Here is a 144,179-nt window from a genome sequence, read left to right as displayed (position 1 = left end):
GGGCCGTGTCCGCCCAGGACAGCCGGCCCGGCCGGCCTTTATAAGGCGAGGACCCCAGCCCGAGCCGCCCAACCCTAGCCGCCCCAGCCCGCCGCCGCCCGCCGCCGTCGCCGGAGCCGCCGCCGGACCCGCATGCCGAGGTTGCCCCGCCGCCGTTTTTCTAGAAAAACCGTTCGGTTTTTTCGTCGGTTTTTTTCAGTTTTTTTAGATCCGTTTTTTTTTCATTAGATCGTTTTTTTTGGTTTAGTTAATTAGCGAGGGTTCGCTCGTTCATTCATTTTAACGAACGCGTTCTTCGTTCAGATCCAGTTAACGAACGTTCGTTCGTTAATCTGTTTGTCGTTTTTCTTTATCTCGGATTAAATCCGTGATTTTTCTGATCGCGATTGCTGATCCGATTTTCGTTCTAGTATAAATTTTCTCTCGTTTATCGGAATCACGCGATTCAAGCGCCTGGAGTTTCGTCTCAAAACCCTCTTTCCGTTTAACCAACTCAAACAAGTTTTTGCCTCTGTAAAATTTGACCTAGATCCAGAATAGTAAACGAAGCTTGTCTCTTTTGTCGTTTTCTTTTCGTTGCTTCATTCGATTTGATTCTTTTTGCCAACCGGAGTTCTTAAGTTGAACTTTTTGGTTAGATCTCTTATTTGAGTTTTACCCGTGCATTAGTTGAGTACTTATTGTATGCTTGTTTGTTTGCGATAGAGTACTTGGAGTGCGCCGCTTGCTACTTCGAATCACTAGGTTTTGCGGATCATCAGCAAGGCAAGTAACACTTTGATCATACTTCCTTTTTACCCAGTTTTTATTGCATTAGATCAACCCTCACACATTGCATGATTAGGATCTAATTAAATTGTGGGTTTTGGGAAGTAGATGAGGTAGTACCTATTACCTGTTATTATCAAACCTTTGGGAGTTACTTCTAGGTTTGCTTATTCTGCCATGCTATGCTAGTAGACGTGGATTGGGTGAGTGAAATCCATGATAGATGTAAGTTTGTTAAATCAATGGTTTATCTAATGTGGCAACTTAAATACATATCTGGGTGGATTGGGGCACGTGGTTATTCCAGCGATTGCCTGTTTTTCTTTATGGACCGCCACCCAGGCTCAAAGGGATCATGAGATTATTCATACTAGAAACTTCCGTGTGCAGCGACAAGCTACTATGGGCTCTAGCATAGTTGACTAAGTCGTGGGAACTCTTATAGTGGTAGACTAGCAGATGTAGGGGATGTAGGTTGGTACGGTCTACCCGTTCGTAAGGTGCTAGCGCTTCTGAAAGACTATGTCTCGGTCATCCGTTTCTCAAACACCATGTAGTGCGAGAATCCCAACGGAGGAGATCGAGTCTTGTGGGGAAAAGTGCACAAACCTCTGCAGAGTGTATAAACTAATCATGGTTAGCCGTGTCCCCGGTTATGGACATCTTGAGTATCTAGTACTTGGATTATCATGTGAATCTCATCATGTTACTCTAATTAATTTTGTTGGGTTTTAATGATGATGTTTAATTGGGATTGAGAGGGTGTCTACACTCTCAATGTTTAACAACCACCATGATATTTAAATAAAATTTATTCCTTTGCAGTAGGGAAAAATTGGCGTTACGCAAAACTGTAACCATAGAGCTTTCCACCAGCCAACTATGCATATAGTATAGTCTTATTCCTTCATTGCTCTCTATGTGTTACATTGCCAGCATATTCCATGTGCTGACCCGTTTCGGGCTGCAACGTTCATGTTGCAGACTTTTCAGACGACGAGTAAGGTGCCTTTTAGGTCGTGGTTCTATACTCAGTGATGTCGTTGGAGTTGATGGACTCACTTATCTTCCAAGCCTTCCGTTGTTATCGTTATTAGATGGCCTTAAGCCATATTTATTGTAATAAGTTCTCTTTTGAGACACTTGATGTAATAAGTGTGTGATTGCTACTCTGTTATAAATCCTTCAAGTACTGTGTGGTGTCAGCATTACTGATCCAGGGATGACACCGGAGCACAGAGATTGGACCGTTTGAGGTCTGGTCGCTACACGCTTAGTGTGCTATCAAACGTCACAACGTAACTAGGTGACTATAAAGATGCTCTACAAGTGTCTCCGATGGTGTTTGTTGAGTTGGCATAGATCGAGATTAGGATTGTCACTCCGTGTATCGGAGAGGTATCTCTGGGCCCTCTCGGTAATGCACATCACTATAAGCCTTGCAAGCAATGTGACTAATGAGTTAGTTACGGGATGTTGCATTACGGAACGAGTAAAGAGACTTGCCGGTAACGAGATTGAACTAGGTATTGAGATACCGATGATCGAATCTCAGGCAAGTAACATGCCGATGACAAAGGGAACAACGTATGTTGTTATGCGGTTTAACCGATAAAGATCTTCGTAGAATATGTAGGAACCAATATGAGCATCCAGGTTCTGCTATTGGTTATTGACCGGAAGTGAGTCTCGGTCATGTCTACATAGTTCTCGAACCCGTAGGGTCCGCACGCTTAACGTTTGGTGATGATCGGTATTATGAGTTTATGTGTTTTAATGTACCGAAGGTAGTTCAGACTCCCGGATGTGATCATGGACATGATGAGGAGTCTCGAAATGGTCGAGACATAAAGATTGATATATTGGACGGCTATGTTCGGACACCGGAAATGTTTCGGAGAAGTTTCGGATAAAACCGGAGTGCCGGAGGGTTACCAGAACCCCCCCGGGGGGACTAATGGGCCTCATGGGCCTTAGTGGAGAGAGAGGGGCGGCTAGGGCAGGCCGCGCGCCCCCTCCCCCTTGGGTCCGAATTGGACTAGGGAAGGGGGGCGGCGCCCCCTTTCCTTCTCCTTCTCCCCCTCTCCTTCCTTGTTGGAAACCTACTAGGAATAGGATTCCTATTCCTAGTAGGAATCCTACTTGGGGCGCGCCCCTATAGGGCCGGCCAGCCTCCCCCTTTTTCCTTTATATACGAGGGCAAGGGGGCACCCTAGAACACACAAGTTGACAATTGTCCTAGTCATGTGCGGTGCCCCCTGTCGGTGTCAAAACCGGTGGATCTCGGGTAGGGTGTCCCGAACTATGCGTCTAAGGTTGATGGTAACAGGAGACAGGGGACACGATGTTTACCCACGTTCGGGCCCTCTCTATGGAGGTAATACCCTACTTCCTGCTTGATTGATCTTGATCAATATGAGTATTACAAGAGTTCATCTACCACGAGATCATAATGGCTAAACCCTAGAAGTCTAGCCTGTATGACTACGGTATTGAGTATATCCTTTCCGGACTACACCCTCCGGTTTATATAGACACCGGGGGGATCTAGGGTTACATAGAGTCGGTTACATAAGATGGAATCTTCATAGTTGTTCGCCAAGCTTGCCTTCCACGCCAAGGAGAGTCCCATCCAGAAACGGGTACAGTCTTCGGTCTTCATATCTTCACAGCCCATCAGTCCGGCCCATAGATAACAGGCCAGACACCCGAGGACCCCTTAATCCAGGACTCCCTCAGTAGCCCCTGAACCTGGCTTCAATGACAAGGTATCCGGCGCTTAGTGTTGTCTTCGGCATTGCAAGGCGGGTTCCTCCTTCCGAACTCCCGAATAGTCTCCAGACGAATTGATCGTGTCCGGACCTGTAACACACACCGCACACAACCGCAGAGAGAATATAATAACACACGAGTCCAATCTGCTGACAACTTCAATAACGTGACGTCACACCTGTCCGGTCATGATTTCGAACCATTTTTCACCCCACGTTTCGAGACGCGGTTGTCATTGACACGTCTTGTCAAAGAAGAGATTGTGTCCCCTTATTACGGGATTCTCATCAACACGGGCATGGGTAACCCAACCGTGCCGTTTACACAACCCTTGGGAGCAGGCGAATTTTAAGGCGAATGGGGGGGGGCGTTCGATATTCATCGCCTTTATAAGGAGATAAGATTCCCCTTTCTTCTCCCACGCTTTCTTCCTGCCTCTCCGTTCTCGAGCTCCAACGCCCAAGTGATCATTCATTCCCATTCAAACAAACACCAACCATGTCCGGATCTGGAGCCGGCGGCAAGTGGATGGCCTCCTCCGTTAAAAGGAAAGATACAGAGGAGCTCCGAAAGGCCGGATACCTGGCCAAGGAGATCGTTTACCGACTTCCGGCCAAGGGACTGATCGTCCCCACCCCCGATCCTCATGAGAGAGTGGTGTTCCTCACGCATTTTGTCCATGGGCTGGGATTCCCTCTCCACCTGTTTGTCTGCGGACTGATGTTTTATTCTGGGCTAGATTTCCATGATCTAGCCCCCAACTTTATCCTCAACATCTCGGCATTTATAGTCGTGTGCGAGGCCTTTCTCCGCATCCCACCTCATTTCGGCCTATGGCTGAAGACCTTCAATGTGAAGCCCAAGGTGGTGAGCGGTCAATAGGCAGAGTGCGGAGGAGCTATGTTGGGAAAGATGCCCAACGTCACCTGGCTCGAAGGTTCTTTTGTGGAAATGGTGAAGGGGTGGCAGTCGGGGTGGTTCTACATCACCTAGCCGCGCGACACCAACTGGACGGCGGCCCTCGAATTCTGATCCGGAGCTCCGATGCGGCTCATGTCCTGGCAAGAGAAGGGCCTAACCTAGGGTTCTCCGGGCGAGCTGATAGGGCTCCAGACGTGTGTCCAGAACATGATATCCAACAAGATCAAGCTTGTCAATGTGATCCAGGTTATGCTCATCCGCCGGATCCTCCCATGCCAACGCCGAACTTACTATTTGTGGGAATTCGATCCGGCCAAGCACCAGACGCTGCTAGAGCTCTTCAGAACAACGCACGAGGATATCTGGAAAGTGCTTTTCAAGGCCGGCGAGACGCCACCGCCTACAACCGAGGATCGTGGGCTTAGCTCAAAGCGCCAAGCCAATTCGGTAAGTTCTTTCACGCTCTCAAGGCATAATCTTTACTAGCGTGTTGTGAGAAAGAATTCTAAGATCTCCTATCAATTTTTTCCTTAGGCCTGGACCGACATAGCGAGGCGGATTAACTGTCCAGGCCCGCTACCCGAACACAAGGAGATCTCACTGCTGACAAAGATGTTGTTCCCGTCGCCTTATGACGTGCCAGAGAAGAAGACCAAAAAGGCGGCCAAGGGTACCAGGAGTGGCCTTCGGCGAAAGGATACTTCGGGCCTGTCGTCTGAAGACAAGACTGACCCTTCGGTCGCTGAAGACGGCGACTAGGAGGAGGAAGAAGACAACTCCCCCCCTGAGGGGGGGGGAGAAAAGGGTGGCCTCCACGAACCTGGAGGCGAAGGCACCCAAGAGGGGGAAGGGCTCCCTCGCGGATAACTCCGTGTGGGATGTCGATAGCAGTCCGAAGCGAATGCCCCGGACCAAGCCTCGGGCCGCTTTGTGAGTACCAAAGACCTTATGCTCGTCCCAATGTATGGCCCTTCCCCTTTGCCATATTAATATGTTTAATTTATGCTATTGCATTCCGGCCCACGACAGTTCTCCACAATCCTCGACAGAGGGATCGCTAGACTCAAAGGAGATGGCTAGCATGTCGCCGCCACCTGCTCACTCTACCTCACCCAAAGGCGATGATGAGGTGGTGTCCCAAAGGGTCTTTCCCGACCAAGGGGAGGCTCCGGATATCGTCAGGGCAGCGTCCAAGGATGACTCCACGGCCGCCGGACACATGGGGGAAGAAGCCCCCATGGGGACTGATGGTGGGGGCCGAGTTCCATTCGGCCCTCAGCCGAATATCATTCCGGAGACCTGCACGGCTCTGGAGTTCAGCAAACGGCCTTCCCCGAAAGGAGGGGGTGTGCCTGTTCCACTGGTGACCTCCGTCCAACTAGAGGCGCTGGATGATCTGCTGGAAGCACTGCGAGGCGCTTCCATTGTAGATGAACACCATGCCCTTATGGGTACGGTGGTCAAAAAGGTTCAGTCTGCCAAAAGCGGGATGACCGAAGCCTGCACTAGCCTTTTAACAGGCTTTGAGGTAATAATAATTGTAGAAAGAATATCACAGCGTAGACATTAGCCCTTGATGCTCTGTGCGGTGTTCGGAAAGAAAAGCCGAACAGAGGATCAAAACAATTTTCGTAGGAGTCTAACATATGATGTCTATGTAAATAAGCAGGCATCGCTGCTGGCTGCTGCCGCTCATACTGCGGAGGTCTCCGAACTGAAGCGAAGCCTGCAGCGGGCCGAGGAAGAGCTCAGCCTTGTGAAGAAGCAGCTGGAAGACAACCAAGGTATGCAGTAAACTGTGTGTGTATGTCAGGAAGGATGAATACACCGTGTTGACTAAAGTGTCATGAACTATGCTAGGGGCCACGACCGAGGTGGCGGCCCTCAAGAAGGCATTAGTTGAGGCCGAGGATAAAGCGGCCAAGGAACACGCTTTACACGAAAAGCACGAGGCCCGGGTCAGCGAAGTTCAGCAAGAGCTTCAGGATTCCGTCAACAAGTACGAGTCCCTGGAGCGTGATTCTAACACGCAGGCGTCCGAACTTGCGGAGGCCCGCCAGAGCGCACAAGAGGCTCGAGCCGAGGCCCCGAGCGCCCTTCAGGGACTCCAGGCGGCTAAGAAGATTGTGGCGGGTAAGGCTTTCATTATGCCAAGCAAGTCTGTGAAGGAGACGCTCCTTTTACTTACCCGAATTTGGTGCTCTACAGGGGCGTTTACGGATTTGCCGTGCAGTGTATCCGATGCTGCTGAATTCTATCGAGCCGAGGAAGGGAGTTCGAGGGAGAAACTGTTCTGGTCTCAATATCTTGGACCAGAACATCCGGTATCCTTTAGCGACCAGCTAAAACAGTTGGTCGAGCTACACAAGGCGGCCGAGCTGGCCATGAGGGACCTGATAGTCCGGCTATGGCCTGCCGCGCCGGTACCCAGCAGCTACTTCGGGCTTGTGAAGCGGCTTGTTAGTGCCTGCCCGCGGCTTGAGGCCGTAAAGCGGTCGGTATGTATTGAAGGTTCCCGGATGGCCTTTGCTCGCTGCAAGATGTGGTGGGCGAAGATGGACACCGTCGAGCTGACCAAGGGGCCGCCGAAGGGCAAGGAGCACCGTACACCCGAGCGCTATTTTGCGGATGTGAGGGGTCTTGTATTGTAGCCACGCAGCGCGGGCAGGACATTATTTTCGAGTGAACACACTCGTATTTTGTCTTGTATGATGACAACAAATCCGCTTTGTAATATAATTTATGTTTTGATTGTATCCTCCTGTGCGGCCGTGTTGTATGAAATCTGAGGGTTGGCCAGTCGTCGGCTTCTGCCCTCACGTAGGTAGTACGGAGGTGTTCGGGATGGTATCTAAACAATCTTGATCCAATTATGTAGTCCTTGAAGGAGTTGTTTAGCGCAACGAACCAGGCAACCAGACTATATGGCTTGAACGCCCTCACTTAGCCATAGGAGTTTCATAATAAAACATAGGCGCAGCCCCTGGTATGTGAACCAGAGTGCTGTCAGCGTCTGATCAGGAAGTACGATCCTTCATGAAATGCGGAAAAACCTCCAACGATTTGAGACCTCCAAACAGCTGACCGGCTCTCGCCACATCATGACAGTCAGTTTTCGGCTTTCTCTACTGAGGTGCTCATCCGGTTTAGAGTAGGGCACAATCGCAGTAGTTCTCTCTTTACTACCTAGCCGATGTAGCGGAACGTAGGGTAGCGAGCACAGGAGCCGGGCAACCCAACTATTGACCAAAGACATGATTCAGAGCCAATTGATACGTCTCCAACGTATCTATATTTTTTGATTGCTCCATGCTATATTATCTACTGTATTGGACATTATTGGGCTTTATTATCCACTTTTATATTATTTTTGGGACTAACCTATTAACCGGAGGCCCAGCCCAGAATTGTTGTTTTTTGCCTGTTTTAGGGTTTTGAAGAAAAGGAATATCAAACGGAGTCCAAACAGAATGAAACCTTCGGGAATGTGATTTTCTCAACGAACAAGACCCAGGAGACTTGGACCCTACGTCAAGACACAAAAGAGGAGGCCACGAGGTAGGGGGCGCACCTACCACCCCCCAGGCGTGCCCTCCACCCTCGTGGCCCCCCTGTTGCTCCACCAACGTACTCCTTCCTCCTATATATACCTACGTACCCCCAAACGATCAGATACGGAGCCAAAACCCTAATTCCACCGCCGCAACTTTTTGTATCCATGAGATCCTTTCTTGGGGCCTGTTCCGGAGCTCCGCCGGAGGGGGCATCGATCACGGAGGGCTTCTACATCAACACCATAGCCCCTCCGATGAAGTGTGAGTAGTTCACCTCAGACCTACGGGTCCATAGTTAGTAGCTAGATGGCTTCTTCTCTCTTTTTGGATCTCAATACAATGTTCTCCCCCTCTCTTGTGGAGATCTATTCGATGTAATCTTCTTTTTGTGGTGTGTTTATTGAGACCGATGAATTGTGGGTTTATGATCAAGTCTATCTATGAACAATATTTGAATCTTCTTTGAATTCTTTTATGTATGATTGATTACCTTTGCAAGTCTCTTTGAATTATCAGTTTGGTTTGGCCTACTGGATTGATCTTTCTTGCAATGGGAGAAGTGCTTAGCTTTGGGTTCAATCTTGTGGTGTCCTTTCCCAGTGACAGTATGGGCAGCAAGGCACGTATTGTATTGTTGCCATCGAGGATAACAAGATGGGGTTTTCATCATATTGCATGAGTTTATCCCTCTACATCATGTCATCTTGCTTAAGGCGTTACTCAGTTTTCATTAACTTAATACTCTATATGCATGCTGGATAGCGGTCGATGAGTGGAGTAATAGTAGTAGATGTAGGTAGGAGTCGGTCTACTTGTCTCGGACGTGATGCCTATATACATGATCATACCTAGATATTCTCATAACTATGCTCAATTCTGTCAATTGCTCAACAGTAATTTGTTCACCCACCGTAGAATACGTATGCTCTCGAGAGAAGCCACTAGTGAAACCTATGGCCCCCGGGTCTATCTTCATCATATTAATCCCCTAATACTTAGTTATTTCCTTTGCTTTTTCCTTTGCTTTTATTTTACTTTGCATCTTTATCACAAAAATACCAAAAATATTATCTTATCATATCTATCAGATCTCACTCTCGTAAGTGGCCGTGTAGGGATTGACAACCCCTTATCGCGTTGGTTGCGAGGATTTATTTGTTTTGTGCAGGTGCGAGGGACTCGCGTGTAGCCTCCTACTAGATTGATACCTTGGTTCTCAAAAACTGAGGGAAATACTTACGCTACTTTGCTGCATCATCCCTTCCTCTTCGGGGAAAACCAACGCAATGCTCAAGAGGTAGCAAGAAGGATTTCTGGTGTCGTTGCCGGGGAGGTCTATGCAAAAGTCAATATACCAAGTACCCATCACATACCCTTATCTCCCGCATTACATTATTTTCCATTTGCCTCTCGTTTTCCTCTCTCCCACTTCACCCTTGTCGTTTTATTCGCCCTCTCTCTCTATCCTCCCTCTCTTTCTCTATATGCCTTTTTTCCGCTTGTTTTTTGTTTGCTTGTGTGTTAGTTTGCTTGCTTGTCACGATGGCTCAAGATAATACTAAATTGTGTGACTTCACCAATACCAACAATAATGATTTTATTAGCACTCCGATTGCTCCTCTTACTGATCCTGAATCATGTGAAATTAATACTGCTTTGCTGAATCTTGTCATGACAGATCCGTTTTCCGACCTTCCTAGTGAAGATGCCGCTACCCATCTAAATAGCTTCGTTGATTTGTGTGATATGCAAAAGAAGAAAGATGTGGATAATGATATTGTTAAATTGAAGCTATTTCCTTTTTCGCTTAGAGATCCTGCTAAAGCTTGGTTTTCGTCTTTGCCTAAAAATAGTATTGCTTCATGGAACAAGTGCAAAGATGCTTTTATCTCTAAGTATTTTCCTCCCGCTAAGATCATCTCTCTTAGAAACGATATTATGAATTTTAAGCACCTTGATCATGAACATGTTGCACAAGCTTGGGAGAGAATGAAACTAATGATACGTAATTGCCCTACTCATGGTTTAAATTTGTGGATGATTATACAAAAAATTTATGCCGGATTGAATTTTGCTTCTAGAAATCTTTTAGATTCGGCCGTAGGAGGCACTTTTATGGAAACCACTTTAGGAGAAGCTACTAAACTCCTAGATAATATTGTGGTTAATTATTCTCAATGGCATACTGAATGATCTACTAATAAAAAGGTGCATGCGATAGAATAAATTAATGTTTTGAGTGGAAAGATGGATGAACTTATGAAATTATTTACTAGTAAGAGTGTTTCTTCTGATCCTAATGATATGCCCTTGTCTACTTTGATTGAGAATAATAATGAATCTATGGCTAGTAAAATAGTTTATAAACCATAGATAAGTTGGAATACAGTAGGTTTAACACCAATATAAATAAAGAATGAGTTCATTACAGTACCTTGAAGTGGTCTTTTGTTTTCTTTCGCTAAAGCTCACAAGATTTTCTACTTTGAGTTTTGTGTTGTGAAGTTTTCAAGTTTTGGGTAAAGATTTGATGGATTATGGAACAAGGAGTGGCAAGAGCCTAAGCTTGGGGATGCCCATGGCACCCCCAAGATAATCTAAGGACACCTAAAATCCCAAGCTTGGGGATGCCCCGGAAGGCATCCCCTCTTTCGTCTACTTCTATCGGTAACTTTACTTGGAGCTATATTTTTATTCACCACATGATATGTGTTTTGCTTGGAGCGTCTTGTATGATTCGAGTCTTTATTTGTTAGTTTACCACAATCATCCTTGCTGTACACACCTTTTGAGAGAGCCATACATGATTTGGAATTTGTTAGAATACTCTATGCTTCGCTTGTATCTTTTGAGTTATATAGTTTTGATCTAGTACTTCACTTATATCTTTTAGAGCACGGTGGTGGATTTGTTTTATAGAAACCATTGATCTCTCATGCTTCACTTAGATTATTTTGAGAGTCTTAAATAGCATGGTAATTTGCTTAAAATCCTAATATGCTAGGTATTCAAGATTAGTAAAAAATTCTTATGAGTGTTTTGAATACTAAGAGAAGTTTGATGCTTGATGATTGTTTTGAGATATGGAGGTAATAATATCAAAGTCGTGCTAGTTGAGTAGTTGTGAAATTGAGAAATGCTTGTGTTGAAGTTTGCAAGTCCCGTAGCATGCACGTATGGTAAACGATATGTAACAAATTTGAAACATGAGGTGTTATTTGATTGTCCTCCTTATGAGTGGTGGTCGGGGACGAGCGATGGTCTTTTCCTACCAATCTATCCCCCTAGGAGCATGCGCGTAGTGCCAAGGTTTTTCATGACTTGTAGATTTTTGCAATAAATATGTGAGTTCTTTATGACTAATGTTGAGTCCATGGATTATACGCACTCTCACCCTTCCATCCTTGCTAGCCTCTTCGGTACCGTGCATTGCCCTTTCTCACATTGAGAGTTGGCACAAACTTCACAAGTGCATCCAAACCCCCTGATATGATACGCTCTTTCACACATAAACCTCCTTATATCTTCCTCAAAACAGCCACCATACCTACCTATTATGGCATTTCCATAGCCATTCCGAGATATATTGCCATGCAACTTTCCACCATTCTGTTTATCATGAAACATTCATTATTGTCATATTGCTTAGCATGATCATGTAGTTGACATAGTATTTGTGGAAAAGCCACCGTTCATAATTCTTTCATACATGTCACTCTTGGTCCATTGCATATCCTAGTACACCGTCGGAGGCATTCATATAGAGTCATCTTTTGTTCTAGTATCGAGTTGTAATCATTGAGTTGTAAATAAATAGAAGTGTGATGATCATCATTTTCTAGAGCATTGTCCCAAGTGAGGAATTATATAAAAAAAGAGAAAGGCCAAATAAAAAAGGAGAAAGGCCAAATAAAGAAAATGAGAGAAAAAGAGAGAAGGGACAATGTTACTATCCTTTGACACACTTGTGCTTCAAAGTAGCACCGTAATCTTCATGATAGAGAGTCTCTTGTTTTGTCACTTTCATATACTAGTGGGAATTTTCATTATAGAACTTGGCTTGTATATTCCAACAATGGGCCTCCTCAAGTGCCCTAGGTCTTCGTGAGCAAGAAAGTTGGATGCACACCCACTTAGTTTCTTTTGTTGAGCTTTCATACATTTATAACTCTAGTGCATCCGTTGCATGGCAATCCCTACTCCTTGCATTAGCATCAATCGGTGGGCATCTCCATAGCCCATTGATTAGCCTCGTTGATGTGAGACTTTCTCCTTTTTGTCTTATCCACATAACCCCCCTCATTATACTCTATTCCACCCATAGTGCTATTTCCATGGCTCACGCTCATATATTGCGTGAAAGTTTATAGGTTTGAGATTACTAAAGTATGAAACAATTGATTGGCTTGTCATCGGGGTTGTGCATGATGAGAGCATTCTCGTGTGACGAAAATGGAGCATGACTAAAATATATGATTTTTAGGGATGAACTTTCTTTGGCCATGTTATTTTGAGAAGACATAATTGCTTTGTTAGTATGCTTGAAGTATTATTATTTTTATGTCAATATGAACTTTTGTCTTGAATCTTTCGGATCTGAATATTCATACCACAATTAAGAAGAATTATATTAAAATTATGCCAAGTAGCACTCCGCATCAAAAAAATTGTTTTTATCATTTACCTACTCGAGGACGAGCAGGAATTAAGCTTGGGGATGCTTGATACGTCTCCAACGTATCTATAATTTTTGATTGCTCCATGCTATATTATCTACTGTTTTGGACATTATTGGGCTTTATTATCCACTTTTATATTATTTTTGGGACTAACCTATTAACCGGAGGCCCAACCCAGAATTGATGTTTTTTTCCTGTTTTAGGGTTTCGAAGAAAAGGAATATCAAACGGAGTCCAAATGGAATGAAACCTTCGGGAACGTGATTTTCTCAACGAACAAGACCCAGGAGACTTGGACCCTATGTCAAGACACAAAAGAGGAGGCCACGAGGTAGGGGGCGCGCCTACCCCCCAGGCGCGCCCTCCACCCTCATGGGCCCCCTGTTGCTCCACCAACGTACTCCTTCCTCCTATATATACCTACGTACCCCCAAACGATCAGATATGGAGCCAAAACCCTAATTCCACCACCGCAACTTTTTGTATCCACGAGATCCCATCTTGGGGCCTGTTCCGGAGCTCCGCCGGAGGGGGCATCGATCACGGAGGGCTTCTACATCAACACCATAGCCCCTCCGATGAAGTGTGAGTAGTTCACCTCAGACCTACGGGTCCATAGTTAGTAGCTAGATGGCTTCTTCTCTCTTTTTGGATCTCAATACAATGTTCTCCCCCTCTCTTGTGGAGATCTATTCGATGTAATCTTCTTTGTGCAGTGTGTTTGTTGAGACCGATGAATTGTGGGTTTATGATCAAGTCTATCTATGAACAATATTTGAATCTTCTCTGAATCCTTTTATGTATGATTGGTTATCTTTGCAAGTCTCTTTGAATTATCAGTTTGGTTTGGCCTACTGGATTGATCTTTCTTGCAATGGGAGAAGTGCTTAGCTTTGGGTTCAATCTTGCGGTGTCCTTTCCCAGTGACAGTAGGGGCAGCAAGGCACGTATTTACCACTAATGCATATAATGCTAAATTCGGGGTGCCGAACTATACTTATAAGAAGTGTTCGGACTTTTGGTTCCGTAATGTGGGGTGTTACAAAGCCCCTGACAAACATCAAAACGTACCAAAGTGTACGGGTGCTACCTGATGGGGTTATCCACATGGAAACTGGAAAAAAGGAAAAGAGAGAAAGAAAACAGAAAAGATGTAAAGGTAAAAAACTGGGGTCCTACAGGCCCAGCTACAAACTGTTTTCATTGTAATGTAATTAGTACGTCAAGGCGCATTGATACAAGTAGTGCAATAAGCAACAGGCTATTTAGCACGCCGAAAGCAGGGGATAGCTGCATGTGGTTCCTGGAAAACAGGTAGAGTTATCGTTAACAGAATCACCTAAAAAGTCCCCGTATGTCTGCGCTCCTCGCCATCTTGGTGTATTTATCCATCAAGAGGACCGATAACCAGACCCCCCCGATGGGGCCTGTAGGATTAAAACCTGAAAGAAAACAAGCAGAGTGAAAGTATATGTGTATCTGATGTCGGTTGAGCCGTGCCGTGGATCACAAGCTAGCTATGCCTCCGTCGATGCCCATGGAATTTTGAGTGCGTAGTTATGTACGCGCGACACGTATGCCACCGCTTGATCAGGATTGAGACGGAGGCTGGATTGCTAGTCGAGCTCCTGACGAGCCAAGCTCTCCTGCTGCAGAGTAGTTCGGGCCCTCTTAAGGGTGTCCGAGGGCTCGGCAGCCGAATGAAGGTTCTGCTTGAGAAGGTCGCTTCCGCGTGGACCGGGCATCTTGAGCTTCAGATAAGCATAGTGTGGCACTGTGTTGAATCGAGCAAACACGGTTCGTCCGAGCAGTGCATGATAGCCGCTGCAGAATGGGACGATATCGAAGACTAACTCCTCGCTTCGGAAGTTGACCAGAGATCCGAAGACAACCTCTAATGTGATTGAGCCCGTACAACGGGCCTCTATGCCTGGAATGACTCCTTTAAAGGTGGTCTTTGTAGGCTCGATCCTTGATGGGTTAATGCCCATTTTTCGCACTGTATCCTGATAGAGAAGATTGAGGCTGCTACCGCCGTCCATAAGGACACGAGTCAGGTGGAACCCATCAATTATTGGGTCTAAGACTAGTGCAGCTGAGCCTCCATGACGGATACTGGTCGGGTGATCCCGGCGATCAAAAGTGATCGGGCATGACGACCATGGATTGAATTTTGGGGCGACTGGCTCTATTGCGTAGACGTCCCTGAGCGCACGCTTGCGCTCCCTCTTTGGGATGTGGGTAGCATATATCATGTTCACCATTTTGACCGGAGGGGGAAACTTCTCATGTCCCCCCGTGTTCGGTTGTCGTGGCTCTTCGTCATCGTCCTCGCTTTGCGATCCCTTTTCCCTATTCTCGGCGTTTAATTTGCCGGCCTGTTTGAAAATCCAGCACTCTCTATTTGTATGATTAGGAGGCTTGTCGGGGGTGCTGTGAATCTGGCATGGACGATCAAGTGTGCGGTCCAAGCTGGATGGGCCCGAATTGTTCTTTTGGAATGGCTTCTTCCGCTGACCGGACTTAGAGCCACTGAATCCGGCGTTGACCGCCATATCCTCGGTGTTGTCACTGTTGTTTCGGCGCTTGTATCTATTGCGTAGGGACTTGTCTTTGTTACTTTTAACTTCAGGGGTGTCGGCGTCGCTTGCATTGTTTTTGCTATGGGCCGACCAACTGTCCTCGCCCGCACAAAAGCGGGTCATGAGTGCCGTGAGGGCCGCCATGGATTTTGGCTTTTCTTGGCCGAGGTGGCGAGCGAGCCATTCGTCGCGGATGCTATGCTTGAAAGCTGCTAGAGCTTCAGCGTCCGGACAGTCGACAATTTGGTTCTTTTAAGTTAGGAACCTTGTCCAGAATTTCCTGGCGGACTTTCCGGGCTGTTGAACTATATGGCTTAAGTCATCAGTGTCCGGAGGTCGAACATATGTACCTTGGAAATTATCGAGGAAAGCCTCTTCCAAGTCCTCCCAGTTGTCAATGGAATTTTCAGGCAGACTGTTTAGCCAATGCCGACTTGGCCCTTTGAGTTTTAGAGGGAGGTATTTTATGGCGTGGAGGTCATCTCCGCGGGCCATATGGATGTGGGGAATGAAGTCCTCGATCCACACCGCGGGGTCCGTGGTTCCATCGTATGATTCTATGTTCATGGGCTTGAATCCTTCGGGGAATTCGTGATCCAGGACCTCATCAGTGAAGCAATGAGGGTGTGCGGGGCCTCTATATTGGGTTGTACAGTGACGCAGCTCTGATGGATTCTGTCTGTGGTGTTCAGCCCGCGCATGACTGGGTTTGTCACGTCCGAATAGGTGGCCGTTGTCACGTGTCGAGGCGCATCCTCGCGGTCCGTATATTGATCTGGTATGTCCTGCTTTATTGTTCAGGTTCTGCCGGAGGTCATATGTATGGCCGTGGGATAATTTACCTCTACCTGAGTGATGAGGCGGGGTGGGCTGGTGTTCGGCATGAGTTGCCGTTTTGTCCCGACCACGTGGTGGTCGGTCGGCCGTATTGTGCGATGGTGGTATGTACTCCGGCGCTTCCTCGTCGAACTGAGGTAGCAATTTGCGCTTTGTGTAGCTTTTGGTTGGGCGCTTGAGGCCGTATTCTTCGGTTGCTAGGACATCATTCCATTTATCATTGAGCAGATATTGGTCAGCTTGAAGCTGCTGCTGTTTCTTTTTCAGGCTCCTTGCCATGGCTATTAGCTGGCGCTTGAAGCGCTCCTGCTCAAGAGGTTCCTCGGGCACGATGAAATCTTCGGTGCCGAGGCTCACCTCATCTTCGGAGAGCGAAAGGTAATTATCATCCTCCGAATCTTCGTGTGTGTCCTATTTAATGGGGCTAACCTACTCATCTTCCCGTTCATCTTATTTGTTTACTTTATCGACGGGGTCTTCATTGTCTTCGGCACCTTCCGGAGTGTCAGCTTCTCCTGTGCCGGTTTTGCTGTCTTTACTGCGGCGCGACTTAGAGCGGCGCCGCTGACGCCAGCGCTTGGACTGTATTTCGGAAGGATTATCCTCAACTTGGTTTTCCTTATCGTCGCCGTTGTTCTCCTTTGGTGCATCCACCATGTTTACGTCCTACGAGGAAGTGGCCATCCAGCGTCCGGTGAACGGCAGGTTCTAGGTCTCTTCTTCTCCGGCATCGTCGTCCATACCATCGATGTCCTCGGAGTCGTAATCAAGTTCGTCGGTTAAATCCTCGATCGTGGCTATAAAGTGGGTGGCGGGTGGGAAGTAAAATTCTCCATCGTAAGCCCCTAGTTCGAGCCGGATATAGTTCGGCTGAGAGTTCTCCGCCAAGGACAAATTTTTAATGAGTTTAGCACATCTCCCAACGACGAGTGCTGGAAGAGGTCTGCGGCGCTGAATTTGAAGATCAATAAACGATCAAGCTCGGTGTCAGCAGGCTCGCGTGGTTCGGAACCTACGGCCGGAGACGAGTCCGGCATTCCGGTGGCATAGGCGTCGTGTGAGACCAGGTCCATGTGCGGCTCCAATGCCGTGGAATCTGCGGCCTTCGAGGTGGGGTTGATCCTCTCGTCTTTGGATGGCGCGACCTGCTCCGGCTCTAGGGCCAGAGCGGTTACAGGAGCGATCTCCTGGATGCGGCCCGATGACAGATTTAGGTCATGATCATCGGGGTGACCGGGAGCGGCTACCACGGTATCGAATTCGGCAAAGATTAAGTCTCCACGGATGTTCGTGATGTAGTTCAAGCTCCCGAATCTGACCTGATGGCCAGGGGCATAGCTTTCGATCTGCTCCAGATGGCCAAACGAGTTGGCCCGCAGTGCGAAGCCGCCGAACCATGAAGATCTGCCCAGGGAGGAAAGTTCCTCCGCAGACAGCGTCATTATTGACGACGGTGTCAAAACCGGCGGATCTCAGGTAGGGGGTCCCCAACTATGCGTCTAAGGTTGATGGTAACAAGAGACAGGGGACACGATGTTTACCCAGGTTCGGGCCCTCTCTATGGAGGTAATACCCTACTTCCTGATTGATTGATCTTGATGAATATGAGTATTACAAGAGTTGATCTACCACGAGATCGTAATGTCTAAACCCTAGAAGTCTAGCCTGTATGACTACGGTATTGAGTATATCCTTTCCAGACTACACCCTCCGGTTTATATAGACACCGGGGGGTCTAGGGTTACATAGAGTCAGTTACATAAGATGGAATCTTCATAGTTGTTCGTCAAGCTTGCCTTCCACGCCAAGGAGAGTCCCATCCGGACATGGGTACAGCCTTCGGTCTTCATATCTTCACAGCCCATCAGTCCGGCCCATAGATAACAGGTCAAACGCCCGAGGACCCCTTAATCCAGGACTCCCTCACCCCCTCCACAGATTTCCACCTCGGTCATATCGTTGTAGAGCTTAGGCGAAGCCTTGCATTGGTAACTTCATCATCACCGTCATCACACTATCGTGATGACGAAACTCTCCTTCGACCTCAGCTGGATCTAGAGTTCGTGGGACGTCACCGAGCTGAACGTGTGCATATCGCGGAGGTGGCGTACCTTCGGTGCTAGGATTGGTCGGATCGTTGCTACCTCTTGAGCATGCGTTGGTTTTCCCTTGAATAGGAAAGGGTGATGCAGCAACGTAGCATAAGTATTTCCCTCAGTTTTTGAGAACCAAGGTATCATTCCAGTAGGAGACTACACGCAAATCGCCTAGTACCTGCACAAACAATCAAGAACCTTGCAACCAGCGCGATAAAGGGGTTGTCAATCCCTTCACGGCCACTTGCAAAAGTGAGATCCGATAAAGATAATAAGATAAATATTTTTGGTATTTTTGTTGTATAGATTGAAAAGTAAAGATTGCAAAATAATTAGTAAACTAGAATTATAGATCGGAAACTTATATGATGTAAAGTAGACCCGAGGGCCATAGGTTTCACTAGTGGCTTCTCTCAAGATAGCATATATTACGGTGGGTGAACAAATTACTGCCGAGCAATTGATAGAAAAGCGCATAGTTATGAGAATATCTAGGCATGATCATGAACATAGGCATCACGTCCGTGTCAAGTAGACCGAAACGATTCTGCATCTACTACTATTACTCCACACATCGATCGCTATCCAGCATGCATCTAGAGTATTAAGTTCATAAGAACTGAGTAACACATTAGGCAAGATGACATGATGTAGAGGGATAAACTCAAGCAATATATATGATATAAACCCCGTCTTTTTATCCTTGATGGCAACAATACAATACATGCCTTGCTGCCCCTACTATCACTGGGAAAGGACACCGCAAGATTGAACCCAAAGCTAAGCACTTTTCCCATTGCAAGAAATATCAATCTAGTAGGCCAAACCAAACCGATAATTCGAAGAGATTTGCAAAGATATCAAATCATGCATATAAGAATTCAGAGAAGGATCACATATTGTTCATACATAATCTTGATCATAAACCCACAATTCATCGGATCTCGGCAAACACACCGCAAAAATTATTTCTTCGAATAGATCTCCAAGAACATCGAGGAGAACTTTGTATTGAGAACCAAAGAGAGAGATGAAGCCATCTAGCTAATAACTATGGACTCGAAGGTGTGTGGTAAACTACTCACACATCATCGGAGAGGCTATGGTGTTGATGTAGAGGCCCTCTGTGATCGAATCGCCCTCCGGCAGATCGCCGAGAAAGGCCCCAAGATGGGATCTCACGGGTACAGAAGGTTGCAACGGTAGAAAAGTAGTTTCGTGGCTCCCTTGGATGTTTTTAGGGTATAAGAGTATATATAGGTGAAAGAAGTAGGTCGGTGGAGCTACGAGGGGCCCACGAGGGTGGGGGGTGTGCCTAGCCCCCTGGGCGCGCCCTCCTACCTCGTGGTCGCCTCGTTGCATCTCTGACTTTCACTCCAAGTCTCCTGGATTGCGTTTGTTCCAAGAAAGATCCTCGTGAAGGTTTCGTTCCGTTTGATATTCCTTTTCCGCGAAACACGGAAATAGGCAAAAAACAACAATTTTGCACTGGGCCTTTGGTTAATAGGTTAGTCCCAAAAATAATATGAAAGAGTATATTAAAGCCCATTAAACATCCAAAACAGATAATATAATAGCATGGAACAAATTATAGATACGTTGGAGACGTATCAGCATTCCCGAGCTTAATTCCTGCTCGTCCTCGAGTAGGTAAATGGTAAAAACAGAATTTTCGATGTGGAATGCTACCTAAGATAATTTCCAATGTAATTATCTTTATTGTGGCATGAATGTTTAGATCCAAAAGATTCTAGACAAAAGTTTAATATTGAAATAAAAATAATAGTACTTCAAGCATGCTAACCAAGCAATTATGTCTTATCAAAATAACATAGCCAAAGAAAGCTTATCCCTACAAAATCATATAGTTTGTCCATGCTTCATTTTCATCACACAAAATGCTCCCCTCATGCACAACCCCGATGATAAGCCAAGCAATTGTTTCATACTTAGCCTTTTCTAAACTCTTTCAACTTTCACGCAATATATGAGCGTGAGCCATGGACATAACACTATGGGTGGAATAGAATATGATGATGGAGGTTGTGTGAGAAGACAAAAAAAAGAGAAAGTCTCACATTGACGCGGCTAATCAACGGGCTATGGAGATGCCCATCAATTGATGTCAATGCAAGGAGTAGGGATTGCCATGCAACGGATGCACTAGAGCTATAAATATATGAAAGCTCAACAAAAGAAACTAAGTGGGTGTGCATCCAACTTGCTTGCTCATGAAGACCTAGGGCATTTTGAGGAAGCCCATCATTGGAATATACAAGCCATGTTCTATAATGAAAAATTCCCACTAGTATATGAAAGTGACAAAATAAGAGACTCTCTATCATGAAGATCATGGTGCTACTTTGAAGCACAAGTGTGTAAAAAGGATAGTAACATTGCCCCTTCTCTCTTTTTCTCTCATTTTCTTATTTGGGCCTTTTTTCTCTCTTTTTATGGCCTCTTTTTTTCATTTTTTCGTCCGGAATCTCATCCCGACTTGTGGGGTACTCATAGTCTCCATCATCCTTTCCTCACATGGGACAATGCTCTAATAATGAAAATCATCACACTTTTATTTACTTACAACTCAAGAATTACAACTCGATACTTAGAACAAAATATGACTCTATGTAAATGCCTCCGGCGGTGTACCGGGATGTGCAATGAATCAAGAGTGACATGTATGAAAGAATTATGAAGGTAGCTTTGCCACAAATACAATGTCAACTTCATGATCATGCAAAGCAATATGACAATGATGGAGCGTGTCATAATAAACAGAACGGTGGAAAGTTGCATGGAAATATATCTCGGAATGGCTATGGAAATGCCATAATAGGTAGGTATGGTGGCTGTTTTGAGGAAGATATAAGGAGTCGTATGTGTGATAGAGTGTATCATATCACGGGGTTTGGATGCACCGGCGAAGTTTGCACCAACTCTCGAGGTGAGAAAGGGCAATGCACGGTACCGAAGAGGCTAGCAATGATGGAAGGGTGAGAGTGCGTATAATCCATGGACTCAACATTAGTCATAAAGAACTCACATACTTATTGCAAAAATCTATAAGTCATCAAAACCAAGCACTACATGCATGCTCCTAGGGGGATAGATTGGTAGGAAAAGACCATCGCTCGTCCCCGACCGCCACTCATAAGGAAAGCAATCAAAGAACACACCATGCTTCAAATTTGTCACACAACGTTTACCATACGTGCATGCTACGGGACTTGCAAACTTCAACACAAGTATTTCTCAATTCCACAATTACTCAACTAGCATGGCTCTAATATTACCATCTTTATATCTCAAAACAAATATAAAGTATCAAACTTCTCATAGTATTTAATGCACTCTATATGAAAGTTTTTATTATACCCATCCTGGATGCCTATCATATTAGGACTAATTTTATAGCCAAAGAAAATTACCATGCTGTTATAAAAGACTCTCAAAATAATATAAGTGAAGCATGAGAGATCAATAATTTCTACAAAATAAAACCACCACCGTGCTCTAAAAAGGCATAAGTGAAGCACTAGAGCAAAATTATCTAGCTCAAAAGATATAAGTGAAGCACATAGAGTATTCTAATAAATTCCAATTCATGTGTGTCTCTCCAAAAGGTGTGTACAGCAAGGATGATTGTGATAAACTAAAAAGCAAAGACTCAAATCATACAAGACGCTCCAAGCAAAACACATATCATGTGGTGAATAAAAATATAGCCTTAAGTAAAGTTACCGATAGACGAAGACAAAAGAGGGGATGTCTTCCAGGGCATCCCCAAGCTTAGGCTTTTGTTTGTCCTTGAATTTTACCTTGGGGTGCCTTGGGAATACCCAAGCTTAGGCTCTTGCCACTCCTTGTTCCAAAATCCATCAAATCTTTACCCAAAAACTTGAAAACTTCACAACACAAAACTCAACAGAAAATCTCATGAGCTCCGTTAGTATAAGAAAACAAACCACCACTTTAAGGTACTGTAATGAACTCATTCTTTATTTATATTGGTGTTAAACCTACTGCATTCCAACTTCTCTATTGTTCATACCCCCGATACTAGCCATAGATTCATCAAAATAAGCAAACAACACACGAAAAACAGAATCTGTCAAAAACATAACAGTCTGTAGCAAACTGGAAGTTTCGAATACTTCTGTAACTCCAAAAATTCTGAAAAATTAGTGCGTTCTAAAAAATTTGTATATTGATCTACTGCAGTTGGAATTGGTATTTTATCACTCTCTGGTAAAAATGAAAATTATTTTCGTGAGCGCATACTTTTTGTTTTTTACAGCAAGATCAAATAACAATCACCCAAGAAGATCCTAAAGGATTTACTTGGAACAAACACTAATTAAAACATAAACACAATCATAACAGAGGATAGATGATTTATTTATTACTAAACAGGAACAAAAATAAAATTGGGTTGCCTCCCAACAAGCGCTATCGTTTAACGCCCTTAGCTAGGCATAAAAACAAGAATAGATCTAGGTATTGCCATCTTTTCCCTTTTGGTGATAAAGAGAGACTTTCTTATCTAAAGCACTTGTCTTCCTATTTTGTGAAAGCACGTGGCCATTAATGGTAGAAGAAAGATTAAGCACACTACGAAAATTGGCATCTAAGCTAGCCTTCATCTCTTTGATAATTTCATTTTGATAAAAACACAAAAGAGAAGTGGATTCAACTTTTTCACTCATGGGGTGCCCAAATATAGCTTTCATCTTTTCGTAAGTATTGATGGCATCCCCCTCAATAAAACCTTCTTCAAAAATAGAATCTAAAACTTGCTTGAAAGAAGAGGGTAAGCCAACATAAAAGCTTGTTAAGTATATCTCAATTTGATATTGGGGTACATAGCTGGATAGGATCCTTAACAGCCTATCCCAAGCATCTTTCAAAGATTCATCAAGCAAATATGAAAAATTCCGGGGTCATCTTCATCAAAATTATTTAAACTCTCATTGATAACCCCGGTAGATCTTTCCATAGCATCATTATTTATGAGCTTAGAAATGATATAGGGATTATCCAAGGTATTAAAACCCGGGAAACCCTTAGCCCCTTTTGGTTCGGCCATAGCAATAGAAAGGCAAACTTAAGCAAACAAGAGGACAATGAGAGAAGGCAAAGGTGAAGTGGGGGAGAGGAAAACGAGAGGTAAATGGCAAATAATGTAATGCGAGGGATAAGAGTTTGTGATGGGTACTTGGTATGTCTTGACTTGAGCATAGATCTCCCTGGCAACGGCACCAAAAATCCTTCTTGCTACCTCTTGAGCATGTGTTGGTTTTCCTTTGAAGAGGAAAGGGTGATGCAGCAAAGTAGCGTAAGTATTTCCCTCAGTTTTTTAGAACCAATGTATCAATCCAGTAGGAGACTACACGCAAATCACCTAGTACCTCCACAAACAATCAAGAACCTTGCAACCAACGCGATAAAGGGGTTGTCAATCCCTTCACGACCACTTGCAAAAGTGAGATCTGATAAAGATAATAAGATAAATATTTTTGGTATTTTTGTTGTATAGATTGAAAAGTAAATATTGCAAAATAAATAGTAAACTAGAATTATAGATCGGAAACTTATATGATGTAAAGTAGACCCGGGGGCCATAGGTTTCACTAGTGGCTTCTCTCAAGATAGCATATATTACGGTGGGTGAACAAATTACTGCCAAGCAATTGATAGAAAAGCGCATAGTTATGAGAATATCTAGGCATGATCATGAATATAGGCATCACGTTCGTGTCAAGTAGACCGAAACAGTTCTGCATCTACTACTATTACTGCACACATCGACCACTATCCAGCATGCACCTAGAGTATTAAGTTCATAAGAACAGAGTAACGCATTAGGCAAGATGACATGATGTAGAGGGATAAACTCAAGCAATATGATATAAACCCATCTTTTTATCCTCGATGGCAACAATACAATACGCGCCTTGCTGCCCCTACTGTCACTGGGAAAGGACACCGCAAGATTGAACCCAAAGATAAGCACTTCTCCCATTGCAAGAAAGATCAATCTAGTAGGCCAAGCTAAATTGATAATTCGAAGAGACTTGCAAAGATATCAAATCATGCATATAATAATTTAGAGAAGAATCAAATATTGTTCATAGATAATCTTGATCATAAACCCACAATTCACCGGATCTCGGCAAACACACCGCAAAAAGTATTACATCGAATAGATCTCCAAGAAGATCGAGGAGAACTTTGTATTGAGAACCAAAGAGAGAGAAGAAGCATTCTAGCTAATAACTATGGACCCGAAGGTCTGTGGTAAACCACTCACACATCATCGGAGAGGCTATGGTGTTGATGTAGAAGCCCTTCGTGATCGAATCCCCCTCCGGCAAATCGCTGGAAAAGGCCCCAAGATGGGATCTCACGGGTACAGAAGGTTGCGGCGGTGGAAAAGTGCTTTCATGGCTTCCTTGGATGTTTTTAGGGTATAAGAGTACATATAGGCGAAAGCAGTAGGTCGGTGGAGCTATGAGGGGCCCACGAGGGTGGGGGGCGCGCCCTCCTACCTCGTGGCCGCCTCGTTGCGTCTCTGACTTCCACTCCAAGTCTCCTGGATTGTGTTTGTTCCAAGAAAGATCCTCGCAAAGGTTCCGTTCTGTTTGGATTCCGTTTGATATTCCTTTTCTGCGAAACATTGAAATAGGCAAAAAAACAACAATTTTGCACTGGGCCTTCGGTTAATAGGTTAGTCCCAAATATAATATAATAGAGTATATTAAAGCCCATTAAACATCCAAAATAGATAATATAATAGCATGGAACAATCAAAAATTATAGATACGTTGGAGATGTATCAATTGTGAAGACGTACGACTACATCAACCGCGTTGTCATAATGCTTCCTCTTACGGTCTACGAGGGTACGTGGACAACACTCTCCTCTCTCATTGCTATGCATCACCTAGATGGATCTTGCGTGTGCGTAGGATTTTTTTTGAAATTACTACGTTCCCCAACAGAACGGAGGGAGTTTGTAGTAACAATAGCAGTGGTAACGATAAAAGCAGTAACATTTTTGTAGTAGTTGAAATAGTAGCAATAGCAATACTAACTTGGCAAGAAAAATATGTGAAAAGGTCGTAGGCATTGGATCGGTGATTTCGTTGGATGATATTCATCATATAACAGTCATAACCTAGGGCGACACAGAACTAGCTCCAGTTCATAAATATATTGTAGGCATGTATTCCATATATAGTCATACGTGCTTATGGAAAAGAACTTGCATGACATCTTTTGTCCTACCCTCCCGTGACAGCGGGGTCCATAAGGAAACTAAGGGATATTAAGGCCTTCTTTTAATATAGAACCGGAACAAAGCACTAACACATGGTGAATACATGAACTCCTCAAACTACGGTCATCACTGGAAAGTATCCCAACTATTGTCACCTTGGGGTTTACAAATCATAACACATAATAGGTGCATATAACTTGCAAGATCAGATCAAGAACATAGATATAATGGTGATAACATAAATGGTTCAGATCTAAAATCATGGCACTCGGGCCTAGTGTCAAGCATTAAGCATGGCAAAGTCATAGCAACATCAATCTCAGAATATAGTGGATACTAGGGGTCAAACCCGAACAAAACTAACTCGATTACATGATGAATCTCATCCAACTCCTCACCGACCAGCAAGCCTACGAAGGAATTACTCACTCCCGGTGGTGAGAATAATGAAATTGGTGATGGAGCATGGTTGGTGATGACGAAGACCGAAGACCCCCCCCCCCTCTGGAGTCTCGAACAGGCTCTAGATCTGGCCTCCCGATGAAGAACAGGAGGTGGCGGCGGCTTCGTATCGTAAAATGCAACGAAACTACCTCTCCTATTTTTTTTCTAGAAAAATAGGTTTTTATAGCGTCGGAATTAGGGTCAGTGGAGCCACGTGAGCCCCACTACCCATTGCTTGTTCTCAAGCAATTCAGTTGACAAGCTGAAAGTGATAAAGAAAAACTTTTACAAACTCTTTTGTTCTTGTGTCCATATATATGTTTAAATAGCACACAAGTTTTCAGCAAAGATCATAACTAGCCATGCAGACGATAACTCTTAAAAATTATATTCACTTATATCAATGTCATAATCAACTAGCCAGCAATAATAAGATATCTCAAATGCCAACACTTTGTCAAAATAATCATAATATAATATGACAATAATGGTATCTCGCTAGCCCTTTCTGAGACCGCAATACATAAATGCAGAGTACCTTCAAAGTTAAAGCAGCGACTAAACATTGTAATTCATGGTAGAAGAGATCCCGTCATGATGCATTCAACATTAACTATACACAATGCATGAGGATGACAATAGTGCTCTCAGGGCTGGCGCTTGTTTGATAAGGTGATGACTCAACATAAAATTAAAATAACATAAAAGTAAATGAATAGTCCCTTCGCAGAGGGAAGCAGGAATTTGTAGAGGTGCCAGAGCTCGAAGCTTAAATCAGAGATAAATATAATTTTGGGAGGCATACCCTTCTTGTCAATGTTACGACCAAGAGTTTTCAATATCTTCCATGCTAAACACATTAGCAGCGGTTCCCAAGCGATAAAAGTAAAGTTTACTCCCTCTCCACCAATAAACACAAGCAATGGCTAGCTAAGTCCTCGGGTGCCTTCCACACCAACAACAATCTGTGGAAGTTTTATTTAATTATTTGTAATTTTTGATTTTGGGACTGGGCATCCCTATTACCAGCCCCTCTCGTGCAAGGACGAGTGAATAAATACTCATCATGAGAATAACCCACATAGAATGGAAGATATTGACCACCCCCTCTCGCTCCATGAGCGGTCCAGGCATATACAAAGCATATGCTCATTTGAAATTTTAGAGGTGACACATGCAAATTTACTTGGAACGGCAGGGTAATACCACATATAGGTAGATATAGTGGACTCATCTAGAATGAATTTGGTCTGAGGATTTTAATGCATAAGTAGTATTCCCGCTTAGTACAGGCGAAGGCTAGCAATTAGGTTGTGAAGCGGCCAGCTAGAGAGCGAAAATGGTCATGATCATACACTATGAAAATTAACATTGAGTACTAGCATGAGTAGGATATAAACACCATGAACATAAATATTATAGAGGCTATGTTGGTTTTAATTCAACTACATGCGTGAACATGTGCCTAGTTGAGCCACTTGAAACATTCAGAGGAGGATACCATATCATCATACTACATCACAATCATTTTAATGCATGTTGACATCTAAGATAAATCATTATCCACTCCTATCTACTTAAGCATGGCATGAGCAACTATAATCTCTAATTGACATTGCTAACATGTTTAATCATAATATACTGAATCATGTATACTGAGTTAAAAATATTCATAAAAACAAAAACAAGTTGAGTTCATACCCGCTTTCCCTTGCCACAATCACTTCATCAAATATCATCATTATTGCCTTTCACTTACACGACCGAATGATGTGAAAATAATAATAGTGCAAGAGTGTTGTGGACTAAGCTGGAATCTGCAACATTTTATTCAGAGAAAGAAGACAAAATAATATGGGCTCTTTGTTAGATCGACAATAATGCATATGAGAGCCCCTCAACATTTTCATCGTGGTCTTCTCCTTAGTGTGACTCAACAAAAAGTAAAATAATTTCAGAGAGACACACTAAAATATTTTTGGAGTTTTTAGAAGCTAATTAAAGAAAGAAAAACAAAAATGAGAAAAAACTGTTTACACGGGAAAGCTCCCAACAAGTAAAATAAGAAATGAGAAATCTTTTTGGATTCTCTTTTAATACTACAACTAACTAGAAAGAAAAACTGAAAATAAGCAAGACAGATTTTTGGATTTAATCAAAGTATTTCAAACACACAAGAAGAAAGCGAGAAAATAAAACTAATGGATTATACAATGAAAAAGGATGAACACCGACAACTGGAATGAAATGTGTGAACATGAATGTAATGTCGGTGGAAATACGCACTCCCCCAAGCTTAGGCTTTTGGCCTAGCTTGGTAATCACCATTCGTAGTAGCCTTCCGGTCCCATGTGGAAGTGTTGTGGCGGCAGCACCTGAGCGTCTCGCTCCTAGGGCTCCTCCTCCGCCGCTGCCTGGTTGTTCCGGTAGCCAATAATGTTCGCTGGTAGGAGGGTGTATTCGTTCCTGGCATGAGAATCAAACAAAGTAGGTGCAGGCAGCGAAATAATATCACCGGTATCCACACTGGATACCAAGTTATAGCGAAGGGGTTCTGGTAGTTCAGTGTTATCAAGAAAATGGTGGTCTGCCATCGACTGGCAGACTAGATAAACTCTAGGCAAAAGGTAATCACGCTGGCATATCCGAACATTAAAGTGACTCGCTAAGCGAGTGGCATAAATACCACCATGGATTTTGCACTTAGTTCTGTTAAGGTGCAGACGACGTGCAATAATAGCTCCTAGGTTAAAGGTGTGATCATTGTGAAGTACACAGCGTAAAATGGCGAGGTCAGGAGCACTAAGTATACTACCCCTCTCCCTAGCCGTCAAACACTTTCTGAGAAATAAAGCAAAGTAATGCACAAAAGGAAACTACAGACTAGTGGCGGTGGCTTTCGACGCGCCCCTTTCCTCACCCACAGTTAGGGTGTGGAAGAAACCCTCAAACTTCGCTGGTCTAGGTTCTCTTAACTCCCCATCAGAGGGAATTATACATATCTCACAAAATTCAGTAAGCGGTATTTGGCGAGTTTCAGAGTATAAATTAAAACACACCTCAAGAGGCTCGTTCCTACTTAAGAAATGGAAATTTTGCACAAAGGAATTTGTAAGGACGTGGTGTTGGTCACACTCATTTGGGAGGAAATTCGTAAGTCCAGCATTTGCAATGAATTGCGCAAACTCTTGGTGGAATCTGGCTTCGTCCATGAAGGCAAGGTGCGGCCATTCACATGGCCGGACCTCTGTCCATCGCGGAGTGTTGATGTCACCATATGAAAATTCACCGGTGACTCCTTTGGCATTCTTCTTAGATGAACTCATTCAAAAGAAGTCCATTTTCCTATGAACAAATTTCTGAAAGTTTTAACCCACAAAATTTTGTCAACAAAACTTTGCAAAATTGATAACAACTACTCATATGGATGTCTAGAGGCTATATCAAGCATTCGAACTACTTGGAACTCAAAGAATTCAACATGCAAACTCATTTACAACAGCACCAATAGTAGCTAATTACTCAAAACATAAACCACTAGAACAAAAAGTAATTGGAGCAATGGAGAAGTCACATACCAAGTAGCAAAACCCCAAAACAGTTTCAAAAACGGAGCTTCAGGCAAAGAGATCGAAATCCACGTGTTTGAGAGTAAGAACACGAGAGGGAGAGAGAGATAGAGATAGAGAGAGAGAGAGAGCTGGGGTGATTTTTTCTGGAGGTAGGTGATGATATGGGCTAAAGGGATAAGTGAAGGGGGCTACGTGGGGCACATGCTCGCCGGTGGGGAGGATGGACGATGGAACAATGGCCGAAGTGTGGATGCTTGAAAGAGAGAGAGGAAGAAATTGATCGATGAAGAGGAGGAGTAGTGAGCGGTGACTTTTCTGAGGATAAGGATGAGGAAGACACAGATATTTCTGGATGTTGGTGGGCTCCTGCGGCCAGAACACGCGACGCGCATTAGGCAAACAATCAAATCCAACCTAACGGCCACACGCTCGAACGGTGCAATGATGTAATCCACCGGTCAAGGGGGATCTTTTCCAAAAAAAAGGGAACAGAAACTAAGAAACAGATAAGCAGGGAAACACGGAGTCCTCCTTGTCAGCGCCTTGTGAGCCAATAGGATCAACCTGCGCTCACATGCTGCCTCGCGTGAGTCGGCTGATCACTTCAGTTTACTCTTTTTTCTGAGTTGTGAATTGACTTGACCAAGCTGCCATTAACTAGATTTGTTGACCTTTAACCCAACCCATTGACCTGAGTTGACCGTCGACTTTTTCAAAAGAGTTCATGATTTTCAAAAGAGATTGTGATTCAGAAAAATCGATGTTTGAAAAAAAGTTATCAAATTTGAAAATAAAAAGTTTACTAAATTTTAAAAGTTTGTCGATTTAAAAAAAAGGTCCTCAATTTTAAAAAATGTTTACAAATTTATGAAAAGTTCCTTGAATTTGAAAAAGTTCATCAATTTTGCAAAAAAAATCATCAATCTTGAGAAAAATGTCACTGATTTTATAAAAAGTTCATGGAATTTGGAAAAATATCTTTGATTTTGAAAAAATATTGAAAAACAATTCGTCGATTTTGAAGAATGTTCATCACATTTGGAAAAAACTCCATCAATTTTGATAAAAAAAAGTTCTCAAATTTGGATGAACTTCATTGATTTTGAAAAAAAGTTCTTCTATTTTGACAAAAGTTTATCAATATTTAAAAAGTTTCGTGCAATTTGAAAAAATAGAAAAAAAAATTAAGGAATAAATAAAAGAGTAAAGAAAAGCAAAAGGAAAAGAAAAAAAGAAACAAAAAAGGAAAGAAACAACCAAACAAAAACCAGACCAGAAAAATCCCATATTAAATAAAAGAAAAAAGACAACTTGGAAGCTTCCAAAAACCATCGATCGAGTCCCTCGTATAGCTTTTAAATGGTCAGGCCCATGTAACATAGATCGAGGTTGGGCTGGGTGGGTGAGGGGCTCCTATTTGCCGCGTTCTGCGGCAAATACACGCCCCGTCGCACAGGGGGGGCGCGACTGGGCCGGCCCATTCAGTGCACCGCGAGTGTGAAAAACGCAAAAAGGGTGTAGGTAGCGCACGAAAGCTAGGAATTGAACCCGGGACTGCTTGCTTGCGCGACGTCAGTGCTAGCCACTACGATAGAACATACATGACTACCGAAATACAGCGGAACTCTAAAAGAAACTAAGTACAGTTCCGGATTTAACACAGTTTACACAATCCTCATTTGTTTTCCAACATTTGAGTAATTTTTTGAACGTACGATTTTTTTTTCAGAAATGCAAACAAATTTTAGTTTTCCCAAACATTTTTCGAAAAGATGAACATTTTTGTAATTTATAAAATATTGTTTAAAGCATGAACAATTTTTTAATCTTGGAAGCATGTACAATTTTTCAAAGCACGAACATCTTTTGAATGTTGAGAACAGATTTTGAAATGGAGAAAAAATTTGAAAAATCCCGAAAAAATTTGGAAGCACAAACTTTTTTTGATTATGCGAACAAAAAATTGAAATCCGGTACTTTTTCTGAACTGTGAAATTTTTGAACTTTTTATGTAACGAAAACAAATTTTGAATTTTGAGAACATTTTTTTCAAAAACTGAAAATTTTAAACATGACCAAAATTTAAAATTTTCAATTTCTTGGAAACAAAACAAACACGAAGAAATAAAAACCGAAGAAAGAAAACAAACACAAAAACAATAAAAAAGAGATAGAAATAACTAAAAATGAAAGTAAGAAGAAAAAACAAAAAGAAAACCAGAAAACCCGGTTCAAGAAAATCTCACCCTAGTCACTTCACCGTGTTCTTTGTTCGTCAATTTTGAAAACCATTCATCAAATTTGAAAAAAATTCGAAAATTTCATTGAATTTGAAAATAGTTCATCGATTTTCAAGAAAAAAATCATTGAATTTGAAGAAAAACTCATTGAATTTGCAAAAGTTCTAGGATTTGGAAAAAAAGAAAAAAGAAAACATATTAAAGAAAATAAACAGAAAAAGCAAGAAAAACAAAAGAAAAAACGGTGCAAAAATACAGGGGCTTTCTGTGCACCAGAAACAGTCATGTGTCTAGAGAAAACCGGATTGGGAAGCTTCTGGAAGCTTCCTAAAGTCAGGGGCGTTCCGTGAGCTTAAAAAGAATAAAATGAAAAAAAGAGATGAGAGGGCACACGAGCTAAGTTATCCTAGTGGTTGCCTCAGGTCATGATGGAGAGGAAACAAGTTCGATTCATGCTGAGCACACCTTTTTTGCAGTTTAGCTGAAACAAGAATAAAAAGACAAATGGGCTGGCGTTTGCAAAATGCGCAGTAATGGACGCTAAATGCGCCAAATAGGAAATGCTGGCGGTGGGGGGTCGCCAGTTTGCGCCGTAGGGAGCTCCTAGTCGGCACTGCAGGCGCTGATTAGGAGATGCGGCGCTCTCTACAGCGCGGGATTGGCCGGCCCACGAAGGGGCACCGCACAAAAAAAAGCGCAGCACTATCCAAAAAATAGCCCACTGCAGGGAATCGAACTCATGACCCAGAAAAAGCAAGAAAAACATATTAAAGAAAATAAACAGAAAAAGCAAGAAAAACAAAAAGAAAAAACGGTGCAAAAAAACAGGGGCTTTCTGTGCACCAGAAACAGTCCTGTGTCTAGAGAAAACCGGATTGGGAAGCTTCTAGAAGCTTCCTAAAGTCAGGGGCGTTCAGTGAGCTTAAAAAGAATAAAATGAAAAAAAGAGGTAAGAGGGCACACGAGCTAAGTTATCCTAGTGGTTGCCTCAGGTCATGATCGAGAGGAAACACGTTCGATTCATGCTGAGCACACCTTTTTTGCAGTTTGGCTGAAACAAGAAAAAAAAAGACAAATGGGCTGGCGTTTGCAAAATGCGTAGTAATGGACGCTAAATGCGCCAAATAGGAAATGCTGGGGGTGGGGGGTCGCCAGTTTGCGCCGTAGGGAGCTCCTAGTCGGGGTTGCAGGCGCCGATTAGGAGATGCACCGCTCGCTACAACGCGGGGTTGGCCGGCCCACGAAGGGGCACCGCACAAAAAAAGCACAACACTATCCAAAAAATAGCCCACTGCAGGGAATCAAACTCATGACCCACACAGCGTACTGTGTTCGGCTAACCACTCAGACGTACGGTTAGAACTGATTTAGTGCAGCACGAAACCTTTACAAGCAATTAAAGCCGCTGTTACATTATTTCCTTTCAAAAAAACTGAAACTTCACAGATTTCGGAAAAAGCTTCTGAATATGCAAAAATACTTTGCCCTATTCAATAAAAGTTCAATGATTCTGAAAAAGTTCATCAATAATGAAAAATAGTTCACAAAAAATTCGAAAAAGTTCATTGAATTTGAAAAGGTTCATTGAATTTAAACGTAAACTTTTGGTTCTTTGAAAAAAGTTCATCAATTTTCAAAAAAGCTCATTGAATTTGAAAACTAGTTCATCTAATTCGAAAAAAGACAATGATTTTCAAAAAAAAGTTCATCGGATTTTAAAAAAGTTCATCGGTTTTCAAAAAAGTTCACCAAATTTGAAAAAAAAAACCCATAGATTTAGGAAAAAGTTCATAGAATTTCAAAATAAAAAGTTCACGTGTTTTTAAACAATTCAATGAACCAGGATGAAAAAGAAAAACACAAAACGGAAAAGGAAAAAAAGGAAAACGAAAAATGAAAAGAAAAAGAAAAAGGGAGGAAACTGGGTAAACGGGAGAATATATAACACATAAAATAGAAAGTTCTCATTGAACAGATCATGCTGGGGTGGTGCAGTGGTTACTACAACAAAACTTGGTCAGAGGTGCGCGGGTTCAAATCTCCACAAGATCGTCTCTTTCTTTTTGCGGAATTAAAACACAGAGAAGAAACCCTACATGGGCCGGCCCATCGCGGGAGTGCTGCAGGCGCCGGTTTGCGGAAACAACTAAAACCGGCGCCTGTGGCGCTAAATAGGAAATGCTTGCGCGGTAGCCTTTAACCGGTGCAATTTTGCGAAAACACGCTGCAGTAATGCATCAGACAAACACAACAGAAAACCCCAACGGCCCGATTCGCCCTGGGCGCCTTGCTGCCTATTTGATGCTTCTGGGTGGCAACTAAGATTGGCCTCAATTATTGAGCAAACGTCCATCCAGCCGCGCTACGGGGCCAACCCAGATTAATTCTTCTTGTATTAGGAATTTTATGCCGAGTTTTTTCTTGTTTTTCTCTCTCGATTTTATAGTTTTATCTTCTCATCTTTTAATTTTTCTTACTTTGGTTTTTCCTTTGTATTTGTCATTTTTCCTATTTTTAATTTTTGAGCATTTTAGAAATTTCCAAGTAATTTTAATATTCACATAATAAATAAAAATTTGAAGATTTTAATTTCCTGGTCCTTTTCTTAAATTTGTGAAAAGAAAATCAATATCTCAAACATTTTCCAACGTTCAATATTTTTTAGAATTTGCAAACATTTTAAATACATGAGCATTTTTAAAATTTAGGAACAACTTATGATTCTTGAACATTATTAAACTTCATGAATGTTTTTTAGATTAGTGAGCATATCTTTAGTTTGCAAGAAAAATACAAATCCATGAACTAAATTTCACAGACATTTATCATTACAGAAAAGTAGAGAAGACACGCGATGTCATGTTAACCAGGTTCACCATCGTGCCTAATCCCTAGGGCATGATTACAAGCCCACCTCCCCATGTACCAATCACATGATACAAGTCGACGATAAGCCCTCCAAGCCACCAGACAACACTCCGACCACCGCGTCACAGCCACTCCAGCCACCACTACCACAGGCGTCTGGACCGTCCCTCTCGTGATATCTGACTTAGACTAACTTATGTCTAGTATATTTTGGCTACCCACGGTGACTTTATATAATAGTCTCGGGTTACGCGTGTCTGACTCAAACACCTAACCCTCCGCCTACTCCAAGTCTAACAGTAACCCAATACACATATACAACACAATTTTAACAATAACTAATTTTAAATCATCTTGCAAAAAGATTGGTTTTGTTTCTGGTGTTTAGAGGCTAAATTTCCATTTTTCCAATTTAGGTGCACAACCTTGAATGCCTCCAGTGTAGAGTGAACCAAATGAAATTGTTTTTCGTATGAACTTATATTGGGTTATAACTTATTAAGTGATCATGGGTGGAGCATGATATCAGTTCACCAATCATAGACAATGAAGGATGGAAGGGGGAGATTTGACGATGAAAGAATGACGAAACAAGTAATGCCACCTAATTAGGGCGAGAGAAGGATATTTTCTCCGATCCATATTAATTGTCGATTCCCATCGGCCGACCGGCTTAAATTTTCGCAAGTCTCATGCCGCTCGTCTGTGCTTCCATGTGATCCCATGCATCACCACCATACACCTTCCCATCATTATCTCGCCAGTTGTTCTTATCTTCTCAAGAAGCCATCCACAGAAATCTCCATCGCCTTGTCTCTTTCTCTCATTTCTCTCCTCGGCTCACCTGCTACTACCGAAAGGCTCATCGCCACCACGCCCACATCTATCCTATTCAAACCACCGCACAGCCGACTACCTTCAACTACACCAAACAACCGACCTCTTTCTGCTACCACCCCTTGTACCGCAACTAGGAGACGGGGGGGGGGGGGCTATGGGTGTGATGACCCACAAGTATAGGGGATCTATCGTAGTCCTTTCGATAAGTAAGAGTGTCGAACCCAACGAGGAGCAGAAGGAAATGATAAGCGGTTTTCAGCAAGGTATTCTCTGCAAGTACTGAAATAAGTGGTAACAAATAGTTTTGTGATAGGATAAATTGTAACAAGCAACAAGTAATAAAAGTAAATAAAGTGCATCAAGGTGGCCCAATCCTTTTGTAGCAAAGGACAAGCCAGAACAAACTCTTATAATAGGAAAAGCGCTCCCGAGGACACATGGGAATATCGTCAAGCTAGTTTTCATCACGTTCATATGATTCGCGTTCGATACTTTGATAATTTGATATGTGGGTGGACCGGTGCTTGGGTGCTGTTCTTACTTGAACAAGCATCCCACTTATGATTAACCTCTATTGCAAGCATCCGCAACTACAACAAAGGTATTAAGGTAAACCTAACCATAGCATGAAACATGTGGATCCAAATCAGCCCCTTACGAAGGAACGCATAAACTAGGGTTTAAGCTTCTGTCACTCTAGCAACCCATCATCTACTTATTACTTCACAATGCCTTCCTCTAGGCTCAAATAATGGTGAAGTGTTATGTAGTCGACGTTCACATAACACCACTAGAGGCTAGACAACATAAATCTTATCAAAATATCAAACGAATACCAAATTCACATGACTACTAATAGCAAGACTTCTCCCTTGTCCTCAGGAACAAACGTAATTACTCACAAAGCATATTCATGTTCATAATCAGAGGGGTAATAATATGCATATAGGATCTGAACATATGATCTTCCACCAAATAAACCAACTAGCATCAACTACAAGGAGTAATCAACACTACTAGCAACCTACTAGCACCAATCCCGGACTTTGAGACAAGAATTGGATACAAGAGATGAACTAGGGTTTGGAGATGAGATGGTGCTGGTGAAGATGTTGATGGAGATTGCCCTCTCCCGATGAGAGGAGCGTTGGTGATGACGATGGTGATGATTTCCCCCTCCCAGAGGGAAGTTTCCCCGACAGAACAGCTCTACCGGAGCTCTAGATTGGATCCGCCAAGGTTTCGCCTCGTGGCGGCGGAGTCTTGTCCCGAAAAGTTCCTCCCTATTTTTTTCTCATCGAAAGACTTCATATAGGAGAAGATGGACATCGGAGAGCCACCAGGGGGCCCACGAGGTAGGGGGCGCGCCCTAGAGGGGAGGCGCGCCCCCACCCTCGTGAGCAGGGTGTGGGCCCCCTGGCCCTCATCTTTGGCGAGGATTTTTCTTTATTTGTTTTAAGATGTTCCGTGGAGTTTCAGGACTTTTGGAGTTGCGCAGAATAGGTCTCTAATATTTGCTCCTTTTCCAGCCCAGAATTCCAGCTGCCGGCATTCTCCCTCCTTATGTAAATCTTGTAAAATAAGAGAGAATAGCCATAAGTATTGTGACATAAAGTGAAATAACAGCCCATAATGCAATAAATATCGATATAAAAGCATGATGCAAAATGGACGTATCAAGTCCCCCAAGCTTAGACCTCACTTGTCCTCAAGCGAAAAGCCGATAACAATAAATATGTCCTCATGTTTAGAGGTAGAGGCGTCGATAAAAATAAAATACGGACATGAAGGCATCATGATTATTCTCATAACAGCAATATATATAGATTTTGTCATATGATTACTTATGTTCAAGTGATGATCTATTCACAATGCAAAAGTATAAATCATAAACCTTATTGGGCTCCAACAAACTATAATCTCAGTCATTGAAACAATTGCAATTTATCATAACATCGGAAAGAGTCTATGTCAGAGCTAAAAAGCAAGTCCACATACTCAACTATCATTTAGTCCTCCATAATTGCTAACACTCACGCGATACTTGTGGTTACGGAGTTTTAATCGGACACAGAGAAAGATAGGGGCTTATAGTTTTGCCCCACAACCTTTTACCTCAAGGGTAATGTCAACAATAATGGTTCATGCTCCCTTACATCCAATTAGATATATATATATATATATATATATATATATATATATATATATATATCATGTTCTTTCCAACATGCTGAGCTTGCCAAAGGATAAAATGAAAAAGAAAAGGTGAATATCACCATGACTCTTGCATAAGGTAGAAGATAATAATAAAGGATAAGCCCTTCGCAGAGGGAAGCAGAGGTTGCCATGCGCTTTTATGGTTGGATGTATAAAATCTCAATGCGAAAGAACGTCACTTTATATAGCCCCTTGTGATATGAACCTTTATTATGCAGTCCGTCGCTTTTATTACTTCCACATCACAAGATCGTATAAAGCTTATTTCTCCCACACCAATCAATCATACATATTTAGAGCATTTTTTATTGCTTTGCACCGATGGAAACTTACTTGAAGGATCTTACTCAATCCATAGGTAGATATGGTGGACTCTCATGGAAAAACTGGTTTATGGGTATTTGGAAGCACAAGTAGTATTTCTACTTGGTGCTGAGAATTTGGCTAGCATGAGGGGGAAAGGAAAGCTCAACAAGTTAGAGGATCCATGACAACATACTTTATCTCAGATATAAGAAAGACATAACTCATTACGTTGTCTTCCTTGTCCAACATCAACTCTTTAGCATGTCATATTTTAATGAGTGCTCCCAATCATAAAAGATGTCAATGATAATATATGTATATGTGAAAACCTCTCTTTCCTTATTACTTCCTATTAATTGCAACAATGACCAAAGCTATGTCTGCCAACTCCCAACAACTTTTAATCATCATACTTTTTCTATGTGAAGTCATTACTCTCAATAAGATCAATATGAGCTTTTTGTTTCTTTTTATTCTTTTTCTCTTTTCTTTTATTCACCCAAGATCATGGCAAAATAATCAAGCCCTTGACTCAACACTAATCTTTATTATATATAGCTCACGGACTCGATTACATAGAGATCTCATAAAGCAAACTCAAAACTAGATCATGCCATAAACTTTATTCTACTAGATCAAGATACTACTAATAGGATCGAACTAAGAAAAACGGTAAAGATAGGAGTTGCGATTGTGATACGATACCGGGGCACCTCCCCCAAGCTTGGCAGTTGCCAAGGGGAGTGCCCATACCCATGTGATTATGTCTCCTTTGTCGGTGAAGAAGGTGGAGGTGTTGTTGATGATGCAGGCTTGTCATCCATCTTCCAAGGCATAGGTTCACCATCATAGAAGGATGATCGAGTCTCCGGAATTCTTGAATCTGCAGCCAAACTCATTCTTTTGAATCTATATTCATACTCACAGTTTTGGTTTTGCAGGTCATAGATTTGGGCTTGGAGGTGCTTGATCTTCTCATATAGCTTGAAGATGGCCTCCTCGGTGTTCTTGGCATCCGGCTTGTAGTTGTTAGTGAACTCCGCGAGCATCGTGTGGCTAGCGTTGATTCCATGCTCCACCATCCCCTGGCACTTGAAAACTTGTTGCTCTATTGCTTTGAGCCTCGTCTCCACGCTTTCGGTTCCCTTTGGTCCCTCAACATCGCGGATGTGCAACAACCCATCACGCATCTCAATGGTTTGAGGGTGTCGCAGCACCTCCACGAGGTAAGGGTTGATGACCTTCTCGAAGAACTTGTCCTTGGAAGCACTTGGGGACGTCATGATAATCTAGATCTGTCAAAAAACAGCTCAAAACAAGAACAGAGAATAATTGCGTGATACGGGAGTCAAAACCTTCGGGAGAATATATAGTGAATTTTTACCGACCAAAATACGTATCGTGCAAGAAAACGGAGTCTGGAAGGCGCACGAGGTGCTCACGAGGTAGGGGGGCGCGCCCACCACCCTCGTGGGACCCTCGTGTCCTTCCCGGACTGCTACTTATTTTTCTATTTTTCCAAATATTCCAAAACGGAGAAATATTGCCTTAAAAATTGTTTTGGAGTCGGTTTACTTACCGTACCACATACCTATTCCTTTTCGGAGTCTGAGACATTCCGAAAAGTGTCCCTTATGTATTCCTCCGGGGTTACGGTTTCAATAATATTGGTTTCAACATTTATAGGATTACCTGAGATATAATGTTTAATTCTTTGACCGTTTACCACATTTGGATTTGTGCCCTTGAAGTTATTGATTTTTATGGCACCAGAACGATAGACCTCTTCGATAACGTAGGGGCCTTCCCATTTAGAGAGAAGTTTTCCTGCAAAAATCTTAAACAGAGTTGTATAGCAATACATAATCACCTACATTAAACTCACGCTTTTGTATCCTTTTGTCATGCCATCTTTTAACTTTTTCTTTAAACAACTTGGCATTTTCATAAGCTTGGGTTCTCCATTCATCAAGTGAGCTAATATCAAATAACCTCTTCTCACCGACAAGTTTAAAATCATAGTTGAGCTCTTTAATAGCCCAATATGCCTTATGTTCTAATCGAGAGGTAAGTGGCATGCTTTTCCATAAACCATTTTATACGGAGACATACCCATAGGATTTTTGTATGCAGTTCTAAAAGCCCACAATGCATCATCAAGTTCTTTGGACCAATTCTTTCTAGACCTATTAACAGTCTTTTGCAAAATTAATCTGAGCTCTCTATTGCTCAACTCTACTTGACCACTAGACTGTGGGTGATAAGGAGATGCAATTCTATGATTAACATCATATTTAGCAAGCATTTTACGGAAATCACCATGAATAAAGTGTGAACCACCATCAGTCATTAAATATCTAGGGACTCCAAACCTCGGGAAAATAACTTCTTTAAGCATTTTAATAGAAGTGTTATGATCAGCACTACTAGTTGGAATAGCTTCTACCCACTTAGTAACGTAATCAACAGCAACTAAAATATGTGTGTATCCATTAGAGGCAGGAAAAGGTCCCATATAATCAAAGCCCCAAACATCAAACGGTTCAATAACAAGAGAATAATTCATAGGCATTTCTTGACGTCTACTAATATTACCAATTCTTTGACATTCATCACAAGACAAGACAAACTTACGGGCATCCTTGAAGAGAGTAGGCCAATAAAAACCAGATTGCAATACCTTATGTGCAGTTCTATCTCCAGCGCGGTGTCCTCCATAAGACTCGGAGTGACACTTGCGTAGGATCTGTTCCTGTTCATGCTCAGGTACACAACGTCTAATAACACCATCTACTCCTTCTTTATAAAGATGCGTGTCATCCCAAAAGTAATGTCTTAAATCATAGAAAAAACTTTTTCTTTTGCTGGTATGTGAAGGTAGGTGGTATAAACTTAGCAACAATATAATTAGCATAATCAGCATACCATGGAGTATTACGAGAATTACTTATAACATTTAATTGTTCATCAGGAAAGCTATCATTAATAGGTAGTGGGTCATCAAGAATATTTTCTAACCTAGACAAGTTGTCTGCAACGGGGTTCTCAGCTCCCTTTCTATCAACAATATGCAAATCAAATTCTTGTAGCAAGAGAAACCATCTAATAAGTCTAGGTTTAGCATCTTTCTTTTCCATAAGATATTTAATAGCAGCAAGATCAGTTTGAATAATTACTTTAGAATCAACAATATAAGATCTGAACTTATCACAAGCAAATATAACTGCTAAAAGCTCTTTTTCAGTAGTAGCATAATTTCTTTGAGCATTGTCTAGAGTCTTACTAGCATAATGAATAACATTTAATTTCTTATCAACTCTTTGCCCTAGAACAGCACCTACAGCATAATCACTAGCATCACACATAATTTCAAAGGGTAGATTCCAATCAGGTGGCTGAACAACAGGTGCAGTTACTAATGCTTTCTTAAGTATTTCAAATGCTTCTACACAATCATCATCAAAGACAAATGGTATATCTTTTTGCAATAAATTAGTCAGAGGCCGAGAAATTTTTGAGAAGTCCTTAATGAACCTCCTATAAAATCCAGCGTGACCAAGGAAACTTCTTATACCTTTGATGTCCTTGGGATATGGCATCTTTTCAATAGCATCAACCTTGGCTTTATCAACTTCAATACCTCTTTCAGAAACTTTGTGCCCCAAGAAAATACCTTCATTAACCATAAAGTGGCACTTTTCCCAATTCAAGACAAGATTAGTTTCTTCACATCTCTGCAAAAATCGATCAAGATTGCTCAAGCAATCATCAAAAGAGGAACCATAGACGAAAAAGTTGTCCATGAAAACCTCACAAATCTTTTCACAAAAGTCAGAGAATATAGCCATCATGCATCTTTGAAAGGTAATAGGTGCATTACATAAACCAAAAGGCATACGTCTATAAGCAAAAGTACCAAAAGGTCATGTAAAAGTAGTCTTTGATTGATCTCTAGCCGACACAGGTATTTGAGAGAAACCAGAATAACCATCTAGAAAGCAATAGTGTGTATGTTTGCATAATATTTCTAGCATTTGATCAAAAAAAGGTAAGGGGTAATGATCTTTCTTAGTAGCTTTATTTAATTTGCGGAAATCAATTACCATCCTATAACCTGTGATAATTCTTTGTGGAATCAATTCATCTTTATCATTAGGAACAACAGTAATACCTCCTTTCTTAGGGACACAATGGACAGGACTTACCCACTCACTATCAGCAACGGGATAGATTATACCTGCCTCCAGAAGCTTTAGTATTTCTTTTCTTACCACTTCTTTCATTTTAGGATTCAGACGTCGTTGAGGATCACGAACTGGTTTGGCATCTGCTTCCAAATTTATTTTATGTTGACATAGAGTGGGACTAATGCCCTTAAGATCATCAAGAGTATATCCAATAGTAGCACGGTGCTTCTTCAGAGTTTTCAATAATCTTCCTTCTTCATGCTCTGAAAGGTTAGCACTAATAATAATAGGATATATCTTCTTTTCATCAAGATAAGCATATTTAAGATTATCAGGCAAGGGTTTAAGCTAAAACACGGGATCACCCTTGGGTGGAGGAGGATCCCCTAAGATTTCAACAGGCAAGTTGTGATGCAGAATAGGTTCCTGTTTAAATAATACTTCATCTATTTCCCTTCTTTCATTCATGAACATATCATTTTCATGGTCTAGCAAATAGTGTTCTAAAGGATCACTAGGAGGTACGGCAGTAGAAGCAAGACCAATAATTTCATCCTTACTAGGTAATTCTTCCTCACGATGTTTTTTACTAAATTTAGAGAAATTAAACTCATGAACCATATCATCCAAGCCAACAGTAACAACATTCTTTGTGCAATCTATGGTAGCATTAACAGTGTTTAAGAAGGGTCTACCAAATATAATGGGACAAAAACTATCTTGTGGGGAACCAAGAACAAGAAAATCAGCAGGATATTTAGTTTTCCCACACAAGACTTCAACATCTCTAACAATTCCCATTGGTGCAATAGTATCTCTATTAGCAAGTTTAATAGTAACATCAATATCTTCTAACTCAACAGGTGCGATTTCATTCTTAATTTCTTCGTATAAGTCAATAGGTATTGCACTAGCACTAGCACCCATATCACATAAGCCATGATAACAATGATCTCCTATTTTAACAGAAATAACAGGCATGCCTACCACAGGTCTATGTTTATCTTTATCACAAGGTTTAGAAATTCTAGCAGTTTCACCTTTGAACCGAATAACATGCCCACCAATATTATCAGACAAGAGATCTTTAACAATAGCAATATTAGGTTCTACTTTAACTTGCTCAGGAGGTGTATAAGTTCTAATATTGCTTTTACGAACAACAGTTGAAGCTTTAGCATGATCCTTTATTCTAACAGGGAAAGGTGGTTTCTCAATATAAGAAGTATGAACAATAGGATCATTATAAGTGACAGTCTTTTCTTCAACTTTAATAGGTGTAGCTACTTTTACTTCTATGGGAGGATGATATTTAAACCACTTCTCCTTAGCAGATCAACATAATTAGCAAAAGATTCACAGAAAGAAGCTACTATCTCAGAGTCAAGTCCATATTTAGTGCTAAACTTACGGAAAATATCGGTGTCCATAAAAGATTTAACACAATCAAACTTAGGTGTCATACCTGACTCCTTACCTTCGTCGAGGTCCCAATCTTCAGAGTTGCATTTAATTCTATCCAATAAATTCCATCTGAATTTAGTAGTCTTCATCATAAAAGAGCCGCACAAGAAGTATCGAGCATGGTGCGATTGTTATCAGAAAGCCGAGCATATAAATTTTGAATAATCATTTCTCTTGAGAGCTCATGATTGAGGCATGAATATAACATTGATTTAAGCCTCCCCCAAGCTTGAGCGATGCTTTCTCCTTCGCGAGGCCAGAAATTATATATATAATTGCGATCACGATGAACAAGATGCATAGGGTAATACTTGTGATGAAATTCCAGCTTCAATCTTTTATAGTCCCATGATCTCATATCATCACATAGCCTATACCATATCAATGTGTCTCCTTTCAAAGATAAAGGGAAGACCTTCTTCTTAGCAACATCATTGGGTATACCTGCAAGCTTAAATAATCCACAAACTTCATCCACATGTATTAAGTGCTCATCAGGATGCTTTGTTCCATCTCCTGTAAAAGGGTTAGCTAGCAGTTTTTCCATCATACTCGAAGGAACTTCAAAAGGAGTTTCATTTTCAATAGGTTCAGTAGGTTGAGGAGCAACTCTTTGCTCTACTGGACGGGGTGAAGATACCCCGAACAAGCCCCTCAGAGAATTACTTTCCATGTAACAAGTGACAGTAAATTTCAGCACACTATATAAATTTTTCCTTACCAAATTCCACCTACCAAAGGCGCTACACTCCCCGGCAACGGCGCCAGAAAAGAGTCTTGATGACCCACAAGTATAGGGGATCTATCATAGTCCTTTCGATAAGTAAGAGTGTCGAACCCAACGAGGAGCAGAAGGAAATGATAAGCGGTTTTCAGCAAGGTATTCTCTGCAAGTACTGAAATAAGTGGTAACAAATAGTTTTGTGATAGGATAAATTGTAACAAGCAACAAGTAATAAAAGTAAATAAAGTGCATCAAGGTGGCCCAATCCTTTTGTAGCAAAGGACAAGCCAGAACAAACTCTTATAATAGGAAAAGCGCTCCCGAGGACACATGGGAATATCGTCAAGCTAGTTTTCATCACGTTCATATGATTCGCGTTTGATACTTTGATAATTTGATATGTGGGAGGACCGGTGCTTGGGTGCCGTTCTTACTTGAACAAGCATCCCACTTATGATTAACCTCTATTGCAAGCATCCGCAACTACAACAAAAGTATTAAGGTAAACCTAACCATAGCATGAAACATGTGGATCCAAATCAGCCCCTTACGAAGCAACGCATAAACTAGGGTTTAAGCTTCTGTCACTCTAGCAACCCATCATCTACTTATTACTTCCCAATGCCTTCCTCTAGGCCCAAATAATGGTGAAGTGTTATGTAGTCGACGTTCACATAACACCACTAGAGGCTAGACAACATACATCTTATCAAAATATCAAACGAATACCAAATTCACATGACTACTAATAGCAAGACTTCTCCCTTGTCCTCAGGAACAAACGTAATTACTCACAAAGCATATTCATGTTCATAATCAGAGGGGTAATAATATGCATATAGGATCTGAACATATGATCTTCCACCAAATAAACCAACTAGCATCAACTACAAGGAGTAATCAACACTACTAGCAACCTACTAGCACCAATCCCGAACTTTGAGACAAGAATTGGATACAAGAGATGAACTAGGGTTTGGAGATGAGATGGTGCTGGTGAAGATGTTGATGGAGATTGCCCTCTCCCGATGAGAGGAGCGTTGGTGATGACGATGGTGATGATTTCCCCCTCCCCGAGGGAAGTTTCCCCGGCAGAACAGCTTGCCGGAGCTCTAGATTGGATCCGCCAAGGTTTCGCCTCATGGCAGTGGAGTCTCGTCCCAAAAAGTTCCTTCCTATTTTTTTATCATCGAAAGACTTCATATAGGAGAAGATGGACATCGGAGAGCCACCAGGGGGCCCACGAGGTAGGGGGCGCGCCCCCCACCCTCGTGAGCAGGGTGTGGGCCCCCTGGCCTTCATCTTTGGCGAGGATTTTTCTTTATTTGTTTTAAGATGTTCCGTGGAGTTTCAGGACTTTTGGAGTTGCGCAGAATAGGTCTCTAGTATTTGCTCCTTTTCCAGCCCAGAATTCCAGCTGCCGGCATTCTCCCTCCTTATATAAACCTTGTAAAATAAGAGAGAATAGCCATAAGTATTGTGACATAAAGTGAAATAACAGCCCATAATGCAATAAATATCGATATAAAAGCATGATGCAAAATGGACGTATCAGGGTGCTGTGGAGGACAGACGAGCTGGTGCTTTTTTTATTGCGGCAGCGGATGATACGTCTCTAACGTATCTATAATTTTTTATTGCTCCATGATATATTATCTACTGTTTTGGACATTGTTGGGCTTTATTATCCACTTTTATATTATTTTTGGGACTAACCTATTAACCGGAGGCCCAGCCCAGAATTGCTGTTTTTTGCCTGTTTTAGGGTTTCGAAGAAAAGGAATATCAAACGGAGTCCAAACGGAATGAAATCTTCGGGAATGTGATTTTCTTAACGAACAAGACCCGGGAGACTTGGACCCTACGTCAAGACACAAAAGAGGAGGCCACGAGGTAGGGGGCGCGCCTACCCCTCCCCCAGGCGCGCCCTCCACCCTCGTGGGCCTCCTATTGCTCCACCGACGTACTCCTTCCTCCTATATATACCTACGTACCCCCAAACGATCAGATACAGAGCCAAAACCCTAATTCCACCACCGCAAATTTCTGTATCCACGAGATCCCATCTTGGGGCCTGTTCCGGAGCTCCGCCAGAGGGGGCATCGATCACGGAGGGCTTCTACATCATCACCATAGCCCCTCTGATGAAGTGTGAGTAGTTTACCTTAGACCTACGGTCCATAGTTATTAGCTAGATGGCTTCTTCTCTCTTTTTGGATCTCAATACAATGTTCTCCCCCTCTCTTGTGGAGAACTATTCGATGTAATCTTCTTTTTGCAGTGTGTTTGTTGAGACCGATGAATTGTGGGTTTATGATCAAGTCTATCTATGAATAATATTTGAATCTTCTCTGAATTCTTTTATGTATGATTGGTTATCTTCGCAAGCCTCTTCGAATTATCAGTTTGGTTTGGCCTACTAGATTGATCTTTCTTGCAATGGGAGAAGTGCTTAGCTTTGGGTTCAATCTTGCGGTGTCCTTTCCAAGCGACAGTAGGGGCAACAAGGCATGTATTGTATTGTTGCCATCGAGGATAACAAGATGGGGTTTTCATCATATTGCATGAGTTTATCCCTCTACATCATGTCATCTTACTTAAGGCGTTACTCTGTTTTCATTAACTTAATACTCTATATGCATGCTGGATAGCGGTCGATGAGTGGAGTAATAGTAGTAGATGCAGGCAGGAGTCGGTCTACTTGTCTCGGACGTGATGCCTATATACATGATCATACCTAGATATTCTCATAACTATGCTCAATTCTGTCAATTGCTCAACAGTAATTCGTTCACCCACCGTAGAATACTTATGCTCTTGAGAGAAACCACTAGTGAAACCTATGGCCGCCGGGTCTATCTTGATCATATTAATCTTCCAATACTTAGTTATTTCCTTTGCTATCTACTTTTCTTTTATTTTACTTTGCATCTTTGTCATAAAAATACCAAAAATATTATCTTATCATATCTATCAGATCTCACTCTTGTAAGTGGCCGTGTAGGGATTGACAACCCCTTATCGCGTTGGTTGCGAGGATTTATTTGTTTTGTGCAGGTACGAGGGACTCGCGCGTAGCCTCCTACTGGATTGATACCTTGGTTCTCAAAAACTGAGGGAAATACTTACGCTACTTTGCTGCATCATGCCTTCCTCTTCGGGGAAAACCAACACAGTGCTCAAGAGGTAGCAAGAAGGATTTCTGGCACCGTTGCCGGGGAGTCTACGCAAAAGTCAACATACCAAGTACCCATCACAATCCCTATCTCCCGCATTACATTATTTGCCATTTGCCTCTCGTTTTCCTCTCCCGCACTTCACCCTTGCCGTTTTATTCGCCCTCTCTCTCTATCCTCCCTCTCTTTGTCTATTTGCCTTCTTCTCGTATGTATCCTTGTTTGTGTTTCCATGTGCCTTCTATTTGCTTGCATCTTTGCTTGCTAAAAATCTATTGATATGGATCCACTTAAAGTGTTCTACTTAGATCATCTTCGATCCTTATGCGCTCGTGCTGAAACCCCAACTAGCCTAGTTGATGGGAAATCTTTAGATGAGAATGCTCGTTTTGTGCGTAACCGTTTGTCTGAAAAAGGGAGACTCTTATGGAATCAAATAAACAGATCGCTGTGCTATGCTTGGAATCTTTGTGAAATTTATGATTTTACTTGTTGCTCTAAGAACCCAAAAAAACACCTCCCCTACCTATGTGAGTTTAATGATATTGAAATCTTATCTTCTTATGCAAAAGGTGTTTATAGTTACTACGATATCGAACGAATTGAAGAATTTGTTGCTTTTAAGGGTGCTTATGAAGTTGCTTCTTTGATTGAAAAATATGATATTACTCTCTACAAATCTGAAAATTTTGACATACTTAAATATTGCTATGAAAACTATGCTCACAATGTCTATGTCAAAGAATTTATTGAAAGAATGACCGTTGCTTCGGAAGAAAATAATGATATGCATGAATCTATAGATAATTATGATTCCAATGATTTGATTGAAATATCCCTTGATGAACACGATGCTTGCTATTCTTGTGGCCACGATGCCAATATTTATGAAGATGAATTTGCTATAGTTCCTTATGTTAAACATGAGACCGTTGCTATTGCACCCATACATAATAGTTCCTTCGATGAAAAGCATGATTGCAATGATGTTATTATAAATTACTTTAATGTCAATTGTGTTAATGATATGCAAAACCCTAATCTTGGGGATGCTAGTTTTGCTAGGACTACTATTTGTTGCAATGATCATGATTGGGTTGATTCTTCTTTTGATCTTGAAAATTTATTTAAGCCCCATGATGAATATGAGATTGATAATAGTGTTTGCAATATTATTGAAAGTGGGTTTGGAGAGGTCATGACTTTAGTTAATGTTAATCCCACTATTTTGGAAGAGTGTCAACTTTGCATGCATGTGGATCGTGTTGAAAATATTTTATGTGATAGCTATTTTGTTGAATTTGCTTATGATCCTACATGTAATTATTATGAGAGAGTAAAATATAGTGGTAGAAATTTTCATGTTACTAAATTACCTCTCGTTATGTTGAGATTGCTATTGTTTCGTTCCGCTTCCTTGCATATGCTAGTTTTTGCTTGCCTTGATAATTTGTTTGCCTATAAGATGCCTATGCATAGGAAGTATGTCAGACTTAGATGTGTTTGTCACGTGTTTTAGGATGCTCTCCTTGTGCTTCAATTCTTGTCTTTCATGTGAGCATCATTGAAATATTATGCCTAGCTAGGGGCGTTAAACGATAGCGCTTGTTGGGAGGCAACCCAATTTTATTTTTATTCCTTGCTTTTTGCTCCTGATTAGTAATAAATAATTTATTTAGCCTCTGTTTATGTTGTGTTTTTTTGTGTTTAATTAGTGTTTGTTCCAAGAAGAACCGTTGGGAAGACTTGGGGAAAGTCTTGTTAATCTTGCTGTAAAAAACAGAAACTTTAGCACTCACGAGAACTGCTGCCATTTTTATTTCGAAAGTGATATTTAGTTAATTATTTTTGCAGATGATTAATAGATAAATTCCTCACGTCCAGCAATTTATTTTATAATTGTTGGGGTTCCAGATCTTGCGCTAGCTACAGATTACTACAGACTGTTCTGTTTTTGACATATTCTGTTTTTCGTGTGTTGTTTGCTTATTTTGATGAATCTATGGCTAGTAAAATAGTTTATAAACCATATAGAAGTTGGAATACAGTAGTTTTAACACCAATATAAATAAAGAATGAGTTCACTACAGTACCTTGAAGTGGTCTTTTATTTTCTTTCGCTAACGGGGCTCACGAGATTTTCTACTTTAAGTTTTGTGTTGTGAAGTTTTCAAGTTTTGGGTAAAGATTTGATGGATTATGGAACAAGGAGTGGCAAGAGCCTAATCTCGGGGATGCACATGGCACCCCCGAGATAATCTAAGGACACCTAAAAGCCAAAGCTTGGTGATGCCCTAGAAGGCATCCCCTCTTTTCGTCTACTTCTATCGGTAACTTTACTTGGAGCTATATTTTTATTCATCACATGATATGTATTTTGCCTGGAGCGTCTTGTATGATTTGAGTATTTTTTTTAGTTTACCACAATCATCCTTGCTGTACACACCTTTTGAGAGATTCATACATGATTTGGAATTTGTTAGAATACTCTATGTGCTTCGCTTATATCATTTGAGTTATATAGTTTTGCTCTAGTACTTCACTTATATCTTTTTAGAGCACGGTGGTGGATTTTTTTTATAGAAACTATTGATCTCTCATGCTTCACTTATATTATTTTGAGAGTCTTAAATAGCATGGTAATTTACTTAAATAATCCCAATATGCTTGGTATACAAGAATAATAAAAGAACTTCCTTATGAGTGTGTTGAATGCTATGAGAAGTTTGATACTTGATAATTGTTTTGAGATATGAAGATGGTGATATTAAAGTTATGCTAGTTGAGTAGTTGTGAATTTGAGAAATACTTGTGTTAAAGTTTGTGATTCCTGTAGCATGCACGTATGGTGAACCGTTATGTGATGAAGTCGGAGCATGATTTATTTTTTGATTGTCTTCCTTATGAGTGGCAGTCGGGGACGAGCGATGGTCTTTTCCTACCAATCTATCCCTCTAGGAGCATGCGCGTAATACTTTGCTTTGATAACTTGTAGATTTTTGAAATAACTATATGAGTTCTTTATGACTAATGTTGAGTCCATGGATTATACGCACTTTTCTCACCCTTCCACCTTTGCTAGCCTCTCTAATACCGCGCACCTTTTGCCGGTATCATACACCCACCATATACCTTCCTCAAAACAGCCACCATACCTACCTATTATGGAATTTCTATAGCCATTCCGAAATATATTGCCATGCAACTTCCCACCATTCCATTTACTATGACACACTCCATCATTGTCATATTGCTTAGCATGATCATATAGTTGACATCGTATTTGTGGCAAAGCCACCATTCATAAATCTTTCATACGTGTCACTCTAGATTCATTGCATATCCCGGTACACCGCCGAAGGCATTCATATAGAGTCATATTTTGTTCTAAGTATCGAGTTGTAATTGTTGAGTTGTAAGAAAAATAAAAGTGTGATGATCATCATTATTAGAGCATTGTCCCAGTAAGGAAAGGATGATGGAGACTATGATTCCCCCATAAGTCGGGATGAGACTCCGGACGAAAAAAAGAAAAGAGGCCAAAAAAAGAGAAAAGGCCCAAATAAAAAATGAGAGAAAAAGAGAGAAGGGACAATGTTACTATCCTTTTACCACACTTGTGCTTCAAAGTAGCACCATGATATTCATGATAGAGAGTCTCATATGTTATCACTTTCCTATACTAGTGTGAATTTTTCATTATAGAACTTGGCTTGTATATTCCAATGATGGGCTTCCTCAAAATGGCCTAGGTCTTCATGAGTAAGCAAGTTGGATGCACACCCACTTAGTTTCTTTTGTTGAGCTTTCATATACTTATAGCTCTAGTGCATCCATTGCATGGCAATCCCTACTCACTCACATTGATATCTATTGATGGGCATCTCCATAGCCCGTTGATACACCTAGTTGATGTGAGACTATCTTCTCCCTTTTTGTCTTCCCCACAACCACCATTCTATTCCACTTATAGTGTTATATCCATGGCTCACGCTCATGTATTGTGTGAAGATTGAAAAAGTTTGAGAACACTAAAAGTATGAAACAATTGCTTGGCTTGTAATCGGGGTTGTGCATGATTTAAATATTTTGTGTGGTGAAGATAGAGCATAGCCAGACTGTATGATTTTGTAGGGATAACTTTCTTTTGCCATGTTATTTTGAGAAGACATGATTGCTTTGTTAGTATGCTTGAAGTATTATTATTTTTATGTCAATATTAAACTTTTATCTTGAATCTTTCGGATCTGAATATTCATACCACAATTAAGAAGAATTACATTAAAATTATGCCAAGTAGCACTCCGCATCAAAAATTATGTTTTTATCATTTACCTACTCGGGGACGAGCAGGAATTAAGCTTGGGGATGCTTGATACGTCTCCAACGCATCTATAATTATTGATTGCTCCATGCTATATTATCTGCTGTTTTGGACATTATTGGGCTTTATTATCCACTTTTATATTATTTTTGGGACTAACCTATTAACCGGAGGCCCAACCTAGAATTGTTGTTTTTTGCCTATTTTAGGGTTTCGAAGAAAAGGAATATCAAACGGGATGAAACCTTCGGGAACGTGATTTTCTTAACGAACAAGACCAGGGAGCCTTGGACCCTACGTCAAGACACAAAAGAGGAGGCCACGAGGTAGGGGGCGCGCCTACCCCCCCCCCCCCCGAGGCGCGCCCTCCACCCTCGTGGGGCCCTTGTTGCTCCACCGACGTACTCCTTCCTCCTATATATACCTACGTACCCCCAAACGATCAGATACGGAGCCAAAACCCTAATTCCACTGCCGCAACTTTCTGTATCCACGAGATCTCATCTTGGGGCCTATTCTGGAGCTCCGCCGGAGGGGCATCGATCACGGAGGGCTTATACATCATCACCATAGCCCCTCCGATAAAGTGTGAGTAGTTTACCTCAGACCTACGGGTCCATAGTTATTAGCTAGATGACTTCTTCTCTCTTTTTGGATCTCAATACAATGTTCTCCCCCTCTCTTGTGGAGAACTATTCGATGTAATCTTCTTTTTGCGGTGTGTTTGTTGAGACCGATGAATTGTGGGTTTATGATCAAGTCTATCTATGAATAATATTTGAATCTTCTCTGAATTCTTTTATGTATGATTCGTTATCTTTGCAAGCCTCTTCGAATTATCAGTTTGGTTTGGCCTACTAGATTGATATTTCTTGCAATGGGAGAAGTGCTTAGCTTTGGGTTCAATCTTGCGATGTCCTTTCCCAGTGACAGTAGGGGCAGCAAGGCACGTATTGTATTGTTGCCATCGAGGATAACAAGATGGGGTTTTCATCATATTGCATGAGTTTATCCCTCTACATCATGTCATCTTGCTTAAGGCGTTACTCTGTTTTCATTAACTTAATACTCTAGATGCATGCTGTATAGCGGTCGATGAGTGGAGTAATAGTAGTAGATGCAGGCAGGAGTCGGTCTACTTGTCTCGGACGTGATGCATATATACATGATCATACCTAGATATTCTCATAACTATGCTCAATTCTGTTAACTTCTCAACAGTATTTCGTTCACCCACCATAGAATACTTATGCTCTTGAGAGAAGCCACTAGTGAAACCTATGGCCACTGGGTCTATCTTCATCATACTAATCTTCCAATACTTAGTTATTTCCTTTGCTTTCTACTTTGCTTTTATTTTACTTTGCATCTTTATCATAAAAATACCAAAAATATTACCTTATCATATCTATCAGATCTCACTCTCGTAAGTGGCCATGTAGGGATTGACAACCCCTTATCGCGTTGGTTGCGAGGATTTATTTGTTTTGTGCAGGTACGAGGGACTCGCGCGTAGCCTCCTACTGGATTGATACCTTGGTTCTTAAAAACTGAGGGAAATACTTACGCTACTTTGCTGCATCATGCCTTCTTCTTTGGGAAAAACCAACGCAGTGCTCAAGAGGTAGCAGCGGATGCCGTGTCGGCGGGGACGTGAGGCTGCTTCGGCTCGACAAAGTCTGCAACCGGCAGTTGTGGTGCTACAATCGGCTGGGGCAGAGCTGGAATCGACCTTACCAGAAGCTGCCACCAGTATTGGACCGTGGCTAGGACAGCGGCCACATGATGCTAGGTAGAGATGCCGGGATGCTGGCATGCTACAACCAACCGGATTAAACTTTTTGACCAATTGTATAGAGAAATTAGCTTATGCCCGCAACATTGAATATATGTAGCATGGAAGTATGTTTGATAATAAATCCAATAAAACAAATTTGGTTGTTTAGATGCTAACTTTTAGAAGTGGTCAAACTTAAATAAGTTTAATTTAGGGCAAAACTAGACACTACTAGGAAAAGGGCTATAGATGGAATTGACACTAATGGCGCACCTGACATGTGGTGCGCCACTACAATATAGCAGTAGCGCACCATGTGCAGGTGCGCCATTAGTGTGGAAGACACTAATGGCGCACCAGATACATGGTGCGCCACTATTAACATTTTTTTTCATTTTTCCAAACGTACTAATGGCGCATCATGTTGACAGTGCGCCATTACTAGTTAAAACTAGTAATGGCGCACTGTCCACATGTGCGCCATTAGTAAGTTTTTTTTCTCTAGCTAATGGCGCACCGCCAAGGGGTGCGCCATTAGTAATCTCCCCCTAGCTAATTCGCTCGATCCCTTCGTCCCTCCCTTCACTCCCCCCCTCCCTCGCTCCACACCCGGCCGCTCCGACGACCCCCGCGCCCCGCCTCGCCGTCTCGGGCCTCGCCGCCGACCCACTGTGCCGCCGCCCCACCCACTGCGCCGCCGCCCGGTCTCCTCCGCCCGTAAGCCCCTAGCTAACAATTATATTTTTTTTTGTTTTGCAAAACTAGTAATGACATTTCTTCTGTACTAGTCCTCATGAATATTTATTTATGTGTTTATTCTGGTATTGAATTTCTAACTCACAAAAAGTATTGAATTTGTTAATATTTTTTTAACTCATGAATATTTTTAAATTTCATGGGCACTTTTTGAATTCATGAATATTTTTTCAAATTTGATGATTTTTTTTCACATTCATAAAGGTTTTACCAATTCACAAATGAATGCGACTAAAAATCCAAAAAAAATGATGATATTTTCAAATAACAAATTTGATGATATTTTCAAATAACAAATTTGGTGATATTTTTTCATATTCATAAATATTTTCAAATAACAAATTTGATGATATTTTTTCACATTCATAAATGTTCTCAAATTTGATCGTCATTTTCTAAAAAATATTAGATGCAACTAAAAATCCAAAAAAAAAGTTAGTAATGGCGCACCAGGGGAAGGTGCGCCATTGCTATCGAAGTACTTATGGCGCACCCCTAGGAGGTGCGCCATTGCTAACCTTCCCCCCTCGCTAACCCTTCCTCTCGCCAGATCGATCCCCCTCCTCCCCCTCGCCCGCTCTCTCTCTCCACCGCCACCGAGCAAACCCCCCGCCCCGCTCTCCACCGCCGCCGCCGACCCCCCGCGCCCGCTCCGTCGCCAGTCGCCGCCGGAGCACTAGGAGGAGGAGTCCTTCTTCTTCCTCCAGCCGTCGCCATCTCGCGGTCGCCACCGTCTCTCCGGTCCACCCCGGCCTTCACCGGGCCTGCCACGATCTTCGCGGTGAGTCCCTCAGCGTTCCCTCCTTCGATTCGCATCCATAGGCCGCCGTAAGCCGCCGCCGTCGACCTTGCGCTCACCCCACAGCTGGCCCGTGCCCCCGGGCTCCTCTGCCGCGCCCCAGCGCACGCCCTCCCCGCTACTCCTGCCCTTGGGCACGCATCCGCTTGCGCGCCCCTGGCCATCCCCCGCCTGTGCTCGTCCGCCCGTTGCCGCTCGCGCGCGCCCGCTGCCTTGGCGTTGCTCTTTCCCGCTGCTGATGCTGCTCTCTGCCGCCGCCACACTACTGCTCTGCCTGTTGCTTGCTAGTTTCCCTTCCAACCCGATTCCATTCCATCTGGTTACACCGCTGTGCTGCTGATGCTCGATTGATTGAAGTCCCATGTCTGCATCCTCCCTTGTTAACGATCCAGAGGGATTTGGTGCCATTTCCATGGGTAATAATCACTTTTTGATCAAGGTAGTAATCGTCGCGGCTAGCCCTGTCAAGTTCTTCCACCCCTGGGAACACAACACTCATATTTTTTATCAGTTTCTTTTTGTTTGCACCGTTCAGGTCCACTCCTTTGTACCCAAAGGTCCATTGCCTTTTCATATTAGCAAACGCCTATAAGTATGTGCCTGGTTACAGTTTAATCTAATCATCGTTTCCCACCAATGCATGATATGGGCATCTCACCACCACCACAATAGAACACTAGGATTATCGCATTCGGTTTTAGCCATTTTAGCTAATGCGGGAGAATAATATTATGTGTCGAACCGAGAGTGAGCGTCGTACTGTCATGGGAAGGATTTATTAGGAGTGGCTATTAAGTTGGTGCTTGACACTTGTGGGTGCAATTGCAAAGCTTTCCCCTGTCCATCAATATTATGTGGTGCCTTTTCTTTTCTGAATTTAAAGAGTGACAACTTCAGCACTAATCAGTACCAACTTCAACCTCTTAGCCAGATAACAAGTGGATTCGACCACCTCCATCCCAACAACATGCTTTATGCCTGCACAGGCAGTTGACATGTTCTGAGCCATTGCTTCAATCCAGTGCTCCTCATAGGATTAAGCAAAGCCAACTAAGCAAAAAGACAGCACCATCATAGATCACACATCCCTCAAGGAAGAACCACTTTCAGCTATCCATGAAGAACCACTTTCCTGCTTGTCTGCAAAGTGGTTGTTGGAGTCCAGAACACTTAAATAGTTAGTCAAATGAATTGCTTGCTTGTTACTTTTTTTAGCTACTATTTTTATTAAAAAATTATTGGAGTTTATATCATATATATTACTGGCATGTATTTCATATGTTCTGTAGCATTAAGGCTACATATCATGCCATTTTTGTGCCTTGTATTAATTGCTTTCCCTACATGTTTGCAGGTTTAAGTGAAAAAAGAGGAAGAAAGGAGAATCAGGGTAGGTTTCATGGCTAGAATATATATTGCTGGGTTTTGTCTCCGACCATCGTGTCGTGATGAGATTGGGGGGTTTTGTCTCTGACCATCGTGTCATGATGATATTGTGGGGTGTTGTGGGGTTGCAGCGGGGCGGGGGTGGGATAATGATTTTGCAGGTACCCCGAGAGGCCCTTGAGTTTGCTGGAATGTCGATTAACTTCCGTTCCGGCAAATTCGGGTACTCCATATGTCCTATTTTCAGCAAAGGTCATGCTGAAATTTTCCGTGAATTTTAGCATGACTTTGCTAAAATAGGACATATGGGGTACTTGCGACTAATGCATGAGCCTGGGTATCTTAGTACTTAATTAAGTAGGATCAACTGCCTCTTGTGTTATACATATAGAAGTGTGATATCAACTCATAGTTATTACTAATGTCAAGAGATGATGTAGTTTTGAATTATGAACGTAGGAAATGTCGTCATCGGACGACGAAAGTCTCCCGGGGGAGTGCGGCTGGTGCCATGACGATTGAGGTCTGTGCGACAGGCCTCACCTGGACGATGATCGGCGCTTCAGCATTAAGCTCGAGGAGACCTTCGAAGTTGAAACGGTACACAACGACGACAATTGTTTTTTTCATAATTAAGCATGACTTCAACTATTTCAATGTGTAATTTTCATCTTTTACAATTCAAGTATAGCTTATCCCATGCCATGCAAGACGCTATGTCTTGAAGAGGATGGATTTTGAAGACCATGAAATTTCTAAAACAAAGAAAATTCACCTAAGGACTCATCACGATGTGGACTTTGAAGTAAATCTGTATAATTCTGAGAGCGTAACCCATTTTGGTTGCAAAAATTGGGAAGCATTTTGCAAGATGTATGGTTTTGATGAGGGTATGCTTATCAGCATGGATCTTGGTAATCCTGACATCGACCAAGACAATATGGACATTTGGGTCCTTGTTGATACGCCTCCAGTTCTACCGCTATGTGGGTTTTTCAAACATAGTTATTAGCTAATTTATATTGTTTATTTCAAAATAGTTGACAGCTTATTTTTATTGTTGTGCGGGAGATGGTAGACAAAACCCAATACACCGATGGCTCCGAATTAACAACTTACAAGGAGAAAAATCATCTGGTCGGATTTTGTACTGCTCCTCAACATTATGGTAAATACGTGCCATTAGTGCATGTGTTCAACTACGGTAACTATCATGGAGATACCCTGGTAAGATTTTTACTATTACGACATCCGTGCATCTTTTGCATACTTCTAAAACTAGTACATCATTGTTAACTATGAAGTTATTACTATGTTTTTCAACAGATAATCACAGAGAATTGTGTGCCTCATTTGATGTATCAGAAAGGTAGTCTTAATGTTTTGAACATATAGCCAGGTCATCCTACGAATCTTAACTGTCCATACGAGATTTCTAAAAGAAGTGGAGACATGAAAATCAAAGGATGGAAAAAATGTATGGACAGTCATAAGGAGGTTCTTGGAAGCAAAAGGAAGTGAAGCGCAAGAATTGGAAACAGGTTGTTCTCCATTCTCCATAATGGAGAGTCAGGGTCTATATTGTTTTATGCTATTTTACCTTAAATAGGGTATTTAGGTCCTGCCTAATACTGATGATCATGTGCTAAGAACAATTAAGTAGGGTTGGTTCGATGACTATCAAGATGATGATCGTATGACTTGTTATTAATAACGAGTAGAAGTTGTATGATGATGATTAGTAGGACTTGTTAGGATTAGTATTACTTCCGACAAACTCGCTACTCGCGGTCTCGAGACTTATAATGTTCTATCTTTGTTCGGTCTTTTGAATTCGGAGACTAATATGATGAATTGTATTCGGAGACTAATCTTCTATTGTATTCGATGAATCTGCTCTTGCCGTGGGGTGCTGTCTATATTCTTTCCAATAATATATTTTGTAACCTGTGCAAAATTCAGAAAAGTAAAAAAAAACTTAATATTCATACTAATGGTGCATCACCCCACAATGCACCATTAGTATGCCAGATACTAATGGCGCATGATGGTCTATACTAATGACGCACGGCGTGGTGCGCCATTAGTAAAAAATACTAGTGGCGCACCATAGTGCGCCATTAGTAGGCAAAACTGGTGCGCCACTAGTAGGCCTTTTCCTAGTAGTGAGAATTTAAATAATATGGATCATTGAGTAAACTAAACTATGTACACAATCTGGTGATTCAATACTGACCAATAATAATTGAACACTACAGATTAAAATGCGCAGAGAACTGTAAATTTGTCCCGGTAAAGATGAAATAGAGCACAAATACAACAACTTTTCTTCATTTTATTTGACAAGTTACATAAATTAAAAAACAGAGGCAAAACCGGTAAGTGGGACACTTGGTTTCTTGCGCTTCTGCTCCGTTTTGATCCCAATAGTGAGGTGATTGATCACAAGAAATTGGCCATGCTCATCCGTGAGTTTTCTATTTTATCGATATTTTTGAAGAGTGAGGTAATGATGTGGTGAAAAAATAAAGCTCCATGTGTGTTACTGATACACAATCAATACCACTAAGAAATGTTTTAAATTTGAGTCCAACAATATGACTTTTGTATCACGTGAATTTTGTATCACGTAATGATGTACTTTGAACAAAACAACAAACACATGATCAAAATAAATCCAAATAACATAGATGTACACCTTATATTTCCTTTGAAGCATTTGTGTTCCAAGTTTCCAACATGGTCGAGCAATCAGGTATAAGCTGCTGCATGCTTAGAAAACGGTGAGCAACTAGGCTACTAAAATTGCTAGAACCTCCATGCATAGCTTTGTGTCTGAGCTGTGTGACAATGTGCTTAAATCAGCGGAGAATACTATCTGGCGGGTGCTGGTTTTCTACGCACCCTATCTTTTGGTCTAAATCACTTTTTTTTGGAACGTCTAAATCACATTTATATACCGACGGACTAACAGATCTATGCCGACAAAAACGTTGAAGACGGCGTATGCCGGCTTTCGGGCCTATGCCTACGGCTGCGTGCCGTCGGCATAATTTTTAATTCCGATAGTGATATACTCCCTCCATTTTAAAATAAGTGACTCAAGTTTATATTAACTTTATACTAGAGCTAGTATAAACTTGAGTTATTTATTTTGGGACGGAGGGAGTATATAGCAGGAATGGCAGAACGCAAAACGAACATAAGATCAGGTATGATTTATCTGTTGTGACTCTTGCATGCTTTTCGTTACCGACGATTACATGAGTTTGGACGCCGTAAAGTCAGCGACGAGTGATCACGGAAATAGAAATTCAGGCTGCAGGTGCAAGAAGTATGCATGTTCCTGTATTGACAAACAAACTGAAGCCTCGGGATTGATTGGGAAATAATATTCAAGGTTTTTTCGCGTATTGCAAAGTAATAATGGCAAAAAATATATTCTTGGAATCACTAAGAAGATATCTTTGTTATAAGCAAGGTAGACGATGAAAATTTCAGTCTATAAAAAAGCCTTGCCAATTCCACATTAACCATGGGAAAAACAGAAACTGCAGAAACTTAGAAGTCCTTACAAACCATAAAGAAAACTGCAGCAAGCACAAGAAATTCAGTTCGACACTAGTCATGCATGCCAGCAAATACAAGACACAGGAATCACCAATCAATTCGCATTCTGATTGCTAAATTGGATCTAGATAGTACATGCAATCAACATAGATAAATAGGTAAGACCATAGATACTAAATTAGATTAGATGCAACGATGACTAGCCACAATACTAAATTGTCATGATAATATCTTTGGCCGCTTTCAGTTCGGCGGGCAGGAAGCTAGCAGCCAGCTCCTTGAGAACTGATGGGCAGCTATTCTTGAGATGCTCATCATCGCCTCCAAATTGGAAGGATGTCAGGGTTGATGAGGTTGCACACCCTCTCTTCGCATATCAGCTTCAGCCCCTCGATATTGTACCTGTCTGCTGCAACAAGTAGATGGCCAGCCATCACCGCTTCTCTCCGTGCTTCACATCCATCGGTCATCTCAGGAACAGGCTCATACTCGTCTGTGTATATGAAGTGGAGCAAGGCTTTGAACACGTCACTTTCCATGTCACTAATTTCAATCGGACCGCCAGCTTTGAATACGGATGACCGAGCGGCGAGCACGGCCCTATGAGCCAAGAAACTCTCCCCGCCGACATGAAAGGTCACGTCGGCTCCATCCATGCTCTTCAGTAGGTCTCCAAGATGTTGCTGCAAGTTTCTTGGAGGAATCAAGCCAGACCGATTACCTTTGTGGATATTCTTCACGACAGTAACATGGCACATGATGCTGACACTGTCGTTGCTTAGATTCCTTGGATTCTCAAGATAAGCTCTGCCGATAAAATCACGGAAACCCTTGAATGAACCTTTGCTAGAGAAGATGCGTTCGGGATTGGTCTTGCTTCTTGTAATGTCTGGTTCTCCATTCTTGTCAAGCAAACTAATTCTAAATTTCGCCCTCACGTCCGTGGCAAAACCAGAATCAAGAGCCAGAAAAACAGATACATAACCGGCTTCATAATGTGTGATGTCGCTGCCGTTTGGGTAGAACCACAAAACCCAGTCGTAGCCTCCAACACTGAAAGGGGCAGATTTCACTTTGTCGCCATGCCCGATCATCCCCTTGACTCTTGAATAGCCGTCTACCTTGATCACATATGACCTTTTGTCAGACCCCGCTGCAAGGTCAGCGGGAAGATCGCGAAGCTCTGACATTCTTGTCGTCTCTTAGATTTGCACTCCGATGGAAGAACGGCGACAATGAGAGATTCCCTGCGTCTATACAAGGCAGATATATATACACGCCAAATAAGATCTCTAATAGATCTTGGGGTCGGCATAGTTTTCTGCTATTTAAACCGAACAGATAACATGTCAAATAAGAATCCTAACGAAGGAAGATTGGGATAGCTATCTTCAGATGCGTATCAACGCTGATCTCCTGGGCGCGGTCGAGTCCGACCAATGCACGACGCCTTCATGGCGTCTACTCCGAAGACTGCTGTCGTTCCCGATCCTGTAACCAGCTAGCGCGGAGAGCTCAGTGGAGCGGCACACAGTGTCACCGGCGGCCGTATAAGCACACAGTGGCAAGGGCGCTCGGAGCGTGCAAGTGCAACAGGCTGAGCCTGGACTCCTGAGTGCGTGCTACCAAGTTTTTCTCTTTGAAGGTTTGTTTTCTACGCAATTGATTAACAAAATTTGTACTAAGAAGAACAGGGGAATTGATGTTCCAATTTTTTCACGTTTCATGAAAAAGCATTCACTACATTAAAAATATAATACATGGATCTGAGAAAATGTTGGTAAAAATTCAAAATGTTCATGAGCTAAACAGGGCCGTCTCCAGAAATTCGGGGGCCCGGTGCGATATATAAAATGGGGCCCTAAATTTTAAAGTATATATTCAGTTAATCATATAAATTTGAATATGAGTTATCTCGTACAGTAGTGCAAAATATATGAAATATCAACCCGACAAAAGTAGTGAATATAGTACTAGACTGATGCATATGTGCAAAAATATGAAACTAACAATATTAATATAAAATTATTCAATATAGTGTTTGCCGAAATTAAGAAATAAGAAAATGTAATTATTTAATATACAGTGTTTACCAAGATAAATATATAGACACATTGATATAATTATTCAGTAGAAAAAACAACCTAAATTAAGCTGATCTGTGATGCCCTGATTGGGGTCATGAAGCACTAGAAAATTATTCAATCTATGCTTTTGGCTTAAGCGTACCTGATGAAGTGGTAAATTGATCGATGCCTTGGTGCTCGCCTGCTCGGCCACCTACTGCTTCAAGCCTTCAACCTTGTGGCGTTGGCTACCTAGGGCAAAGCCGCTGCGTGGCAAATGATATGGGGTTTGCCGGCTGCCGCGGATCCGTGCGGCTGCCTGAAGTGATTCGTTGAGCCGCCAAGCAACAGAATCGTAAACGATTGGCTGGAAAGAGGAACGACTGCAGCAGATAACAGAATCGTAGACGATTGGCTGGAAAGAGGTCCTTCAATCGATCAAAAAAGAAGTCCATCGATCGATTAGAGTTCGAGGCCCAAAATTCGGAGCGCCAGCAGAGAACAGGCCAATAGGGCCCGATTGAGGAAGCTTTAGGATCCAATAAAAGCTCGGCCCAAAATGGGGGCCCCTAAAATTGGGGGGCCCTGTGCGGGCGCACAGCTCGCACAGGCCCACCGACGACCCTGAAGCTAAAATATACCCAAGTGATAACGCTCACACATGTGGCACTTATCAACACGTCCACACGCACTTGATATTGTTTTATCCGTTTGCATGAATTTTGAAGCAGTTGCCATTTGGGTGAAGAGTTACCTAAGCACCTAACGTTGTGTGGGTGTTAGAGCATCTTCAGCCGCGCCCCCAGAAAAGCCGCCCCGGGCGTTTTTTTCGCGCCGGCACAGAAAAATCGGCCCAGTCGCGTCCCCAGGAGCCCGATTTTCGCTGGCCTGGGCCGAATTTAGCGCCGGCGGACCCAGGCCGAACCCGGCACACTGGGGGGCACTCGGGGGCGCCGGGGCGAGCGGTTTTGGCGCGAAAGAGTCGCGGGCCCGCCGCGTCAACGACTCCGCGCGTCTTCGTCCCCGAACGCCTCGGTTTCCCGCGGGGAATCAATGGCAAGGCTGCCGCCGGTCAGCCTTACCATTGATTCCTCACGGGCGCCGCGTCACGGGGCGGCGCGCCGACGCCTCCCCTCCCTCACACGCGTACACACAGGGCGGCGCCGCTATATAAGCCGGTGGCCTCCCTCGCCTCTGGCCACACCAGCAACACCAGCCCTAGCCCGCCATCTACCTCTCCCGAGCACCGCCGCCGAGCCCTCCCTCTCCTCCCTCCCTCTCCCGATGGCCGAGCGATTCCCCAGAGACGAGGCCGCGGCCAACGGCTTCGGCCGCCGCTCGCTCCGCGAACAGGAGTCTTGACTCCTGTTCCAGGCGAACATCCCGGCGCCGCCGTACATGCGCGCCGGGCCAACGGGGTGGAGACTCAGCAACCGGGGAGTGCCCATTCCCCCGTTGCCCGACACCATGGCGAAACTGGGCTACTTCGCCGACGAGGTCGACGTTGTGCGCGCCTCCCTCACCGACGCCCAGCTCGCCCTCCCCGAGTACGCCGCCGACAACATAGCGGCGTGGACGACGTACTTCCAGCGCCGGCAGCAGCAGAGGATGGCGGCCATCAACGGCGCGCCGGTGGTGGGCGGACCGAAGAACAGCGAGGGACGCCACCTGTGGTGGGGTGTCCCCGGCCGCACCCTCGAGGGCGTTCTGACGTACCTCGAGGGCAGCAACGACCCGCTGTTGGCATACCCCCCGGCGAGGGCGGCCGCCACGGCCACGGCTCACCGCTGACGCGACGGGCAATGGTTGCCCAGGAGGTTCGGCGCCTCCTCTTCTTCCTCCTCCTCCCGCTCTTCCTCACACTCGTCCGGCGCTCCGGCGCTGCTCGGCGTCAGGGCTGAGCCCGCGGCGGAGACGCCGCTCGGCCGGCGCACTCGCAGCGCCGGCATCGTCATCAATGTGGGCGGCCGGCGTGCCCCCTCGTCGGCTCCTCCGCGCTTCGTCAAGCCCAAGACGGAGCCGGGCCTCCCCGCGGTGAAGACGGAGCACGGCGGCGACGTCGAGCTCGACGACGACGCAGCCCTAGAATGGGCGCGCGCGGACTCCCTGAAGATGGTGAGGGAGCGCCAGTGCGCCGCCCTACGGCGATTCGCGCGGCGCCGCCGGGGCCGCGATGAAGGAGGAATCGTCGTCATCGAGGACAGCGACGACGACGCCGGGCCGCCGCCACCAGCCCGCATAGGCGACGCCGGTCAGGGGTCCACCGGGGACGGCCGCGTCAAGGAGGAGCCGGACGACGACGACGACGACGGCGACTACTCCGCTTTTAGCCAGTTCTTTTTTTAATTATATATATTATGTAGTAAAAACCCGCTTTTTAAATGTAATATATGCTGAACCTCGCCGAACTTTGAACTTTGCTATATTTTTTAATTTTATTGAACGCGTCTGGGGACGGCCCTGAGGCCGGCGGCTGGGGACCAACTCGGCCCCAGGCCGATTTTTTGCGCCGGCTCACCCCCAGGGGGCGATTTTAGGCGACCCCGGGGCCAACGACTGGAGATGCTCTTATCATTTAGTGCCACGCTTGTGGGCGCTTCTCGCCCGAACGGACATAGGAACGCTTGCGCGAACATATGGGCGAAACTATTCTTCCTCACACGACGCTCACAAGATGATAGATGGCGACCACAAGTGTGCATATGTAGCAACTAGTTAATCACACACGGCAACTATGGTTGATCATACATGGCAATTATGGTTTAACCACACACGACAACTACATGTGTGCATATGTGGCAACTAGTTAATCACACACGATAATTATGGTTGATAATACATGGCAACTATGGTTTGACCACACGTGGCAACTCCAATTAATTACACATGACAACTATATTTAACGATACATGACACATGGCAGCTACAGTTAATTACACATGGCAACTAAAATTGATATACACGCACTCACACTCACGGGGTGGGGATGAGCAATTGCCAAACATGACCGTGTGGGTCGTCGTAGCTGCGCTCGAACATGTTGGCAGTTTTAATGTTTACCCACACAGAGTCATGTGGACTATCCCCTGGATACGACCATACAACTCGTGTGGTCACGTATCCATTGTGTCATACATGTGATAGTTATCAGCCTCCAAAATATATACTACCACATGGGTATTTTTATAAAAATATATTAATTAATTTTGAAAGGTAAATAAAAAGATATTCCGAGAAAACAGTCATGAAAATAAAAAAAAAGAAACAAACAAAGGGAAAAACACAGAGAAAACTGCAAAGGAAGAAACCGTTGTGTAGGCGACTCGGCGCGTGGAATAGGAAACACGATAAGGTTTGGCCAGGTTATACATAACCTTTGGGTGTGAAGCCGCACTGAACATTATACTCTGCAGATCCAAAGTATGGGATCTCATTCAGCGCATTGTATTTTTACGGATTGAACTAACGGCAGAATCCAAATTTACCCGTGCCGGGAGTTGAAAGAAATTTGGCGACTGATAGGCGCCGTTGCGCCGGCCGAAATTTCAGCCGGTCACACCATGCCCGTTCGATACGGTGATTTGTAGCCGTTCGATCCTTATCCTTTGCCTCCTTCCTCACCGCTTCGCTTGGACCATGATGGATTCCCTCGTGAGCAGACGCCAGCCAGCCATGGTTGCATCCCGCGCACCTGTTCGGCGAGCTAGCCGCGCCCCTCTGTCGTAGACCCCGCAGCACAACGCTGGCGACAAGCTCCCCCGCAGACCACCCGCTTGCTTGTAGCATTTGTCGCTTCCAGCATCTCGAGCCTCCGCTTGTAGCTTTTCTCATCTGCGGTAGCAGCAAAACGGGCAGCTCCAACGCCGGTGGTCCTTGGTTCCAGCAAAACGCACGACAGTTGTAGCTGGGCGCATCTACGGTTGCAGCAAAAACAAATGGTGGCCTGGAGTGGCAGAGTTCTTCCAGCAATGGCGAACTCGGTTCTAGCATCTCACGCCTCCGGTTGTAGCAATCACAATCGCCAGTTCCAGCTTTTTGTTGGCCGGTTGCAGCACTCTGTCGTCGTCGTGGTCATCGCCGGGTTGTAACAGCTGCCCTGACAGTAGCTTTCCTTTTTGCTGGTGGAAGCTTTTTGAATAGACGGTTCCAGCATCCCATTCCGGTGGTTGCAGCATTCGTGCGTCGCTTCCCCGTGGCATCCTGTGGACGTCATCCCCGGCCACGGTGCACTGCTGGTTGCAGCTTCCGGTGATGCCGGTTCCAGCTCTGGCCGCAGCTGATTGCAGCACAACAGCTGATGGTGCAGGCCTACGGCGAGCCGACGCAGCCCCACCTCCCCGTTGATATGGCGTCCACCACCGCCATAAAGAAAGCACGCAGCACCTGTAGCTCCCCCCATCTCCTGATTGTTGCGCATGGCGCAGTGGCAGAAAAGGTTCGCGTGGTTGAAGGTAGTCGGTTCTAGGGTATTTTGAAGGGGCAGATGTGGTTCGTGGCGGCGGTAGTCCGCCGGTGGTAGGAGATGAACCGGCCAAGAAGAACGGAGATAAGAGACGAGACAATGGGGAATTTCTGCGATGGGAAGATAAGAGAGAGAGGAGCAAGATAAGGATGGGAGGGTGTGGTGGTGACGCACAGAACACGTGGAAGCGTGGGCGAGCGCGTGCGACCGGCCAAATGCTCGGCCGGCTCACCGATTATAAACGTTTTCCAAGAAATTATGGGCCGAATGTCAAGTTGTTCGCCGTTTGCCACAGTCTACTTTAGCCAGGCGCCCATCTCAATCTTGCTCTTATCCATGCTGACATCAGCATAACCCTAACATTGCCGTCAGATTGCAATCGTCAGGCTTCGCTCGCCTCCAGCTTGAGCGGCGCCTCCCTATCTGACATGGCGCCACTTGTTGCCCCGACGCCATGTTTGCCCACCTAGATGTGTTTCCCTCCAGTTACAGTTATATTCATATGGTGCTAATAAACAAACCTAGTGTGTCAGTTTTTTCTTTTTTTAAGGGAAATGCCATCATGGCGGTTTATATTTCATGTGCAAAATGGACTATATCGTTTGACAAAGTATCAAGCAAGAAAACAGGAAGCTTGGACTGCCACACAATAGTCCCCGAGTCCTCCGACATACTAGCCAACAAATCCACAGTCATCTTGGCTTAGCTTCGACAATGATGGAAATTAACAGATTAAAATTACGACAAATAAAAGAGCACTCATCGTAGATAGCTGCTACCGGCCCTAGTGCGTTGCCTCCGTTGCAACCTATATCATTCGCCAGAATTAGTCCGTCTAGTAGCCCTCTGACCTCCGTCGTCTCTATGTCCTCGACGAACTATATATTACTACAAGATGCAGCTATGAACATCCCACGGGCGTCTCGCAAAATTGCGCCTGTCCATCCCAATCCACAATCCTAAGAGAAGGATGCATCTATGTCGAGTTTCACAAATGGGAAAAGCTTTGTATATCAGTAGTCTGATAGAAATTTTGTGTCACACTGTTCCTGCACTATTGATTCCCATTTAATCCAACAGTGTATATTTCTATCAGATTCGTTGATTAACCACGTGTGTCGCGGGAAACCACGGCCACCTATGGGACCAGGAGGCCCCTTGCTGGTTCGGCAGGGGGGCGTCGCGTTGCATAAAGAGCAGACAAGCGTGTAGCAGCACGACGAAGATCACACAGGCATTTTTACCTAGGTTCGGGCCACCGTGAGGCGTAAAACTCTACTCCTACTTTGGTGGATTGATGTAGGAAAGGTGGTGGTGGAGCGTAGTACACTTGCCCGACAAGGGTTGCCTCAGGGTGGTAGTGGCTAAACGCGTATGGGGGTGTGAGTTATCCAACCTTCTAACCCTTTCTACGGTTGCTATGGTCCTCCTTTTATAGATCAAGGGGTTACCACAATGGCAAAGTAGTCATTATGCAGTGATAAGATAGCAAACAGTGTTATCATACCTAACTCTGCAAGCTGACAGGGTGCATTAAGTGCACCGCTCAATGTCACATCGTTGGTTGCCCGACAAGGCTTGCCGGGCTATCTTGCCGGCTCCATGTCTGCTCGCTTGACACGTTGCAGGACGGGTGTCATCTGCAGGTGTTTCCTGTAGGGAGAGGTTGCCATGTGGTGAATGACTGCCACTTAGTCACTTTGCGGCTTGACAGCGCACTGATTGACGGCGTGGGTCGTGGCGGAGTAGTTGGTGAGGTGGTTTTGCCTTCATGTGTCCCGGCAGGCCCCACCGGGACGTCTTCGACGTCTTCTTCCGGGGTGGCCTCGCCCCTTGCCGAGCTCGCCTGCCCAGCAAAGGAGGCCCTTTTCCTAATGGTATATTGTTTCACTGGCTTGGTCTTGGTCCCTCTGATCTGCATGTTGGTCCTTCGAAGATCTCGGTTTCTTGGGTTCTGGCTCGGGTTGGTGCTTCAATCTCGTTTTCGTGCATGTGCACAGTCTAGGCAAAAGATCCAGGGTTTGTTGTGCCGACAGCATGACTTAATCCTTTCCTAATAAATATCACTGGAATCCCGAGTGCTGCCCTGTCCGTCGTAAATCACACCTCCACGACCCACCTACCCCACCCCATCTCCCAACGCATGGGCGAGCCCATTCCCGAGCTCGTCGAGCTCGCACACCGTGGCGACTACCTCCGCCACCTCTCCTTGCTCCGCACCACCAGCCCCGGCATGGATTCAACTGATTCCACGTCGCTGTTGTGTCTCGTCCCTGTCCGCTGTACCAAGCATCGCTCCCATCACCGGATTGGTAACCCCCATCGCTGCCCCGGTCCCCTGCCGGACATGTCCCGTCACCATCCTCCTCATGCGCGGGTGCGCTATTTCGAGACGGCAAAGGATCCGCACATGCGTCACATGTGTCCTCCCTAGTATGTACTCACCCGAGCTAGCATTCATCTCATCTTTGATTCATTTGTGAATGTAATGCTTGCCTCGATAATTTTTTTGAATGTGTCTATGATATATCCGATGTGTAATGCATCACTCTGTCATCTATGACCTTTGGTTAATTTCTTGTGCATATCACACTAATGCCATTCCCAATTCCCAATATTCGCGGTAATATTATTGTCCGACTTGATTTCAAAATTGGTTGATTCCATCTATTTCGAATTGTTTCCACAATAATACGTTAGGGCATCTTCAATGGTAACCCGTAAATTTTCTCCTATATCCGTTCGTGAAAAGGGGGCCAGTCCGCGAACATGGATGCGAGAGGACGCCATCCAACCGTAACCGTAAATGTTCGTCTCTGTTAGATTTTAACTATCAAATAACCGCTACGTGATTCCCTGGAGAAAACTATGATTACTAGCTTTTTGTTTAGCGGAAGGCTATCAATCCATATGCCAGTGTAGTTTCCGCCAAAGCTGGCTGCTTTGCCACTGAAGTAGCTTCCTTCCGCCAAATGGCCTTGGTCATTTTCAAACCTTCGGCCAAAAGGCTAAATCTATTTACAAAGCTTCCTTCATTCTGTCAACGTGTGATAAAGAATCCTAATAGAAAACTAATCATCTTGCCATATGCTAACCATGGCAAGAAGTAACCTTCCGCGAAATGCCCAAATATATTTCCAAAGTTTTTGCCAAATTCCCAAATACTAATCACCTTGCTAATCATATGGCAAGAAGCAACCTTCCGCCAAATGCCCAACTATATTTGCAAAGCTTTCGCCAAATGCACAAATACTAATCACCTAACATGCTAGACTTCCGCCAATCAGTGGCCTTCCGCCATCCAGATGAAGAGGTGGGATAAGTGGCGACTTTTGGTTTGTCATGAGGATGTCTAGACTCCCGCAAAACTCGCCCACATTTGTTTTTGTTTTGTGGCAGAAAGTACGTCTGGACTGCCTTGGATGGCTTTCCGGTCCGGACAGCACGGTCTGGACGGATGCGGGCGGTTTGAGGATCGATGTTGGAGATAGCCTTAGTGCTTCTTAGTTTTGAAGCATCTATAATGCTATTTAGATGCTTCTGGACTGTTTTTTTTTTTTGCTTCCAAGTGCCAAACAAAAGTACAGATCTAAATGTTGGTGAGTAAAAACATCCATCCCTTGCTGGCCAACAATTTCCAGTTTTTGCATGTAAACTAATAGAGCTAGTCAACATTTATGAAATTCGTTTGCAGATCACAATATGATGCAACCGCATGTTGATGGCAAGCGTTGCTAACTTCTGGTTGTTTTCACTAGGTATGGCTTATATTGAGATAGTATCAAATTTATGATTATAAATCCATGCTTCCTAAGCAACTTGTTTGTGTTTCTTTAGTTCATATTGTTTATGCAATACAATGGTGCTTCGGAGTATCCATCCTTAAACATCCAATGCTTCATCTACGTGTAGTTTGAAGTTTTTTTCAAAAATCCATCTCTGCACCTGAGCTCATCTGCACCCGCGCTAACGAAAAAAATCAAAACAAATACTCGAAAAAATCAAAAAATTCAAAAAAAAATTGTGTGGTAGAAAATTTGTTGCGTGAGACCGTTCCAAATTTCAAGTCATTTGGGTATATGAGCAGCTCTTAGAAAAAAAGACAAATTGGGAGTCTGTAAAAATATTTACTGTTCATGTACTGTTTTGACTTGATTTGTCTTTTTTGCTAAGAGCTGCTCAGATGTCCAAATGACTTGAAATTTGGAGCGGGTCTCACGTAACAAATTTTATACGACACAAATTTTATTTGGAATTTTTTGAATTTTTTACGAATTTTTTTAACCGGGTGCAATGAGCCTGGGCACCGAAACGCCCTACTCGCTTCTTTTGTACTAGTTGTTGCTTCCTACACTCTATTATTATGCATCATGCCTAAACATTTTATGTTTCAAAGGTGGTGAAAGTTGCGATGCGCTCACAGTTGGGACAAAGAAGTTTAAGGATGAGGGGAACCTGTGGCCTCCAGGCAAGTCATGAATGCAAACAAACGAGATAGCAATGGAATTTGGTGGTAAAAAGTCAAGTGGCAATGGATACCTCTGAAACGATGAGAACCTCACTCACAATGGGGTTGCTTGCTTCCTAACACTCGGAAATAACAGCCGACATAACCACATTGTTAAACTTCAAAAGGCAAATAGATAGCAAGTAGGAAGCATGTGACGCTTCGAAATCCAAAACAATAAGCTACGCGCAAAGGGCGCCGTCTCGTGATAGCTACGTCATCAGGGCTACTGTTCAGGTCAATCGGGAGACTATGCGAGGAGAAAAAAAGGCAAGAGGTAAATGCACCGATTAATTTGTTTCCTTCCCAACGAAGGCAGCTCCTCATCGGGTCGCACGCGTAGGTCATCTCCACCTCTCCCCCACATGCCGCCTCCACCTCTCCCTCAGCCGCAGCCGCCTCCTCCTATTCCTCCTCGGTGGGAGAGGAAGGCTCATGCCCGCAACATCTGTGGAGAGCTGCGGCGGCCGGCAGTGGAGGAGGAGCAGCAGCCAACGGCAGATCGGCGTGTCACGAGAGCAGACACATCGGCCGTCACGGGCAGAGAAGAGCGAAGATGGCGCGGTGGCTGGGCGGTTGTCTGGACTAGATCCCGCCATCACCTCCAGCCGCCGCCTCGTTCATCTGTGTCCATCTCGGCGAGACCAAGGGCGCGCCTCATGTCCACCGCTTTGCTACTTCCGCCCTACGCTTTGCTCCCTCCGGTGTCGTCCTCGCCTTCGACCGCAAGGACCTTTGGGATGTTGTTCTGCAGCACAGCTTCTTCCGACGTCATGGCCACCATGGTCAGGTTTGGATATGGTTTCATGCCTCTCTATGACCCCATTCGTTGCCATAGCCCAATAATTCTAATTTGGGGAGGCTGCAGGTGACTAATTTTGTGTTCCTGGATTCGAGTAAGAAGCTGGTGACCTGCTCCAAGGAAAAGATTATCTGGGTCTCGGACCTCGACACACAACAATGCCTTCAAACTGTAGGTGGCCATCACAACAAGATATGGTCGATGGATGTTGATTCTAGCGAGAAGTTTGTGGTGTCTGGCTCGGCCAATCAAGAGTTGTGGGCGTTCAAAATCAAGAAATCGGCTGAAGAGGGTGAAGATTGGAACAAACGGGATGCACTTCTTCCTCAAGCACCACAGGATATGAGCTTTTGTTGTGGATGAGAGTCCGGTGATCAATCGGAATGTCGGGGTCGTACAATATTGGGTCATTGATGGTTGGGCTCAACAAGGACAAAGCGTTGTTCACCATACTGGAATTAGGAATGGAGGAAATACTCACACAAGTCGTGGAGCAGCTTTACAAACGTGTTATATACAGGTCAACATTTTCTTCTTTCGGTATCCTGTGAATACTGAAAATGTTTGCTAACAAATAGTAACTAATAGTCATCACAATATCTGATATTCATAGTTTTATATATCGATTGAAAAGGTTGACGATTTGTCAAAGGAACCGCAAGTTGAAAGAGAGCTCATGCTTATAAAACTAAATGTAGAGGCAAAATAGGTCTTGTGGTAAAAGCTGATAGTATTTAATTTGTGGATGTGATGCTCAAATTTACATCTTTCAGTTCAAGTTCTTTGGGGTGGGGTGGGGGTATAGTTTGGGTACTCTACTTATTTCTTTAATTTTACATGCAGATGATGGGTTTGGTTGATATTTTCAGAGTAAAAGTGCTTGATCTTTCCGACCATACGCTAACTATTGAGGTAAAGTCCATGATGTGTCTTATCTTGCAGATCACGTACATTATCACTTGTATATATTTATATCTTTTATTAAAGCCAAGCATCGCCAAGTATCCTCTCTATTTCTGAGTCATGCCAAAGGTAACTAGAGATCCTGGAAAAAGTGTTGATGTATAGTGGAACCTGAGCAAATGTGGGATCAAAGAAGTTGCCAGAATTGGCAAGGTTGTACTACTTGAGAAAATATAAGGAGCACGTGTTGCTTTCTTCTTGACTAGATCTAATGGACCTTACTAATATAACAAATAGCTTTTCGGCATGAGAAAAGGGGACACGCTGCTTCTTTTTGGAGGTTCTCCGTAGCTTTCTATCCCAATTTTGAAGTGAAAATGCCTTCAAAATCTCTACACCAAGCACTGGAAAACAACCAGTGGGATTCAGAGGAATCTTTGGAGACGAAATGACAATTTTCATCATTCATATAATTCCTTTAGTATGTATCCTTTTTTCTTCAGCGTTGCAACAATAGTCTCCATTTATTTTGACCTGGTTTATTGTGTTGTTTGAATTATTTTTATGCATTCAATGAAAATCAATGCACGCAATATAGACTCTCCTCCATTCTTTATAATACAAGTTGTTCTTTTCTGAATTGGCCTTGTTGATGATTTCCCGCTATCTTTTTTCTATCAATATGAGTTTGTAAGGGGAAAACATTATTTCTACAGAGAATTTACCAATATTGATCCTTGCAAGTGCACCTTGTATACAGTGCATATCAATGTGATTAGCTAGATTTTTCTATTAGTTTAGGAGAAAAGCATAACTTGGTGCACTATTTAAATTGTTTTATGATTCACAGTATCTGTATTATGTCAAAAATAATTAGTCTTAATCTAAAATCGGTAAGAAGTTGGCTATCTTACAGAGTAGGTACATTTTCATAAACACTAGCTAGAAATGACATTTGTTATGGTTTTGTGTGAACAAGTTCATTGCAAATACTTTTTGCTCCAAATTACATATACTGGTTGTTGCAGTGGTATGGATTTTTTATATACTCTTATGTTCTTATTACTAGGACGATGTTTATCCTATGGAACCTTCCCGGTTAATCAAATTCTTGATGCTTGGGTGCCATGACTGACAGTGCTACAATTTCTCGCATTCTTCTTTCACTAGAGCTATTGTGTTGCTGAAAATTAGTGGGCAGAGCCCTGAAGTACACTTGAAAACTAAGATGTCAATTGACGCCATTTTATCATGCATGTACTGAATATGTGCATTCAGTCAATGAATGATGGTTGCAATGATTGGTTTGTGTATTTTTTTTATTCAGATCAATCCAAGGTCACACGCTGAGTAATCTAACCTCTCAAAGTTATGTCTGAAGTTAAAAAATGTACATATTGATTTGTTTTTCTTTTCAGTGGGATTATGTCTTCATCATGCCCCCAACATTTATTTTTTTATTACTTTTGACTGGTTAATTATTTTGCAAATTGTTCATTAGTGGTTCCTCGAAATGGTCAGGGTCAGTGGGAGGACGACAAGTGCCATGTCATTTGTAGACTGTGGGGAGAGAAAAATGCCAAAGAAAGAAAGACGTAGCGAATCGGACACGCCACGCTTCCTTCCCTAGGAAGGAAACTTTCCCATCAAGTGGCCTCCTCCTGACCTCCTCTCCCCTTCCCTGACAGCCTCCTCTCTCTCTCCTCTTCCTTGCCTTTGACAGCCGCGCCCAGAGGAGGTCATCCCTGGTGCCCGCATCCTTGGCGTGCTGCCGCCGATAGCCCCCACTCTTCTCCCATTCTTTGTATTTTGTCAACCGCTGATCGAGGTATATGGGACGGCCAAGAGCGGGGTGTGCATCGCGTCCATGGGGGTGCTGCACCCGGAGCTGGTCATGAAGTCCATTGTGACTGTTGTCATGGCGGGGCGCTTAGGATCTACGCCCTCATCACCACAGTCATCATCTTCACTAGGATCAACCCCAGGTTCAAGCCCTACTTCCTCTTCTATGGTTACACGCACCTCTCCTGCGGCCTTGCCGACGGCATGGCCATCGGCATCTTTGGTGACGCCGGTGGCAAGGCGCGTGTCTTCTCAGGGTTATCGTCGTGTTGCTTCCCCCGCATATGATGCCTGCATCAAAGGTATTCGACATATTGTCCAGGCGATCCGATTGTTCTTCACTATCTTCTCTTTGTATTTCTGTTTTGTTGTTTATTGGTAAAGTGTGCATTATTTACATCTTACAAGTTTATGCATTGCTCACGTCATTTAACAATTGTGTGCGTGTTTGTGTATTGTGATAATGAACTATCTACATGACTTATATATTCGATCTAGCCATGTTATGCCTTTTGTCACATGGGTTGGGAACCGACCATGTTTGATTATGCTTCATTAAATTTTCAACTCAAAAATTTTCATCCCTGAGGAATTCATCATGGTTTGGGTATTTCATTACCATTGTGATTGGAAACATCAAGTATTCAGATCACATACAAAGACATACAGAGATGATTAAATTTCTTTTTGCTGGATGTTTCTTTCAAAGTGCATATAAGAATACCATGAATTTTTTTCTGTAGTAATCCAAGCCACCCTTTCCCAGCAGGTTTGGTGCTTTCAAAGCTGCCAACAATTGTTGTGATTGGCCATGGGAAGGAAGCTTTTACCACTTGTGGAGATTTTAGACCGGGTGAAGAAGGTATACAGTCTCCTAACTTCACAACATTTTGGTTCAGTCATTAATTTATATACAAAGTAATATGCAATCTCTATTGGTTGCTTCTGGGAATCCAGACTTCCCTTTACCCATGGATTACTCTTTCCTGTGCTTCTCTGTGTTAAGGTCACCCAGTTCTGATGTGCCGAAAAGGAGAGCAAGGGCACGGCAGTGCCTCCTTCCCATCTTCACCCAGGTAACCTCACTCGTCTCTCTTAAATTTTGCAACAGGAAACTGTTGTTGCAGCGCGGGTGTAATGGCATATTTATCCCTAAGTGGTTTTGGTGATTGATGACAGTGCATTTGCGGACTAATCGTGTGCATTGATCTTTTCAGATATCTCATGATTTAGGCACAAGATGATTCGTTGCCCCTCGGAGTCTAGTGAAGACGGAGTTTTCCCCACGTTTCTTTTCGATGGAGTTGAGTCGTAGGAAAGCCGTACTATTAAGAGGGGGTCTGCGTTGAAAAGGTTTGGGTGGAATCATCACGTACATGTCTATTCCTTTTGCGCCCCTTTCCTTTGCACCTTTGGAGCAACCACTGTTTATCCGTGTCTCTGCAAAATGAAGGACTCCTAGTGTTTGTCGTGTTGTGGCATGCGGTAGTACTGCTCATGGGAGCAGTAGTACCGCAGTGGCCCACGGTAGTACCGCCGGCCCTTGCGGTAGTACTGCTCCCCGGGCGCGGTAGTACCGTAGCCTCTGGCCAGGCACAGCAGCATGAGCGGAAGTAGGGGCGAAAGTAATTTTTTACTTCCGCGCCCTGCGCGGTAGTACCGCTCCCTGTATGCGGTAGTACCGTGTCGGAGTTTTGCATAGATCAATTCTCAGCAGAAGTAGCCACTCATGTATTTTTATTCATCCGTGCCTTCCCAGCCCAGACAAATCCTGCCTTGCGGTAGTACCGCAAGTGGGAGCGGTAGTACCGCTCCGGCGGTTCTACCGCTCTTTGCGTCATCGCATCAGGGCTGATCTAGCTCCTGCCGCGCATGCAGTAGTACCGCAATGCCCGGCGGTAGTACCACAGCCCCTTGCGGTAGTACCGCATGTCTGGTGCGATAGTACCACACATCGCGGGCTGAGTAAGTGGATAACGATTGGATTTGTCCTATCACTATAAAAGGAGAGTCTTCTTCTCCGAGTTGACTACCTCTTCCATCCCCAAGCTCCATTGTTGCTCTAAGCTCCATTTTCACCTGATCTCTCTCCCTAGCCAATCAAACTTGTTGATTTTCTAGGGATTGATTGAGAAGGCCCCGATCTACACTTCCACCAAGAGAAATTTGATCCCCCCCTAATCCCTTGCGGATCTTGTTACTCTTGGGTGTTTGAGCACCATAGACGGTTGAGGTCACCGCAGAGGCAAATTCCATTGTGGTGAAGCTTCATGGTGTCGCTGGGAGCCTCCAATTAAGTTGTGGAGATTGCCCCAACCTTGTTTGTAAAGGTCCGGTCACCGCCTCCAAGGGCACCAGTAGTGGAATCACGGTATCTTGCATTGTGTGAGTGCGTGAGGAGAATACGGTGGCCCTAGTGGCTTCTTGGGGAGCATTGTGCCTCCACACCGCTCCAACGAAGACATACTTCCTCTCAAAGGGAAGGAAGAGGAAGGAACTTCGGTAACACATCCTCGTCTTCACCGGCTCCACTCTTGGTTATCTCGTACCTTTACTTGTTCAAGCTTATATTGTGTTGCATCCCTTGCTTGCTTGTGTGCTTGTTTTTGTTGCATCATATAGGTTGCTCACCTAGTTGCATATCTAGACAACCTACTTTGATGCAAAGTTTAAATTGGTAAAGAAAAGCTAAAAATTGTTAGTTGCCTATTCACCCCCCCCCTCTAGTCAACTATATCGATCCTTTCAATTGGTACCGGAGCCTCGTCTCTTTATTAAGGACTTTGTCGTCCGAAGAGTATGGTTGACACCATAGACGGTGAGGAGGAGCACCCCGGTGTGATTCCGTCCTCGTCTACGACCGATGGGGGAACCTCGGTCTCACATGAGGAGTTCAATGTAGCCTTGGACACATTGAACACCTCCATGACAGCCGAGGTCAAAGGCATGCTTAAGAACTTTCTTGATGGTCTTAAATTGTCCACCGCACCGTTGGAAGTGGTCGATCCCACTAACAAGGTGACGGATGCTAACTCCGACAAGGGGGAAGCTACTAGTGATAAAGTTCATTTGTCTAGTGGTAAAAGTGGAAACGGCATCTTTGCCCATGTTGAACCTCCTCTTACTTATGGAGGACCGGTTCCCTCCACTCATTTAAATCATGTGGGTTCTCCTCCTAAGATTGTGAAAAATGAGGATTTTGACTCTTGGGTCTATTGCTTTAAACGTCATTTAAATAATGTCAATACTAATTTTTGGAGAATCATTGAGCAAGGTTTCTATCCGCATGACCCAAGCAACTTCACCCCTAGAGAAGCCGCGGATCATCAATTCAACGAGAATGCTCTCTTCATCATCCAAGATGCAATTCCATCCGAAGATATTGCACATCTTCGACCTTTCACCGTGGCCAAGGAAGCATGGCACCATGTTGTTTCCCTTTACAAGGGAAGCGCAAGCATTCAACGCTCCAACTATGAAGTGGTGCAAGATGAAGCCGATGAGTTTGCAATGAATGAAGATGAAGAACGTCTAGAGCTTTACCAGAGATTAACCACTGTCGCGGTCTCACTCCGAGATCATGGGAGCAAGGATACGGATGACAATTGGATCAAGCGCAAGTTCCTCAAGGCCATGATGCCTTACCACAAGGCCATGTCCTCCGTCATTCGTCAAAGGCCGGACTTCCACACCTTGTCTTCAAGTGAAGTGTTGGATGAGTTTGTGGCTATGAGGATCTTGGACAAGACTGCCGACAATGCGGTGTTGCATTCTCAAAGATCAAAGAAGCCCAACCTTGCCTTGAAGGCCAAGGCTAGTGTGGAAGAAGAGGACGAAGAGGAAGAAGAGGAGAGCAACCCTGAAGATACGAAATATGCTTATCATGAGCACATGGCTCTTGCTTCAAGGCAATTTTGGATCAAGAAGAACACAAGGCCCAACTTCAACAAGAACAACTCAAGTGGCGTGAAGGGCAAGCAACGTGTGAGGACTTGCTATAATTGTGGGAATGTGAGCCATTTTTTTTCAGAGTGCCCATATGAGAAGAGGGAATACAATGGTGGCAAGCTCATCCGAAAAGACAAGGCCAAGTCCTTCCCCAACAAGAGCAACTTCATCAAGAAGACTCCTCCCAAGGGGTTGGTGGCACAAGAAGAGTACAATGAGGATGATGACGATGATGTAGACGGTGAGTGAGTGTAAGTGTAAGTGTTCTGGTGTTCGGGTACTTTCGGGTGTTCGGGTGTAAGTGTTTCATTCTCAAGAAGAGAACAAGCCCAACCTCAAGTATTTTCGGGTGTTCAGGTGTAAGTGTTTCATTCTCAAGAAAGGTGTTCGTTTGTCTAAATTTGAGGCTAGAGCTTATGAGGGCATATTTTTTGGTTATGCTACAAACTCTCATGCTTACCGTGTCCTCAATAAGTCCACGGGACTTATTGAGGAGACGTGTAACGCGGAGTTTGATGAGAATAACGGCTCCCATGTGCAGAAAAGTGGTACTTGTGATGTAGGTGATGAAATTCCTCCCCAATCCATAAGAAGAATGGGTGTTGGTTTTATCCTACCCATTGAGGAAGCCCTTGTGGCCGAAGGAGAAGGACAATGCTCCACTCAAGTGGAAGCATCACCAACCCAACACCCACACGCTTCTGAAGAACAAAGTGAAGGCCCTCAACTTCATGAACAAGATCAAGGGCAAGATCAACCTCAAGATGGTGTTGAACCACCAAGTGATTCCCAAGGTCAAGTTCTCACCTCCGAGCAAGTTCAAGATCAAGAGCAAGCTCAAGATTAAGAACAAGCTCAAGACAATGCTCAAGATGATCAAGTTATCGCTCCTCACCTCACTCCCGAGGAGGAATTGAAGCGTCGTGCCGCCAAGATTGCATCCAAGCTCTCTACCAAGGGTCATCTCATGACGAATGTGCTTGGAAGCATTCGAAAGGAGGTAAGCACTCGTAGAAAATTAGCAAACTATTGTGAACATCACGCGTTTATTTCTTGTGTTGAACCCCAAAAGGTCTATGAGGCGCTCGAGGATCTTGATTGGCTTAATTCCATGCATGAAGAACTCAACAACTTCGAGCACAGCAAGGTGTGAAGATTGGTGCCAAGGCCAACGGGGAATCATAATGTCATTGGAACCAAGTGGATATTCAAGAACAAGCAAGATGCTCATGGGATTATCGTTTGCAACAAGGCTCGGTTGGTAGCACAAGGCTACTCCCAAGTCGAGGGTATCGACTATGGTGAAATCTTCGCTCTTGTTGCTCGCCTTGAATCCATTCGTTTGTTGATTGCTTGTGCTTCTTATCATAACTTTAAGTTGGAACAAATGGATGTGAAGAGTGCTTTTCTTAATGGTCCTATTAATGAGTTGGTATATGTCAAACAACCCCCGGGGTTCGAGGATCCCTATTTCCCCGATCGCGTGTACCAACTCGATAAGGCGCTATATGGCCTTAAACAAGCCCCACGTGCGTGGTATGAGCACCTTACCGAGTTGTTACAAGATCGTGGGTTTGAAATTGGGAAAATCAACCCCACTCTTTTTACCAAGAAGGTCAAAGGGGAGTTGTTTGTATGCCAACTATATGTTGATGATATTATCTTTGGTTCCCCTAACAAAGCTTTCAATGAGGAGTTTGCCGCTCTCATGACCTCAAAGTTCAAGATGTCCATGATGGGAGAGTTGAAGTTCTTTCTCGGGTTCGAAATCAAGCAAAGAAGAGAAGGAACCTTCATCAACCAAGCCAAATACACTCAAGACATGCTCAAGAGATTCAAGCTAAGTGATGTCAAGCCGGCTTCCACTCCAATGCCCGTCAAATGCCAACTTGATATAGATCCCAATGGTAAAGCGGTGGATCAAAAGGTATATCGCTCCATGATTGGCTCCTTGCTTTACCTTTGTGCATCTAGACCGGATATCATGTTGAGTGTGGGAATTTTTGCACGGTTTCAAGCTGCACCTAAGGAAAGCCACTGTGTGGCGGTCAAGCGAATCTTTCGATATTTGGCTCATACCCAAACTTTGGCTTATGGTGCCCTAGAGGAGAAAGCTTCAACCTTGTAGGCTATTCAGACTCTGATTGGGCGGGAGACAAAGTGGATAGAAAGTCAACTTCCGGAGGGTGCTAATTCCTTAGTTGCTCTTTGGTGAGTAGGTCTTCTAAGAAGCAAAGTTTTGTGTCTCTCTCGTCCACCAAAGTGGAGTATGTGGCCGCCGGTAGTTGTTGTGCACAACTTTTATGGTTGAGGAAAACTTTAAAGTATTACACTGTCATTTGTGACAAAGTGCCTCTTTGGTGTGACAATGAAAGTGCCATCAAGATTTATCTCAACCCGGTGCAACACTTCAAGACGAAGCATATTGAGATTCGGTATCACTTCATCCGGGATCATATTAGGTGAGGGGAGATCGAGCTCAACTATGTCAACACTCATGATAACCTTGCACATATCTTCACGAAGCCCTTGGATGAAGCAAGATTTCGCGAGTTAAGGCATGAGCTAAATATCATTGATTCGAGCAATGTGGCTTGAACCCTTACACACCCCACCATACTCATCTTGATATCTTGCTTAGGTGTAGGCATGGACATAGTGGGAGTGTTGTTCTCTCAATGAACTCTCCCTCCCCCATTATGCATAAATTGATCAACTCTTTTACATTAGCCATTTTTGATGGTACTTGTGCTTCAAAGACGAGTTTTGGTCTTGGGCCCAAGGATAATTATTCGCGGTGCCATACCAATTGACTCAGACATAGGTGGCTCCGGCCACCGCCCTCTCTTTGGAGAGGTTGTCTCTCGTGTTTGGTCCTTGTTGTCTTTTGCCTTTCTTTTCTTCGAGCCGAGTTGGTGTTTGAGTTGCCTCTTGTGTTAGCTTCATTTGTGTGTTCGGTTGCTTGAAGGTTGCGTTGCAAAGGCCGTTTTCCTCTCTTGTTTGCGAAACTTGCACTTTCTTGGGGGTATGGTACTACCGTGGCAAGCCACGGTACTACTGCAGGAGGTGGGCTGCTCTGTGGGTACGGTACTATCGTGGCAAGCCATGGTGATCTGTCTAAGTTTTAGAGGTAAATCAGGAATAGTTTTTTTAATGATTCATAGGCCATAGCTCAACGTCCGTGCAGTAAATGTTATGACCAATGCAACATTTCTCTTACCATGTTTTGTGTAAATATTCATCAAAAGGATTGTGCTATTATGTACCATGACTCTTGGATGCAACTTCTTACAGCAAATATCTTCTCGATTTAATATGCATCATTACTCTAAATGCTTGTTCAAGTCATCTACAATATCTTTCAAATTTGTGTGTGAACTCCCATTCTCATTTCTCAGAGGAGTTGTAATGATCTGAATGAAAGCCTTTTTATTTGCAAGCGACGGACTACACCCTGATACATATAGTTAGAATACACTAACCTATTCCGCTGATATTGTAGCATGTTCATTTGGATCAGTGAGATACACATTCTCTCCTTCCTTCTCTAATATGTAATTTTGAGTGTGTTACTTTGCCTTTTCCATTGGTAAGACAAAGGTATTAAAATTTAATTGATTTGCATTTTACAAGATGGCATTTCTTCTTTGAGTGCAGGGATCCGAAGATGATTAGTACTAGGTTTTCGAGGTCATTAAAGTTTAGTGCTGATGGATACTATGCTAAGATTAATCAAATAATTATTCCCCTTCGCGAGGAATAGAAAGAGCCAGCAATTGGGCGACGCTGCATGTGTGGCTGCCTATTCCTTCCTAGGTGTTGCCTGTGCAAGGAAACTTTCTGCATGCTTGACTTTCTCTCCCAGAGGCATCCCTCCTTCTAGATCTCATTGTAGATTTTATGTGAAAGTGGCTTGATCATGGGCATAAGCAAAACACATTCAATTTCATTGGTGCATGTAGATGAGCAGTGAACTTGGAAGGATTTCTATTCCGATGTGATTTGCGTGGTCTATGCCCGAGCAACATTCCTAAATATAGCTCATCATGCCATTCTTTTTGGCCCATGGCCACATCAATGTGGATGTTCCTATTAAAATAAAGGTACATAACTGATATTTTCTTGGATTATTAATTTCTCAATTTTTTTCCTCAGGTTTGTCTCCCAGGATTTCGTTTACTATGAGATGCTATCGACATACATAGGCACACATGCCTAATCTGTTCTAAGGTTCAGTTTCTGGTCACTTCAGTGAGGTTTTTCATCAAAGAATCTCTTTGAACTCATATTTTGTACCTTTATATTTGGTTGTTGGTTGTATACCTTTAATCTACTTTGTCGAAGGCTGTTGGCATAAAGCTTTAGTGCTTCGTTGTTCATCATAGTCTCATTCCCTTGATAAGTAATATTGAGGCAATAAAAAATAGGTGAAATTGTAGGAAACATGAAGAAGCGGGGGAACACGATTCAGTTGTCATTGGGAAATAGTTTCCATGGCTAAATTACATTCTTTTCTGGAGTAAAGTCGAGTGCTTAAAGCTTAGGCGAATCTATACCTTGATTACAAATTCTACATTCTCCTCTTTGAATGTCGTTTCTTTTGTTGATTTAATTGCATGCCTTTGTTCCATGACTCTTGAGTCTGCCACTTCGTCTGCTCTAGGATCACACCAATTGCTAAATTTTATGCACATATAAATCCCTAGATCTAATATGTCATCTGCTTCTTGATACTACTGTTGTACTAATTAGTATCTGGCAAGGCCTTCAAGTTCTGATGCAACTTAGAACATCCCTCTTGAAGCGGAAGTCTCGTTGACAATAATAAAATTGTAACTTTGAATTTAGGAGTCACTTACCCTCACTAGCGTGTTGGTGAATTGGCAAGATAACTACATACCTAGCATATATTACTTTCCTTTTCTTGCAAGCTCAAAGTTGGTTGTCCTAATGTATTATTGATTAGAAACAATAATACAAATTACCGATACACCTCACTAGAAGAGTTGTGACCAAAATTACTCTTGCATTATCTGGACTCTAAAATATGCAATAAAATCTAGTTACAATGTTCATCATTAAAACGTCAACTACAATATTGCCTTATTAGTTGCGTGGGTATTAGTTCTAATAATATTTATTTTAAAATGAAGCTTAGAATGATCAAAATATTACATTCACAATGGCCAACCAGTGAACTACTAAACTTTGTTATATAAAAATCCTACTGAATATCTTCACTCATATTAAGTATTACAGGGCTTTCACATATCCTACTCGGCCGGACAACGGTGGCAGTGAGTAGATGACCATGGTGGGGAGGTGTGGTGTTGAGCCACTGATGGAGGCACTACATTGTCAGGATGTGTCTGTCATGACGCCAATGAGGCATGGCGGCATTTGTTCTACCGGAAGGTGCCGCAGTTAGGCGGTCTCTTAGTCCTTTATCTCTATTTTGTGTCGTTGCTTCTACTTTTGTTGTCTAATGCATGTATTTTGAGGATTTCGGTCAAATGCCCCTGTTAGTGAATATTGTGTTCTTATGTATTCCCAAGAAACTTTTTGTTTTGACAACAATTGGTGAGTTAGAACTAAAAGGGACCATACATCAGATAATCATTTGTAACTCAGTTATGCAAGCCAATTTAAAATGTTTGTCACATTATTGATTGATGGGTTATATAGTCCTCACATTATGGTACTGTATAAGTGATTTTGAATGTGTTAGTAAGCCTATTTGTATCTTTGAATTAATCTTCTCCTACTAACATATGCTAATGTTGATGTACATGGCTCACTGAATGCATAACCAAGCTGAGACTAGGACCCAAGTAGCCATTCCAATGTGCTTAGATAAGATTGAAGCACACAAGACTGCCTCAAGAGGCGCGCCACGGCCGCGCCCAACCCCTAGTAGGAAGCAATGTGGCCGCATTTCTAGTGCCTATGGAAACAAACAAGAAACTAGAAGGAAGCATGTGCCAATATCAATGGAATTTTTGCTACTATCAGTTTTACCAAAACAAAATGTGATTCGGATTTGAGTTTTCTTTTTTCATGGAACCAAATTCAACTTAGAATGGGAGCAATTGTTTTTTCTCTAGATGCATATTCCCAATTTTGTTGAAGCATGTGTATTCATGGCAGTGAAAATAGTTGTGCTTTTGATGGAAACAAATTTTTATACAACGTTATTTGGTGAAACAAATATTGTGATAATTATTTTTGTATAAAATATAACTTCTACTAAATTAAAGCAAACCTAATCAATGTGGTAGAAAATTCTGCGATCATTGTAAATATATTTTTTGCGCTGCATGATTCATGTCGTAATAAATAGTGCTTCCTCCCCTACTGCCGCATGCTTCCTTTCTTAATCAAAATTGAATTCATCACAACTTTCTGCATCAACTATCAGAAATCAAGGCCTCACAAATCAAACTGAACCATATTCATCTATGTGCATTCATTCTCTACGGCAGGGAAAAGAATTTCATACCCTAAACATGTGCATCTCAGTACTGTGAAGGCAGACATTGCCTCTACAACTAAACGCCAGTGCATCACTTCTCAAAAAGCAATGCTTCCATCAAATTTATCGCCCCCAATTTTGATCTTCTCTCTCAACAAACGGGTATACCATGAGCTAATGTAAAACAATACATCAATCACTCTTGACATCAACTCATACGGCCCCAATACACATGAGCAGCACTACAGAAACATGGCAAAACACTAGAAATCATCCTTAGTTTATCTGTCTGTCGCCATTATGGACAATCTGATATGGGAGCTACTTATTGGACCAATCTGCGGCACAACCTCCTGTTTTGGAACTAATCCCAGGGCATGGACAATTTGGATCGGTTGAAGTAGAATGATGAACTGAATTATAGAACCCACGATACTCGATCTCAAGGGCCAGGTGCGCCATTTTTTCTTGAACTGGAGATAACCACACAACAAAGAAGCAGCGTCCGAGGGGAGGAAGAAACAACTAGAGAGAGTAAGAGAATGACCCGAGCATGGGGTCGTGGATAGCGGGAGCAGTTGGGAAGCACTCAATTAGGGGCTATGGTAATCTCGCATGGGCCTGACGTACATCATGCTTCCAATCTAGGGGCCTACAACTAGTCTGATAGATGCAATAGATGCAATCTATCAGTAGTCTGATGCCTAGGGTTGCCCGTAACAAAAAGCTGCATGCGGTAAGGACAACAAATCCAGTTCAACATTAATCCTGCATCCCAGCAAATACAATAACATAGGAATCACCCAACTAGTTCATATTCTGATTCCAGCATGGATATACTAGATAGTTTTGCCCTGAGCCCGAGCCACTGAGACCTACATGTACCCATACACACGACAATAGGTAACAACATAGATACTAAATATGATAAGATGCAGTGATCATTAGCTACACTACTAAGTTGTCATGATAATATCTTTGACCGCTTTCAGCTCGGCCGGCAGGAAGCTAGCAGCCAGTTCCCTGAGAACAGATGGGCAGCTATTCTTCAGATGCTCGTAACCATCACTTGCCATCATCGCCTCCAAATTGGAAGGCAAAGCGAGGAACTCAAAACAGGCCTCCTTGATTCTATGCAAGCCGTGCTGCTCAGCTAGAGCCAAACTAGTCGCCACGACGTCAGAGTCAATGAGGTTGCACAACTTCTCTTCGCATATCAGCTTGAGCCTCTCAATGTTGTACCTGTCTGCCGCAACAAGTAGATGACCAGCTATCACCATCTCTCTTCCTGTTTCACCCTCATCAGTTGTCTCAGGAACAGGCAGCGAGTCAGTGTAAATGAAGTGGAGCAAAGACTTGAACACGTCACTTTCCATATCGCTAATTTCAATCAAACTGTTCCCACTCTCCTTCATGGGGCCAAAGAGCTCCGCCCTGAATACTAATGACCGAGCAGCAAGCACGGACCTATGGGCCAAGAAGCTTTCCCCGCCAACCTGAAAGGTCACATCCGCTCCATCCAAGCTGATGAGGAGGTCACCGAGATGCTGGTGCAAGTTACTTGGAGGAACCACAATAAACCGATTAACTTTATGGACAGGCTTCATAACCGTAACATCACACCTGATGCTGAAACTGTCGTCTCTTAGATGCACTGAGCTCTCGAGATCAGCAACCTTGATAAAATTAGAGAAACCCCAGTCTGAACCTTTGCTATCGAAGATATGCTCATGGGTGATCATGCTTTTTGATTCCACAGGTTCTCCATCTTTGTCAAGCAGACTAAATCCAACTTTCGCTTTCACATCGTTAGAAACATCAGAATACAGAGCTAGAAAAACAGATATGAAACCGGCTTCATACTTTTCGGCGTAGCAACCGTTTGGGTAATACTCCACGGCCCAATCGTGACCTCCAACAGTGAAAGGGGTAGATTGCACGTAGTTTCCATGCTCGATTTGCCCCTTGAGTCTTGAGTATCCGTCTATCTTGATCACATATGAACTTCCCTCCGATGACGCTACAATGGCAGCAGGAAGCTGCGCCATTCCGTTGGTGGGCTAGGCAGTTGCAGGGAGCGCGGGTCGAGGCAGCGTCCCCTGGCCGGGGATCGGAAGACCGTCGGGGTCGAGTTGGGGTCGATAGCTGGGACGGTGGTGTGGAATGGCGCTGGGAGGGAGATGGGAAGGAGGAAGAGGGGAAAACGGAGGAGCAAAGATGCTGTCGGCGCTGCCGCTGCTAGCCGTCGACGGTCCTCCCCTGCCTTCACCACGCCGTCAGGGCGCGTCGCGGGAACGGGCCGCGCGTCAGCGAGTTGCCGGGGGGCAGCTCATGTCGAACGCGGCAGCAGTTGCCGTCGCGCGCTGCGACTAGGAAGAAGACGAGCGGAGGACAGGGAGGGCGGCGGCTGTGAATACCTAACGAGATGCGGCTAGGGTTGAACTTTTTTTTTAGACGAGGCTAGGGTTGAACTGGGAGAAGAGGCCTCACGGCATGGTGGGTCGAAGTTCGTGGGCTTAGGACCTTGGGGCCGCAGTTGTTGGGTTTGTCCATGGGCCATATTCGAACTTGGTAGATCAGGCCTTTGGAAGACAACCTCTATACACTCCAATTCTCGTGCCTTGCCGACTGGGAGAGGGTAATGGAGGAAGGACCGTGGAACTTCAAGGGTAAGGCGATGGTCCTAGCGCCATACGACGGATTCACCAAGCCATCAACCATCGAACTCAAAAAGATCGATATCTGGCTGCAAATTCATGATCTGCCTGATGGTTATTTTTCCAAGATCAAGGCCCTGTCGTCCACTGTGGGGGAGTTCATATTTGCCGAGCCAAGGTCATAGGACTTTGAGGGCAATTTTGCCAGGGTTCGGGTGAGGATAGATGTGACAAAGCCTCTTAAAAACGCAGTCTCATTGGTTGTCAAGAAGAAGGACGGGATGGAACGTGTCATCTTCAGAATTAAGTACGAGAGGCTGCCGGATTGGTGCGCTGTATGTGGTTACCTGGGGCACCTGTATAAGGAGTGCGGCGACGGAGTTCACTCGCCAAAAGCACTAGTCTTCAAGGACATCAAAGCAGGTTGGTTTCGTGGCCCTGGCAGAGGCCCGGGAGGGGAGGAGAGTCCTGGAGGTGGCCGCGGTCGCGGTCGGACTGGGCGAGGTGGCGGCAGAGCTGCAGCTAGAGGTGCAATTGGCAGCCAGCAGTATGTGGATCCCGACCTGTCAAGCAGCGATGTCACCATGGAAGACCTGGACAGAAACAGGAAAAGGGCTGCTCTAATGGATCCAAAAATCGTACAGCCACAGCACCCTATCCAGGCTAACAAAAACTTAATAATGCCGCCTCCGGCAATCCCTCCTAGCCCCACATCCAAGCAGGAGACAAAGAGAAACAAGCCAAGTCCTTCCACAGCTGAAACAAACATTGCGAAGAGTGCAACAACTAGCAAGACCCCTGATGCGCGTTTGGCGAACTCCCAAGGAGGGGTTCGCCCGGCGCAATGAGTCTCCTGTGCTGGAACTGCCGCGGAATTGGCAAAGCCGCGACAGTTCGTGAGCTTCGCACTCTTGCGAGGCAATTTGCCCCCTCAATCCTCTGTATTCTTGAAACACAATTAGAAGGGTCGAGGGTTGAACGGTTAGCGGAAGGATTAGGATTTAATAAAAGTTTTGCAGTGAGTAGTTTTGGACGAAGCGGTGGTCTTTGTATTTTTTGGAATGATGAAATAAAAGTGGAAATAATTGGTTACTCAAGGTACCATATTGATGCTCTAGTTGACAACTTGGTGGACATGCAGGTCCGAGTCACTTTTGTCTATGGTGATGCGCAGGTACCCAACAGGCAAAACACTTGGAACACCCTGAAAAACATAGCGGAGACACAAAACAGGCCATGGGCGGTTATTGATGACTTCAACGAGGTTCTGAACCTGAGCGAACATGATGGCGTTGGCAGCCGGAGCCAAGCCCAGATCGACGGGTTTCGTGAGGCGGTTGATACTTGTGGATTGTCTGACATAGGGTACACAGGCACAACCTGGACATTCGAAAAAAAGGTTACTAGAGGCACATATACTCGTGTTCGGCTGGATAGATGCCTAGCCAATCCGGAGTGGCTGTTGGCGTTGCCAGCTTCTACTTTGCATCATAAAACGGCAGCCGGCTCCGACCACATTCCGATCCTCCTCACACTACGTAACATGTATGCATGCAGGGCGGGTCCCAAATCATTTAAGTATGAGACCATGTGGGAGCGAGAGGAATCTCTCTTTACCACTGTAGCGGGCAGGTGGAGCATGCAGGATGGAGGGAGCGTGCAATCTTTGCATGAAAAGTTGGGAGACTTGGCAGGCGACCTCTCGGCTTGGGATCGGCAGAGTTTTGGCTCGGTTCGACAGCAAATATCACAGCTTAAAGTACAGCTACAACTTCTGCGAGCTATCCCAGGTAGATCCGGTCCCACCAGGGAAGAAACTAAAATTGTTGACAGACTGGTGGAGCTCTTTCATCGCGAGGAAATCCTCTGGCGCCAGAGAGCGCGTGTGGAATGGCTAGTCCATGGAGACAAAAATACCTACTTTTTCCACCTACGCGCAAGTAGAAGGCGACGCAAAAATCAAATCAAATCATTGCATGATGAGCAGGGCCAAGTGATTGAGGACCCAACCGGGTTGGAGGAGATGACAACGGCGTATTATAAAAACTTGTACACGTCAGAAGGGGTGCACAATATGGAGGAAGTTCTCCGACACGTCCCAACCAAGGTAACACTTGATATGAATGCTCTCCTAAATGCTCCATATACCAATGAGGAGGTCAAGTGCGCCTTGTTTCAAATGTTCCCAATTAAGGCCCCTGGCCCGGATGGATACCCAGCTCACTTCTTTCAGCGCCACTGGGAAGTATGTGGAGAAGAGGTCACGAAGGTGGTCCTCAAAATAGTAGAGGGAAATGAGTCGGTAGCTTGCATCAATAACACGATCTTGGTCCTCATTCCCAAGGTAAAAAACCCTACTCTCCTCAAACAGTTCAGACCGATCAGTCTATGCAATGTCCTCTACAAGATCGCGTCCAAGGTAATATCCAACCGACTCAAGCAAATACTTCCTGATATTATCTCACCAGAGCAGTCAGCTTTTGTTCCAGGCAGATTGATCACAGATAACATCATAACAGCTTATGAGTGCTTGCATTTTATGAAAAGGAACAAAGCCAAAAAACACCAGTCCTGTGCCCTCAAGTTAGACATGATGAAGGCCTATGACAGAGTTGAATGGCCCTATCTCCAGGCAATAATGTTGAAGCTGGGATTCACTCCCAGGTGGGTGGACATTGTTATGAGCATGGTATCTTCAGTGAAATTTTCTGTCTTGTTCAATGGTAAAAGGCTCGAGGAGTTTAGTCCGTCACGTGGTATTTGACAAGGGGACCCGATATCTCCATACTTGTTCTTGTTAGCAGCAGAGGGCCTTTCGTGCCTGTTAAAATGACAAAGAGAGTCATCCAACCTAAGTGGGATCCGAGTGGCATCTACGGCGCCACTAGTTAACCACTTATTATTCGCTGATGACAGCCTGTTGTTCTTCAAGGCTAACGGTGTGGGGGCTACCGAGGTGAACCAAGTCCTGGATATTTACTGCACAGCCATCGGTCAGCGGATAAATTTTGACAAGTCGTCTATTTTCTTCAGTAAAGGTGTCCCCGAGGTGGTTCGCAATGACATTAAGAATATCTTGAACGTCCCTAACAAAACTTTGAATGAGAAATACTTAGGTATGCCCACAGATGTGGGAGCCTCAAAAAATGGCGCGTTCAAATATTTAAAGGACAGATTGTGGAATAAGATTCAAGGCTGGGTTGAGAGGACGATGTCCTCTGCGGGCAAGGAGGTGTTGGTCAAAGCGGTGGCTCAAGCAATACCTGTCTTCTCCATGTCATGTTTCAAATTGCCAAGGGGCTTATGCGAGCATCTCAACACATTGATCAGGAAATTTTGGTGGGGAAGCAAGAACGGCCAGCGCAAACCACACTGGGTCTCCTGGCAGGCTATGACTCAACCAAAAAGCATGGGAGGCCTTGGATTCAAGGATTTTGAGCTGTTTAATCTTGCTATGTTGGCTCGTCAGGTTTGGCGTATGTTACAGGATCCCGATTCCCTCAGTGCGCGTATATTGAAGAGTGTTTATTTTCTAAATTCCAGCATCCTTGAAGCTTCACTTGGGAGTCACCCGAGCCAGGTCTGGAGAGCCCTGATGGAGGGGCGAGATATCTTAAAGTTGGGCTTAATCAAGCGCATTGGCAATGGAGAGAGCACGGACATTTGGACAGAAAACTGGCTCCCACGTCTAGAGATGATGAGACCTTATGGATCCCTAGCAGTGGCACCACCAGTCACGGTTTCGGAACTGATAGATCACACAAATGCATCATGGAACAAGACATTGATCAACTCTACATTCCTTGCTTTTGACGCTAAATTAATACTTAGTATACCGTTGCCCACAACACCCATGCACGACTTCTGGGGCTGGGCTCACGAGCGCTCGGGCCAGTTTACGGTGCGGTCAGCATACAATATGCTCGTGGCGACGATGCAGCGAAGAGAAGCTTGGTTATATGGTGCATCGGGATCCTCATCTTCGCATGCGGAGTCCAACTCTTGGAAGTCTCTCTGGAAGACGGAGGTGCCTTCGAAGGTTCGAATGTTTTTATGGCGACTTGCGAAACAATCACTGCCAACTGAAGATGTGAGGGCACACCGGAATATGTCGACGACGAGCACATGTGGATTTTGCGGCGCTCCGGACTCCTGGCGACACTCTTTGCTCGAGTGTACTGTCTCGAGATGTACTTGGGCGCTTGTGGACGAGGAGTTAGGCTGCGACATTGTTGCCACAAGTGAGAACCGGGCCAAGAGCTGGCTCTTCAATCTGCTGGGGTCCCTCTCGCACGAGCAGTTCACCTTGGTGGCAGTGACGCTTTGGGTTGTCTGGACATCTAGGAGTAAAGCCATACATGAAGGAATTTTTCAGACTCCACATGCAATATCGGCCTTCGTATCTAGGTACATCAAAGATCTTGATGTGCTTAGAAAGCCCAAGAAACATAGTCGGACTACGACTGGGAACACAAGGGCAGTGAGACCGAGGGCACCCCCGGCAAACTATGCAAAGATCCATGTAGATGCGGGCACCCGGTCGGAGAGAGGAGGGTCAGCAGTTGCTATATGCAGAGATAGCCAGGGTCTTTACTTGGGCAGCTCAGCGCTCGTCATTGCAGGTGTATGGGATGCACCAACGCTGGAAGCCATAGCATGTCGCGAAGCCGTGGCGTTGGCAGAAGACCTCAACCTACATAACTACATCGTGGCATCCGATTGCAAACAGGTTGTTAACGATCTAGCCAAGGGAATCCAAGGAGCATATGGTGCTGTAATCAGAGAGATTAGACATAGAGTTCCATCTACTAGCAAGTTTATTTTTGAAGGGCGTGCGGCGAATGTTGAAGCCCACAAGTTAGCTAAATATGCTTTGTCTTTACTCCCAGGGCGTCATGTGTGGTTTGGCCAGCCACATGACCAAACTTGTATCCCACTCTCTGTGGATTTTGAGTAATAAAAGGCTTTTACCCCTCAAAAAAAACTAAAAAAAAAGCAATAATCTTACAGCCTCTTCTAAAAAAATAAAAATCTTACAGCCTCTTCTAAAAAAAATCTTACAACCTCTTCTAAAAAACAAAAGCAAAAATCTTACAGCCTAAAAAAAATCTTACATTTTTCGAATACGCAAAGTTTGCATATCTTTCATCAAGGGATAGGAGAGAACAAAGTAACAAAGAGGAGAGGGATAGGATACAACACATCACACACTCGCCCAAGCATATACTCCGGTCATGGAAGGCAAGGAAGCGAGATCCAGAGTAGCTAGGCCACGTCGCGAACAAAGCCGACACCATTGTCGCGCGGCCACACCACCAGGACAAAGCAAATCAATGCACCCAACCTTGAAGCGTCAAGAAGAGTTGGCAAGTGGGTTCAACGCTATGCACTCCTAGAGGATCATTCCGGCACCAATTATGTTTCTTTCTCATGGCTTCCTTCCGGCGACTCATGTTGCTAAAAAAACCTTTTTGATAAACAAGTTCATGTGGGTAAATGAGTGGAAGTATCACTGTTCCTATCCAATTGCACTCTCTTTGCAGTAATTCATTTTACAAGATTGATACCACGGAGAAGATATTTTCAAGATATTTCACATGTAATTCTTAGTTGTATGAGCTACTTTGTAGTTTTTGGGTCTTGGATCCAAAAGCATTGCATCTATACAATAATATCTTGCTGCTATGAAAAAAAATATAGTTATTTCTAAAAAACAATAATCTTTCTTGCTAAAAAATAACTTCTTACTTAAAAATAACAATTTCTCAAAAATCACAAGTTAGGGTACAGGTGCAAAGGTTGCCTCAAACTTCTCTCGTGGTCCCCCGCAAAAAATATGTGTTTTGTGGTGCATCTTTGAGGGTGGTGACACGTGACACAATGCATATAAACCACTTGTCGTCACCAGGAAGTTCATGTGTATGTTTTTTCTGAAGGATGCATTTTTCTCGTGCAGTGTAAATTTCAATCAAAGTTATCTAAATTGAGTGTCCAAATTGCAAACAGATTTCATCGTAACATTTGTCGTGTCCATATCTTCAAAAGTAGTTCTTGTGTTAATACATTTCAGTGAACTTATTTTCAAATGCAGCTTGTACTTCCAATGACAACATACTTGTACTTCCCATGGGTAGTGAACTCATGTGTAATGCAATGTGTAGCCCTCTCATAGTGCAATTTATAGTCCTTGGTGTAACATGTGCTTCTCACATGGTGTAACGTGTACTTGCTACACAATGCACCCTGAAATCCCGGGTGCAATATGTACTTTCAGTGTGGCAACATGTACCACCTGGTGTAACATGTTCTTCTCGCCCGCTCCAACCTATGCTTCATGTGTTGCAACTTGTATTGCTAGTACAACATGTCATTTGCATGTCTTGGAACATGTACTCCAAGTATGAAGTGTACTGTAACTAGCACAAGTTGATAAAAGCTGGAGAAAGAAAAACAAGTGAAAAACAAAGGAAAATAAAAAACAAAAAAGGCCAAAATCGGGGCCTACCATGCAAAAACCAGAAGAAAAAACACATTTCAAACCCTCATTGCAGCTTGAGGTGCCTTTTTGGTCCACCACACGTTAGATTGGCCTGGCCCACGCATAACCTTGGAATAACCTTCGTTTAGTTGCTCTCGACTTTCTCCTACTTGGACGCTACTATGTCTATGTGTCTCTAAGAAGCGCATGAAGGGAGGCTCGCCTACATTGCCTGCTCATGGGTCGGCTTAATTCCGCCCACTAAGCAAGCAAAGTTTTCTTTTCATTTTCCTATGTATAAATCCCAAAACGTTTTCCTCACTATTTCATATAATGTACTACCCCTGTAAAGAAATATAAGAATGTTTAGATCACTAAAGTAGTGATCTAAACGCTCTTATATTTCTATACTGAGGAGTATTTAATAAAACTCCAGTTTTAAAAGAATATTTCACGAAAATTGACATCTAATTAAAAACTTAATTTGGATTATTCAAAAAATGACCATGTAACTAAAAAATGTTTGGGCTCTTAATAATCTCATATGATTTAAAAGTGTTAACATATTTAATAAAATATTTGGTAGATTTAAAACTTATTCATGCATTTAAAAAAATATTTTTTTGAGAAGTGTTCATACATTGAAAAAAATGTAGTCTACTTATAAAAAGTATTCATCCCTTTAAAAAAACTGGTACCATATTTGTTTCAAATGTTTGCGCATTTAGTTCCCCTCTAGTTCCCTCCACATCAGGTGGGATGAGCAGCCAATCACCGAGGTTCATTTTTGTTCTTACACACTCATACTAGTCTTCTTTTTTTAGGAGACTAGTCTACCTTTTAAAATATGTTCATGTGCTTTTAAAAGTATCCACACCTTTAAAAAATGTTCATGTAATTTTTTTAAATGATCGTGCATTTAGGAAAAAATGTTTATGTACTTTTGAGAAGTATTCAAGTATTTTAACAGTTATTCATGTACTTTTGGAAAAGTGCTCAAGCCATGAAAAGAAACTCACGTAATTTCTGAAAAACGTTTATACTTATTGTAAAAACTTAAAGTAGGAAAGTGCAAAAGAAACATAAAAAGGAAAAAATAGAAATATAAACAGAAAAAAGATAGAAAATAGAAAAGGAAACAAGGAAAACATTTATAAAACGGACAAAAGTTGTTTCCCAAAAAAAATCCGCATGCAGAATATCATAATGCTTGCTACGGGCGATATACTGTCTTTTGCGCTCCTGCTTGACGTTAGTGCCTCAAACAGGTTGGGTTTTCCTTTCTTTCTTTTTTTTGGTGAAACAACTTTCGATTTATTCATCTTTAATCATGATATTACAGCGAACACTTTAAATAATAAAAATTACATTCATATTCGCAGACTACTTAACGATGACACTAAAGGGAACCAAATGCATGCCGCTATGATCGCCCCTCCCTTGGCGGAGGGGTGCAAAACTTATTGAAGTAGCACTGCATTGCGTTTTCGACAGAGCGAGGAAGACGATTAAATTAGGTGGTTTATAGGACGTCATATGTACTACTACTTACCTGGACGAGGACGCCAGATGGGTGGTCACTGGTCAAGGCAATATGCATGTTCCTAGATTAGAATCATCAGAATTGACCAAACATACGGAAGCCTCGGAAAGTCGGGATCGGGCAGTAAATATTCAAAGTGTTTTCTCCGTATGCAAAGTAGACGATGCCGCAAGACTTCCAAGTCAAATTCCCAGCCTGACGTTGACCCGGTATTTTGGTCAGATATGGCATGCTGGCCGATTAGTCAAATAGGGAAAATTAAATTAATGGTCAGACATCGCCCGCAGCCATGTGTATCTATATAAACACGTACACGTGCTGGATCATTCACGGCGATAGATGGTTCCAGTTCTTCGCCGCTGATGATGGCTTTGCTGCTCCCCCTTGAAATTTCAGTCCCCACGTTGGGACTAGTATAATGTTTTCCTTTGTGGTAATATATAAACAGCGTGCTTAACTAACTAGCCATGTGGAACCGGAATTGAACGAGCGCATCTGCTTCACGTGTAGAATTGGGGGCTCCGCATTTATTTAATTTTTCAAACCAAGAACCATAGAACAATCATTCTACCGTAAATTATATTAAAATATATACAAAGTACAAGTTACAAGTTGCACCCAGTGAAAGTTTATCCTATGCCAGCTCTAGGAAACATCGTGTGAGTCATGATAATCAAGTTAAATAATCTTCAACCCAGCTATAAAGTGTATCCTTGAATTTATCCTTTATTGTGTGAGTGATCAACAGAAGATCCATCTTGAGGAGGCGTCTCCAGACTCCAGAGGTAACAGAAGCATTTTGGACCTTGAAGAGTTTGGCATCTCTCTGCATCCAGATGCGCCAACAACTCATAATGACAATTTTGGTAGGGAGCGCTTTGGCGAGAAACGAGATTTCATCTAGTGCTGAGATACCTCTGTTGTTACTGGCAGTAATCGAGTCCCAACAAGCTAGGGCAAAGTGACAATCCGGCATTCTTTACTCTCAAAAAAAAATTCAGTCTTACAGTCTTCTGCGTGATCAATGAAACATATATACTACTACCATTCAGAGCCGTTCTTTGTAAAGCTCTCAAACTGCGAAGAATAGTTATAGTTGAACGATAAACTAACCACTACTACTAGTCCTAGGTTAACGTCGTCCAGAAAGAAGGAAAAAACTATGTTAATTATGAGCATCAACTGAGGCAGTATCCCTGAATATACCATCAGTTGCTTAGGCTGACTTGTTAACTCTGACTAATCTGCGCATGTTCCCACCAGAGATGTTACAGTCCGTTCTGCCTTTACAGCTGCGCGATCGATATGAGCGTGAAGAACGAGTGTGGCACAATAGTGATAGTGTGGTGTGAAGTGAACACTGGGAAACTGTGGGAGCAAAGGAAAGCAACGTCTATTTCCCTTGTCTGATCATCTGAACGAACAACCAACAAATTCCCACCAACTAAAAGAGAACGTCCATTATTATTATTTTTGTTGCCATGCTATTCAGTTCAATCAATAGTTGTCATATACACGCGCATTTCATCGGTGCATTCATGAATATGCAGGTCTAGCATGCTGCATGCATGGTCGATTCTTTCCAGCTTCAATCACGATTCACACCCATCAATCCATGTCGATCCTTGGGTATATTGCCATCATCCTATCTAATCCTGGTTGGTTGCCAACACTCTTATCTTGCACCAAAGAGCAGTGGTTGGACTCTGAACGAGTCCGGTCTTTGTCAGCCGTGACCGCCGACCCAGCCAGAGAAGGCTACTGTTCTCCGACAGAGGCTTACAGAGAAGAACACAAGGTCCCTTGGCTGTGCACGCAGCACTGTCACTGCCGTCTGAAACTTTTCTGCACGGCAACAAACTGGAAACGGACACAGAGATCTTTCAGACTTAATAGCGCGTGAAGAACTTGAGAAAAATGGAGCTTCTAGTCCGACACACACAGACACAAAAAACTAGACTGATAATAATCTTACTATACCAGCAATTGAATTGGAGTTTAGGATGTCTTAGTTTGTTTAACAGCAGCCGCGGCAACATGCAGATTTCTGGGCTCTGTCTGATCATACCGTTTCTATGACTCTATAAGGTCATTTAAAAGTATGTATGAAGAGTCTGACATTTCGGGTTTGACTATCGATGATATATCCGTTTCAAATAATTAAACAAACTATCGATGATATAGAGAAACATACTCGGTGTAATGATCTTTATACCAAAGCATGCCATTGTAGACCGCGCCCATGTTCTAAAGGACTTTTCTTTTAGAGACTGGAGCATTTAGCTGGGAATACACAGAATGAGCAGAATTAAGCATTTGGCCTGAATGAACCTATATGAAACGTGAAAACATTCATAAGAACTCGACTCGATGAATTTATATTTGAAACTTAGAAAGAAAAGCATTATTTCAGGTATTATTTTTTCTCATCAAAGATGTAATCTATTTTAGCTGTGTAAAAATAAATTTCAGGTAACTAATAAAATGCTACAGTACAATTCATGTAATTGTTGTGCAGAAATTATTTTTTACGAAATTTGTAAAATCATAGTTGATCATATTTTTCTACACAAAATATAAGCATTTTTTATGAATCACAATGCATCCCCATTGGAATATACTATTGCTCAAAGGTGTTGCAAGACCCTGGTCCTCAGGGCATCTACGCTGACCCACAAATTTGCTCCAACATCTGTCTGCGGGCACAGATGCGGGAGCCTGCCATCCATCACTACATGCATACATTTTAACGACTGTTTGAACTAACCGAAAGAAATTCGTGCAAACACGGCGGATTTCATATAAACCAAACAAAAATTCATTACATTTTGGATATTTTTTAACTAAAAACTATGTCGCGCTAAGGTAAAAGTAGTCAACGGCCGGCGTCGGCGGATATCCATTCCCACGACAAAGATACCCTTGACTAATCTACGGCTAACCGTCGCGGATCTTCACTGGCTTCCCCATGTCCGGTAGCCCGCTCGTCGGACTCCCATGAGCCCCGGAGGTATATGCTTTAGTGCAAAGGGCGGATCACTTCCCCATGTTCGACAGCGCCGCTCATCGTAGTGAGCACCGCCAGGATGTGCTTTAGCCGGAGGGGAAGGGGACGACGACGGCCTGCGACCGGGCAAGACACAGGATGTGTGTTGGAAAATTAGGCAAGCCAATCATTTGTTTCAGTAAATAATTCATGACTAGCACAGAAACCAGCATGCAACAATCTAGCAAACTATATGAACAACATTGATACATCTCCAATGTATATATCCTGTTTTGATCTCTACCAATTTTCAGAGGAACAAACTCCCTATCAGCCAAAAGTGCCTTAATCTCGGCATATAAATGATCATAGACCGACCTAGGTAAAGTGTCACCCAAAAAAGTGGCTAAAAATTCGATTGGACAATCGCTGGTTTATCCAAGTGCTGAATGGCGAGTGCCATTCCTTGCATCAGGGCGATTGATGGTCCCCTGCGTTTGGAGCAGTAGATGGTTCCAATTATTCACAGTTGGTGATGGCTTTGCTGCTCCCCCTGTTGAAATTTTAGTCCCCACGTTGGGACTAGTATAATGTTTTCCTTTTTGGTAATACATAAACAGCGTGCTTAACTAACTAGCCATCTGGAGCAGGAGTTGAACGAGCGCATCTGCTTCACGTGTAGAATGGGGGCTCGGCGGAGTATCATTCAGAGTTGTTCTTTGTAAAGCTCTCAAACCATCGAGAATATTTCTTTTAAACACAATACAGATGCAAGTGCTCGTATGTACACGCATACACTTATTCCTATAAAAGCACACACGTACACCATATCCTTATGAGCACCTCCGAGAGACTGAGTAGGCATATCATTTTAAGATTTTACAAAGTCACTGTAGACGCCTCGTAGTCGACGTAAGCGTCTCCTTCCACTGAATACGCATCGCCAAAAATTCTGAAATAAATCCAGAATAAAGCAAGCATCAGGATTAAACCCTAATGGGCTGGAGATACCACGGTCCTCCTAACCATCCGACTACATGTTTGTTTGCAACTGCCAAGAATAGTTGAACGATAACCTAATCAGTACTTCAAGTACTAGGTTAACGTCGTTCAGAAAGATGGAAAAAACTATGTTAATTATGAGTATCAACTTAGGCAGTATCCCTAAATATACTATTAGTTGCTTAGGCTGACTTGTTAACTCTGACTAATTTGCTTTCCGCAAAAAAACAATTAACTAATTTGCGCATGTTCCCACCAGAGATTGCTACAGTCCGTTCTGCCTTTACAGCTACGCGATCGATATGAGCGTGAAGAACAAGTGTGGCACAATACTGGTAGTGTGGTGTGAAGTGAACAGTGAGAAACTGTGGGAGCAAAGGAAAGCAACGTCTATTCCCTTGTCCGATCATCAGAACGAACAACCGGCAAAGTACCACCAACTATTAAAACAGAACGTCCGTTGTTTTTTTGTTGCCGTGCTATTCAATTCAAGCAACCATTCATATACGTATACGTATACTTTCTCAACATGGTATACTCATCATATATACGCACATTTCATCTGTGCATGCATGAATATACATGGTCGATCCCGCAAAAAAAAAGGAATATACATGGTCGACTCAATCACGATTTACAGCCATCAATCCTTGGGTATATTGCCATCATTCAATTTAATCATTGTTACCAAAGAGCAGTGGTTGGACTCTGAACGAGTCCGGTCTTTGTCAGCCTTGACGTCGACCTTATCCATAGAAGCCTATACTGTTCTCTGACAGAGGCTTAGAGCAACTTCAATGGGACGATTCATTTTGTTTGTTTGGGTTATCCAGACATAAAAGCTGGTCTAACGGGGCGACCCAAACGAACATAGCGTCCGCCCGCTGTTCGTTTTGTGTCCACGCGGATCCATTTTCGTCTTAAATTTGAAAAAGTTTAGATCAAAAGCGGGTACAAAGCGGACACTCTCTGTGCCCTCCTCGTCCGCCTCTGGCCGGCTGCATGTGCTGCCTGCCCCACTTACCATTCACACATCCGTCCCATTCTATCTCTTTCCTCCTTTTTCTTCTCCCAGCCATCCAGCCACCCACCTCGCTCGTCCTACTCCGGCGCCGGTGCTCCGCCGTGGTGGGCTCGTGCTCCTCCGGCGCCTGTGCCTGACTGCGCCCGGCCGCGCCCGTCGACTTGCCTCGCCCGGCCTCGCCACGGCTAGTTGTATGTAGGATCGGGACATGGAGCAAATGAAACAGGCGGTGAGCGTGAACCCAGCGCGACCGCTTACCGCAGCCGGCGAGCAGCACGGCGAAGGATCCCTCGTCGCGCTCGAACGAAGAGCCGGCGGAGCATTGTAGCTCACGCGCTCGGCCGCCTCGCCGCTCGCGCGTTTGGTGCGGCGGAGCTCGTGCGCCCTGCCTGCCGTCACCGCCTTGGAGCTCGCCGTGCCGCCCCTGCCATGCTTGTCGTGCTCGCCGTGCCGCCCCTACCATGTCGCGTGGAGCTCGCCGTGCATCGTGTCGCGCCCCCGCCGTGTCGTCTCTGCTCACCCGTTGGAGCTCGCCATGCCCAGGCGTGCCCCGCCGCCATGCTTGTCGCGCCAGCTGTGCCGTGCCGAGCCGCGCTCGCCCTGCCTCGTCTCGCGCCCCGCCCATGCCATGCTGTGTCGAGCCGCGCTCGGCCTGCCTCATCTCCGCCCCTGCTGTGCCGCCCCGCTCGCGGGCTCCGCGTTGGAGCTGGCGCGCCCGGCGGCCTCCACGTTGTGGCCGGCGGTGCTGCTGGCGCAGGTGGTCGTGGCCGCCAGGCGCCCCTCGTACGCGCTTGTGTGGTGCGGCTCGTCCCGGCCATGGTCAACTGCACCTGTGTCTTTGCCTGCTGCGTGTTTGAGGAAATGCCGGGGCGAACATGTACAAAAATGTGTCCGCCTGCCGTTGGGCGCATCGATTGACCCAAATGAAAAAACGGACACAGACGCGCGGACGGGCGACCCAAACGGACAAAAAACGGATAAAATCAATGTCCGTTTGAGTCACCCCGTTGAAGTTGCTCTTACAGAGGAGAACACAACGTCCCATAGCTGTGCACGTAGCAACTGCCCTCTGGAACTTTTCTGCACGGCAACAAACTGGAAACAAACACAGATATCTTTCAGACTTAATAGCGCGTGAAGAACTTGAGAAAAATGGAGCTTCTAGTCCCACACAGAAAAATACTAAACTAACAGTAATAATATTACCACAACCTGCAACAGTTCGTTGGAGCGTACACATCAATCAATTTTAAGAAGATATGGTCTGCCAAAGTGGAGCCTAAGGCCCCATTCGGCGTCGCTCCGCTCCACGGCTCCGCTCCAAAAGCGGATGGAGCTGTAGTGCAAAATCTGGAGCCAGCAAACAGCCGCTCCGTAGATCCTAAGAGCGGTGGACTCCCGAACGAGGCCTAAATGCAGATTCTTTATGTGGTTATGGCTGAACGAGAAGATCCTGACAAACGACAACCTGCAGAAGTGCAGACTGCCAAACATGGCGCCTGCAACCTTTGCGACCAGGCGATTGAGTCACCCGCCCACCTCCTTCTGCACTACACCTTTGCGCGAGAGGTTTGGTTCCTAATCGCAGATTGGCTTGCCTAGCCAACGCTCATATTGCCTGTAGACTACAGTGCCTCTCTATCGACATGGTGGCAAGGCACGGCATGCGGCCTGCCTCCTCACCATCTTGCTGTGGCAATCTACGGTTGCTGGAACATACGGAAGGAGCGAAACCAAAGGGTCTTCGACAACTCAATCTGTAATGTAGACCAAGTGTTCTGCTTTCTCAAGCAGAAAAGTGGCTATTGCCAACGCTCGCATCACCTGGAGCGTCTTTGGCGAAAACCAACCGGAACCCGAGCCGGATTAGGACTTTTACTTTATGATGAATTATGTGGCCTGAGGAAGCCCCGATCCCTAACTCTGTAACTGAACCTTATTTGCTCCTCTCCTGAAATGCAATGGCAGTACACCAGCAACTGAATTGGAAACTAGGATGCCAGCCGCGGCAACATGGAGTCAATTGATCATGCGGACCGGTGACTGGTCAACAATCCAGGCGTTTTCTGGGCTCTGTCTGATCATACTGTTCACATATGATGGAGTTTATGTACTTTTTTTTTCTTGTTTCCTACATATGATGGTCATTTTAAAGTATATAATGTCAAACATTTCGGGTTTGACTATCGATGATAAAGAGAAGCATACTTTTATAATGTATAATGATCTTTATAACAAAGCATGACATTGTAGACCGCGCCCATGTTCTAAAGGACTTTTCTTTTGGAGACTGAAGCATTTAGCTGAGAATACATAGAATGAGCAAGATTAAAGCATTTGGCCTGCATGAACCTATATGAAACGCGAAGACATTTATAAGAACTGGACTCAACGAATTTATATTGAAACTTAGAAAGAAAGGCACGATTTCAAGTACTATTTTTCTCATAAAAGACGTAATCTATTTTAGCTGTGTATAAATAAAAGTTCAGGCAACAAAAAAAATATAAGCATTTTTTATGTATCAAATTGTCATTTAGGTACAATATGATTCTTGTAGTTCTCGTGCACAAATTAATTTTTTATGAACTTTGTAAAATCATAGTGGGTCATATTCTTGTACACAAATTATATTATGTATCCCCATTGGAATATATTGCTCAAAGGTGTTGCAAGACCCTGGTCCCTACCTCCCATGCCAAAGATGGCGAATGAAGTGATTTGAACATCATAAAATTACAATAAAAATGAAAAGGACAAACTGAAAAAGATAAAAGAAAATAACTTGTGCACTGGATGAAACTATATAGGGCCAGAGTAGTACAAGTAGATGTTGCCGAAAGGCATCACAAACCGAGACCTTACAAATTGCAACGTCACCTGCCTGCTTATCGATGATCCATTAGCAGGTTATCGTAATCCTATGCAAGTTAACGATTGTCGTTAGCATTGTCGGAAAAACTTACTGAAGCGAGACAACATTGTACACACATCTCTCACGAGCGAATCTCGTTTCATCAATTCCATGTGTTTTGCCAATATTCAGGAGGACTTTAGCGGGAAACTGTTAGGAAGCATGGCTCTATCTTGTGAGAAGATTGATGGATGTTCACCTATCTCAACAGCCCGATCAGTTGCGCCGGAAACTAACTAAGAATGAAGAGTTTTCGGTTAAATCCATGTATTTGAATATTATCAACACAAGCTCTATACCTTGATCGAAACATGTTTGGAAAGTCAAAGTGTCTTTAAAAATCAAAGTGTTTATGTAGTTTGTCCATAAACAAGTCATTCTAACTAAGAACAATTTGGCAAAGCGTGATTGGACAGGATCTACAAGATGTAACTTCTATGATCATGATGAATCCATCAAACACCTCTTTCTTGACTGCCCATTGGCCAAAAAATTGTGACGGTCTGTCCACATAGCATTTAATATTACTCCTCTGAATACTATCAACACGTTCTTTGGGACGTGGTTAGATGAGATAGATTCAGAAACGGCGAGATATATCCGTGTAGGAGTATGTGCTTTATTATGGGCAGTTTGGAACTGCAGGAACGATTTATAATTTTTAACAGAAAAACAAAATATTCATTTCTTGCAGGTTATTTTCCGGGCCACTTCACTGACCCGTATGTGGTTGCTACTCACTCCGACGGATGCCAGAGAGCATTTGGTTACTGGGTCTATCCGGTGGGAGACGGTAGCATGGGCTATTTTCAACCGGTTTGGATGATGGTCATGTAATAGGATAGGTGTTTAGTTTCCTATTTTCTTTTTTGGCTGCCGGTTGTGGCTATCATGTTCCTTTATGTTTTTACTCTATGTGAGCTTTTTTTCCTTTTGAGACCTGAAGACTTTGTTGAACCTTTTGCTTATTAATAATATGGTTGTATGCATTGTTCTGATGCAAAGGCCGGGGATAACCTCCTTTTTGAAAAAAAAATGTTTTGCCAATACCATGAAAGGGTTTTGCAAAACCATTATCCCACCAAATAGCACAACCCTTGATCAAGAGCTCCGTCATAGGATCAACCAGAGTCACTTTGTGAAGTGGGCTTAGCCATGCATATGCATCATCGAAGGCTGCAATTAACCCAGTCTATACCAAGAGCATGATAGTCACCACATCACCATTGTCCGTCACCAAATATCATAGAATTGGGCTGAGCTTTGGGGGAAAAGCGAAGAGCCAACGCCAGAGACCACACGATAAACATGAGGGTACCAATTGCGGTGTCGCCCATTGCCGCTGGCGACCCCTCTCCCCAACCCCCCTATCAATACCGTCGCCGAGGAGCGAGGATCACATCAGGACAGGAAATGACGTTCCTATGCGACACCTGCAAGAAAGAAATGGCGTCGTTGCTGACCCTGCCACCAAAACCACACCATCGCCGAGAGGCAGAGCCAGGCGACGGAGGACACTTGTGGGTTTATTCGTGATTTTTGTTTGAACTTCCAAACGAATAGGTACCATATTTGTACGGGCTTCTATAAAGAGTATCGGTGTAACATTATTCCGTCCGTTCATAATTGTAGTGCACGTTTGTGTGTGCTAAATAGAGGATCCATACAGGGTGCTGCAGTACTGGTAGTACGTAGTAGAGTACATGTTTGTTCCATGTATATGTACCGTGTCCTACGTGTCCGGCCGGAAAACACGCTTTCACTTTTTTCACCCGGACGCTGTACAGTCCCTACAACACGCCATTAAAGTCGACCGTTCGCTCTCGAGTTTTGAATCATCAACGGGGTACGAGGAAGTGAGGTTTGCCGAAAGAAAGAAAGAACTTTGAGCAAGTCAGGACCGGTGAAACCGTCTCGGTGCCGTCAAAAGCTCGGCGGCAGCGCCAGCCCTCAACTTTGTGGCCACCTCACTGCTGAACATCGGTAGAGATGCCGTGTTGATTTACTACATACAACCATTGTTGTATTAACATTTTGCCTAATAGTATGGTTAATAATATAGTCAACTGCTGGTCTTGCCAAGTCATCTATAGTTAAATTTATAGTCGACAAGTATAATAGTTGCATGTAAATGTGCACTACTTTTTTTGATATAGCCAAATCTATAGCCAAATCATCGGGGTAGTATTCTCGCAAGAAAAAAAAAACTTCACGGGTTAGTCCAGGCACCAGCAGCCAGCCGCAGAGGCGCGTGCTCCGGCTGTCCGCCACGCCCGGTCGACCGCGGTCGCAGAGCCAGACCGCGCCGCGTCCCCCGCCTCCCGTCCAAAACCACGTGTACGCCGGGCCACCAGGAAGCCGCCGCCGCCGCCGCGAGCCACCATCGCAGCAGTGGAAACGCGAGGAGAAAGAAGAAGAAAGAAAGACATCCAGACGGAACGGAAACCCCGACGCGGTCGCCCCGTCCATTCGTCCCGCCCGCCCATTTACCTTTTCCACGGGCGCTAATTTAATCCGTCCGTCCGCGCCCCCCCGTCCCGTCCTCCGCTCCCGTGTCGCTCCCCGCCACCGTCACCGCCACCGCCTCCGCAGCCCCTCGTGCGCGCCGCCGCCCAGCGCCTCGCAGATGACGGCCGCCGCCGTCACGCTCTCCCACCAATGACCCGCGCGCAGCCCGCACCCCAGCTCGCCGCGGCGCTCCTCCTCCCCTTCCTGCTGCTGCTGCTGCTCGCGCCCGCGGAGGTCGCGGCCTCCACGCTCGCCGTCGCGGGGGGCTCCGCCGTCTGCGGCGTCGCCGCCGACAACGGCACCGTCTACTGCGTCGCGCCCGGCGCCGGCTCGTCGGCCTACAACGCCTCCGCCTCGCCCGTCGCGCCGTGGCTCGTCTTCTCGCAGGTCTCGGGCGGCGCGGGCTTCCTCTGCGGCGTTGGCGCGGCCGCGGGTGGTGGCGTCCCCGCGCTCTTCTGCTGGCCGCCGGCGGTCCCGGGGCAGCTCAGGCGGGTGTACAGGGGCCCTGCGCCCCTCTCGGACCTCGCCGTCGGGGCCGAGCACGTCGCCGCGTACGACGGGCAGGCGCGCGGGATCCGATGGTGGAGGAGGGAGTCCGGCCAGTTCCCGGAGCTGGCCCTCGGCAAGTTCGGCTCCCTCGTCTCCGGCGACGGCTTCACCTGCGCGCTCGACACGGGCTCCTCCTCCTCCGCGGTCCGCTGCTGGGGGGCTAGAGGTAGCGCCGTGCAGGCGGCCTTCGCCAACGTCTCTGTGTCGTCCCTCGCCGCGGGGGGCTCCCGCGCGTGCGGCGTCGTGTCGGCCACCGGCGCCGTGCTCTGCTCTGGCTTTGTGGACAAGCTCCCGCAGAACGACCTCTACCCGCACGGGCTCGCCGTCGGCGACTCCCACGCCTGCGGTCTCCGGCGGCCTAACCACACCGCCGTGTGCTGGAACCTCGCGGGGCCGACCCCCACCGTCTACTTCCCGGCCTTCGGGACGGCGTTCGAGTTCCTCGTCGCCGGCGGCAACCTCACGTGCGGCCTCGTCACCGCAAACTTCACCGTGCAGTGCTGGTCGTCGACCTCGCCGGCGGCGGACAACGCCGCGGTGATGGTGCCGTTGCCCGCGATTCTCCCCGGCTCCTGCGTCCTCAACGAGTCCTCGTGCGAATGCGGCGTTTACCCTCGGTCCGGAGAGCTCTGCGCGAGCGCGCGCGCGGGCGGCGGCGTTATCTGCAATAGGCTGTGCGACACCTCGACGCCGCCGCCGGCACCGGCGTCGCCTCCTCAGTCACCAACGACGGCTACAAAGCCATTGTCCAAAGTCTGGATCGCCTTCGCCGTCGTAGGCGCGGTCGGTGTCTTCGCTGGCATCTGCTCCATCATCTACTGCTTCGTCTTCGGCTTCTGCAGCCACAAGAGGATCCATAACTCCGTCCAGCCCAATCTCGCCACCAACGCCCCTGCCGCGGCGGCGGATAACGTCGGTGGCGTCGGCGTTGGAGTCGGCGCCGGGGCCGTGGCGAGCCCCTACGGCTCGCCGAACGGGTCACGGGCGCGTGGCCTCTTCCGGCGGCAGCTCTCCCGCGCCATGACGCGGCAGCGCAGCGGGCCGTCGTCCTTCAACTTCAAGGAGCACACCGAGGAGTACACGTTCGCGCAGCTGGCGACGGCGACGAACGGCTTCGAGCCGGAGGCCAAGATCGGCGCGGGGAGCTTCGGCACGGTGTACCGCGGCAAGCTCCCCGACGGCCGCGAGGTCGCCATCAAGCGCGGCGAGGCGTCGGGGCCAATGGCGCGCAAGTTCCAGGAGAAGGAGAGCGCGTTCCGGTCGGAGCTGGCCTTCCTCTCCCGGCTCCACCACAAGCACCTCGTCGGCCTCGTCGGCTACTGCGAGGAGAACGACGAGCGGCTGCTGGTGTACGAGTACATGAAGAACGGCGCGCTCTACGACCACCTCCACCCCAAGGGCGGCGGCGCGGACGCCGACGCGGCGTCGCCGGTGGTGTCGTCGTGGAAGCTGCGCATCAAGATCCTGCTGGACGCGTCGCGGGGCATCGAGTACCTGCACTCGTACGCCGTGCCGCCCATCATCCACCGCGACATCAAGTCGTCCAACATCCTGCTGGACGGCGGGTGGGTGGCGCGCGTGTCGGACTTCGGGCTGTCGCTGATGGGGCCGCCGGAGACGGAGGAGGCGGGCGGCGCGCAGGCGCAACCGCAGCACCTGTCCATGAAGGCCGCCGGCACGGTGGGGTACATGGACCCGGAGTACTACGGCCTGCACCACCTCACCGTGAAGAGCGACGTGTACGGCTTCGGCGTGGTGATGCTGGAGACGCTGACGGGGAAGCGCGCCATCTTCAAGGAGGCCGAGGGCGGGAGCCCGGTGAGCGTGGTGGACTACGCGCAGCCGAGCATCGTGGCCGGGGAGCTCGGCAAGGTGCTGGACGGGCGCGCGCCGGAGCCGTCGCCGCACGAGGCCGAGGCCGTGGAGCTGGTGGCGTACACGGCCGTGCACTGCGTGCGGCTCGAGGGCAAGGACCGGCCGGCGATGGCCGACATCGTGGCCAACCTGGAGACGGCGTTCGCGCTCTGCGAGGGCAGCGCGGGCGGCAGCCGCGGCGCCGGCGGCACCACCACGGGCGGCGGCTTCGGCAACAGCTCGTCCAGCGCCAGCCTCTCCATGACGTCCATGGAGCTGTCCGGAAGGCTCGCGGAGTAGCCACATTCGTTCCAGGAGTTTCAAATTGTGATTAGCCCGGGAAGGAAGGAGGCGAGGTCCTTGGATCGTGATCCGTTTGTTAGTTCATTGATTTTTGATTTGAGGCTAGATTTTGGAACCGGAGAGGTCTCTCTCTGTGCGTGTGATCTGTGATGTGATTATCTCACTCGTCTCACGCATTTTGTTCTTGGTGGATGTACATGATCGTATTGAACTGGTCTCTTCTGTCTCAACAATGCTCTCTGCGTTCGAGCCTTTGCGGCATCATTCCCAGCATGATAATTTCTCCCGATTACCCTACGAATCATTGCGTTCCAAGCCACTTTTGTGGGATCCCAGCAGAATCATTGCGTTCCAAGCAGTTTTTTCGGCCATTCAGGAGGGAAGAATCAATCTCGATCATCATCGTCGAGCATCTTTGGAGTTTGAACAGATCAAAGCGCTACCATCTCCCGCGCCGTTCTCTCTTCTTCGCTTCCGGTCTCCGGTCTACTAAAGCGTGGAGCGGTCAAATTTCTTTATTCCAAGTTCCAACCCAAACGCAGACGCAGACGCATCGCTGGGCGGTCAATCGGGGGTTCGCTCGCTGTCGCTGGGAAGTGGTTCCGGGCTGCTTCCTGCCGGCGAGCAATCGCTCGGTGTGATTTTGGGTCTGCCGTGACGAGCACGTACGGCGCGGTCGTTTTCTCCGGGCACTCCGCGTCATCTTTGGCCGCCGGTAGTCTCGTGGTGTGCAGTTTCGGCAACCACGATGACAAAAGGATTGGTCAGGACGAAGCGGACGCCGGTGTCAATTTCAACGCCGATCTCTACACAAACTACTACTGTAGTAGGTCTTTATTAGCCCCTCACCATCGCAAAAATGACAGGTTTTTAGTTCCCACCCGAAGGGGGTTGATTTATGACGTGGCTGCGGTTTTAATGGCGGTCCGGCGAACTCAAAAAGTACAATGCTCAAAACGAATCAACGAAAAAGATGATGAAATGGAAAAAAAACTGAAATTTTATGAAATCATGACTTTTGAAAACAAACAATATGAAGGTAGATCAATAAAAGTCCTATAGTATTAGTTTTTGAAATTGAATAATCTAGGAAAATGAAAATGAATTTTTGAAATGCTGTTCAACAATTTTAGTTATTCTTTGGAATTCTATACTTTTGTCAAAACTTATTTTTTTATGTTCTCTTTTTTCGTTTTATGAAGTAAAGAATTTTATTTATTACTGTATATGTACTACTCCCTCCGTTCCTAAATATTTGCCTTTTTAGAGATTTCAAATGGACTACCACATACAGATGTATATAGACATATTTTAGAGTGTAGATTCACTCATTTTGCTCCGCATGTAGTCACTTATTTGAATATCTAGAAAGACAAATATTTAGGAACGGAGGGAGTACAATTTTTAGGTTCTTCAAAATCATTTTATTCCTGCATTTTCTTCTTTTGATGATCCGGTTGTTCTTTTTTGTCATGATTGGGTTGCCATACCTTCAAAACCACCACCACATCCTCAGGCAAAATGTTTTGAGTAGTGTGAGGGACCAAGTCCACTTGCTATTTAAAGTTAATGGTAAAAATTAAAATTGGCAATTACTTGAGAGACCAAATAAAAGTATGATACAAGAAATAGAATTGGTAAATTGTTGACAGACCAAATAAAACTGATCACACGTATTGCTTTTTTCTTCTATTGACAACACACACGATATTTCCCTACCAAAGAAACCATCACACGTATATCATTTCTGTGAGACAACCTATCCCTCACAAGCTAGCCTAAAAAAATCCATGTCTTGTCTATGGCGACAAATGCGGTAAAGATTTTGGATAGGTGTGGAAGGCCATACGAGGTCTCGGATATGGCTCTTATTTTAACGGCAGTCCAGCGAACTAAAAAATGGAATTGCATAAAATGTTCAAAATGAAGTAGCAAAGAACTCAATAAAACAAAAAAAACTGAAATGTTATTTGAAAATCATGGACTTTTGATAAGAAATAACATGAAGGTGCACCAATGGAAAATACTACAATTGTTTGAAATTGAAGAATTTAGGAAAATGGGAAATAAACGTTTCGAATGCCTTTGAAAAAAATTAGTTACTTTTCATAATTCTCCTTTTGGTTAGAATAATTTTTTAATCTTCTATGTTTTCATGTCATAAAGTAAACAACTATATTTAATATCATATTATACTTTTTGGCCATCTAGGTTCTTCAAAACTGTTTTATTCCTCCATTTTCTTACTTCGATGATTTGATTGTTCTTTTTGTCTATGGGGACAAAATCTATCTGCTATTGAAAGTTAATTTTAAAAATTAAAATTGGCATATGAAAACAATTTAGAGTCCGAAATAAACTTTATCACACATATACCCTTTTCTTCTATTGACAACACACTTTTTTCCTTACCAACAAAACCATTGCAAATATATCATGTTATTCCTTTTTAAATAGTCTATCTCTCACCGGCTTAAAAAAACTCATGTCTTGTCTATGTCGACAAATGCAGTATGGGTTTGGGATAGATGTGGATGGGCAGATGAGGTATTGGACATGGCTACCATTTTTATGCAGTCCAGTGAACCAAAAAAATGAAATTTTATAAAATGTTCAAAATGATGTAGCGAAATGTTATTTGAAAGTCAGGGACTTCTGAAAAAATTAACATGAAGGTGCATTACTGGAAAATCCTATAATTAATTGAAATTGAAGAATTTAGGAAAATGGAAAAGAAACTTTTGATGGCTAGAATACTCTACTTTTTATCATTTATTCATCCACTTTGTAATTAAACAATTCTAGTTAATACCGTATTATACCTTTTAGCCTTCTAGGTTCTTCAAAATTATTTTATTCATGCATTTCTTCTATTGATGATTTGGTTGTTCTTTTTTGTCTTGACTGGGTTGCCATACCTGCAAAACCACCATCATCAGGCAAAATGTTTCGAGTAGTGTGAGGGACCAAATCCACATGCTATTAAAATTTAATGGTCAAAATTTAAATTGGCAAATAGTTGAGAGACAAAGATAAACTTATGACACATATGACTTCTTTCTTGTATTGATAACACACACGCTTTTTTCCTACCAACGAAACCATTGCACATATGTCGTTTTATTTGTTTATTTAAAACAACCTATGTCTCACTGGTCAAAACTCGTGTCTTGTCTATGGCGAAAAAAAATGCGATACGGGTTCTGGATAGACACGGAAGGCCAGATGAGGATTTGCAGCTCTAGGGATAATCCGATCCCTTTTTCTAGCAAATTCATATTTTGAGTTTAAAATGTTGAGGACATCCAGAAGGAAAAAAAACAACTGGTGTATAGAAAGTAGAGTGAGTCTTGTATCATCATGTTGTTGTGAACTTTTTTTGTTGTTTTGTATTCCAGGAACATTTTTTTAGAAGCCGTAATAGCATATTTAGGTTGTGGAAAATGTCTCTGTTTTTTTACACCGCAAATCGGATGAAATTTTGTTAGGTAAGTACTCCCTCTACTTACAAATATAACATGTTCTAACTTTTTTTGAATAGGATGTATAATATTCAAATCATCTTACCTCCTAATTATTTTTTGGGAAAGAGATGTGACCTCGGGACTCATTATTTGTTTTCGGTGGGGTACCCCCAACTTCAGCTGATGATAGAACAGGTGCATGGTAGGCCTTTTCACGACACGGTGGCTCAGTCACGAGAGCCTACACACTGACACATCGAATTCCCATACGCATTATTGTGCCCTTTCGAAGTGGCCTATTGAACAGTGTCACACAAGTTGATTGACCTAGCTAGGCTCGATGCCAGCAACATGGCTTGAGACGTCTCAACAATACATTTTGTCTATATAGGGAAAATGGAGATGGGCGTTCGGGTAGTTGGTGAAACGAATCCCTCGCCGTGTCGCGCTCCCAAGGGCAGCTTCCCCTTCTCCAGTCGTGCCATGCTCCCCATGCTTAACGATCCGGCCATGGAGATGGAGACCGTTCATGCATGTGAAGTGTTGGACAAATACTACCTATCTTTGTCAATGGAGCAAGTAGGAAAACTATAGAAGATTGTGCCAACTGATTTTTCAGTCCCTCCGTAGTGCTTTCGTATTTGGAGTCACGGAAAACTTAACATAGACAATGAGCTACTGTCACTAAAGAAAAGAGCAGACAAAGTCAATGATGGACTTGATTAATCTAGGATTTTTGCTACTCTTGGAATGTAGTTCTTCTAAAGTAGTCACTTCTGTTCACTCTCCTCTCCTCCTCTTTGTTCTCCTTTCAGTTATTCTACACGGTGAGACGAGTTAGTGATGTCACTCACATCGCTGTGGATGCACCTCAAGACATAGATTTAAGTTTGATTTTTTTATGCATGCATTTGGGGTTTGAACGTTGAAGTATAATGTCCAGCCTTCTCCTACAGTTTGGACTTTTGGATGAATTGGATAGAGCAGTGGTGGAGCCAGGCTTACCGGTATGAGTGTACATAGTTCAAGATTTTACTATTTCATAGCTATTATATATATATATATATATATATATATATATATATATGCATATTTTATCTACCTAATTTATGCTTCTTTATCGGAATTAACGGGTGTACATATGTACACCCATTTCCCCTTGTGGCCCCATCGATGAGCCGGAGCACGAATTCAATACAATATCATCGTCAAGAAGTCTCAAGTTCAAAAACCTACCGAAGTAGTATTAAAAAAAATATTGTGACCTATATCGTCGCCACGCCTAAGGACTAAGAAAACCTAGACATGAAGGGGAGTGTTGAAATATAATGTTCAACCCTCTGGAAACTCGTGTTGGCACGCACCTGCCCAGGCGTGTTGGTCGCCCGATGGCCTCATGATCCGTCAAGTCATTGGATTCTACACGAGAGCACAACAAGTTTTAAAACTTAGTTGCTGAAACTTGCGTTTTTGTCGGTCTTTGTCAGTCGTAGGTTCTGAAACCTACGATTTTGTTGGTTGTTCGTACCAAGTTGCAGAAGTTGAAACTGAATGAAGTTCAAAAAACTTGTCAAAACATACTGAAAATGAATCTCATTTCAAAGCCCACATCGATCACTAGAAACCCACATATGCAAACGAAACTTAATTTAGACTTTTAGTTCAAAACATAGGAAAGATTGAAAATCAAAAGCCAAAAGAAAAGAAGGGTTGCGTGGCACCGCACCTGCGTGCTACAAATCCTCTCCCTTCAACCTCCTCTCACAGTTCGAACTTTCGGATGAATTGGGCTGGATGGATCAATATGGTATCGAAGTCAGGATATCATAAGTTCAAGACCCGGTCAACGCAATATTATTTCTTTCTGCGGCCTACATCAATCACGTGTCTTTCTCCATTGGTTCAAATTGCTAGGTGAACCAGTTAGGTGCATACAACTTATAACTAAAAGGTTTCAGGGTTCAAAAACGTAGTAAATGCAATAAATAACTACAGTCTGCCCCCACTTCCGCTGACCATGTCATAACTCCAAAGGAACATAGACGGGAGGGGAAGTGTTGGAGTATAATATTTTGCCTCTCCCATAGTTTGTACTTTTGGATGAATTGGCTAGAGCAGGAATTCAATACTCACCATGGAGAAACTTCTTCCACCGTGGGAATATAAGTGGGACACGGATTTTTAGGTCTTTGATTTGATTGCTGAAAATTTTGTCATATGTTATAAAAAATTATGTTCGTCGTCTCGAATTTAGTTTTTGAACATATATTTTTGTGGCATATTATGTGTGTTTCACTAGCTAAATGGATGACCTAAGTTTCCATGGTAGACTTATATCCCAAAACAAGAGCGGAGAAAGTCATCGAGAGACTTAATTAATCTAGTTTTTTTGTTTAAACTAAAATTCCAAAATGCTTTGCCCCGACGATCACCCAATTGACTGCCTCATTCTTTTTCTTGCAGAGGATACATGTAAGTATGGTGAACATGCCATGAAAAACCTTCACATTTCTTTCATTCCATATGATCCACATGACGATGCCCATAGTTTCTTTTTTGATGATTCACATTTGTCATTTGCTTTCCCACCATTCCTTAACCGAGTTATCCTCCACCCAAGCGGCTATGTCCGGTTAATGCAGTCAAAGCCAATCCTTGATCAAACCTCATATCCGGATTGTGATTCAACATTGGAACACAAGGTGTGCCTCTATCTTCAACGCCCACATGCCTAGCGGGTACAATGTCGGAGTTGGCCACACTCTTCTCTGTAACTAATCCGTCATCCAAATTCTATTTTCCATAATGAACCATCCAAAAGAATATTGCACTGTGCTTATTTCCAAGTTTTTCATATAGTGTGATGCATCGTGGAGGAAGTTTTACTCTCCAGCTGAGGTTAATTTCCAAGTTATTCATATAGTGTGATGCATCGTGGAGGAAGTTTTACTCTCCAGCTGAGGTTAATTTCCAAGTTATCTTGTTCACCTCATTATCATTGAGCTTCTATCTCTAATGGTTTCGTCCATAGGGTGGCAATTGAACAACCTATATGCTCTTGGTTAATACTTGCTTGATAGACAACTTGCGGCGGGAGGCCATGAAAAATGAGGAGTGCAAGATCCTTAGGCCGCTCCCTGGAGAGCCAAGCCGAATGCCAAAAGGGTGCCTTGCATCCATCACCTATAAATATCTCGTGGAGGCATAGAAATGAACCAATATCGGCGTCATTGTATGGGTTGTCCATTCCCACCCATAATTTCACCGGATCCATCCATTCAGACCAGTGCCACCAAATTTTGTTACTCGTGGAATGTAACTCTTCAAAACTTCAAAAATAGTTACTTTTGTTCATTCTCATCTCCTTCTGTTTGTCGCAGCTCAACAGTTATCCTATATGGTGAGACGTGTTAGTGATGTCACTGACATGTTTCCCCTGCAAAAAAAAAGATGTCACTGACATGTTTATCATTGCTCTTAGGAAATTATGTAGTAGACATTAGTTTGATTTTGCCGATACACGCATCTCAAGAATTGATGCATTCAACAAGCAATCATGCTCGTGTACACGGAAAGCCGCCATGATTAAGAAAAGAAAAGCCACCTCACAATTAAAAATACCCCACAGAAAAAAGAAACTTTCATTTCAAACGACACTTGCTAATCAAACACGTACAAATCTAAAACTTTTCTCGTCGACCTTTCTCTATTGTTTTCGAGCGATGGATGCACGCGGCGATACATATGATTAGTCAACAAAGGAGTGATCGGTAGTGCGATGGTCCGAGTAATCCAGCTTAGGTTTTCCCTATCACCAACCTCTTGCGTCCTTGTCCAGGCCCTTCTGGGCGGCAGCGGCTTTTGTTTATTCTCGAGGTGCGTGTGAGAACACGAGACCTGCATATATATTGACACCATTGTTGGGTACAGCCAGCACAATAATCTGCCTTTGATCTCCTTGTGATGTTCTTTTCACAAAGCACATTTGGTAAGTAGGCCAGCGTGTGTGTGCATGTAGTGCGGCCGACTCGAGGCGGCCAAAAGCTTTCGGCCGAAAGCGTTGCGGTCAAGAAAGGGAGGCCAACGAGAGATCCAGGCATTTTTCTGATTGCGGACAGGATTGGGTTGTCGAGATTAGCAACTTTGCAGTGGAGGACGTGTGGGCATATGTGTACGCGATTAGTGTCTAGACCTTTTTAATTAAGCACTCCTTCCGTTTTTATTTACTCTAGATATTAGGTTTGACTGAAGTCAAACTTTATAAAGTTTGATCAAGTTTATAGAAAAAACATAAACATTTATCATAACAAATCTATATGATGTGAAAATACATTCAATAATGAATCTGATGGTATTGATTTGTTATAGTACTCCATCCTTCCCAAAATATAAGGCACGGTTGACTTTTTACGGTCTTTGATGCACGACTTTAATCACTAATATATATCAAAGTATATGGATTGAACATGTATAAATGGCATTGTCATATTTATCTCGCAAAACAATTTTATTTCATATGTATGCATACTAATTTTATAGACATACAATACATGAAAATCGTAGTCAAAGAAGTTATGCAACGAAGACCAAAAAAAGTCAAACCACGCCTTATATTTTGGGAAGGAGGGAGTATATGTTAATATGTTCTTTTTACAAAAAAATTAAAATTTATAAAGCTTGACTTTGACCAAAGCTAATATGCGGACTAACTAACTAAAAATGGAGGGAGTACCAAGGTGTGTTCTTCTATGTTCTTATTATGCTTTTAATTTTCTTTAATCTATGAGAACATTGGTTTTACGTCGGAAACAAAAAAACCATGCATGCATTGCTCTAGAATAATATGAGTGTTTCCTCTTGGTAAGTTAATTTGTTCGGCACTGTCAATAAATAATATATGACTATGTGCATCACCCGATGGAGAGATTGAGGGTCATCTCTTCTTTTTAAGAAAAAGATGAGTGATTTTCGGTGGAGAAGCACCCACATTTGCATTTCATTTGATGAATGCGCTTGTTTTCGCGCCACCTTAGACCAACTTTAACAAAGTGGGCATATGACCCCGATCCCTATAATAACTACCAATATGTCGAATTTGGCTTGAAATTGCACTCTAGTTGTCGTTATATGCCTCCCAGTTGCCAAAACTTATGTAGCAACCCCTATATTTGGAGGCTGTGGAGGGCCAGTGTGAAGCTCGGTCCTAACCAGACGGCCACCAGCGTAGGAGGAAAGTTTCAGCTTCTTCCTCCTCGCGTCGCGGGTGGGATTTGAAGCAGCCCGACCTCCCATGCACCACCGATGACGTGCAATCGACCATTAATGCCATGCTTGCTCCCTCGGATTCTCATGACGGTCTGTCGGATGACTGCCACACGGCATCAACTCATGGCTTGCATGTGAGCAGACCGTGAGGAGTCGTGTAAGCAGCCAGGAAGTGTGTGAGAAAGCCGCCGCAACATTTCTCACTAGGAGACGCGCCATTTGACCGCTCGTCGTCGGCCGCCTCCTCAATTGCCATCTTAATGGTACCCATGGCAGGCTATAAAAGGCTGGTACCCTTCCCTCTCACCCTTATCCAATACCTTCTCCGATATTATTGCACAATCCCCTCTCGCCCGCATCCAATCCACTTCTTTGGCTTCATGGTGCAGTGGCAAGAGTTCCCCCATGTCTTTGGTTTTGAACATGACATGGAGGTGAAGTGGGTGGATCCTCTGGTCCCCTTATGGGACCAGATAAACATGGCCCTGGAGGAGGTTACGCAAATGGACACGCAATTGCAGCAGCAGATTTGGGCCCTTGCCCAGCCACCACGAAAGAATGGTCGACCTGGGCCGCCGTAGCTACATTCTAGCGGTGGCGATGGTCGTGGCCAAAATATTAGCTACTTATTAGTTCTTGGTTTAACTGTAAATGTAGTCTATCAATATAGAAATCACACTCCGACTCATCTTTCCCCAACAATAGTAGGACAAAATTGAACTAAAGTATGATTTTTGGGAAGAATTATCATAATCAATGACAAGTGGGATGCACGTGTAAGAGAAATATGAATACTACTTTTTTGGCGAATATGTGTTTGCGTACGGCCACTGCGACCTCCATATTCATATGAAGTGTGCTTCATAGTCCATATGGCGACCACACATATGTGGATTCTCCTAGAGTTACTTTTATCTATGCAAGAAATTCAATCATATTGTTATTTTTTGTTTTGTTTAAGATAGTGTTCACTTTGTGGAGTCCCCCCCCCCCCCCCCCCCCCCCCCGCGCGCGCGAAGGGAGAATTAAGGGTTTCCGGACTAGATTAAATTTTTATACATCTCATGTATATAAGGAAAGAGCATTTAAAAACACATCCGCTTGTTGTGTAATTGGTGGGGAGGGGGGACCCTTGAACTCTTGAATGGACAGAGATACGTATTTTGCAGTTCTTCATACCGAGTAGATCATGTCTTCTCTTTGATGTAACAACATCACGTCTTACCTCGCCTAATAAACATAATGTCTTAATGTAACTTTTTTTCCTTCAAAAAGCGGATAAATTATACTTCCTCCGTCTGAAAAAACTTGTCTCTCAAATGGATGTATCTAGCACCAAGTTAGTGCTAGGTACATCCATTTGAGAAATAAGTTTGGGACAAGTTTTTCCGGACGGAGGGAGTAGTAATGATTGATCTGCAGAATTTGTTGCAAGTTTTGTATGATGTATGTGAATTGATTAGACATATAGTTATTTGTTTTGTAAAGAAGGAACAAACAATTTTTAGTAGGCAACCCAACTTCAATGATTATTAAATAAGCAAAGTACAATAGGAGGAAGTATTTTCTTTCCTTTCTCGCAAGATGACTAGAGCAAAGCGTTCCTCCATTGGACCTCCGTCGGCAAGCCCAAGGATTTGCCTCCCTCTTTTTGCCGCTTTGGCAGCCGGTGACGGGAAGGGGAATCCTGGTGCCTCGGTGCCGACTAGTAGATATGTTAGGGTTTTAGTCCTTGCAGAGGTGGCACTCGGGAAGATTTAAAAAAATGCACACAACATTAAAAAGAAGTTCATGAAATATTTCATATGTTCAGGATTTTTTTAAAAAGTTTAGGAAATTTGATTTTTTTAATGAAATGATGATGAAAACAAGGAAAAGGCAAAAAAGAAATAAAAATAAAAAATATGAAATATGAAAGAGATCCAGAGGAAACCCGAGGGAAATTCGAGTGAGGAAACATAGAAAGCGAAAAGGAAAAAAAACCTCAATCAAAACCTTGTAGAAGCTTTGCAAAACTGATCGGAAGAAATGCATAAAGAATTTTAAAATACATAAACATTTTTTGAATCGATGAACTTTTTTTAATTCAGGAATAATTTATGAATTTTTTGAACATTTAAAAAGAATGCATGGATATGTTTTGAGTTAGCAAAAGTTTTTTCAAATCCCGGAACATTTTTTGAAGACATGGACATTTTTGTAAAATCATGAACATTTATTATTTTATGAGCATTTGTTTCTCAAAGTCATGAACATTTTCTGAATATGTGAACCTTTTCTTTAACCTACGATCGTTTTATGATTTGTTGAACAATTTGTAAAATTCTCATTTTTAAAAATTTGGAACTTTTTAAAAATCTTAAATTATTTAAATATTAAAAAAGAAAAAAAGAAACAAAAACTGAATTGAAAAAAACAGGATGCCCCACACATGTGCCGCTTGAAGTGGGCGCACAGGGAAGGGGTTATGCGTCAGCTCGTTCGCCAGCGTCTACCATGCCAAATAGGGGAACGTATCTGGTGCACTGGTGCTTGTGGTGTGCTACCGATGCAGCAGACCTCCTAACACATTTTAAAAGTTTACAAAAAATGTCAAAAGATTGACCATATTCACACAAAATCAATGTTTGTTGTTGCAAAATTTCAAATTAAAATTCGAAACATTGCTGGAGATACAAACATTGACAAATTTGACATCCGTGTGATAATGAGCCTAATCTAAAGCCCAAATTATATTACATACTATTCAGTGTTAAATTTGTCATTTTTGTATCGTGAGCTATGTTTTCAATTTTTATTTGAATTTTTATGACAGCAAATATTAATGATGTGTGAATGTGCTCAATTAGTTTCATATTGTTTGTAACATTTTAAAATGTGCTACAAAGGTCCGGTGCACCGTAGCTCCCCAAGCATCGGTGCACCAGATATTTCCCCGCCAAATAGGAGGTCCCATACCTTTTTTAGAAGCACTCGTAACTTTATCGTACTCATAATAATTACAGGTATGCTGATTTGGACCTAGATTCAAGAATATACAAAGTAACTCCTATAACTAAGAATTACAATGATATCTCTTGAAAACACCCTGTCCGCGGTATCAATCTCTGCTTGAAGAAATACCTCAAAGACTTTGGTAAAGATGCAGCAATTGGACTAGAGCAACGACGTTGTCACTCTTTCATCCGCACAAAATATTACCAATAGTGGTTTTTGAAAGCGATTTGCGTCGCCCATCAAAAAGATGGAAAGTCTTGACCGATGGATGTACTTGGGCCGGGAAAGATCCCCTAAAAGTGCAGGTCGTCGAATCACAATATCTTCACTATGGTGTCGATGAAAGATTTCACCTCTACAAAGAATCAGACAAACAAAAAAAGCACAACACAATAAGATAAACTCATCAGATCTGAACAATCATATCCGCGAGGACAGAAAACTCTCTAACCTCATGGCACCGATAAAAGAATGAGAAGAAATTTATTCTCACAAGATTATGATAATCACTAGATGTTGACGAAAAATATAGAGGTCTTAAAGATCCGAGTTCCTCCACCTCTCAGCGCCAAGATGGCAGCCGGAAACGAGGGGATCTAAATTTCTCGGCAGCTGCGACGGCGGCTTGAGGTAACCCTCGTACGTGATAAGTTTTATCCGTACGCGCCCGCAGTCCTAGGAGGTCCCATACCTATGTACCGCTTGCTGCGTCAGGTAACCGAGGAAACGCACATAGGCGTTTGCCTGGGCCAGCCCAAGAGGAGCGTTCGGCTGTTTTTTTTCCCCGCAAGCAACACTATATTGCCCGGTTTTGTGGCTGGTTTTTTTCCGCAAGCAACACTATATTGCCCGGTTTTGTGGCTGTTTTTTTTCCGCAAGCAACACTATATTGCCCGGTTTTCCCCATGCGAACGGTTATCTCTGTAGCAACACTGTGGTGACAGTTTTTTTATGTAGCAAAAGTTTAGCGGCCAGTTTTCTCTATGGAAACACTGTAGCTAACTGTTTTTAAAAATTTAAACCAAATTTGGAAATGGGAAATATTTGTTGAAATTCTGTTTTTTGAAGAACATTTTTTGAAAAATCCCAAATACTTTTCATAAACATGAATATTTTTAAAATTTGCGAATTATTTCTAAAGTGGAAGAATTTTTTTTAGAAAAAATGAACATTTGTTGAATTTAGGAACAAATTTGACAAAAAGATATTTATTATAAAAATCACGCATAATATTTGAAATATTTATTAGTTTTAAGTAAAATTTCGTAATAGGAACATTTTTTAAAATTCTTGAATTTGGAAAAACATGAAGATATTCTAAATTCCCCCCAAACTCTTTTTTTAATTTTTCTGAAAACATGTACATTTTTTATATCCAGAACAAAATTTGGAGAACATGAACGTTTTTTCGAAATTCTCAAACATTTATTGAAAATGTGAACATTTTCTTAAATTTCAAACAATATTTGAATTCCAAAAAATACTAAAAAAACTTGAAAAGGATGAAAGAAATAATAAAATTAAAAAATAAACGGAAAAACTAAAAATAGAAGAAATGAGAAGAAAAAAACACAAAGAGTCAACACACGAACAAAGAAGAGAAGGAAAGATAACCGGGCGAAAAGGACCAGCCTATTACGGGAGAAGGGTAGCGCACGCCTATTTGACGCAAAATGAGTCAAATAGAATTTTCCAAGAGTCAGAGTGACGTCTTTCCGTCTATCGGTTGATATAGACCAAAATTTTAGGTTATCAAGCATTTACAAACGAAAAACATGTACAAAGAAAATTAAGGAAAGCCTAAACTACTTTCAATATATCAATGGTGAGATTAGATATATACTGGTCCCCACCCCCTAGAAGTAGAGAGTATCGTAGGAAAGATCAACTCTTACCACACAAAACAAACACAATTCATATTCGTTTTCCTTAGAAAGAAGAGGATCCATTATACTCCTGATTGATCTATAGGATTATTTGCAAGCTTTGCATGATGTAGTTTTGTATGGGGAATTGCTTAATTACTTAGTTATTTATTTTACAAAGAAAGAGCAAACACATTGTAGCAGACAATCCAACTTTGGTTGATCAAGTAAGCAAATATATCATCGAACAAACTATCACGAAAATAAGCAACAAAGGCACGCAATCAAAGTAAAAGTTACATCAAGGTGCTTTGAATTCATCGTCTCGAGCTTCACTTTTTGAATATTCCATTGCGAACCAAGTAAACAAATCATTTGCTTCGACACTATACCGCGAGGGAAGAAACTAGGAGAAACAACAAGAAGAGGAAATTCAAAATTAGAGGACCTCTGAACATGCCACACTTGACCACCACAGTCATCGCCACCACTCTGTATACACACTAAAGGCCAGACAACAAACATCACAATTCAAAGACGTCGATTCCGGTGACTAAAATACCGTAACTTTCCAGTACTGATTATATGGGATACAACTGCCATACTAGAACAAGAAAACTACCATGAAACTTTTATTCTGTGCAATGCCGCCGAGGAAAGAAAAGCTACGGTACTTCAGCGCTCATCAGGGATTCCTCGTCTTTCGATGACACAAAAACATCCGAATACGAGAAAACGAGCAATAACATGGACAAAGAAACACTAACAAGCAAAACTCTCTCGGGCACCTAAGGTAGCTCTCGATCCTATCCTTTACTCAAAGAAAGAACACAAGTTAACATCAAATCCCACTTTTATTCAATAGTATAATAGTGTTCCAAACTATAGATTCCCTACAATTGTCACCTACACATACTTGATGTTACAACAAGAATTGTAACATCTCATATGTTGGCTAGACAAAGAAGTCATAAATATTGCATCAAATATTTCACCTCTCATGAGGGTGTTGAATCCTTCAGGTAGCTCCTGCTGAACTTTGGACATACATAGTGGTTATTTGTAGGAAAGCAGGTGCCTCATCTTGCAGGGAACTTGTGAGCTCACTGTGTTACTTATTAGTCTCGCTGTGTCGCGAGCAGAAGGACTTGAGCCTAGCAAGGCCATCTTCGAGAGAAGACGGTCCGATTGCGAACGTGATCCGGACCCAATTCTTGTATCCCACAGCACATCCTGGACAAACCGACTTGTTAATGCTAGAATAAAATGCCAATAGAAGGTAATTCTGATAGTTGAAGAAAGAAAAAAAAATCATGTACCACAGATATGCAATGAGCTCGAGTTTTATGCTCAAACTGTACCACAGCTATGATTGCTGAAGAAAGAAAGCAAAAAAAATAAATCCTGTACCACAGCTATGCAATGAGTTTTAGGCTCAAACTGTAGTATACCTGGCAAAACAACCACTGACTCCTCTTTTGCCAGCTTGCAGCAGAAGTCCATGTCATCTTTGATGTCCTGAAGGCAGGACAAATCCAGTTTCACCTGCAGAAAAAATGCAGTAAAAATTTTCATACACCATCAGCAACAAACCATTCGCATGATGTCTTGGCAACTTGGCCTGAAACACTAACCATTACAAACATGGAGCCCTCCGGTTTGCTTGGGCAAGTGATGCCACTGATGCCCTTGAGCTTCTCCCAGCATATATCTGCGGTTTGCCTGAGAATGTCCACGGTCTTGTCGAAGAATTCTTGCTTTGTGTTCTCCAGCAGTTCTGGGATTGCTCCCTGGGGAACGAAATTGCGTCAAGACCAAAGGACAAAAACGTCATTTTATTTTTCCATTCACTCACGTGTTCAATTCCTGCTTATTTTTATGGTATGGTGGCTTTTATTATGTCTCCAGAATATCAAATGTTATCTCTGAAGAAACTTGTAAGAGTCAGTTACCTGAACAAATGTCGCAGGATCACAGGAGATGTCAAGGTAACTCTTAATGCTTTCCACAAGCTGCACTTAAAAAAACAAGAAGAAAATGACATGACCTCACTTTGTAAGGTTCAGGTTTCACGCAACACAAAAAATTGAAGCAAACGTGCTAGGTTTGAGTTGTTGCATAGAGAAAGGAAGATCAAAGCTGACTGAACTGTGACTTGTGACTTGTGAGTGAGCCTCCACCATTTTTGGACATGTGCGTGCTCCCTCCTTTCAGAATATATGGTATATTTTGACTGAACAAGCCAAAAATTTGACCGACAGTTTGTCCTATCCTATGTCTGTCTGCCATGTGACACTAATTTGATCCTTTCTCCTTTTGTCTTTTTATTAATGGCTGTGGTTCTATATCAGACAAAAATAAAACATCCTAATGCAAGAAGTCGAAGAAAAGAACCTTGGTCCTGCGAAATACGCCATTAGGATCATTGGTGACGATCCATCCAAGCCGCCATCCAGGCACCACCCATCTCTTGGAGATGGATCCCAGGGTGAGCACCGGAGCCACGGAGCCAAACACGCCCATCGGGACGAACCGCTTCTTCCCGAACGTCAGGTGCGCGTACACCTCGTCAGCGATGACGAAGATGCCAAGCTTCCTCGCTGTCTCGGCGACCTGCAACAGTCGGCAAAGCTGAAGATCGTCGGTCGAGGCAGGAAGGATGGTGAGATTGGATGTCATGGCTTGCCTTGGCGAGATGGTCGTAGCTGTAGACGTTGCCGCAGGGGTTGCCGGGGTTGACGAGGACCATGGCGACGGTGTTCCCGTCGGCGAGGGCCTCCACGGCGTCGAGGTCCGCCTCCCAGTCTCTGTCCGGGAGGAGGTCGAAGTAGCGGGCCTCCATGCCGTTGAACGCGGCGCGCGCCTCGTAGAACAGGTACCCGGGCCGCGGGAGCAGGATGTTGTGTGCGCCGGGACGGCCGGCGAGCACGGAGCAGACGATCTCGATGGCCTGGGAGCAGCCGCTCGTGAGGTAGACGTCGTCGGGGGAGAGCTCGTAGGGGAGGTCGAGGGACAGGTGACGCGCGATGGAGCGCCGCGCCGGCTCCAGGCCGACGCCGGTGGGGTAGGAGTTGTGCTCCCCCGAGTGGAGCGCGGCGGAGACGGCTTCCACGGCCTCCGGCGCGGTGCGGAAGCACGGGAAGGCCGAAGGGTCGCCGTGCCCGAGCGGGATCACCGGGCGGTCGTCGCTCGGGTCCATCCCGGCCTTGATGCTGCCCAGCACGGAGCGCACCGACAGCGCCGACAGGCCGAGGAGGGCCTCGTCCGGCGCGAAGTTCCACGCATCGGGCGCCGGCGTCAGTTGGTTCATGGTGCCGTTGGACATTGTGGAGTGTTGGTTCTGTGGTACGGGACTGGCACATGCCAATGCTGCTGAGAGCAATAAGACTGGTGTATTTTCTGGCAAGCATCAGAATCCCTTGCGTATCTCGATGGCCGTCAAACGCTGTGATAAGAGCATCTAGGCAAATCCGGGTCTCTATATGTCCGTGGACGCGCGCCCACGACAGTGACCGGATGGGCCTCAAATTTTTTAATTTTTTTACGAGAAAACTTTCAATCTATTCATCTTCTATTATAGCAGTACAACAAACACTAGAAATAATTAAAATTACATCCAGATCCGTAGACCACCTAGCGACGACTACAATCACTAAAGCGAGCCGAAGGCACGCCGCCGTCATCACCCCTCCTATGCCGGAGTCGGGCACAACTTGTTGTAGTAGACAGTCGGGAAGTCGTCGTGCTAAGGCCCCATAGGACAGCGCACCAGAACAGCAACCGTCGCTGATGAAGAATAACGTAGATCGAAAGGATCCAACCTAAAGACACACGAACATAATAACCAGATCCGAGCAAATCCACCGAGGATAGATCCGCCGGAGACACACCTCCACACGCCCACCAACAATGCTAGACGCACCACCGGAATGGGGACTAGACGGGAAGACCTTTATTCCATCCGCAGGGAGCCGCCGCCGTCTCGTCTTCTTGAGTAGAACACAAACCTTAACAAATCTTGAAAGAACGACTAACAACGGAGCCCTCCCGCCGGCCCTTGCCAGGATCCACCGCGCCCCCATGGCCCTAGCTTTTCTTGGAGGAGGAGGCGGCGGCTGAAAAGAGGCCTCAAATTTTTTATTTGCGATAAAAAATCCTATACTCAAAATACTTAATACTCCCTTCATTTCTAAATACAAGTTTTTTGGAGATTTCAATAAAAGATCATATACGAAGCAAAATGAGTGAATCTATATTTTAAAATATGTCTATATAGATCCGTATGCAGTTTGTATTGAAATCTCTAAAAAGACTTATATTTAAAAACAAATGAAGTACATGCAAAGACATACATGTCAATCATTTTGAATGTTTTAGTCTGTGTTAGGCCGGCGGAGTTGTTTAAACACCAAATAAATTGTTCGTATTTAAGATTTTCAGTTTAGAAACATCCATTTGGACCGGCATAGTTAGGTTTTTAGTCCCACCTCACCACCGGAGGAGCGACATGACGGGCTTAAATAGCCGCGTCGGGTAAAAGCGTTAAGCTACTATCTCTTGATAGGGGCTATCAATGCTAGCTTTGTAAATGAGCTCATATCCTTCACAAGGCAAGCATTGCTGGCCGCTACTAATAGTGAGAATTTTTTGAAGTATGAGAACTTTTTTCAATCATTTCATCAAGCTCCTAGGAAAAAATCACAAAAAACCTAGTCAAACAATGTGTTAAAAAAATAGACGGCAAGGTGCAGTCTGACACAAGTGAAATCGGGTAGGTCAGAGGGGGATTTGGTTCAATTTTTGTTGGGATCGGGCTGTCAGGTCTGTCATGATGAACGCGCCCAGCTGCGCCCAGGCCGCCCTATATCCGTCCCATATCTGGACTGGATATATGGGGTGCCAGTCAGTCCGGACGTTTGAAGCTAGTTTGAAGAACCTGTCGGATCGCTTTTTTTGACCGGTCAATGACCGGGCCATCCGCCGGAATGCAAAGGCGGCCGATCGTCGATCCATGGCGCTTCTTCTTCTTCTTCTTGTCGGCTTCAAATTTGCCGACGAGATGCAACAAGAGGAGGTTCTCGACATCAAAAAGCATCCCCTTTATGTTGGAATCATCCGACTCCGACAACGAGAACGAAGTCCAAACATCCATGTACGAAAATAAAATTTTCACTTCGTCAATAATCGCATGTTGGCTGAATTGAAAATCGGTAGAAAAGCTCCAAATCTTACCTTTGGCCGGAATCAAATCCGACACAAGCAAAGCCGAAGCAGCTGCAACCCCCTTCTACCCCACCGCCAGCCAAAAGCAAAGCCACACCCACCGCAACCCCCTTCTCCTCCACCTCCAGCCAAATTGAACTCCACAGGCACTGCCACCCCTACTTCCCCACGACCCCTATGGCTCGCGCAGACAACTGCTACTCAATCATGGCGGAAGCACACTACTAGGAAAAGGGCTATAGATGAAATGAATACTAATGGCGCACCTGACATGTGGTGCGCCACTACAATATAGCAGTGGCGCACCATGTGCAGGTGCGCCATTAGTGTGGAAGACACTAATGGCGCATCGGATACATGGTGCGCCGCTAGTAACATTTTTTTTTCATTTTTCCAAACATACTAATGACGCATCAAGTAGACAGTGCGCCATTACTAATTATTTGCGCCACTACTAAGTTTCTTTTTAATTTTTTTTTCAAAACTAGTAATGGCGCACCACTCCCACAGTGCGCCATTACTAACTTTCCCCCCTCTATCCCTTTTCCCCCGAGCGCCGCCTCCTCCCCGGCCGAGCCCAATCCCAATCCCCCGAGTCCTCGACCTGCTGCTCCGTCGCCGCCCCGACCCACTGCGCCGCCACTGCTGCCCTGCCCCCCATCGCCGTCTTCGAGGAAGGGCTCGGGGAAGCAAGAGACTGAGCAAGAAGGCGCCGCCGCCTCCTCGACGCGCCGCCTCTTCCTCGGCGCGCCTCCTCCTCCTCGACGCGCCGCCGCCCGCCGCCTCCTCGACGCCGGCGCCCTCCTACGGCAGCCTGCCGTTATCCCACAGGTGATTTCTCACCTCTCCCCCTTCCCCTCCTTCCCCCTAGGCTACCTCCCGCGAGTACCACAACCCTCTTCCCCCGTGTTCTAGGGTTAGCAAAAGTCAGCAAATTGATTTCAGTGTGGATTTGTGGTCTGTATCGGTGGGGTTTGTGCTTCTTCATGTTGATTATTGTGACAATTCTTTCTAAAATTGTGATCTAGTTAAGTGGAGTGCAGGCAGTGTTTTAGCCAAACCTCCCCCCTCCGAACTCATCTATTTAGTCATATATATGAAGCAACCGAATCTCTTTGGATGTGTGTGTGTGTGTGTGCTGGTTTGCCTTTTTTTTGCTTAGTTAATGTGTCTTTCAGTTAGGAGCTACTGTTAAAAACTTGAGCTACTGTCAAAAAATTCAGTTATGGCATCTAGAATTATGTCAGTTTTGTTTTGTAACTAGAAGACCAAAGTGTTAGGAATTCTGTCCAAACTGTAGTTTTCAGTATTCTGTCCAAACTGAAAACTGTTAAAAAGACCATGTGTTTTTTGGTCAAAATCTGCATGTAGAACTGAAATAATCAGTCATAAAGAATATCCTCAAGACGATGTGTTTCTTGGATTTCTTGATTGTATTTTGTGCTTGCAGGAGTAAATTTCTTGGAGTAATTTTGTGCTTGCAATGTTTGAGTTCTTAAGCCCTTTTACTGAAAATCAAACAAAAATGTTTTCTTAACTCAGAAGCCTGTTACTGCACCTGTACTGCACATTACAAAGTCTCCTAGTACTTAACCCACCCAAGCTATGAGGCAAAAATTTCAGTTAACTGTTATGGACAATTGTCAATTTTCTGTAATGATGATGGAACATTATAAAGCATTGTACTCCAGTGTATATGAAGGATACAAAAAATTTAGCAACTTTTCTGATTTTATAAAGTTGTTCTTATATGGGTGAAACTTCACTTGTTTTTAGGCTAGTGCAGGGTGTTGCTTTATTCTGTCATCATTTGTAACTATGTCACAAATAAATTGTTCCTTCTTCTGTATTTGACAAGTAATAACTTGCAAAGATGATGATCATCTTTTATAGAAAACAATTTCTGTAAACACGTCAGTAACTTTGCTAGTTTGCTGGGTTTTGTCTCCGACCATTGTGTCGTGATGAATTTGCAGGTACCCCGAGAGGCCCTTGAGTTTGCCGGAATGTCGATTAACTTCCATTCCGGCAAATTCGGGTACTCCATATGTCCTATTTTCAGCAAAGGTCATGCTGAAATTTTTCGTGAATTTTAGCATGACTTTGCTAAAAATAGGACATATGGGGTACTTGCGACTAATGCATGGGCCGAGGTATCTTAGTACTTAGTTAAGTAGGATCAACTGCCCCGCCATTCTTGCTGCATTAAACCATATGTGGCAATAGAGCCAAGTGATTAGGCCCAACTTAGAATTCTCCTTAGCATCGATAAATCCTAGATGATAAACCCAACATAGGTGGCAATAGATCCAAGTGATTACTGCCAAGTGATTAGGCCCAATCTAGGGTGCCTCAGCATCGATAAACCCTGAATGATGAAAACTTAACTTACCATTTAGGGTGCCTCGGCGTCGACAAACCCTAAATGATGAAACCTTGGCTTCTATAGAATGGTGATATAGAAGTGTGATATCAACTCATAGTTATTACTAATGTCAGCTGCTCGTCATCGATAAACCCTAATCTGGAAGAGGAACCACTCATCCTATGTAGTTTTGAATTATGAACGTAGGAAATGTCATCATCGGACGATGAAAGTCTCCCAGGGGAGTGCGACTGGTGCCACGACGATCAAGGTCTGTGCGACAGGCCTCACCTGGACGATGATCGGCGCTTCAGCATTAAGCTCGAGGAGACCTTCGAAGTTGAAACGATAAGCAACGACAACAATTGTTTTTTTTCATAATTAAGCATGACTTCAACTATTTCAACATGTAATTTTCATCTTTTACAATTCGAGTATAGCTTATCCCATGCCATGCAAGACGCTATGTCTTGGAGAGGATGGATTTTGAAGACCATGAAATTTCTGAAACAAAGAAAATTCACATAAGGACTCATCACGATGTGGACTTTGAAGTAAATCTGCATAATTCTGAGAGCGTAACCCATTTTGGTTGCAAAAATTGGGAAGCATTTTGCAAGATGTATGGTTTTGATGAGGGTATGCTTATCACCATGGATCTTGGTAATCCTGACATCGACCAAGAATCTGCTGTTGCTGTGTGGTGCTGTCTATATTCTGTCCAATAATATATTTTGTAACCTGTGCAAAAATCAGAAAAGTAAAAAAAATAAAACCTAATATTCATACTAATGGCGCATCACCCCACAGTGCGCCATTAGTATGCCAAAGCACATGGGTAAATATGGCCCCTGGGAGGCATACTAATGGCGCATGTTGGTCTATACTAATGACACACGGCGTGCGCCATTAGTATACCAGATACTAATGACTCACCAGTGGTGCGCCATTAATATATAATACTAGTGGCGTGGTACTAGTGGCGCACTAGTAGTGCGCCATTAGTAGGCAAAACTGGTGCGCCACTAGTAGGCCTTTTCCTAGTAGTGGCAGCCGGATCCGCGTGCAACACGACATCCCATGAAGCTACCGACCAGATCCATGGCGACAGCAGCAAAACGAGAGAGTCGCGTGAGGGATAGAGGGAACCGTAAGGCCCTGTTCGTTTAATCCCCTCGCCACATGGATTGAAGGGGATTGGGGAGTTTTGAGGGTTTTTTTGACTTGCAAGGGATTTAATCCCCTTCAATCCCTTTCAAACCTCTCCAAACCCCGCCAAACCGAACAATGCCTAAAGGAGAAGGAAAAAACGGGAGATTTAAGGGCTATAGGCCGATTTTTAGAGATAGCCATAAAAAAAGTGCGAGACGGCTTGATATACGGTACATTCGTCCTGGTACGGTTATTTTATGTCTAGATGGATATTGCGGATCTACTTGAGTTGCTCTTAGAGAAGCAAACAGATACTTTTACTCCGCTAAGGGCCCGCTTGGTTTACGTGTTTTGGGGCCCCAAAACACGTGTAAAATATACCGTTGTGAGAAAAATACGTATGGGCCTCGCATATGTGCTTAGTATGTCGTTTTTGGGCTGTAATTTTTACACTGTTTTTTTTCGTTTACACCCGTAAGGCCCCGTTTGGTTCATCGTTTTGGGGCCCAAAACACGTCTAAAATATACCGCTGTGAGAAAAATACAGATGGGCTACGCATAGGTGCTTGGTATGTCATTTTTTGGCTTATTTTTTACTCCCTCCGTTATAAAATAGATGACTCAACTATATACTAAGTTAGTATAAAGTTGAGTCATCTATTTTGGAACTGTAAGGACATATTTATCCCTAAGTGTTTTGGTGATTGATGACAACGCATTTGCGGACTAATCGTGTGCCATGAGTTTTCCAGACACTTCTTTGCTAGACACAAGACGATTGGGTGCCCCTCGAAGACTGACGAAGACGACGTTTTTTCTACGTTTCTTTTTGGTGGATTTGAGTCGTAGGAAAGCCGTACTATTAAAAGGGGGTCCGCGTTAGAAAGGTTTGGGTGGAATCATCACGTACACGTCTCCTTTTATCCCCTCCTTCCTTGGAGCTTCCTCCGTTTTTCCTACCTCCTTTGACTGACTGCTGTTGTGGTTGCGGTAGTACTGCTCCTGGATCAACGGTAGTACCGTAGGCATCCACGGTAGTACCGCGCCGTGGCGCGGTAGTACCGTTGGTGCTCATGGTAGTACCGCTCCCCTGGAGCCGCACTACCGCTGCCCACCAGGCTAGTGCCGCCCCCTTGCGGTAGTAGGAGCGGATGTAATTTTTTACATCCGCACCTGCCGCGGTAGTACCGCTTTCGCCGTGCAATAGTACCGCGCTATACGGTCAGGCAGTAGTACCGCCCCTCGGCAATACTACTCTGTCGGGTTTTTGCTACTTCTGTTTATTTGCGGAAGTAGGCACGGAAGTTCCCCTTCCCCCTGGCTGGGACTTTTGCCTTGCGGTAGTACCGCATGGGGGGCGCGGTAGTACCGCGCGTGTGGAAGTACCGCCCCAGCTTGCGTCTGTTTCTGTGCTGGGGTCGCGGCAGTACCGTGGGATGGTACGATTGTACTGCACTGCCGTGCGGTAGTACCGCTTGGTTGCAAGTAGTAGTATCGCGCGGCCTTGCGGTAGTACCGCTGGCCAGGCGCGGTAGTACCGTTGGCCGCGGGCTAGTTGGTGGGTAACGGTTGGATCTTTTCCACACACTATATAAAGGGTCTCCTTCTTCCCCGTTGACTCACCTCTTCCACCATTAAAGCTCCATTATTGCTCCAAGCTCCATTTTCGCCCGATCTCACTCCCTAGCCAACCAAACTTGTTGATTTGCTCGGGAGTGGTTGAGAAGGCCCCGATCTACACTTCCACCAAGAGATATTTGATTCCCCCTACTAATCCCTTGCGGATCTTGTTACTCTTGGGTGTTTGAGCATCCTAGACGGTTGAGGTCACCGCGAAGCCATAGTCCATTGTGGTGAAGCTTCGTGGTGTCGTTGGGAGCCTCCAATTGAGTTGTGGAGATTGCCCCAACCTCGTTTGTAAAGGTCCGATCACCGCCTCCAAGGGCACCAATAGTGGAATCATGGCATCCCGCATTGTGTGAGGGCGTGAGGAGATCACGGTGGCCCTAGTGGCTTCTTGGGGAGCATTGTACCTCCACACCGCTCCAACGGAGACGTACTTCCTCTCAAAGGGAAGGAACTTCGGCAACACATCCTCGTCTCCACCGTCTCCACTCTTGGTTATCTCGTGCCTTTACTTGTGTAGCTTATTTGTTTCATATATCTTGCTTGCTTGTGTTCCTATTCGTGTTGCATCATATAGGTTGCTCATCTAGTTGCATATCTAGACAACCTACTTTGATGCAAAGTTTAAATTGCTAAAGAAAAGCTAAAAACTGTTAGTTGCCTATTCACCCCCCTCTAGTCAACCATATCGATCCTTTTAATTGGTATCAGAGCGTCGTCTCTTTATTAAGGACTTTACCGTCCAAAGAGTATGGTTGATACCGTAGACGGTGCGGAGGAACACTCCGGTGTGAATCCTATCTCGTCTATGGGTGATGGGGGAACTTCGGTCTCTCGTGAGAAGTTCAATATGGCCTTGGAGACATTGAAAACCTCCATGACGACCGAAGTTGAAAGCATGCTTACTAAATTTCTTGAGGGGCTTAAACTATCCACCGCACTGTTGAAAGTGGGTGATCCCGCCATCAAGGTGTCGGATGCTATCCCCGACAAGGGGGAAGCTAGTAGTGAAAAGGCTCCTTCTTCTAGTGGCAAGAATGGCACTGGCATCTTTGCCCATGTGGAACCACCACTTTTTTATGGTGGACCGGTTCCTTCCACTCATTTGAATCATGCCGGTCCTCCCCCTAAGATTGTGAAAAATGAGGATTTTGATTCTTGGGTTTACCGCTTTAAACGTCATTTAAATCATGTGAACACTAACCTTTGGAGAATCATTGAAGAAGGTTTCTATCCACATGATCCAAGCAACTTCACTCCTCGAGAAGCCGCGGACAATCAATTCAATGAGAATGCTCTCTTCATCATTCAAGATGCAATTCCATCCGAAGACCTACCTCATCTTTGTCCCTTCGCCTTGGCCAAAGATGCATGGCATTGTGTCGTGTCTCTCTACTGGGGAAGCGTAAGCATTTAACGCTCCAACTATGAAGTGGTACAAGATGAGGCCGATGAGTTTGCAATGAAGGAAGATGAAGAACCTCGTGAGCTTTATCGGAGAGTAACCAAACTCACGGTCTCACTACGAGATCACGGGAGCAAGGACACGGATGACAATTGGATCAAGCGCAAATTCCTCAAGGCAATGATGCCCTACCACAAGGCCATGTCTTCCGTCATTCGTCAAAGACCGGACTTCCACACTTTGACCTCAAGCGAAGTGTTGGATGAGTTTGTGGCCATGAACATTTTGGACAAGACCGCCGACAATGCGGTGCTTCGTTCTCAACGGGCAAAGAAGCCTAAGCTTGCATTGAAGGCCAAGCTCACCGTGGAAGAAGAAGAAGAGGAAGAAGAGGAGAGCAACCCCGAAGATATGAAGTATGCATATCATGAACACATGGCACTTGCTTCAAGGCAATTTTGGAGCAAGAAAAACTCGAGGCCCAATTTTAGCAAAAACAACTCGAGTGGCACAAGGGGCAAGCAACATGTAAGGACTTGCTACAATTGCGGCAACGTGAGTCATTTCGTTGCGGAATGCCCATATGAGAAGAGGGAAGACAATGGTGGCAAACTCATCCGAAAGGACAAGGCCAAGTCGTTCCCCAACAAGAACAACTTCACCAAGAAGACTCCTCCCAAGGCTTTGGTTGTGCAAGAAGAGTACAATGAGGATGATGATGATGAAGAAGATGATGAGTCGGTTGCCATGGCCTCCGTTGCCATTGCAACAACGTCATGGGTGTCTCTCTTCGACTCACCCAACGAGAGCATCACCGCCAAGTGCCTCATGGCTAAAGCCACCAACAAGGTAACCTCCAACATCAAAACTACCATCATTAATCATCCTTCCCCAACGGATAGCATTAATGAACCTGAGGGAGCTAATGTGGAGGCTAACGAGTTTGAGGCCTTTATGGGCAAACTCAAGGGAAAATCCAAAAAGCACTTTGTTGCTCTCTTGGAACAACTGGGTGAGGCCAATGACATGATCAAGGCTCACGAAGACACCATCTCTAAGATGGAAGGGCATAGTCGTGACTATGCCGATGAGATTTCAGATCTTTCCAATGCTCTTGAGGAAGAACGTGGTCTTTGTTTGGCTCTTGAGGAGTCACACAACGTTGATCATGCTAAGTTAAAGAAAGATTATGATCATGCCCTCATTGTTTCTCGTGTGCTAAATTCCGAGAAGGCCAAACTCGGGGTTGATCTTGCTAGACTCAAAGAGGAGTTTGATATACTTGACAAGGCCCACAAGGCCTTGGGTATTCACGCTAGTCTCAAGGAGTCTCATGATCAACTCCAAGTGAAGCTAACTAAGGAGAAAGCAACTTTTCCTCATATGGTTTTAATTGATAATGCAAATGCTACTAACCCGTGTTGTGAGCATATACATCTTGTTGAGGAAAATGCGAAGTTGAAGGAGCAACTTGAGAGAGGTCTTGCGACTTGCATACAAGGCAAGAAGAACCTCAACGATCTCTTGATCAACCAAAAGGGAGGTGTGGCCAAGGAAGGGGTTGGGTACGTGCCCGACTCCAAGAACAAGAAGAAGAATGACAAGACCAAACGACCTCCTCCCCTCATGCAAACCTTTGTGAGGGAGGGAGAGAGTGCCCCTGAGGAGAAGAAGAAGAACAATGTCAAGAAGGGCAATGCCATCCCTCTCAACAAAGCCGGCGATTTTAATCCTTCTTATGTGTTATGCCGTGCTAGTGATGGGCATGTTTATGCCAAATTTGTTGGTTCTCTCCATGAATACATTGAATGGTCTATTTGGGTTCCAAAAACCCTTGTTTCTAACATCAAAGGACCCATTACAAAATGGGTACCTAAAACCAAGCATTGATCTCTTGTAGGTGTTTGCTTCCGGTGGGGGATCATGGTTGCTCGATAGTGGAGCTACAAATCATATGACCGGAAGCAAGGACTTGGTGGTGGACGTGCACAAGGTTCCATCTATGCCCACCAATGTCGAGTGGGGTGACGCCTAATCTTCTAAGGTATTGGGACTTGGCAAGGTGGTCATCTCTCATGATCTCACGATCGAGAAGGTCATGCTTGTTGAGTCCCTTGCATACAATTTACTTTCCGTTCGTCAACTTGCTATCATGGGCTTTGCCACTTTCTTTGATATCGATACCGTGGCCCTCTTGTGGAGCAAGACTCTTAAAGTAGCCTTTGTTTGGCATGTCGAGAACGGTCTATATGTGATTAACTTTTCGGAGTGACCCACTAAGACCGCGACATGCCTAATGGCTAAAGTTGATGTGGGATGGCTTTGGCATCGCCGTTTAGCCCATGTCAATATGAGATCTTTGCAAAGTCTCCTCAAGGGGGACCATGTCCGTGGACTAACGAATGTTAGTTTTGCTAAAGATCGTGCTTGCAGTGCCTGTATCGAAGGAAAGCTGCATGAGAAGGCTCACCCTCCCACGACTATCATTTATTCAAAGAGGCCTTTGGAGCTCCTTCACATGGATCTCTTTGGGCCTCCATCCTTTGATAGTCTTGGAGGTAGGAAGTATTGCTTGGTGATTGTGGATGACTACTCAAGGTACACGTGGGTGTATTTCTTCAAGAGGAAGAGCGAGACCCAACAAACTGTCATTGACTTTGCAAATGAAGCACAACGTCAACACAATGCAAAGATCTTGACAATAAGAAGTGACAACGGCACCGAGTTCAAGAATTACACCTTGGATGAGTTTCTTAGTGACGAGGGAATCAAGCATCAATATTCCGCACCCTACACCCCTCAACAAAACGGTGTTGCAGAGAGGAAGAACCGGACGTTGATGGATGCGGCAAGGACCATGATGGCGGAGTTCAAGTCTCCGTACAACTTTTGGGCCGAAGCCATCAACACCGCGTGTCATGCATCAAATCGGCTCTACCTCCGCAAGGGCTTGAACAAGACTCCATATGAAATACTCACCGGTAACAAGCCCAACCTCAAGTACTTCCGGGTATTCGGGTGTAAGTGTTTCATTCTCAAGAAAGGTGTTCGGTTGTCTAAATTTGAGGCTAGAGCTTATGAGGGCATATTTGTTGGTTATGCTACAAACTCTCATGCTTACCGTGTTCTCAATAAATCCACGAGACTTATTGAGGAGACGTGTAACGTGGAGTTTGATGAGAATAACGGCTCCCAAGTGGAGCAAAGTGGCACTTGTGATGTAGGTGATGAAATTCCTCCTCAAGCCATAAGAAGAATGGGTGTTGGTTTCATCCTACCCATTGAGGAACCCCTTGTGGCTGAAGGAGAAGGACAATGCTCCACTCAAGTGGAGCCATCACCAACCCAAGGCCCACACGCTTCCGAAGAACAAAGTGAAGGCCCTCAACCTCATGAACAAGACCAAGGGCAAGATCATACTCAAGACAGTGTGGACACACCAAGTGATGCCCAAGGTCAAGTTCTCTCCCCCAAGAAAGTTCAAGATCAAGAACAAGTTCATGACGGCACTCAAGATGATCAAGTAACCGCTCCTCAACTCACCACCGAGGAGGAATTAGAGCGTCATGCTGCCAAGGTTGCTTCCAAGCTCTCCACCAAGGATCATCTCATGACGAATGTGCTTGGAAGCTTAAGAAAGGGGGTAAGCACTCGTAGACAATTAGCAAATTATTGTGAGCATCACGCGTTTGTCTCTTGTGTGGAACCCCACAAGGTCTATGAGGCGCTAGAAGATCCGGATTGGCTCAATGCCATGCACGAAGAACTCAACAACTTCGAGCGCAACAAAGTCTGGAGATTGGTGCGAAGGCCAACGGGGAACCACAATGTCATTGGAACCAAGTGGATATTCAAGAACAAGCAAGATGCCCATGGGATTATTATTCGCAACAAGGCTCGTTTGGTAGCACAAGGCTACTCCCAAGTCGAGGGTATCGACTATGATGAAACCTTTGCTCCCGTTGCTCGTCTTGAATCCATTCGCATGTTGATTGCATATGCTTCTCATCATAACTTTAAGTTACAACAAATGGATGTGAAGAGTGCTTTTCTTAATGGTCCCATTACTGAATTGGTTTACGTCAAGCAACCCCCCGGGTTCGAGGATCCCTACTTTCCCGATCATGTGTATCAACTCGATAAGGCACTCTATGGCCTTAAACAAGCCCCACGTGCGTGGTATGACCACCTTACCGAGTTGTTACAAGACCGTGGTTTTGAAGTTGGGCTAATCGACCCTACTCTTTTTACTAAGAAGGTCAAAGGGGAGTTGTTTGTGTGCCAATTATATGTTGATGATATTATCTTTGGTTCTCCTAACAAAGCTTTCAATGAGGAATTCGCCGCTCTCATGACATCAAAGTTCGAGATGTCCTCCATGGGAGAGTTGAAGTTCTTTCTAGGGTTCGAAGTGAAGCAAAGAAGAGAAGGAACCTTCATCAATCAATCCAAATACACTCAAGACATGCTCAAGAGATTCAAGCTAAGTGACGTCAAGCCGGCTTCCACTCCAATGCCCACCAAGTGCCAACTTGACTTAGATCCCAATGGTAAAGTGGTGGATCAAAAGGTATATCATTCCATGATTGGATCCTTGCTTTACCTTTGTGCATCTAGACCGGACATCATGTTGAGTGTGGGAATTTGTGCACGGTTTCAAGCCGCACCTAAGAAAAGTCACTATGTGGCGGTCAAACGAATCTTTCGATATTTGGCTCATACCCCAAACTTTGGCTTATGGTACCCAAGAGGATCAAACTTCAAGCTTGTAGGGTACTCGGATTTCGATTGGGCGGGAGACAAAGTGGATAGGAAGTACACTTCCGGAGGGTGCCAATTCCTTGGTTGCTCTTTGGTAAGTTGGTCTTCCAAAAAGCAAAGTTGTGTGTCTCTCTCATCCACCGAAGCGGAGTATGTGGCGGCCGGTAGTTGTTGTGCACAACTCTTATGGATGAGGCAAACTTTAAAGGATTATGGTGTCACTTGTGACAAAGTGCCTCTTTGGTGTGACAATGAAAGTGCCATCAAGATCTCTCTCAACCCGGTGCAACACTTCAAGACGAAGCATATTGAGATCCGGTATCACTTCATCCGGGATCACATTAGGCGAGGAGAGATCGAGCTCAACTACGTCAACACTCATGATAACCTTGCATATATCTTCATGAAGCCCTTGATGAAGTAAGATTTCGCGAGTTAAGGCATGAGCTAAATATCATCGATTCGAGCAATGTTGCTTGAACCCTTGCACACCCCACCATACTCAATGTGTTGTCCTATTTAGATGTAGGCATGGACATAGGGGGAGTGTTGTTCTCTCAATGAACTCTCCCTCCCCCATTATGCATAAATCAATCAAGTCTTTCACATTAGCCATGTTTGATGGTACTTGTGCTTCAAAGACGAGTTTTGGTCATGGACCCAAGGACAATTCTTCGCGGTGCCATACCAATTGACTCAAACATAGGTGGCTACGGCCACCGCCCTCTCTTTTGGAGAGGTGGTGTCTCGTGGTTGGTTCGTTTTTCATGTGCCTTTCTGGTTTTGTGTGTTGCGTGGTCTTGTGGTGTCGTGTTGGCTCGGAGTGGTTTGTGCAAAGATCCAGTTTTCCGCGCTCGAAACATGCATATTCTTGAGCCCACGGTACTACCGCGTCTGGGCGCGGTACTACCGCTTTGGGAGGCACGGTACTACCGCGCTACAGCACGGTACTACCGCTCTGGTGTGGTACTTCGGAAGTACCGCACCGTGCGGTACTACCGTGTCTGGGCACGGTACTACCGCCCCGTCAAGGGCGCGTGGGGGTTATGACTCGGGCAGGGGAGTTCCAACTCCCCATACCCATTCATTGTCTCTCTCTCCACGTCTCTCCCTCTCAAGAACGGCGCCAGAGGCCCTCGCCGGATCTCCGTCTCCGGCCACTTTCCTCGGATTTCGACCGGTGGGATCGTTCCCCACCACTTCCTCTTGCCATGGACCAAGGTTTTTCCCCAAATCCCTCTTTTTCTTGGCTGTTCTCTTGCTTCTAGGCTTTTGGGGAGAAACTTGTCGTTCTTGAGATTTTAGGCCAAATCTATGCAAGAGTAGGATGTAGGAGAGTCGTGATGCGTAGGAAACATACTTGATATGCTGTCTTGTGGTAGCTTTGTCCAACCGTAGTACCGCCGTGGTTTCGCGGGCTTTCTCAGATTTGAACCAGTTCAGATCTGACGCGGTGCGGTACTACCGTGCTCGATGTGCGGTACTACCGCTCTTGCGGTACTACCGCCCGTCAGGTGCGGTACTACCGTACCGTGCGGTACTACCGCTCCGCAGACGCGGTACTACCGCGCCGGCCGCGACGCTAAGGTCATACTACCGCTCCTACACCCGGTACTACCGTGATCTTGCACGGTACTACCCCGTCTAAGAGCCGTACTACTCTCTTAGCTCCGCAGCTCTTGACAGTACTACCGTAGGGATCAAATCTCTCTCTAGGCATTTATCATGTGTGCTTTCTACTTGTTTCACTTGCTTTGTTGTGGTCTTTGCATTAATCTCTCTTGGTTGTTGTGGGTGTTTTTGCGTTCTGTGTCTCAGGTGGTGGCTCTCGCCGTTCCAATCCCAGTCATGACACTGGCTCCAAGCGTCTGCGCAACCCCCAAGATGAAGCCCCAGAGGGCTCCAATGCCCCCAAGCGCAATGTCAAGACCACTGCCAGCAAGCAAAAGGAACCGGCTAAGGGCATGGACGAGATTTCAACCACTGAGTATGTTGAGCGCCGGAAGATCAATCCCTATGTGAATCCTCGGGCTATCCTCAGAGGCACCGAGTTGTTCTGGACCAAGCAACAGGCTCTCATCTATCTGGATGTGATCAAGAACAAGCAGAATACCTTCGTGGATGTCAAGTGGATAGACATGCATCACCTGCGGAAAGACAAGTTTCGTGACTATTTTGAAGAGGCTCTGGACTTGGTGGAGCAGTTTGCTATTGAGCCGGTGATCTCCTTTCACCTTGACTATGACCCTGAGCTTATCTGTCAGTTCTTTGCCTCAGTGTACTTTCATCCCGGGGAGGAGCGGAGGATGACCTGGATGACCAATGGCCGTCAGCTGTCTGCTACATGGAAAGAGTTCATGGATCTGCTGCACATTCCTGATGACGGGCTTCACACCCCCGTTGGCGTTCGCCCCCACGCCAACTCTGAGTCTGCCAACAAGAACCAGCTCAGCCCTTCCTTGTTGAGAAGGTACTCCCCAATGGCAAGTCATCTTGGGTGTTGAACTCCTTTCTGGATATCATGCATCGCATCTTCCGCAACACTCTGTTCCCACGCATTGGCGACAAGGACAAGGTTCATGCATATCTAGTGGACATGTTGCTCTTGTGTGCAGAGGCACGTACTTCTCAGACTCAGCCACTTGATGTCTCACACATCATGTGGTGTGAGTTTCGGTTTGCGGTGTTCACTCGCAAGGTACCTATCTATGGACCGTACCTGTTTCTGCTGCTCTCCACCACTTGGGAGAAGACGTATCCAGGTGATGATTTCCTTGCTCCAGACTGGATTCGCCATGAGTCCATCAGCCTCCGTGTCAAGCCCAATTGGGCCAACACCACTACCCGTGCTGAGGCATCTTCTGCTAGGAGGGCTGCTGGTGAGGGGGAGGCTGCTACTGCTGAGACTGCTGCTGAGGACCGTGCTGCTAGGTCCACCACTTCTTCCTCTGAGCCATCATGGGCCAAGAAGCTGAAGGACAAGATGAAGACTCTCTTCTGCATGCAGGCGAAGGGACAGTACAGGGCTCACGTGACTGACAAGGAGAGTCGCCGCCGTGACAAGAAGGTGATGAGGCTCTTTGGAGAGGATGTGTCTGGCGGGTCTGAGGACGTCATCACACCTGAGGCTGCCTGGATGTCAAAGCAGGGCTACAAGTGGACCAGTTCAGAGGATGACATCGAGGAGACTATCCCCGCCGCTGAGTCTGACGAGGAGCACGAGCAGCAGTGGGATGATTTCTCTGCCTGAGCCACCCCGTGTGTGTAGGTGTCCTCTCTGCCTTTTTGGCGTCTCGATGCCAAAGGGGGAGAGAGTGTAGGGATTTGCGTTGTGTCGTGCTTGGTGTGTTTGTTTGCTTTGTCGTTTGGACCTCGTTTGCCTCGTTTGCTTTTGTTCAGTTTGTGCCTTCGAGACCTATCCTCCATATGGTGTAAGACATATGCACTCTATCTATCTTAGTTATCTTATGTCTGTACTATCTTGTCTAGTGATAAATTTGCCTTGTCTCTATAATATAGGGGGAGCTCTGTTCCTAGTATCCGTGCTCATCTAGGTGGCACACATTTAGGGGGAGCCCGTCTATATTATAGAGAGGAGGGGTTTGCTTTTACTTAATAGTTTTTTTCCTTGTGCAAATCCCGTTTTGTCATCAATCCACCAAAAAGGGGGAGATTGTAAGGACATATTTATCCCTAAGTGTTTTGGTGATTGATGACAACGCATTTGCGGACTAATCGTGTGCCATGAGTTTTCTAGACACTAGGCACAAGACGATTGGGTGCCCCTCGAAGACTGACGAAGACGGCGTCTTTTCTACGTTTCTTTTTGGTGGATTTGAGTCGTAGGAAAGCCGTACTATTAAGAGGGGGTCCGCGTTGAAAAGGTTTGGGTGGAATCATCATGTACACGTCTCCTTTTATCCCCTCCTTCCTTGGAGCTTCCTTCGTTTTTCCTGCCTCCTTTGACTGGCTGCTGTTGTGGTTGCGGTAGTACTGCTCCTGGATCAACGGTAGTACCGTAGGCATCCACAGTAGTACCGCGCCGTGGCGCGGTAGTACCGCTGGTGCTCACGGTAGTACCGCTCCCCTGGATCCGCACTACCGCTGCCCACCAGGCTAGTGCCGCCCCCTTGCGGTAGTAGGAGCGGATGTAATTTTTTACATCCGCACCTGCCGCGGTAGTACCGCTTTCGCCGTGCGGTAGTACCGCGCTATACGGTCAGGCAGTAGTACCGCCCCTCAGCAGTACTACTGTGTCGGGTTTTTGCTACTTCCGTTTATTTGCGGAAGTAGGCACGGAAGTTCCCCTTCCCCCTGGCTGGGACTTTTGCCTTGCGGTAGTACCGCATGGGGGGCGCGGTAGTGCCGCGCGTGCGGAAGTACCGCCCCCAGCTTGCGTCTGTTTCTGTGCTGGGGTCGCGGCAGTACCGTGGGACGGTACGGTTGTACCGCACTGCCGTGCGGTAGTACCGCTTGGTTGCAAGTAGTAGTATCGCGCGGCCTTGCGGTAGTACCGCTGGCCAGGCGCGGTAGTACCGTTGGCCGCGGGCTAGTTGGTGGGTAACGGTTGGATCTTTTCCACACACTATATAAAGGGTCTCCTTCTTCCCCGTTGACTCACCTCTTCCACCATTAAAGCTCCATTATTGCTCCAAGCTCCATTTTCGCCCGATCTCACTCCCTAGCCAACCAAACTTGTTGATTTGCTCGGGAGTGGTTGAGAAGGCCCCGATCTACACTTCCACCAAGAGATATTTGATTCCCCCTACTAATCCCTTGCGGATCTTGTTACTCTTGGGTGTTTGAGCATCCTAGACGGTTGAGGTCACCGCGAAGCCATAGTCCATTGTGGTGAAGCTTCGTGGTGTCGTTGGGAGCCTCCAATTGAGTTGTGGAGATTGCCCCAACCTCGTTTGTAAAGGTTCGGTCGCCGCCTCCAAGGGCACCAATAGTGGAATCACGGCATCTCGCATTGTGTGAGGGCGTGAGGAGATTACGGTGGCCCTAGTGGCTTCTTGGGGAGCATTGTGCCTCCACACCGCTCCAACGGAGACGTACTTCCTCTCAAAGGGAAGGGACTTCGGCAACACATCCT

At 44.3% G+C, this 144,179-nt stretch overlaps 3 protein-coding genes and 3 pseudogenes across 9 annotated transcripts; 3 read left to right on the top strand and 3 right to left on the bottom strand.

Moving 5' to 3' along the window:
- Positions 1 to 60,213: 60,213 nt before the first annotated feature.
- On the bottom strand, positions 60,214 to 62,106 carry LOC125555346 (BTB/POZ and MATH domain-containing protein 1-like; annotated as a pseudogene).
- Positions 62,107 to 62,393: 287 nt separating this feature from the next.
- On the top strand, positions 62,394 to 63,935 carry LOC147990037 (uncharacterized; annotated as a pseudogene).
- A 7,563-nt stretch (positions 63,936 to 71,498) lies between these two features.
- On the top strand, positions 71,499 to 84,791 carry LOC147990036 (uncharacterized). Of its 6 annotated transcripts, none has more exons than XR_015618920.1 (7): positions 71,499 to 71,966; positions 72,045 to 72,498; positions 72,822 to 72,890; positions 75,493 to 75,585; positions 75,730 to 75,799; positions 75,941 to 76,076; positions 82,827 to 84,791. XR_015618920.1 is itself a non-coding variant. In XM_087547058.1 (6 exons), the coding sequence occupies exon 6, from the start codon at positions 77,523 to 77,525 to the stop codon at positions 78,918 to 78,920; it is 1,398 nt and encodes a 465-aa protein (XP_087403184.1). In that variant the 5' UTR covers positions 71,499 to 71,961; positions 72,045 to 72,498; positions 72,822 to 72,890; positions 75,493 to 75,585; positions 75,730 to 75,799; positions 75,941 to 77,522; the 3' UTR covers positions 78,921 to 84,791. The 6 variants fall into 6 exon arrangements, 4 of the variants coding, with proteins under 4 accessions (XP_087403184.1, XP_087403178.1, XP_087403180.1 ...); XR_015618915.1 differs by having other exon boundaries at positions 75,941 to 82,901; positions 83,931 to 84,791; XM_087547058.1 differs by having other exon boundaries at positions 71,499 to 71,961; positions 75,941 to 84,791.
- Positions 84,792 to 85,794: 1,003 nt separating this feature from the next.
- On the bottom strand, positions 85,795 to 87,586 carry LOC125555191 (BTB/POZ and MATH domain-containing protein 1 pseudogene; annotated as a pseudogene).
- Positions 87,587 to 106,125: 18,539 nt separating this feature from the next.
- On the top strand, positions 106,126 to 109,225 carry CCR3 (CRINKLY4 related 3). Its single transcript, XM_048710808.2, has one exon. It carries the CDS (start codon positions 106,406 to 106,408, stop codon positions 108,956 to 108,958), a length of 2,553 nt encoding a protein of 850 aa, XP_048566765.1. The 5' UTR covers positions 106,126 to 106,405; the 3' UTR covers positions 108,959 to 109,225.
- Positions 109,226 to 123,387: 14,162 nt separating this feature from the next.
- LOC125546608 (nicotianamine aminotransferase 1-like) lies at positions 123,388 to 126,012 on the bottom strand. 2 transcript variants are annotated; one of them, XM_087547047.1, is made up of 6 exons: positions 125,239 to 126,012; positions 124,947 to 125,165; positions 124,505 to 124,564; positions 124,187 to 124,342; positions 124,004 to 124,097; positions 123,388 to 123,808 (listed from the first exon to the last, which is right to left on the bottom strand). In XM_087547047.1, exons 1-6 carry the CDS (start codon positions 125,875 to 125,877, stop codon positions 123,609 to 123,611), a joined length of 1,368 nt encoding a protein of 455 aa, XP_087403173.1. In that variant the 5' UTR covers positions 125,878 to 126,012; the 3' UTR covers positions 123,388 to 123,608. The 2 variants fall into 2 exon arrangements, with proteins under 2 accessions (XP_087403173.1, XP_048566759.1); XM_048710802.2 differs by having other exon boundaries at positions 123,388 to 123,785; positions 125,239 to 126,010.
- Between the last annotated feature and the right edge of the window lie 18,167 nt (positions 126,013 to 144,179).

Source organism: Triticum urartu, chromosome 1A, assembly GCF_056163025.1.
Source record: "Triticum urartu cultivar PI428250 chromosome 1A, HENAU_Tu73, whole genome shotgun sequence".
NCBI classification, from domain to species: Eukaryota; Viridiplantae; Streptophyta; class Magnoliopsida; order Poales; family Poaceae; genus Triticum; species Triticum urartu.
This window is presented reverse-complemented; position numbering and strand designations above follow the sequence as displayed.

What these genes read in the sequence shown, in the direction of transcription:
- LOC147990036 (XM_087547058.1), top strand. Translation starts at nt 77,523, where the DNA reads ATGGTTGACACCATAGACGGTGAGGAGGAGCACCCCGGTGTGATTCCG.
- CCR3 (XM_048710808.2), top strand. Translation starts at nt 106,406, where the DNA reads ATGACCCGCGCGCAGCCCGCACCCCAGCTCGCCGCGGCGCTCCTCCTC.
- LOC125546608 (XM_087547047.1), bottom strand. Translation starts at nt 125,877, where the DNA reads ATGTCCAACGGCACCATGAACCAACTGACGCCGGCGCCCGATGCGTGG. An exon ending in ATCCTGCGACATTTGTTCAG is followed by an intron (nt 124,343 to 124,504) that starts GTAACTGACTCT and finishes TTCGTTCCCCAG; the next exon opens with GGAGCAATCCCAGAACTGCT. An exon ending in GTCAGTGGTTGTTTTGCCAG is followed by an intron (nt 123,809 to 124,003) that starts GTATACTACAGT and finishes ATTTTATTCTAG; the next exon opens with CATTAACAAGTCGGTTTGTC.